Raw genomic sequence first — 142889 nt, 5'->3', positions numbered from 1 at the left:
ACCTGTGGGAGGAGACTCATGGCCACTCCGCCCTCCAGGGGACTGCGGCTCAGGGTAGGAATCTCTCAGCCAGTGTCTGGAGAACGGGTTCTCTGTCCTTGTTTGTTGTAAATCCCTTGGAGTTACCTCTAACATTTTTTAAATGGATATCCCCCTCAGGATAATTTGATAATAATTTGATTATATCAATAATCAAATTACTGATAAATAATATAAATTATTTACCACATAAAAACTCAGGAATGACATTATTAGAATGAGCAGGAAAACACTGGATGCCCCCCACCCCCAATGATCTATTACTTGCAGGATTTAAAATTCTAATGAGAAAACACTCACTCTCCTCACCCTCTTGGGTGTCAGCTGCATCCTTTATTTATCCCTCTGATCTTCCAGAACCTTTCCTTCAAGGAGAAATCTCTGGGCTCTGTGGGAGCTGTGAGTGGTGACCATCAGGTAAATCTGAGACTGAAAAGCAAGAGGAAAAGAGATAGAGGAGGAGATGAGAATCGGTGATGGGGAGAAGCAGGGGCATCCCCGTTCAATCGCAGGCCGAGAGTCTGGGTTAATCTCCAATGAAGCTAAGGACCACCAGGATCTGGCCCCACTGGCCTTGTCACCTGGTGTGGGGACTGGGGACAGCCAAACCACCATGGCCACTCTCAGAGAAATAAAGAAGGTGGGAGGGTACCCTGAGAGCCAGATTGAAAATGGTCATGCTGTGAGATAGTAAGATGCCCTTTTCAGAAAAGTGAAGACTGTTCTCTTGGCTCTCAAAGACTTGCAAATACTCTTGTCCTTCTGGAGGCATGCTGAAGGCTTCAGCCTTTGAGGGCAGTAATGGGAGTGCATCGGGGCTCAAAACCATCCAGCACTCACTCACTCCTTGAGGGTGCCGAGGATGACCAGTGACCACCCCTCAGGTGCCGTGGGGCCTGAAATTCCCTGATCACCGAGGATGGGAGGGGCCGCACAGACACTCCACTGGACCACCGGGGGCTTGGCCGGTGGGCTACATACAGTCCTTTATCAGATACATGGTTTGCAAACATCCTGTGCCATTTTGGATGGTGGATTATCTTATTCCTTGCTCCTTTTATACACAACTCTTTTTCATTTTGAGGAAGTCTAATTCATCTATTTTGTCTTTTTTTTTTTTTTTTTTTTTTTTTCTTTTTGCGGTATGCGGGCCTCTCACTGTTGTGGCCTCTCCCGTTGCGGAGCACAGGCTCCGGACGCGCAGGCCCAGCGGCCATGGCTCACGGGCCCAGCCGCTCCGCGGCATATGGGATCCTCCCAGACCGGGGCACGAACCCGCATCCCCCGCATCGGCAGGCGGACTCCCAACCACTGCGCCACCAGGGAGGCCCAATCTATTTTGTCTTTTGCTGCTTGTGCTTTTGGTAGATCTAAGATATCATGACCAAATCCAAGGTCATGAAGATTTACTCTCATGTTTTCTTCTACGAGTTTTATAATTTTGCCTCTTGCACCTAGGCCTTTGGTCCATTTTGTGTTGATTTTGTATATGGGGTGGGGGGAGGTAAGGGTCCAACTTTACTCTTCTGCATGTGGGTATCCAGTTGTTCCACTACCTGTGCTAACTGTTTGGGAGAAAATACCTGCAAATGATGCGACCAACAAGGTCTTAATTCTAAAATATACAAACGGCTCATACAGCTCAAAAAAGAAAAAAAAATCAAAAAATAAGCAGAAGGTCTAAACAGACATTTCTCCAAAGACATACAAATAGCCAATAGGCACATGAAAAGATGCTCCACATCGCTAATTATTAGAGAACGCAAATCAAACTACAGTGAGTTATCACCTCATAGTGGTCAGAATGGCCATCATTAAAATGTCTAGAAATAAATGCTGGAAGGGGTGTGGAGAAAGGGGAACCCTACTACACTACTGGTGGGAATGTAAATTGATGCAGCCACTATGGAAAACAGTATGGAGGTTCCTCAAAAACTAAAACTACAATTACCATAGGACCCAGCAATCCCACTCCTGGGCACATATCCAGACAGAACTATAATTCGAAAAGATACATGCACCCCAGCATTCACAGCAGCACTATTCACAATAGCCAAGACATGGAAGCAACCTGGATGTCCCTCAGCAGATGAATGGATATAGAAGATGTGGTACATATATACAATGGAATATTACTCAGCCATAAAACAGAATGAAATAATGCCACTTGCAGCTACATGGATGGACCTAGAGATTATCATACAAAGTGAAGTCAGTCAGACAGAGAACAACAAATACCATATGATATCACTTATATGTGGATTATAAAATGAGACCCAAATGAACCTATCTACAGAACAAAAACAGACTCACAAATATAGAAAACAGACTTGTGGTTGTCAAGGGGAAGACAGGGGAGTGGGATGGATTGGGAGTTTGGTATTAGTAGATGCAAATTATTAGATATAGGATGGATACATAAGGTCTTCCTGTACAGCACAGGGAGCTGTATTCAATACCCTGTAATTAACCATAATGGAAAAGAATATGAAAAATATGTATATATGTATGTACGTATGTATGAATCACTTTGCTGTGCAGCAGAAATTAACACAACATTGTAGGTTAACTATACTTCAGTATCAATTAGTTTGAAGGCACTTTTATAAATTAGGTCTTAGTTCTCTTGTCCTTTCATCCTGGGACAAATGTATAACAGAAACTAACCTGGATTACTCCAGGATGAACTCATATCACACAGAACTTTAACTGTTGAACAAACCATGAATACCAGTTACACCATGGGATGTCCTGATCCAATATGAAGTTTGTAAACCTTGTAACAAGCCTGCAGAATCCACTAAATTTGGAAATTCAAACTGAAATGAAGCCACCTATCCCATGACTTCTCCACAACTAGTTATACAACATCAATTGGAAACCATATACGATCAAATGAATGTAGACAGAAACAACTATAGCCTTCCTTTTTTTCCCTTTTAGATGAATACGGTATTTAAGGTGATGTCTTGGGCCGTTTCAGGGTGTTACTCAATTTCTTGGGTATCTGCCATGCACACAGGAGGTACACATGTTAGTTAACTTGTTTGTGCAACTAAATGAAGGTAGTTAATACCACAAAACTGTATACAGAAAGTGAATTAAATGCTAAAAGCGTGTTTTGTATTTTTAATGACAATGAAAAAAAAGTGTAGCGCTGATATTTGTTACAAAAATGAAAGTTAAAGACATTCTTAGTGAAAAAAGCCATACAGAAAAGGCCCCCTAGATCCCATACTCATCTTGTCTGCTTCAAATCCATCAAGGTTGTCCAAATGACGGAGAAACTCAGTCATGGTTCCAGAAAAAGAAAACTGGATCCGGATGGAAAAAGACATTTTCATACCGTTCGGACAGTAGGTGAAGGTTGAAGTGGGGCTGAGTATTAAATTATAATGTGGACATCAGGATTTCTTCATTTAGGGGTTATGTGCTGGTGCCTTGGGCAAAACACACTGAGCATTTTGTGTCAAGTGGCAAATGTGAGTACTTTTTGCCATTACTGCAACTTTTCTGTACATTTTAAATTACTGGAAAGTAAATTATTTTCCTAGACAACCATGTCAGTATCATGCCAGAAAATCAGAGAAGACAGACATCAAATTTTTCTTATAGAGGCCAAGACTTACCCAGACCACTGTCAACCAAAGTTGTGATACTTATTTCCCTTGTAGGAGTCCGCATGGTATTAAGAGGCACCGTGAGAAGAGTATATTAGTAGCTACCATGTCGTGGGTCCTGTGGATCACCTGGGGGGCAGTAGAAACCGTGAGATTTTAGTATTGCAATTGTTCACATTACTTCAAAAAATATGTTAAAAAATAAATGCAGTAAAGTTGCAAAATATGCAATCAATATACACAAATCAGTTTCGTTTCTATACACTAATAATGAACCACCAGCAAGAAACATTAAGAAAACAATCCCATTTACAATTCCATCCAAAAGAACGAACTATTTAGCAATAAATTTAACCAAGGACACGAAAGACCTATACTCAGAAAACTATAAAGCACTGGTAAAGAAACTGAAGACACAATAGAAAACAATATTCCACGCTCATGCATTAGAAAAATTACTATTATTAAAATGTTTGGGAGAGGGGGAAGGTGGCGGAAGAGTAAGACATGCAGATTACCTTCCTCTCCACAGATACATCCGAAATACAGCTACACGTGGAACCACCCCTACAGAACACCTACTGAACGCTGGCAGAAGACCTCAGACCTCCCAAAAGGCAAGAAACTCCCCACGGGGCTTCCCTGGTGGTGCAGTGGTTGAGAGTCCACCTGCCGATGCAGGGGACACGGGTTCGTGCCCCGGTCCGGGAAGATCCCACATGCCGCGGAGCAGCTAGGCCCATGAGCCACGGCCGCTGAGCCTGCGCGTCCGGAGCCTGTGCTCCGCAACGGCAGAGGCCACAACAGTGAGAGGCCCGTGTACCGAAAAAAAGAAAGAAAGAAAGAAACTCCCCACGTACCTGGGTAGGGCAAAAGAAAACAGAATAAACAGAGACAAAAGGATAGGGCCGGGACCTGCACCAGTGGGAGGGAGCCGTGAAGGAGAAAAGGTTTCCACACACTAGGAGCCCCTTCGCGGGCAGAGACTGCGGGTGGCGGAGGGGGAAGCTTCGGAGCCGCGGAGGAGACCGCAGCCACAGGGGTACGGAGGGCAAAGCAGAGAGATTCCCGCACAGAGGACCGGTGCCGAACGCCACCCACCAGCCCGAGAGGCTTGTTCTCCTCACCCGCCGGGGCGGGCGGGGCTGGGAGCTGAGGCTCGGGCTTCAGTCAGAGCGCACTGGCGGCGTGAACACAGCCTGAAGGGGGTTAGTGCGCCACGGCTGGCCGGGAGGGAGTCCGGGGAAAAGTCTGGAGCTGCCGAAGAGGCAAGAGACTTTTCCTTCCCTCTTTGTTTCCTGGTGCGTGAGGAGAGGGGATTCAGAGCGCTGCTTAAAGGAGCTCCAGAGTCGGGCGTGAGGCGTGGCTGAAAGCGCGGACCCCAGAGACGGGCGTGGGACGCTGGGGCTGCTGCTGCCGCCACCAAGAAGCCCGTGTGCGAGCGCAGGTCACTCTCCACACCTCCCCTCCCGGGAGCCTGTGCTGCCCACCACCGCCACGGTCCCGGGCTCCACAGACAACATCCCCGGGACAACGCACGGGCGCGCCTCGTGCTGACGCAACGTCACGCCGGCCTCCGCCGACGCACGCTCGCCCCGCCTCCGTGCCCCTCCCTGCCCCGCGGCCTGAGGGAGCCAGAGCCCCCGAATCAGCGGCTCCTTTAACCCCGTCCTGTCTGAGCGAAGAACAGACGTCCTCCGGCGACCTACACGCAGAGGCGGGGCCGAATCCAAAGCTGAGTCCCGGGAGCTGTGCGAACAAAGAAGACAAAGGGGAATCTCTCCCAGCAGACTCAGAAGCAGCGGATTAAAGCTCCGCAATCAACTTGATATACCCTGCATCTGTGGAATACCTGAATAGACAACGAATCATCCCAAATTGAGGAGGTGGACTTTGAGAGCAAGATTTATGATTTTTTTCCCCTTTTCCTCTTTTTGTGAGTGTGTACGTGTATGCTTCTGTGTGAGATTTTGTCTGTATACCTTTGCTTTCACCATTTGTCCTAGGGTTCTATCCGTCCGTTTTCTTTGGTTTTTGTTTTTTTACTTAAAAATTTTTTTCTTAATACTTCTTTATTTTAATAACTTTATTTTATTTGACCTTACTTTATTTTCTTTTATCCTCTTTCTTTCTTTCTTTCTACTTTTTCTCCCTTTTATTCTGAGCCGTGTGGATGAAAGGCTCTTGGTGCTGCAGCCAGGAGTCAGTGCTGTGCCTCTGAGGTGGGAGAGCCAACTTCAGGACACTGGTCCAAAAGAGACCTCTGAGCTCCACATAATATCAAACGGCGAAAATCTCCCAGTGATCTCCATCTCAACACCAACACCCAGCTTATCTCAATGACCAGCAAGCTACAGTGCTGGACTCCCTATGCCAAACAACTAGCAAGACAGGAACACAACCCCACCCATTAGCAGAGAGGCTGCCTAAAATCATAATAAGTCCACAGGCACCCCAAAACACACCACCAGGCATGGACCTGCCCACCAGAAAGACAAGATCCAGCCTCATCCACCAGAACACAGGCACCCTCCACCAGGAAGCCTACACAACCCACTAAACCAACTTTAGCCACTGGGGACAGACACCAAAAATGACAGGAACAACGAAACCTGTAGCCTGCAAAAAGGAGACCCCCAAACAAAGTAAGATAAGCAAAATGAGAAGACAGAAAAACACACAGCAGATGAAGGAGCAAGATGAAAACCCACCAGACCTAACAAATGAAGAGGAAATAGGCAGTCTCCCTGAAAAAGAATTCAGAATAATGATAGTAAAGATGATCCAAAATCTTGGAAATAGAATAGAGAAAATGCAAGAAACATTTAACAAGGACCTAGAAGAACTAAAGATGAAACAAGCAACGATGAACAACACAATAAATGAAATTAAAAATACTCTAGAAGGGATCAATAGCAGAATAACTGAGGCAGAAGAACGGATAAGTGACCTGGAAGATAAAATAGTGGAAATAACTACTGCAGAGCAGAATAGAGAAAAAAGAATGAAAAGAACTGAGGACAGTCTCAGAGACCTCTGGGACAACATTAAACGCACCAACATTCGAATTATAGGGGTTCCAGAAGAAGAAGAGAAAAAGAAAGGGACTGAGAAAATATTTGAAGAGATTATAGTTGAAAACTTCCCTAATATGGGAAAGGAAATCGTTAATCAAGTCCAGGAAGCACAGAGAGTACCATACAGGATAAAGCCAAGGAGAAACATGCCAAGACACATATTAATCAAACTGTCAAAAATTAAATGCAAAGAAAACATATTAAAAGCAGCAAGGGAAAAACAACAAATAACACACAAGGGAATCCCCATAAGGTTAACAGCTGATCTTTCAGCAGAAACTCTGCAAGCCAGAAGGGACTGGCAGGACATATTTAAAGTGATGAAGGAGAACAACCTACACCCAAGATTACTCTACCCAGCAAGGATCTCATTCAGATTGGATGGAGAAATTAAAACCTTCACAGACAAGCAAAAGCTGAGAGAGTTCAGCACCACCAAACCAGCTTTACAACAAATGCTAAAGGATCTTCTCTAGGCAAGAAACACAAGAGAAGGAAAAGACCTATAATAACAAACCCACGCACATATGGTCACCTTATCTTTGATAAAGTGGCAGGAATGTACAGTGGAGAAAGGACAGCCTCTTCAGTAAGTGGTGCTGGGAAAACTGGACAGGTACATGTAAAAGTAGGAGATTAGATCACTCCCTAACACCATACACAAAAATAAGCTCAAAATGGACTAAAGACCTAAATGTAAGGCCAGAAACTATCAAACTCTTAGGGGAAAAACATAGGCAGAACACTCTATGACATAAATCACATCAAGATCCTTTCTGACGCACCGCCTAGAGAAATGGAAATAAAAACAAAACAAACAAATGGGACCTAATGAAACTTCAAAGCTTTTGCACAGCAAAGGAAACCATAAACAAGATGAAAAGACAACCCTCAGAATGGGAGAAAATATTTGCAAATGAAGCAACTGGCAAAGGATTAATCTCCAAAATTTTGTACAAGCAGCTCATGCAGCTCAATAACAAAAAAAGAAACAACCCAATCCAAGAATGGGCAGAAGACCTAAATAGACATTTCTCCAAAGAAGATATACAGATTGCCAACAAACACATGAAACAATGCTCAACATCATTAATGATTAGAGAAATGCAAATCAAAACTACAATGAGATATCACCTCACACCAGTCAGAATGGCCATCATCAAAAAATCTAGAAACAGTAAATGCTGCAGAGGATGTGGAGAAAAGGGAACACTCTTGCACTGCTGGTGGGAATGTGAATTGGCACAGCCACTATGGCGAACAGTATGGAGGTTCCTTAAAAAAGTACAAATAGAACTACCATATGACCCAGCAATCCAACTACTGGGCATATACCCTGAGAAAACCATAATTCAAAAAGAGTCATGTACCAAAATGTTCACTGCAGCTCTATTTACAATAGCCCGGAGATGGAAACAACCTAAGTGTCCATCATCGGATGAATGGATAAAGAAGACGTGGCACACATATACAATGGAATATTACTCAGCCACAAAAAGAAACGAAATTGAGCTATTTGTAATGAGGTGGATGGACCTAGAGTCTCTCATACAGAGTGAAGTACGTCCGAAAGAGAAAGACAAATACCGTATGCTGACACATATATATGGAATTTAAGAAAAAAATGTCATGAAGAACCTAGGGTTAAGACAGGAATAAAGGCACAGACCTACTAGAGAATGGACTTGAGGATATGGGGAGGGGGAAGGGTAAGCTGTGACAAAGTGAGAGAGTGGCTTGGACATATATACACTACCAAACGTAAAAGAGATAGCTAGTGGGAAGCAGCCGCGTAGCACAGGGAGATCAGCTTGGTGCTTTGTGACCACCTAGAGGGGTGGGATAGGGAGGGTGGGAGGGAGGGAGACGCAGGAGGGAAGATATATGGGGACATATGTATATGTATAACTGATTCACTTTGTTATAAAGCAGAAACTAACACACCATTGTAAAGCAATTATACTCCAATAAAGATGTAAAAAAAAATGTTTATTCTACCTAAAGCCATCAACAAACAGTGCCAGGAAAACTAGACACCATACTCCAAAGAATGACAGTGGTCACCATCTACACTGCATATAAAGCTAACTAAAAGCACACAGTATTCCACATTAAACTCTTTCTCTCCTGAGTCCCCTGAAGATGCACCCACCCAGCCAGCAGTCAGTTGCACAGGAACATTCTCCACACTTGCTCATTTTTTCTTCTTGCGGAGTCTCCTCACCAGCGGCTCCTGAGAAAACCCAGCTCCTGTCAGTGTGGACAATGCCTCATGGTCCAGAAACCTAAGTCCTGACAGGATACAAAGCTCCTGTCTGCCTGTCACATAGCAAAGTCTGTGGGAAGGGTGCACCTGTGCCCCCAGGGTCAGACAGGTGGGTTTGGCGCCCACTGTGGGACGTGAGAAAAGTGCCGGGAGTGCCGCACTCACAAACCCAGAGGCCTCATCTGGAAGGCAGTTCTGCTATATATACTAAGTTTGGAAATCCAAACTGAAATGGAGCCAAGTGTCTCACTGTATCTTCTCCAAAATTGGTTAAGGAGCAATTAATTACAAACCATATGTAATGAAATGAATGTAGACACAAACATTACAACTTAAACCAAAATTCTCTCAAAATTGCCCATAGACAAATTTAAATTACCAAAATATAAAAATCCTAGACAAAAAAAGATAATCTACATGACTTTGGGTCTGGTGACCTTATTCAGAAAACCGGAAGACAAACCACAAACTGCAAGAAACTATTTCCAAAACACATATCTGATAAAGGATTTGTACTCAAATTATGCCAACAACGCCATTAAAATTTGGTAAAGATTGAAACACACACCTGCCCCAAGAAGATAAACAGGCAGTAAATAAGCATACAAGAATATACTGAAGATGCTGGTGGAATACATGTACAACCAACTTTGGAAGACAGTTTGGCAGTTTTTTCCAAATCTAAAAAGTCTCACCTTAGGATCCAAGAACTGTACCTCTTGTATTGAGACAACTGCTTTGAAAAACTGTGTTCAAACCAAAACTAGCATCAAGTAATGCACAGCAGCTCTATTCATAATGGCTAAAAACTTAAGATATAGGATGTCCTTCTGTAGATGAATTCATAAGCAAATTAGGGCACATACATGTCAAGGGGAGCAGAATACACCACCCCAAAATATGCCCATTTGACAAAAGGATTATTTTTGACTGATTAATTTAAGAAACAGCAGACCCAGGTGAATCTTTCAAAACCAGGTAGAGGGCTTCCTTGGTGGCACAGTGGTTAAGTGTCTGCCTGCCAATGCAGGGGACACAGGTTCGTGCCCTAGTACGGAAAGATCCCACATGCCGCAGAGCGGCTGGGCCCATGAGCCATGGCCGCTGAGCCTGCACGTCCGGAGCCTGTGCTCTGCAACGGGAGAGGCCACAACAGTGAGAGGCCCGCATACCGCAAATAAATAAATAAATAAATAAATAAGAAAATGCCCTTTTAGGAGGTAAGTTTACATTTATTAAGGATATCTCCATTTGTAAGGGTATGTCCCTCTTTAGACCAGGAATTGAATGATGACTAAATGTCAAGAAAAACTTGTTGGGACTTCCCTGCTGGTCCAGTGGTTAGGACTCCACACTCCCAATGCAGGGGACCAGGGTTCAATTCCTGGTCAGGGAACTAGATCCCACATGCTGCAATTAAGGGCCTGCATGCCGCCACTAAAGATTACACAGGCTGCAACTAAGACCCAGTGCAGCCAAATAAATAAATGTTTAAAAAAAACAACAACAAAGCTTGTCAATGAAATAGGCCTGGAGGTAAGTCTGTGTAACAACCATACCCTTGTTTACTGGGCTTTGACTAATAACATCCTTTAAATGGCTTCCTCTATGCCCTAACATCTTTCTTTTGTTCTCAGCAGAAGATAGCATTTAAGGTAATGGCTTGGGCCATTTCAGGGAGTGACTCAATTTTCCTGGGTATCTTTCAAGTATACAGGAGGTACACATGGTATATATTAAACTTCTAATTGTTTTCTCCAGTTCGTCTCTGCTTCATTACAAGGGAGATCTCAATAAAGAACATAGAAGTGTAGAGGGAAAATTATTTTTCCTCTCATATACATGCAGTGCAATAGTATTCAGAGATATAAAGGAATGGATCATCAACCCGTGCAAATATATATATATAGATAGATATAGATGCAACTAACACTTACATTGCTAAGTGAAAGAATCCAGTCTGAAGTGCTACACACTGTATGACCTCATTTATATGACATTCTAGAAAAGTTAAAACTGACAATGGTAAACAGTTTAAGGAATATGTGGTTGAAATAGTCCATATGATTCTTTAGTGGTGAATACCTGTCACTATGCATTTGTCTACACACACAGATTTTTACAACCCAAAAAGTAATTTACATTGCATTCAAACTTAGCTACTTAGGATATGGGAGTGTCAAAGACTGGAATAAAGAACGTAACAAAGAATCTAACTGATTCAGAAATGTATGGAAAAACTCACTGTTGGTAGCGGGACAAATGGGCTGACCTAAGTTAACTTTGGAAATGTACAGAATCCGTAGGCCAAAGACAAAATGTGCCATACATACACAGTGGACTCTAAGTTCTTTCCCATGAGGGGTAGTAGCTAACAGTACTGAAACTACTATGTCAGTAATCGAATGGAACAAGCACTGAATTTAATAAATGACAAAGAGTGGAAGCCAGGTTTCTTACCACTGGAGTGGGATGTTACAGTCAAACAAAGGGAGAAGGTTACGATATCCATGTCATAACAGATCCGGTTGGAGACATCGGTATAAACTATCTTTAGCCTACACATAGTTCCACATGGAAATCTTTATAATTATGTGTATATGCATAGGCTGGGATACATGCATGTATTTCTATGTACTGTCAGCTGAGCATATTTAGCTCCCACATGTAAGTTTTTAATACCATTCTCTAATAAAAGGAACAAGGGCTCTTTGAAGAAAGGGCTGGTGCTAGGACTGAGACAGTAAATATATGAAGCAGCATAATCTTTTTTTTTTTTTTTTGCTTTATAACAAATTTAATCAGTTATACATACACATATGTTCCCATATCCCCTCCCTTTTGCGTCTCCCTCCCACCCTCCCTATCCCACCCCTCCAGGCGGTCACAAAGCACCGAGCTGATCTCCCTGGAAGCAGCATAATCTTAAAATATCAGAAAGTAAAGAAGTACCCAAAATTTTAAAAAACCACAAAAGAAAAATTATATAAAATGAAAACAGGAGCAAATGAAAAAACCTCTCAACAGCCAAACCAAGAATGAACTAAGCAGTCTAATAATGTAGTGCTGGATTATAACCAAAAGTTTACAATAATCATTCACGTGTCCAAACTGGTAAAAATAAACTACATAGTTTTCGATGAATGGTGTTAAATAGAAATCTCCTATGCGCAAAGCTTCTAAACAATTCATATAGACACTCAGCTGTCCATCAAGGATGTGAAGCTAACCCCTCTCTCCTCAAGTGTGGCTTCTGCATTATGACTTCCTCCTAAATAAGACACACAGGATGGACATGGGAAAAAAATTAACCTGTGGGAAAACTTGACAAACACTACTTCAGCTAGGTGACCAAGATTAAGAGTATAAGTGAGAAGTTTCCTTAAGAGCCTGTCCTCTTGATATATAGTGAAGAGGAAGCACTTCACCTCTGTGATCTGCTTTTTCAAAGCCAAGTCTAACCATGACAAAAACACCAAGCAAATCCCAGTGCCCGGCAGTCTATAAAATACCTGACCAGTCCTCCTCCACACTGTCAAGGTCATGGAAACAAGGAGAGTCTGAGCAACTGTCAGAGCCCAGAAGAGACTAAACCGACATGATGACCCCATGTCTTTTGAGACCCTGGAACAAGGAAAGGTATAACAAAGGGAACGTGAATAGGAACTTCAGTTAATAGTAAAGAATCAGTATTTGTTCATTATTTGTCATGATTCTGTACAAAATTAGGAAAAAGTAAACGTCAAATAAGAGAAACCTACTGTAACAAACTGGAAACCTAGAGGAAAAGGGGGATTTCTTTGTAAAAACACATTACCAAAATGGACCCTAAATTAAGGAAAACACAAAAAGGCCAATTAATCACTGAGGAACCTCTTCCCCTACTGGTTATCCTATCACTGTTCCAGGCTTTTCCTCTCCTGGGACAGGGAAGGACAGAGACAGAGCTGTCTGGCAGCTCCCCTAGTCTATGACCCCACCCAGTGTCTTCACCTCCCCCAGCCACGCCTTCCCAGTGAGGACACCTGAGGAAGGATCAGGGATTATTGATTCAGATGTATCAACCAGGACTTTTCTTTTCCCAGCGACTGGACACACTTACGGAAGTAAAATAAATTAGTATTTATTGTAAGGGTAGAAATACATTAATACTTGCAAGTGACAAGTTGAAGAATGGGTTTGGACCTGGCAGGTCCAGTGGCTCACACTGTCTCAGTGTGATCTTGCTTCTCTCCAAATCCTTGTCCCGCTCAGTGCCTTTGGGGGACCCCATTCACAGGCACAGGCTCTCTCACTGTACTTGGGCCAACAGCAGTTCTAGGCTGACAACCACTCACCATCCATTTTCTGAGAAAGAGTTTCTCCTTTTCTTGGATTCCAAAAAGTCATGGTTTTAAATGCCTTTGATGTGGCTTGGGTTGCATTCTCATCCTTGACCCAACACCAGAAGATGGAAAATGGGACTGGCTAGATGTGGGTTGTAAACCCTTCTTCGAGCTGGGTGGAACATGGGGTCATCCTTCTGCAACTGTTTGGACTGGAAGCAGGTGAGATGTAATTCCCAAAGGAAAACTGAGGCACTTGGGCCTGAGAACAGATGCTGGCTGGGAGAAAGCAACAGATTCTAAGTCAACGACAGCTCACTGCACATCACAGAATCTGACACAAAAGGAAGAAAGGGGTTCACTTAGGGTCAGGGGCTGCAGCTATTTATCCAGTGCTCTTACAGTCCCTCCCAAGACTGAAAGAAGTTCTTTCACTTGCTGAAAAGTCAGGATCATTGGTGGTGGTAAACTCAAGTCTCTCTCCTTGGGCATCAGGTCCTCACATCTCAGAGGCTGGCCCAGAACAGCCCATGTGCCCTCAGAACACACACAGACCTCATTCCTGCCCCTGAGAGGTGGGAGCCCTTGAGTTATGCCATCTCCCTGGCCATATTAATTGCCCATCCCTGAAAAACAATACTGCTCCTTTTGCAGTTCCTTCTCTCTCCTTTTCTAAGAGGAAGAAACCAAACGCTAGGGTGGTAAGGAAACTCTTGTGCAATGAAGTAACGGGAGGCTCAAGAATTATTCCATGCCATGGAACCCATAATTGGCAGGCTTCCAGAGGCCACATGGATGCATATGGCTCTCCAAGACAATGGCAGTGTCATTGTAAACCTCCCACTGGGAGGTCCAGGTGCTCCCATATCTTTGATTCTTAATGAATATGCATGTCAAAAGTTTCTAACAACTGAAAGGACAAAGGGTTGCAGGGCCATGGTCTGCTGTATGGGTGTTGTGTCAGGGACACACTCCAATGTTTAGAGGATTATTACTTCTCTTGGCAGCCTATGAGGCTGTGAGCGGGAGGCCTTTTTCTCAGCCACATGCATGTTGGTAGTTGAAACTTCTCAAAGGAATGTCTACACTGTCCAGGTAGCTCTTGAATTGCCCAGCATCATGGTCAGCTCCGTAACTGTACATGAGGGCCTGACAATGCCCAGGCTGGACTGAGCTAGAGGACCACAGATGCCTGCCTGGATAGTCAGAGGTCAAGGGCTGTCCTGCCTGAGACTTGATCATCTATTCATGCCCACTCAGATGGAACAAAGGATGCCTCCAGTGCCAGGAGGGCCCCACCAGCCCTTAGGAAGGCAGCATCTGGGGGCTGGCAGGTCACTGCACCCAGTCCTGTATAAATCCACACGTGTCCACTGAGTGCCCTCCTGTCTTGGCTGTGCTGGAACCTGGGGCTGCCCAGGCAGAGTAGGGCCAGCATCACCCTTCCCAGGTAGGAGGGCAGAAGGAAACCATGCATGACTTCTGACACCCTCCCCAATCCTTGACAGAGGTTGAGTTGGATAAGAAACAGTCCGAGACAAGAACAGACATTTCATTCTTCTTTCAGAGCCCAGGACTGGGGGAAGGGAGGCCAGAAAACCAGTTATTGACCTCAGCTCCCTGACTCCTGTTTGACCCTGGGCAAGTCCTATCCATTCTGGAGGCTTCACAGAGAAAGAGAGGGGAGGGCAATGAGGGCCAATTGTGCTTAAACCTAATTCTAACCTTTACCCTAAGAACCCTAACCTCTAACCGTAACCCCCTAACAACCCTCGCCCCAGACCCCTAGACCCTCACCCCTGACCCCTAAACTCTAACCCCCGAACCTTTAACCACAACCCTCTACCAGGACTCTCCAACAATGACCCATAACCCTAAACGGTGACCCCTGAACCCTCACACTGACTCAACTCCAGGCCTAAAGCCTGGCCTAGTGGGTACCGAGGGATGACTGTATGAACTCTCAAATAAACCAAGGAATTAAATCTTCCTGACCATGAATTTAGCAATGGTTTCTTAGATTTGACAGTAAAGCATAAGAAATGAAAGAAAAAAATAGATAAATTGGATTTCCTCAAAATTACAAACCTTTGTGCATCAAAAGAGGCTATCCAGAAAGTAAAAAGACAGCCCACAGAATGGAAGGCAATATTGGCACATTATATATCTGATAAGACTCTTTACCTAGAATATACCCAGGACTTTTACAACTCATGAACAAAAAGACAAACAATAAAACTTTTGAAACACACAAATGGCTTGCATGGACTGCTCTCCAGGCAAGACATACAAACGGTCAACAAGGACATGGAAAGATGTCAAACGTCAGTAGTCATGATGAAAATGCAAATGAAAGCCACAGTGTGATGCCCCTTCACACACACTAGAATAAAAATAAACTTTACAATCAATTTTAAAATATATAAATAAAAATAACAAAGGTTGGCAGCAATGCAGAGAAATTGGAACCCTTAAAAGTTACTTGTGGAGATGTACAATGGTGCAGTCTATGTGTACAAACCTTTACCATTTACTCCAAAATATAAAATATAATTGCCATGTGGTTCAACAACTGCACTCCTAGATATATACCAAAAAAATGGAAAACAGGCATTCAAACAAAAACTTGTACACCAATTATTCATAGCAGCACTGTTCACAATAGCCCAGGGTAGAAAAGATTTAAATGTCCATCAGCAGGTAAACGGATAAGCAAAATAAGGTGTATCCATAAGCTGCATTATTCTGTCATATAAAGGAATAAAGTAAAATTATACAGCTGCCGTGGAAAACTGTATGGTGGTTCCTCAAAAACATGGAAAATGTGTGATCCCTTGATTCCACTCCACGGTGTACACCCAGAACATTAGAAAGCAAGGACTGGAACAGACATTTGTACCCCATATTCATAGCAACATTATTCACAATAGCCAAAAGGTGGAAGCAACACAACACATCCTTCAACAGATGAATGGATAAGTACAGTGTGGTATATACACAATGGAATATGATTCAACCTTTAAAACTAAGGTAATTCTCACACATGCTACAATGTGGATGAACCTTGAAGTCATTATGCTAAGTGAAACCAGCCAGACACAAAAAGGACAAACGTTCTATGATTCCACTAGTATGAGGTACCCAGATAAGTCAAACTCAAAGACAAAGTAGAATAAGGTTGCCAGGTGTTGAGGTGAGTTCGTGTTTAATGGCTACGGCTTCACATGGGGAAAATAAAGCTCTGGAGATGGATGGTGAGGATATTTTTACAACAATGTGAATGTAGTTAATGCCACAGAACTGTATACTTACAAATGGTTTAAATGGGGCTTCCTTCGTGGCACAGTGGTTAAGAATCCGCCTGCCAGTGCAGAGGACACGGGTTCAAGCACTGGTCCTGGAAGATCACGCATGCTGCAGAACAACTAAGCCTACGAGCCACAGCTACTGAGCCCTCGTGCCAAAACTACTGAAACCCGTGCGCCTAGAGCCCGTGCTCCGTAACAAGAGAAGCCACCGCAATGAGAAGCCTGCACACAGCAACAAAGAGTAGCCCCGCTCGCCGCAACTAGAGAAAGCCTGCGTGCAGCAACAAAGACCCGACATAGCCAAAAACTAGAAAATAAAATAATTTTTTAAAAGCTTTTAAAAAATGGTTTAAATGGTAAATGTTATGTGTTTTTAATCACAATGGGAAAAAATGCACGAAATAATGATCAACGTTACAATGTGGATAAACACTGAAAACATCCTAAGTGAAAGAAGCCATACAGAAAAACCACCCAGATCATGCTCATCTTGTACACTTTAAATCCAGCAAGGTTTTTAAAGTGAGGAAAAACCCCAGTGATGGTTCCAAGAAAAGAAAACTGGATCCGAATGGAAAAATACATTTCCACAAAGCTGGGGCAGCTGATGAAAGGTGAAGCAGGTCTGTGGATAGGATTATAATGTGGAAACCATAATTATTCCTCATAATGGGGTTACGTGCTGGTTCCCTGGGAGCGTGGCCCTCCCACTCTCACAGGGTAAAACAAACTGGAGTATTTTGTGAATGTGGAAAACTTTATACTGCTATTTAAAGTTTTTTATACACTTGAAATTTACTAGAAAATAAAGTACTTATCAAAACAACCATGTCATACCATGCCAGAAATATAGACATCAAACTCTGTTATAGAGGCCAAGCCCTACCCAGATCCAGTTCACCCACAGTGGTGATGCTAATCACGCTTGTAGGAGTCCACATACTACAAGAGGCACCCTAGGAAGATTATATTGGGAGCCACTATGTCTTGGGTGCTGTGCATGACCTGGATGTAGATGAAACAGTGGGATTTCTGAATTCTAGTTTTCCACATTCAACCACCAAAAAACTGTTACAACTAAAAAATGAATTCAGTAAAGCTGCAGGATAAAAAAAAAAAGAAAAATCAATGCACAAAAATCATTTGTGATCCTATACACTGATAATGAACCATCAGAAGAAGAATTTTTTTAAAAATCCCACTTACAATTGCATCCAAAAAGATAACTAGGAGTAAATTGAACCAAGGATGTGAAGGACCTGCACACTGAAAACTGGAAGACAATGATAAAGGAAACTGAACAGACAAAAATAAATGGAAAGATACCCTGTGCTCATGAGTAAAAAGAATACTGTGAAAATATGCATTCTAAGGTGGGACTTTCCTGGCCATCCAGGGGTTGGGACTCTGCGCTCCCACTGCAGGGGGCGCGGGTTCAATCCCTGGTTGGGGAACTAAGATCTCTCATCCTGCATGCTACGTGGTGTGGCCCAAAATTTTTTTAATTTAAAAAAAATGCATTCTAGCCAAATTAATGTACACATTCAACGCAATCTTTACCAAAAGTCCAATGACATTTTCCATAGAAACAGAACAAATAATCTTAAGTTGTGTGTGGAACCACAAAGGACCCAGAAGAGCCAAAGCGACCCTGAGGAAGGAGAATGGGCTGGAGGCATCTCCCTCCCTGACTTCACACTAGATTACGAAGCTACAGTCCCAAAAAGTGTGGAATTGGCACAAAAACAGGCCCACAGGCCAGAGGAACAGAGCAGAGAACCCAGGAATCAACCTACAGGTATGTGGTCAGTTAATTCACAAGAAAGGAGCCAAGAACATACACCAGGGAAAGGACAGTCCCCTCAATAAACGGTGCTGGGAAAACCAGACACCACACTCCAAAGAACAACACTGCACTCTGTCTACACCACACACAAAAGGGGCCAAAAACCCAGTTTTCCACATCAAGCCCTTCCTCTCCTGGGTCCTCTGAAGACAGACACTCTCAGCGGTCAGCCACACACAGGTACCTTCTGCCCACTTTTCCTCACTGTCTCCCTCAGCGTCATCACCTCCCAGCAGGTCCTGAGGAGACCAGGCTCCTGTCAGCATGAACTGGACCCCACAGTGTCCCAAAGCTGAAGCCCCAGCGGGTCCTGAGAAGACCCGGCTTCTGTTAGTGTGGACTCAACCCCAGCTTGTCTCGAAGCCCGGCCATCAGCGTGGACTCGGCCCTGCGTGTCCCAGAAGCCAAAGCCCCTGCAGGTCCTGAGGAGGCAGAGCTCCCGTCAGCATGAACATGAACAGCGTGATCTGAACAGACATCCCGCCAAAAAAGACACACAGATATTAAAGTCATACAGAAACAAGCTCAACATCATATACCATTAGGGAATTACAAATTAAAATCATGAGATATCACAGCACACCTATTAGGACTGCTAAGCTCCAAAAATAGGACAATACCAATTGCTGGAGGGTGAGGAACAAAAGGAACTCTCCCTCATCGCATGTGCAGCCACTTTGTAAGACAATTTGGCAGTTTTTTCCAAAGCTAAGCAAGTCTCATGTTGGGATCCAGCAATCATGCTTCCAGTATTTAGGCAAATGCTTTGAAAATCTATGTCCAAATGCAAACAAGGATGCAATTATTCACAGCAGCACTTTCATAATGGCTAAAAACTTGAAGAAATCAGGATATCCTTCAAAAGATGAATGCATAAGCAAATTGGGGTACATCCATGTCAAGGCGAGTAGAATATGCCACCCCAAAATATGTCTCTCTGGCATAAGGATTATTGGCCTGATTTAAAAATAATAATAATAAGGCTTCCCTGGTGGCTTAGTGGTTAAGAGTCCGCCTGCCGATTCAGGGGACACAGGTTCGAGCCCTGGTCTGGGAAGATCCCACATGCCACAGAGCAACTAAGCCTGTGAGCCACAACTACTGAGCCTGTGCTCTAGAGCCCGCGAGCCACAACTACTGAGCCCGTGTGCGACAACTACTGAAGCCTGCATGCCTAGAGCCTATGCTCCATGACAAGAAAAGCCACCACAATGAGAAGCCCACTCACCGCAATGAAGAGTAGCCGCTGCTCGCCACAACCAGAGAAAAGTCTGCACGCAGCAACAAAGACCCAATGCAGCCAAAAATAAAATAATAAATTTATTTTTTTTAAATCTCAGAAAACTGAGATTGCCCTATTATGAAGGACATTTACAATAGAGAAATCTCCATTTATAAGGGTATGTCGCTCTTTGCACCAAAAATAGAAGGATAATTAAATCTTAAGTAACCCTTTTCAATGGAGAAGTCCTGACTTAAATGTGCAAACAGTCATACCCTTGTTTACTGAGCTTTGCATGATAACCTGCCATAAGTGGTCTTCCCCATTCCCCAGCATCTTTCTTCTGTTTTTAGCTGAAGACGGTATTTAAGGGGATGGTTTTGATCATTTCAGGGAGTGACTCAGTTTCCGTGGTATCCCCCCTGTATTCAGAAGGTATACATGTTATTAAACTCCTGCTTTTCTCCTGGTAATCTGTCTTTTATTACAGGGGCGGGGGGGGGGGGCTCAACCAAGAACCTAGAAAAGTAGAGGGAAAATTGTTTTCCCTCCCATACACATGCAGTGGAATCCTACTCAGCAGAAAGGAATGCACCATCAACCTATGGAAAGACATGGATAAATCTTCAGTATATACTGCTAAGTGAAAGAATCCAGTCTGAGGAGGCTGCACACAGTATGACCCCATTGATGACATTCCGGGAAAGGCAAAGCTACACAGATGATAGCAGATCATGGGGTGGGGGGTTTGAAGTGTTCCACGTGATACTCTAGGGTGGCTACCCGTAACTATGCATTTGTCTAAGCCCACAGATGTGCATAGCCCAAGGGGCCAATCATAATCTATTCAAATTTAGTTATTTAGGATGTAGGAGTGTTGCAGGATGGAATACATAATGTCACAGAGTCTAACTGTGTTAGAAATATATGGAAACAACTCACTGTAGGGGATGGGGTAAAAGCTGCTGACCTAAGTTACCTTTGGAAATGAATGGAATCTGTAGACTAAAGGCAAAATGGCCCATATATAAACAGTGGGCTTTATTCTACGAAGTTCTTTCCAGGGTGTAGTAGCTAACAATTCTGAAACCTCTGCACATATAACCTGGAAAGGAGCAATGCACAGATAAATGGGAGATGGTGGCAGCCAGGCTCCTTGCTGTGGGCGTGGGAAGTTATAGATAAGCAAGGGGAGAGCCTCTGCCCTCGTAATCCTGGATCTGGGCTTCCTGGGAGGATGCTGACTGGCCGAGGGAAACACACACATCTTCACACTGGGAAGACCCTGCAGACATAGGAACATCACACCCCATCTTTCCACCCATACCTGCTGGAAACACTCAGCCCTCCATAATCAGGCAACTGCAGCATTTAAGACATTCTCACCCCCAGGCAGATAAAGGAGCATGAGGGTCTTGCTTACCCCTAAGCTGTCCCAGAATCCAGGCCCTGGGGATGGAGCCAGGTTGGGGGTTCCTGGGCCTCTGACCAGCAGGTGAGAGGAGGAAGGAAGACCGGTCCTGAGGACAGAGGTTCCCTCAAGTCTGTGAGCCCAGGAGCCCCAATGGGGTTCATTCCCAGTGAGGACATGGGCGGGGTCTGCAGTGGTTGTGTTCCCCCTGGGGCCTTTGATGAAGCCATGGCAGCACTGGACCCAGATGTCTCCTGGCGGTGTCTCAAACTCTGACACAGCGGTTTTACAAAGGAACAGGAGAATGGAGCTGAGCCCCTGACGGCCACTCCTTTCTGGCTCTGAGTTGCTTCCAACAGGAACGCAGTCACCTGTACGTAGTCTGCTGTGACCCATCTGCCCCCACTGGCCTTTCCTCTCCCTCCCTCCCTGGGAGGATTCCAGTGACATTTCCAGCCTGGACCCCTCCCCAAGGCCAGACGCCTCTGTCCAGCCACTGCACCCCCATCTTACCTTGGGGGCTAACAGGCCCCTCAGAGGACTGGGATCCCACAGCTCCCCACACCCAGGAGCAGCCCAACCTTGCCAGGCTGCTGAGCCCAGGCACCGGGTGTAACCGAGCCGGACCCTACGGGGCCTTCCCAGGACAGAGCCCTCCCCCACGTCCTCTGCTGTAGGTCCTCTCTGAAGTACCCGGATAACAGTGTCTGATGCACGCTTCCTCCACCACCAAGTGGAAGAAATTAACTACTTGATGATCATGAACAGGTAGCCCCGGAGCTTCTGGGGCCTAAGAATTTATAATGTTAACCGCCTGTTACCTCACCATCAACCAGAGAATTGTGCACCAGCTGATCACATACCCTGCGACCCCCCTCCTTCACTGGGCCTTTAAAATTGCTTTGCTGAAATCCTTCAGGGAGTTTGGGGTTTTAGAGCACAAGCCACCTGGCCTCCTTGTATTCGCACTTGTACAATTAGAGCTGCACTTTCCTTCACCACACCCGGGGTCAGTAGACTGGCTTTACTGCACTCGGGCAAGCGGACCCACGTTTTGCTCGGTAACACTGGGGTCTCCCAGGCTCCCACCCTCCTTGTGCCCCACTGACTGTCATCTGCTCCTCCAGAGTCTTCTTGCAGCAAAAATAGAAATGAAGTTTTCCCTCCCCTGAGAACAAGGAAAACAAAGGGGACAGGGAACAGGCTAGAGAAGAAACATAACCTGGCCTGAAAGAGTTCATCACTCCTTGTTTTACTTTGTCACTCATTTGTAGTAACTAGATTTGTACTTTACAAAGCTAACCTCACTCCCTGACACTATGTAATTTACATTCGGCACCCATCACCCCTGACTCTGTGTGAGTTACATCCCCTGCCTCTCACTCCCTTACCTTATTATGTCCAGCACTTACATTCTATACGCCCCTCATAACAAATCACCCCCTAGGTTTTCATTTCAGAAACAAGTTCATCGGCCGATAAACCAGAGGCAAACGGACGCAATTACCAGACTGCTGGGCCCCAATTACCAGGCGGCCTGATGCCAGCAATGACTGTTTTGAAACAATGCAAAGGAAAGGAGGAATGCAAGACCTTCACTACTTTTATCCTCATCCTATACCCCGGACTGCGAGAGCCCCACATATAAAATCTTCCCCGATTCTCAAGGAGGGGTGCCCAGTTCTTGAGGTGCTAGCAGGCTGTGTCTTCCCTTCTGCCTGGCAGAAAAATAAAGCCATCTCTCTCTTCCTCCAAAATCCCTGTCTCTGTATTTCTGCTCGGCCTCGGTGCACAGGGAAGCCGATATTTCGACAACAGTCTGTGGCCAGTTCCCACACTAATTCCCCTCTACGCCCACAGCCCTGGCCCAAGCCCGATCTTGTACCTGGTTCCTCCATCAGGCCTGACAAAGCTCCCTGCCCCCGCGGTGAGTCTCACATCCCACCCCAACGTGGTCTTTCTGAAACATAAACGAGACTGACTCTCTCCCACCTGCAATCCCCCAAATGTTTCCCCACTTTCGCTAGGGTATCTGCTGGGAGAGACATCTGCAAAGGCCCTGAGGGTCCCCGGCATCCCCACTAAGCTGCTGGCTCCTGGGTTCCCTGACAATGAGCACCTCAGCAGGCCAGGAGACATGGCAGGAAACCCCAGAACTGCTCACCTCTGGAGGGGACTGGCACTGCCACAGCCTGATGAAAGAGAGCAGAGAAGGGTTCCCCAGCTGGGACATAAAATCTGCACGACTGGCCTCTCCTTGAGCCATTACATCACCTCGTGTGACTTGAGGGAAGGAAGGACCAAGGCACCCTTGGTTCCTAAGGAGGATGGTATAGGCTCAGCCACGTCCCCCCAAATCCACATGCTGAATCCCTAACCCCCAGGACCCCAGGACATGGCTGTATTTGGAGATGCGATTTTTAAAGAGGTGATCAAGGTAAAAATGAGGTCACTAGGCTGGATTCTAATCCAATAGGATTGATGTCCTACAAGAAGAGATTAGGACACAGATAGGCACAGGGGGAGACCATGTGAGGACCTAGGGAGAAGATAGCTGTCTAAGCACCAAGGAGAGAGGCCTCAGGAGAAGCCAGCGTGCAGACACCTTGATCTCAGCATCCAGGACTGGGAGATAGGTCTGTTATTCAAGCGGCCCAGTCTGTGGTATTTGTTACGGCGGCCCCGAGCAGACTCACATGCAGGGTAACTCAGGGCTCAGACTGGACAGAGCCCACTCTCCATCCCCCTGTACGTGAGTTACAGGAGCCCCAGGAACTGAGGAGGGGGTCCCTGAGGGGAGGCACAAGATAGAAGATGCTAGGCATTAATATGACTGCATTCACGTTAAACGTGCCTGAAGTCCTTTCACACGAGATGGTTTTGCCCTGTATGTACATCGGCACCTTCAGTCTGAACTGCAGATCTTTGGCTTCACCAGCTCCACTGAGAGCATTAGCTTCACCTGCTGTGGACCGTCTCCTATAGGATTTCCAGAACCACAAAGCATCGAAGCCTCACAGGACCCAGTGTCTGTGCACTACCATCCAGGTGACCCTCACAGCAGAGCCGTGCAGCTGCCCATCAGAACCCATTTCCCTTTTTCCTGTTCACAGCTACCCTGCACCTCCTAGCCTTCCCACCCCTTACAGCTGGGGCACAGTGTCTCGTGTTACCAAGGGAAATGGGTGGAGGTGGTGAGAGCCTTGGCCAGCCTGCATCCTAGGACGGAGGGCATGATGCCCACCTGGTCACCCCATCCTGCTAGTTGGAGCCCTCACCTGGAAGCAGGGAGGAGAAACAAGGGGGACAGAGCCTGGGACCTGACACTCACCTGCCCTGGACTCTCACAAGAAGGGGACAGAGACATCTTGAGCTTCAGCCCAGTTTTGGGAGACACTTTGTTCCAGCAGCAAACTTTTGCCTTAAAAGCCAAGGTGCTTTACAAACCCCTCCCCAGCTGTCACAGAAAGTCAGGCTTAATCTCATCACACTTTTCTCAAACCCCAGCTCATGCTGAGACCATCTCTCAGGTGATGGTGCTTCAGAGCACCCCCTTTAAAAGATCCCTGGAGTTCAGCTCTCCCAGCCCTGCCTTCAGCTTAAGGGAGAAGTTTCCTTGACAAACCTTCTCAGTTTCCTTGACAACCAAGCAATCTCCCAAACTCTCCTTCAGACATTCCTATTCTAGGCTGGATGAGCCTAAAGTGACAGTGCTGTCATCATGTGCCAGAGAGGGATTCCTCCAAGCCCGTAGTTATTGGTTACATGATGCTACTGATGATGAAATCCCAGAAGAGCCAGCTTTGCAATATAACAATTTCTGGACTCGGCACTGGGTCCCTTTCCACGGACAGAGTGGAGTGGCTGTTTCCACGGGCCCCGTGGTGGAAGAACTCACCTAATGCAGCCAGGACTTCATCCTTTCCAGGTGATTCCAGGGTCCTCACTCTGCCCAGACCCCACCCACATGGCTGCTGTCTGTGCCAGTCTATACGGGGCCTTGGTAACCTCCTAAAATGAGGGTTATTTTATACACAGGTAATAGGTTGAATGCTGGCCCCAAAAAATGTGCCCCCCAGAACACGTGAACAGGACCATATCTGGGAAAAGCGTCTTTGTATATGTAGTGAAGGATCTCGAGGTGAGGTCATCTTGGGTTAGGGTGGCCCTCAATCCAACTGAGAGAGTCCTTATGAGAGACAACAGAGGAGAAACACAGACACAGAGGAGAAGCCACGTGAACACAGAGGCAGAGACGGGAGGGACACAGCTGCAAGCCTGGGGATGCCTGGAGCCCCCAGAAGCTGGCAAAGGCAGTAAGAACCCTATCCTGGAGCCTTTGGAGAGACTTCCATCCTGCAACACCTTGATCTCAGCTGCCTGGTCTCCAGGACTGGGGGAGGATGAATTCCTGTTGTTTTAAACCACCCAGCCTGTGGTCATTTGTTACAGAAACCACAGAACGGTCACACAGACCCTGCTCTGTAGGATCCTGGAAGTGTGGGTCTCACTAAAGGCAGATAGAGGATGGATTACAGAACCCTTAGAGTCAGCACTGGGCCCCAGAAATCCTAAAGCAGTGGCTGGACACCAGAATGTTGAGGGGTCAGTCGGAAGCCCATCCCTAAGGGTGCTGGCTGCACACGGCCTCCCCAGGTTTTTACGCCTGTACATGTTGGGGATAAGTATTTCCATCCTGATTCAGGACCTCTGATGTCACCGTTCATGTTGCTAATTAAGAAACCCCTAGTTACACAGATGAAAACCCTATCAGGGCACTTGCTTCAGTGGTAAACAATTCTGAAGTTGGTCAGAGGTGGGGAATCGTCTCCCAGGCAGTCAGCAGCTCCCCCCACAAGGAGTGTCCTCATTGCAAAGTTGGGGGACCATGCCAAGGCGTCTCTGAGTAAACGTGAGCTGAGCCCCAGGCCAGCTGCTGCTGAACTGTTCCCAGCCTTCCCAGGTAAAACACCTGAATGTGTGCAAGGACTTGAAAGTCTAGAGGAAGGGCTGTGGAGCCACACCAGTGACAGCACGCAGGCCAACCTGGTGCCTGCAGGCCAGCCAGGATGGTCCTGGCCCCGGGTGCTCTTCTGGAAGCCTTCCACTTCCCTGCCTGAGGTACCCCTCCTGTCCCAGCCCCCACTGCTTTTTTCCTTCCTCACCTCTGCCCGGGGAGAAATTTCAGCAGCAGGTATGGGTGACACATCCTCTTCTTTAGCAGGTGGCAGCCCGGCAACTCCTGCAGAAAGTTCAGCAGAGCCCCACTCACACCCGGCCACCCACAAAGCCACAGACCCTCACTCCCTCCCAGCAGCCCAGCCCCGACACTGCTGACGGGGCAGAGAATATGGTGTCAGGCACAGCTGTAGGGGCTCTTGCTGCCTGGAAGGGTGTTAGTATAGACCTCAACACAGGCACACCTGGGGAGGGCTGGCTGGCCGGGTAGGCTGCCCAGGTCAGCCAATCTTTGCCCATCAGGGACTCAGAGTTGCGGAAAATGGGCCTTGCTGCACCGGCCAGGTCCAAGGAACAGGTGTGGGGTCCTGAGGGTCAGGATAGACACGGGGCTGCAACTCTGCTTGTATTCTCAACATTTTATCTGGTCCATGAGTGGGAGACAACTTCAAGACCCTCTCCTAATGAGAGGAACCCAGGAGTCAGGGAGAGGAGGGGTGGTGGCTGGAGACAGAGGCCTGTTGCCCCGGCTGCAGTGGAAGCCTCTGGAAGACCAGGTGGAGGGAGGCCACACAGAGTGAAGCCCAGGGTCACAGACCTGTCCAGGAGCTGCTGTTTGTTAGTTCAGGTCCTGCTCTGAGGTGCTCAGGGTCAGCTCAACCGACAGGTGGGCTGGGGGTGCTCTGCAGTGAGGGCTACGTGCACGGTTCCTGGGTGCCCAGCCCTGCCGGGTGCCTGCCCAGGTGAGCTCCATACCCGGGGAGGGGCCTGAACACGTGAGCCCCGGGGGCTGCTGGGTGCCGGCCCAGGTGAGCTCCATACCCAGGGAGGGGCCTGGCCACGAGAGCCCCATGGGCTGCTGGGTACCTGCCCAGGTGAGCTCCATATACTGGGAGGGGCCTGGCCACGAGAGCCCCGTGGGCTGCTGGGTGCCTGCCCAGGTGAGCTCCATATCCTGGGAGGGGCCTGGCCACGAGAGCCCCGTGGGCTGGGCGGGGGGCGTGTGTATGAGCATCCTCTCTGCACAGCCGGCACAAAGTTGCTTAGCAACTTCCCTGTGGGCAGTGCTGGAATGAAATGTGGACCAGGAGATGCCAAGGGCCCCCTGAACCCCTGTCCATCCTGAGTGATGAGGTCAGTAGGCGGGTGCTGGCCACTGTGCTGCATGAGGGAGGCCCCGCGGGTACCTCTTGTGTCATCCACCTGACAGCACGGAGGCCTCCCCAGGACAGAGCAGACAGCCTGCCTGGGGCAGGTGGGAGCTCCTGGTGACACTGCAGGGGACATGAGAGGGACGGACCAGGCAGGAGGGGGTAGGAGCCCAGGCAGAGCCATGGGGTTCGGGGCCGAGGGGACCTTTCTGGGTCTGAGCTGGGAGTGGACGTGCAGGTGGTGAGTGTGATCCAGGAAAGCTGCCCTGGTGACGTGAGGCTGAACGTGCTTCAGTCAGAAGCCTTCCAGATGATCCCAAAACAGGATAGTGAGATGGATCCTGTTAGAAAAAGGTAAGTGAATCCCCCCAAGAGGAGGCTCTGTTCGCTGGTCCCCGGAGGGGGGTGAAGGGAGCAGGCGTGGAACCTGCGGGGAGTGGGCAGTCCCCCTGGGCGTGTGGCGGGTGCAGACCCCACTCCGTGTCCCACATCTGTGCTTCCGGCTGGATTACTTGGCTTCTCGGAGCCTCAGCTTCCTGGTCTGCTCATGGGGTGATGGTAGCATGGACTGACTAGTAATTTGCTCAGAACAGGGTAGGAAGGGGTCTAGTGGAAATTCCACAGAACACCATCAGTATAGGAATTGCAGGTCCTGTTCCCCACAGGTCTGCCTTCAGGATCGGGAGAGCAGATCCAAGCAGACTCGCAGCAGAGCCTGGGGACGGGCTCCGTGTGGTGGGTCCCCCTGCTTCCTGAGTCTCGGAAGGAGCAGCTCCAGCGGGCAGTGGCATCTTCATCCCACACCTGGGAGCATCCAGACCTCAAGGCCCAGCAACCCCGAGTCCTGTGTCTGGGCCCCCGGGAGGCAGATGGGACAGGCCGGCATCCTCCTCGGCCCTCTTCCTGCCCAGAACATTCGGGGTCCAGGCCGTCATTAGGGAGAAGCAAGGATGGGGGTGTCCCATGTGGGAACAGGACACGGAGAGGCTTGTGCACGTGGACGTCCACACTGGGGATGTGGGTCGGTGAGACGCGGGCCCTAGGAGGGGCAGACGGTGGGCCTGAGGAAACAGGGCGGGGCGGGGGGTCCTGGGGGGTGGTGTGCTTTGCCTGTGCCGGGCCTCAGACTCCATGGGGCTTCCCTCCCCTGGTCACTGGGGAGGAGGGGCCGAGCAGCATCGGTGGAGGGACCCCTCGCGTCCCCAGGCCTGGCAGCATCAGCCCTTCAGGCTCTGGGTCGGGGAGCCTGAGGGGCGCAGGCCCAGCTGTGCCCACAGGGAGGCCTGGAGGGGTCAGGCGGGAAGCACTGGTGTGCTGTCGCCTGTGTGGAAGCTTCCGAGCCAGTGTCCAGTGGAAGCTTTCACCTGGCATGTGGGTTTCAGGTCCCCAGCTCAGATCACCTTCTAGCCGCTTGGTTTGTTTTCTAGACACAAAGTCCTAATATCTCCTATGTCCCCTGCCCGTGAAAAGGCACGTCTCACCTGGCACCAGGTGCTGCTTCTAGTCCCTCCTGACTGGACGCCCAGCAGCCAGGGTCACCGCGTCACGACTGTCAGGGGGTGTCAGGCGTGGGGGGACGAGAGCACACGGTCCAGGCCCACGAGGGGCCGTGCCGTCCACGGAGCCGGCGCTGTGGCTGTAGGTGTCCCTGCCCCCACCCCACGGGCAGAGACCGCCGCCCCCTTACAGACTGTTACCACGTGACGTCACGTGGCCCCTGCTCGGGCCCCAGCCTGGCGAGGCGCTCTGCCTCAGCGGGGGAGGTTTCCTTTTTCCACGTGGAGTCAAGTAGGCAAATAACAAAACCAAAGCCCAGACCACCACACACAGGCTCTATCCAGTGGCCAGAGAATGGAGAAGCGGGAACTAAGTTCACAGATCAACTTCTTGCCCTCCTGGAGAGAGTGGCTTAATTTTAAAGAGTGAAGACAAAGGGAGGAGGAGCGAGGCTAGTGATGGGATGAAGAGGCCTTCCGGGGGGGAAGGGGCGGGGCTTTTCCCAAGGGGGTGGGGCACCACCTCCTTTGACCCATTTCTGGTCCTTCATGTCCAGTCATGGCCGCCGGTGGGTGTGTCACTTAATATGCCGATATAGTAAATTCAGCATGTGATGAGACTCAGGGTCTGTTGGAGGTCACATTTGTTGCCATCTTGGTCCCAGCTGGTTCCATCTGTTTGTTTCTGGCTTCCTTTCTTACCTCTGGACCCCTTCACTTAAATACTTAGGTGAAATCCTGCTGAAGTTGGGGGGTGGAGGACAGCCCTGTGAAAGGTGGGTCCACGAGTTTTGAGCAAGGCCTGGAGCAGCTCTGACAACAGGAGGAGGCTGAGACGGGTGGTCAGTCTGCCGCCCGCACTGGGGCCTGTGGTCGGCATGCGGAGGTGGTCAGCCGGGGGCACGTGTCAGGGAAGGTTCTTGGTGTTTACACAGAAGATGTGAACATGGGTCCAGATGCAGAGCTGCCTGCGGACGCTGGTACAGAAACCCCTGATTCTTTCCTGAGAAAATTTCTGGGCGGTCATTCAGGCAACAGGGCAAACAGCTTGCTCTGGAGGCTCTTGTGGGGAAGTGGGGACTTAGCCACAGGGGCTCAGCCTGCATAACCCCAGAAGCCCTCCCAGGACAGCCCCAGAACCGCTTCTGGAATGGCAAGCAGAAGTGAGTCTTCCACCTACTACACGTGGAGGAGAGGGCTGGGGTATGCAGGGCCGCCCTCACCTTCAGGGACTGGCTGGAGGCTCACAGGACTCGGCACATGCTCGTGGCTTGTGTCCTCACAGCTGAGATGGGTCACAGCATGCAGTAGGCATAACCTCAAGGCAAGTGCTCACACTGAGTGTCCCGTTAGTGACACAGCATGGTAGGATGCTGACTTTCTCCTCGAGCAGAGTGACTTCAGGTACGAGGTCCTCGAAGAATTCTGAGCAGAGTGTTTTCTCATGGCAGCTCAGACGGCCATGACGAAGACTTCCATGTCACGTCGGACTGGCCACAAATGTGGTCCTGAGGCTGTTCGAGGGCTCTGGACATGTAACTCTCCTTAAGGAACATGCAGTGTGTTGCCCTTCACTCGGCACACACAGAGGGCCTCCGAGGGACCGACCTATGGGCCTCGAGGTTGCTCAGCAGGCCCACAGGGGTCTGGAGGTACTCAGTGATCTTGGAGGAAAAATGATGCACATCCGAGGGGCCTAGGAGTCCTGAAAAGGGTACTTCCTCTAAAATAAAGCAAAACAGTGACTAAGACCTCATGGAAAGAGCTGCATGCCTCCCTTTCTGCATGGCTACTCAGGGCCTTTCCTCGAGGCCACTACTCACATTGAGTCTCCCTTTAGCTCTAGAGCATGGCAGGATGAGCTCCACCCCGGCCATGGAAGCACCCGGTTCAGCTAGAGAAAACTCATTTTCTTCCCACAGCCATGCCTACAGTGGCTAGAGACTTGTCAACAACAGTGAATTTCAGGTAGCTTCAAGGCAGCATGAATGCAGCTTTCAAAATGGGAAAGCAAGGCTAGTTCCATCAGGCCCCCATTTCCATGAGCACACGCAGCAAACATCCCTGTGGTTTCTAACAAGTCAAAAGAGACACAGGTTACCCAGTGGTTCATTCCCTGAATCAACTCCTCGAAGCAGGGTTTTCTGCATCTAGAGAACTGCCTCAACGAAGGAGCGTCCTAGCTAGGCCTCCGGGCCTGTGGCTCTCCAAAAGCCTGCAGTGTTACACAAGGAACTGCGCTTTAGATGCAGTCAGAATGCAAGCTGACTTTCTCCTGGAGGCAGGGTGACTTCAGGCAAGAGGTCCTCGATGGAATGTGATGCCAAGGGTTTTTCTCAGTGCCGCTCAGACCAGGGCAATGAGTCAGGTTTCCACGGCATGTTGGACCTGCCAGAACGGTGTTCGGGAAACTGTGGGAGTGCTGGGGATTTCAACTGGTCCCAAGAAAGAGTGCAGTGTGTGCCCTACACTAAGCATACACAGAGTGGCTTCGAAGGGCTACGGGACTGGATGTTGCTTAGCAACTAAGTCCCTAATGCTGATCCAACAATGGGCCTGATGCTGCTCCTACATAAGGCCCTGACAGTGTCCCCAGCTAAGGGCCTGACGCTAGGCTTCACTCAGGCCCTGTTGCTCTCCCTACGTCAGGCACTGACACTGTCCCTACCTGAAACCCTGACACTGGTTCTAAACAAAGCCCAGATACTCTCAGTAACTAAGGTCTTGACACTATCCCTAAGTCATTTCCTGACACAATACCTAAACTTTACCCTAACCCTGCCCCTAGCAACTGTCCTGCCTCTTAAGCTAACTGAAGCCCTTATGCTGTGAATACCTCCGGCCCTGAGTTTAGTCCCAAGGCCGTGACACTGTCCCTAACTAAGGCCTAGATGCTCATCCTAAATCCGGCCCTGACACTGTCCCTAACTAAGGCCCTAACACTATTCCTAACTCAGGCCCTGACACTCTACCTAACAGAGGCCCAGATGCCAGTCCTAACTAAGGCCTTGATACTGTCCCTAACTAAGGCCCTGCTGCCGTCAATATCTAATGTCCTGACACTATCCTGAGCTCATTTCCTGACCCATCTCTTACCAAGATCCTGAAACTGTCCCTAAGTAAGCCCTGACGCTGTCCCTAAATGAGGCCCTGAGGCTGTCCCTAACAGAGGCCCTGAGATTGTCTTTAACGAAGACCCTAATGCTGATCCTACAGAGGCAATTATACTACTCCTAAGTCATGCCGTGACACTGTCCCTAACTCAAGCCCTAGAGATAGGCCTCACTTAGGCCCTGTTGCTGTACCTTAGTTAGGCTCTGACGCTGTCCCTACATCAAGCCCTGACACTGGTCCTGATTAAGGCCCTGACGCTGGTCGTAACTAAGGCCCTGATGCTCTCAGTAACAGGTCTTCACGCTCTCCCTAGCTCATTTCCTGACACTACCCCTGGCCTGGAACCTGACTCTGTCCCGAGCTTATTTCCTGCCTCTTATCCTCACTGAAGCCCTAATCCTCTCCCTAACTAAGGCCCAGACTAGTCCTAACTAAGGCCCTGGCACTGTCTCTAACTAAGGCCCTGAATCTGTCCCTAATATAGGCCCTGCTGCCGGCAATAACTAAAATCTGGACAATATCCTGAGCTAATATCGTGACCCATTTCTACCCAAGGTCCTGACACTGTCCCTAAGAAAGCCCTGTCGCTGTCCCTAAGTGAAGGCCTGAGGCTGTGCCTAACTCAGGCCCTGTAGCTATGCTTAACAGAGGCCTTGACTCTGTGACTACCTCAGGCCCTGATCATGTCTTTAACTAAGACCCTAATGCTGATCCAACAACGGGCCTGATGCTGCTCCTACATCATGCCCTGACAGAGTCCCCAGCTAAGGGCCTGACGCTAGGCTTCACTCAGGCCCTGTTGCTCTCCCTAAGTCAGGCACTGACGCTGTCCCTACCTGAAGCCCTGACACTGGTCCTAAATAAGGCCCTGATACTCTCAGTAACTAAGGTCTTGACACTATACCTAGGTCATTTCCTGACAGGATCCCTAAACTTTACCCTAACCCTGTCCCTAGCAACTGTCCTGCCTCTTATGCTAACTGAAGACCTTATGCTGTATTTAATTCAGGCCCTGAATTTAGTCCCAAGGCCGTGACATTGTCTCTAACTAAGGCCTAGATGCTCGTCCTAAATCTGGCCCAGAACTGTCCCTCACTAAGGCCCTGACACTATTCCTAACTCAGGCCGTGACACGGTACCTTACAGAGGCTCTGATGCTAGTCCTAATGCAGGCCCCGACACTGTGCCTAACTAAGGCCCTGCTGCCATCAATATATAAAGTCCTGACATTATTCTGAGCTAATATCCTCACCCATGTCTTACTAAGGTCCTGAAACTGGCCCAAAGTAAGCCCTGATGCTGTCCCTAACTAAGGCTGTGAAATTAGTCCCGAGGCCGTGAACCTGTACCTAACTGAGGCCTGGAGGCTCATCCGAATTCAGGCCCTGACACTACACCTAACTCAGTCCCTAACACTGTACCTAACAAAGGCTCTGATGCTCGTCCTAAGTCAGGCCCTGACACTGTCTCTAAGGCCCTGCGACCGTCAATATCTAAAGTCCTGACATTATCCTAAGCTAATATTGTCACCAATGTCTTACCAAGGTCCTAAAACTGTCCCTAACCCTAACCCTAACCCCAACCCTAACTCTAACCCTAACCCTAAACCCTAACCCTAAACCCTAACCCTAACCCCAACCCTAACCCCAACCCTAAACCCATACCCTAACCCTAACCCTAAAACCGTACCCTAACCCTAAACCCATACCCTAATCCTAACCTGTACCCTAACCCTAACCCCTACCCTAAACGCTAATCCTTACCCTTAATTTTTTTTGTATTTTAAAAAATATTTTTCTGGGGTTAAAACAATTAGCAGAAAAACAAAATTAAACAGAAAGTAACCTGAGTGTCCCTCAAAAAGCTAAGTCTCAAATACTTGGTACTTCTGTTCTATGGACTGTTCTGTAGCCTGTAAAATGTGTGAGAGCTAAATCTGTTGTTCTACAGTGAGAAACATGGTGTTCCAGATGTAAGGAACACCTGGATAAAATGAGAAAGCTACACATTATGCTGGTCGTTTCAGGGAGTGGGAAAGGATGGGAGGTGGTAAAATATTGTCTTTTCCTTTAATCTTTTTAAATTTCATTTGTTACAAAGAACTTGAATTATAATTGTACTTTGAATAAGTAACAATGGAAATTTAAAAGAAAAAAATATATATTGTGTTTAACTACATTTCATAGAGTTATTATCCCTGAATCATAATTCTGTTAGTACACCAGTATAGAGATTATTTCTTAATATTTAGGTGAGAACCATTTCCTTCTGTTTTTGAGAATAATTCTGTACACTCACTTTCAGTAATTGCACTCTTCCCCAAATCGAAGGTTTAACAATGGAGATGCAGGCAGAATAATCATGAAAACACAAAGCAATACAACAGCAACAGAAAATTTCTAACTTCCAATAACAGCTCAATTTAGAAGAGGGTTTATATCTTCAGAACAAAAGCATTCCTCCTTGAATTTCTAACCAGTCAAAATCTGTGTATTCTACAGAAAATCTGTGATGTTATTCCCATAAAACTACACTTTACTGCTTCTGCCTCCATTAGATTTCCTAAGCACTAGTGTTTCAATGTACAGGTTAAAAACAAAATCCTGATGTGATTTATTTATAATGTGTGTGTTCTGTCTTATCCTAGTGTCTAAAGTCTTCTCCTTGGCTGGACCCCAAATAATATTCCTTTACGTGCTAAGTGATATCTGGAGAGTGGGAGAGGTTTAATAAATACCCTAACCCTAAAGCATACCCTAACCCGTACCCTAACCCTAATCCATACCCTAACCCTAAGCCTAACCCATACCCTAACCCTAACCCGTACCCTAACCCATACCCATGCCCTAACCCTAAACCTAACCCGTATCCTAACCCTTACCCGTATCCTAACACTAACCCGTACCCTAACCCTAACCTGTACCCTACCCTAACCCTATTCCATACCCTAACCTGTACCCTAACACTAACCCATACCCTAGACTATACTCTAACCCTAACCCGTACCTTAATCCATACCCTAACTCTAACCCGTAGCCATACCCTAACCTGTACCCTAACCCATACCCTAACCCTAAACCCTAACCCTAACCCAACCCTAAACCCTAAGCCTTATACCTAACTCTAACCTTTAACCCTTAACCCTAACCCTAATCCTAAACCTTAACCCTAACCCTAACCCCTAATCCCTAACCGTAACCCTAACCCTGGAGACGTGCAGGAAGCCGGGCTGGCCCAGCTGGCCAGAGTAGGAGTTGGAGGGTTCCCAGCAGGTGAAATCACCATGCAGGATAAATCCCTTAGACTTGCCATAGGCCAAGGGCGAGTCTCAGGGCAACCCGCCCCCCTCTGGTCCTGCTTGGAGAGACCTTGCCAGGGGCCCTTGGCTACTTGTGAGAAGCGCAGGGAAGTGAGCTTTACACCAGCAGGCATTTTGTAAAATTGGAGGGGATAGGCTCGGGCCTGTTCTCAAAGCCTTTACTCAAAGGCGAGCCCTTCCTGCGGCCACCAGGTTAGGGGGCTCCGCGACTGTGCCGAACAGCTCTGGTGTCAGTCGTACTTCCCTCCTCCACCCACCCCCACCGAGCCCCTGTCCCCTTACCTGCGGTCCGCGGCCCTCCGCTCCGCGCTCGGATGCCGCTGAGGTGCCAGGGACCCACGGGAGGGGTCGTTCCCAGCCGCCGCGCGCTGGCTTCCTAGACCCGCGCCGGCTCACCGGGGGCGGACGGTAAGGAGCCCCGTGGACGCCCCGTGCCACGTGCGCTCTGGCCGGGACGCCCACTTCCGGAAGAGGCGCGCGGACGGCCGGCGCGCTCAGGTGAGTCGCAGCCAATGCCGAGCAAGACCCGCCCCGCCGGCGCCGCGTCCGCGCGGGACAGCGCGGTCTCAGCACTCCAGGCATGGGCGCCTGGGGCCGGGCGTCTCCTCTCCTAAGAGCGCGAGGCGGGAAGCGGCGCCCCTACGAGGCCGCTAGCGATGCCCCGGCGCGCGGGCCCCTGCGGCGCGCAGACCGCTCCAGGCTGGACTCACCGAGACCAAGGCCGCCAGCAGGAGCGCTTGGCGGGACCCGGCTTGGGCGGGGGAGCTGCAGGCCCCCGCAAACAACCCCATTTTTTTAAATGGAAAAAGGATTTGAAAAGACCCTTCTCCAAATAAGACATACAAATGGTCAACAAACACCTGAAGAGATGTTAAGCATCGTTAGTCACGATGGAAACGCACATTAATACCACAACGCCATACCCCTCCACAAACACTAGAAGGCCTATAATGAAGAAAATTAAAAATAACGAATTTTGACAAAAATGTAGAGAAATTGATAGAGTTTCCCATGCAGAAAATGAATCGGTCCTGGAGATGGATGGTGAGAATATTGGTACAACAATGTGAAGGTAGTTAATGCCACAGAACTGTATACTCAGAATGGTTTGAATGGTAAATATTATTTTTAATAACAATGAAACAAATGAATGAAGCACTGATGATACATGTTAGAACATGGATGAACATTGAAAACATTCTAAGTCAAAGAGGTCATGCAGAAAAGGTCACCCAGATCATACTCATCTCATGTGCTTTAGATCCATAAAGGTTTCGAAAATGAGGGAAAGTCTCAGTAATGGTTTCAGAAAAAGAAAACTGGATCACAATGGGAAAAGACATTTCCATACAGTTGGGGAAACGGTGAATGTTAAAGTGGGCCAGTGGGTAGGATTATAAGGTGGAAACATAAAATTTCCTCTTTGGGGCTTTATGTGCTGGTTCCCTGGGAGAGGAGCCCAGTATTGCGTAAAACACAATGGAGTATTTTATGGGAGGTGGTGTGTTTTGTACAGCAACTTACAGTTTTTTTTGTACACTTGAAATTACTGGGAAGTAAATTACTTTTCAAATGAATTATGTCAAAACTATGCCCCCAAAAATGCAGAGACGACATCAAACTGCATTATAGAGGCCAAGCCTTAACCAGATGCGATTCACCTAAAGTGGTGATGCTCATCATTCTTGTAGGAATCCACACGTTATTAAGAGGCATGGTGGGAAGATTATATTAGGAGCCACTATGTCTTGGGTGCTGTGGATGACCTGGTTGTAGTAGAAACAGTGGGATATCTGAATTCTAGTTTTCCACATCAAACCACCAAAAAACTGTTAGAACTAATAAATGAATTCAGTAAAGCTGAAATCAATACACAGGGTACGGGGCTTCCCTGGTGGCGCAGTGGTTGAGAGTCCGCCTGCCGATGCAGGGGACACGGGTTCGTGCCCCGGTCCAGGAAGATTCCATATGCCACGGAGCGGTTGGGCCCGTGAGCCATGGCCGCTGAGCCTGTGCGTCCGGAGCCTGTGCTCTGCAATGGGAGAGACCACAACAGTGAGAGGCCCACGTACCACACACACACACAAAAAAATACACAGGGTACAAAATACAAAGGGTACAAAATCAATACACGGGCTTCCCTGGTGGCACAGTGGTTGAGAGTCTGCCTGCCGATGCAGGGGACACGGGTTCGTGCCCTGGTCTGGGAAGATCACACATGCCACGGAGCGGCTGGGCCCGTGAGCCATGGCCGCTGAGCCTGCGCATCTGGAGCCTGTGCTCCGCAATGGGAGAGGCCACATCAGTGAGAGGCCCGCACACCACAAAAAGGGGAAAAATGATCAATACACAAAAATCAGTTGTCTTTCTATACACTAATAATGTGCCATCGGAAAGAGAAGTTAAGAAACAATCCCATTTACAATTACATCCAAAAAGTACCTAGGAATAAATTTAACTGAGAAGGTGAAAGCACACCTGAAAACTGTAAGACACTAATGGAAGAAACTGAACAAACACAAATAAATGGAAAGATATCCAGTGCTCATGTTTGCAAAGAATAGTCTTAAAATGTCCATTCTACCCAAAGCAATGTTCAAATGCAAAGTAAGCCTGGTCAAAACTCCAACGGCATTTTTCACAGAAACAGAACAAACATTCCTAACATTTGTGTGGAAACACAAAGGCCCCTAAATAGCCAAAGGGATTCTGAGAAAGGAAAACAGGCTGGAGGCATCTCGCTCCCTGACTTCACACTACATTATGAATCTACAGTCACCAATAAAGTGTGTAATTGGCACAAAAACACACTCACACGCCAGAGGAACAGAATAGATAGCCCAGAAATAAACCTACAGGTGTGTGATCAGTTGATTCACAAGAAAGGAGCCAAGAACATATACCAGGAAAAGGACAGTCCCCTCAAAAAACGGTGCTGGGAAAACTGGACACCACACACCAGACAACAACACTGCACTCTACACCATACACAAAAACTGGCTAAAAAGCCAGTTTTCCACATCAAGCCCTTCCTCTCCTGGGTCCTCTAAAGACAGACACCCTCAGCGGTCAGCCACGCACAGGAACCTTCTCCCCACTTTTCCACACTTTTTCCCTCATGAGCATCACCTCCCAGCAGGTCCTGAGGAGACCAGGCTTCCATTACTGTGGCCTCGATGCCTGTCCTCCTGGAGCTGGGGCCGTCAGCATGGCCTCGGCCCCGCATGTTCCAGAAGCCAAGGCTCCAGTGGGTCCTGAGGAGACCCAGCTCTTCTCAGCTGCTCGGGCAGAGCCAGGTCCGCAGTCAGAGCAGGTGTTCCCACGGAGGATCAGGGAGGCGGGCTGGCGCCCCTGCCAGCCAATGCGAATGTGCCGACCAAGCCTCCCTCACAGGCCAGCAGAGGCCCCGCCCCCTGAGAGCAGTTCTGCTGAATCCATTAAACTGCAGAAATTCAAACTGAAATACAGCCAAATATCCCATGACTTCTCCAAAATAGTTAAGTAACAATTAACTGGAAACCATATGAAATGAAATGACTGCAGACACAAACTTTAAAACTTACACCAAATTCATTCAAATTTATTCACAGACATTCAAAATGCAAAACTATCAAAATTATAGAGAAACATAGAAGAAAATCTACATGACCTTGGGTTTGGTCTGTAGATCATGAACTTTGAGATTTAACACACAACACAAAAACCCAATCCCCAACACAAAATAAATAATATTGTGGACTTTATAAAATTAAAGATTTCTACTCTGAAAGACCTTATTCAGAAAGTCAAAAGACAAGCCATAAGCTGGGAGAAAAATATTTGCAAACCTCATATCCAATAAAGTATTTGGACTCAAAATAGACAAAGACCTCTGAAACAACCCTATAAAAACGTGGGTAAGGATCTGAACACATACACAGCCAAAAAAGATATACACATAGTAAAAATCAAACAAAAATATACTCAACATTATATACCATTAGGGAATTACAAATTAAAATCATGAGATATCACACCACACCGATTAGGAATGCTTAGCTCCAAAAATGTGACAATACCAATTGCTAGAGGGTGAGGAACAACAGGAACTCTCCCTCCTTGCTTTTGGGATGCCTGTACAGTCACTTTGTAAGACAGTTTGGCAGTTTTCCTTTCCAAAGCTAAACAAGTCTCACCTTGGGATCCAACAATCATGCTTTGAAAATCTATGTCCAAATGCAAACAAGGATGCAATTATGCACAGCAGCACTATTCATAATGGCTAAAAACGTGAAGAAATCAGGATATCCTTCAATAGATGCATGCAAAACAAATTGGGGTACATCTATGTCAAGATGACTAGAATATGCCACCCCAAAATATGTCTCTGTGACATAAGGATTATCTCAGTCTACTTTAAAAAAAAAAAAAAGGAATCTGAATCCCTGTTTGTGAGTCATAGGAGCCTCAGGAACTGAGGATGGGGTCCCTGAGGATAGGCACGAGATACAAGATTATAGGCATTGGGGCTTCCCTGGTGGTGCAGTGGTTGAGAGTCCGCCTGCCGATGCAGGGAACACGGGTTCGTGCCCCGGTCCGGGAAGATCCCACATGCCGCAGAGCGACTGGGCCCGTGAGCCACGGCCGCTGAGCCTGCGCGTCCGGAGCCTGTGCTCCGCAACAGGAGAGGCCACAACAGTGAGAGGCCCGCGTACCGCAAAAAAAAAAAAAAAAAAAAAAAGGTTATAAGCATAACACGACTGCATTCTTCTTTTCCTATTTTATTTTATTTATTTATTTTTGGCTGCACTGGGTCTTCGTTGCTGTGTGCAGGCTTTCTCTAGTTGCGGCGAGCGGGGGCTACTCTGCATTGCGGTGCACGTGCTTCTCACTGCAGTGGCTTCTCTTGTTGCAGAGCATGGGCTCTAGGCGTGCAGGATTCAGTAATTGTGGCTTGTGGGCTCTAGAGCGCAGGCTCAGTAGTTGTGGCGCACGGGCTTAGTTGTTTCGCAGCATGTGGGATCTTCCCTGACCAGGGCACGAACCCGTGTCCCCTGCATTGGCAGCCGGATTCTTAACCACTGTGCCACCAGGGAAGCCCGACTGCATTCTTCTTAAACGAGCCTGACCTACACTCACACGAGATGGTTTTCTCTTGTATGCACACTGACATAGGCACCTTCAGTCTGAACTGCAGACCTTTGGCTTCACCACCTCCACTGACAGCATTAGCTTCACCTGCTGTGAACCACCTCCTATACAATTCCCAGAACCAGAAAGCATTGAAGAGCTCATGCTCACGTGTAATCACGTTTCACAGGACCAGAGACTGTGCACTAGCGTCTGGGCAACTCTTGCTGTCCTTCCTTGATGGCAGGAAGCTCTTCCACTTGCTAAAATAGCAACTGTGCTGTTGGTGGTAAACTCAAGGCTCTGGCTTTGGGCATCGGGTCCTCACAACAGAGACTGGCCCTGATTGCCCTTGTGCCTCAAAAGGCACACAGACTTCATTTGTGACTCTGGGAGGTGGGAGCCCAGGAGTCACACCTTGCCCCTGGCCACATTAATCACCCATCCTTGAAGAAAAAAATTGCTCATTTTCCAGTCTTTTCTCTCTCCTTTCCAAAGAGCAGAGACCGAACACTGGGTGGTAAGGAAACTCTAGCTTAGTGAAGCAGTAGGAGTTTCAAGGGTTATTCCATGCCACACAATCCACAGTTGGCAAGCTTTCTGGAGGACACAGGGCTGAGCCCTAAGCTCACGTGGCTCACTGAGACCACGCGGCCCCAGTGAGAAACTGCACGTTGGGAGGCCCAGCGGCCCCCATATCCTTGAGTCTTAACGAGTATGAGTGTCAAAAGTTTATTACAACTGGAAGGCCAAAGAATTGTGGGGTAACAGTCTGCTGTTTGGATGTTGTGGCCAGGGCCACACTCAGTGTTTGGAGGGTTATTACTTCTCTTGGCAGGCTATGAGGCTGTGAGGGAAGAGACACTTCTCTCAATCACATGGATGTAGGGAATTGAACCACCCAGGGGGCTGTCTATGCTGTCCAGGTAGCTATTCAATTGCACAGTAACATGGTCAGCTCACTGACTGGCAACAAGTGCTTGACAGGGCCCAGGCTGGCCTGAGCTAGAGGACTGCAAATGCCTGCCTGGATGGTTGAAGGTCAAGGGCTGTCCTGGCTAAGACCTGACTGTCTACCGCTGGCCACCTGAATAGGACAAAGGACCTATTCAGTCCCAGGAGGGCCCAACCAGCCTTCAAGTATGCAGCACGTGGGGGCTGGCAGGGCACTACCCCCAGCCCTATATAAATCCACACGTGTCTTCTGAGTGCTCTGTGTGTCAGGGCTGTGCTGGAACCTGGGGCTGCCCAGACAGAGTGGGCATACAGAGGGTGGGAGGACAGAGGGACACCCTGTGGGACTTCTGGGGCCCTCCACAACACTTGACTGAGTAGGGTTAGATTTGAAACCATCAGTGACCAGAGTAGACATTTCATTCTTCTATCAGAGCCCGTACTGGGGTACAGAAAATCAATGGTTCAGCTTACCTTCCTCACGTGTAACCCTGGGCCACTCCTGCCCTTCGTGGAGGCCTCACAAAGATGGAGAGTGAGGAGGGGGAAGAGGACCAGTTATGGTTAAACCTAACTCTAACCCTAATCCTCTGATTCTAACACCCTAACCTCTAACCCTAATCCCCTGATATATAACCTTAAACTGTAAAAACCCTAGCCCCAGACCCCTAGACTGTGGACCCTGACTCCCTAAGCTCTAAATCTTAACCCTCCAAACCTCTCTAATCCTGACCCATAACCCTAAACTCTGACCCCGACCCCAGCCCTAAACTCTAGCCTAGCAGTGACCCTGATCCCCAACACTGACACTGACCCTGGATTTTGAGCCAGAGCCAAACCCTGACCCTAACCCCTAACCCCAGGCAGTCTGTACAAGATGGGTTCTGGCTTCAAGGGTCATTTGAACCTTTGGTCTGTCCGTATCTTGCACAGTTCATTCCCAAAGAAGTAGCCCCAGTAGCAAGGAGATCATGGTCCATTCTGCCATAGTTTGGGTCAGTAGTCCCTGACTTGAACCATGATCTTGGGCGGGAATGGCCATGGTCTCGAATCTCTAATTCCTATCCCTGTCCCTGACCTTGATGCTGATCCTAACAATGAACAGTGACTCTGAATCTGGCCTCTGACATTGACTCTTGACCCTTTCCCTGACCCTGGTCCCCAATCAGACTTTTGCTTGGACCCCGAATCCTAATTCTTACACTGTGACTTTTCACAACCATATCCATATCATGAGAGCTATGGATTTTTAGACAGCATATTCACATTGATGTGACAGTTCAAGCTTTGAAAACTTCAGAAGGGTGCATGTGGTAGCGGTGACAGCCTTTGTAAAGGCTTAACGTGGGTTTGAGCCTATTTATCTTGAGGAAGGAGGCTGGTGGCTTGAGCAGAGTGAGTGAGGGGGAGCCCAACCAGGTTGTCCTTTGACAGGATTACATGAAATAATCTCCTACCATGACGGGAACAGGAACTGTTCTGGCACAGGAAGCCCTCCTTACATGTTAGTTCTTGTTTGCTATTACTACTCCTAGACTACAGATGAGGAAAACTGACGGCAGCTCTTAGAGCAAGGCTTTGCACAGGAAGTGCTCAAAACTGCTCCTCACACTTCGCTGTTACTGCCGTGATTGGATCCCGGTCAACAGGTGAGGAAGACGAGGGGTGGGATGTCTTGAAACAGGATTTGTGCACAGTGAACACTCAGATGCCCAGACTCAGGCTGGTAACTGTCACCTGCACCGCCTGCAACCAGGTCCACCGGCCTCCCCCAAAACGTGAATTTTGCCCCATCCAGCGCCGGCAGGGAGCCTGGCTGAACCTCCCCTCCACATGCAGCCCTGAGGTCCACCACGGTCCTTCCAGACCCACAGAGGAACGCGGCAGTTCTCCACCCACAGCCCGCCCTACAGACCCGACATCGTCCACCCTTCGGCCCCGCCTCCCTTGAGAATGTGTCACGCTAGGCAGGGCCAGCCTCGGGATCACGCTGGGAAGAATCAGGGTCTCGCTGCACCCTTGCGCTCTCCTCCGCGTCCAGCCGAGAAGGGCGGCCAAGATGAGTCAGGTGGGGCCAACTCACGGCCTCGGTCCAGAACGCCCACGCGGAGGTTTTGGGTAAACCGGAAACCTCGCCTAAGCGTGCAGAGACGGAAATCAAACTCGACTCCCCACCGCCAGGCTCTGGCCCACTAGCCGCAACGCGGGTGACGTCACGTGGGGCGGGCTCTAGGGAGGCCTCTACACTCTCGCAGGTCACCGGCTCCTCAACCGGCCAATCGCAAGCCTGGAAGACCAGGCGCCGCCCTCGCCTGCTCTGCGCTGAATCTGCACCGGGAGGTCTCAAGCATGCGCACTGGCGCTTGCCCAACTGTCTACTCCGCGGCCCGCTCTCGAAGGGATCCGCGACGGGGCGCACTGCGCAGGCGTGCTGAGGGAGCCCCGCCCCCGGCGCGGGTTCCGTCTAATCCAAGCTGAGGCGCCAAACTGAGAGGAAATGGCTGGGCGCTCGGGGCCTTCGAGCGCGGAGCAGGCGGGAGCCGTGGGCCGGGCTGACGAAGCCGGAGGTAGAGCCGGGGCCGGCGGCGGCCTCTGTCGAGGCCTACGGCGGGAGCCGGGCGATAGAGGGCTGGGCGGGCAGGGAGCGCACGCGGGCGCCGCCTCGAGTCAGGGCGGACGTGGGGAAAAACGACTTCCGTCCCCTCCGGAGGGGTGTCGCCGGCAGCCGCGAGGACTCACCCACAGGCCCCCGTCCTATCACTCACCTCTCGCTGGCCTCGTTTGCCCCATCTGCGCCGCTTAAGTAGCTAAAAGTAGGCAGAGGACATCCTTTCAACTTGATACCACACTCAGATGATAGGAAGACTAGTGGGTTAAAGGCTTTGCAGTAGCCCATCTGGCACAAATTTTAACATTTAAATTATTTTCCCCCCTTTTTGGCCACCTTCCTAGAGGATCACACAAAACCTATAGATGCATGGACTGGATAGTCCCTGTAGCCTAGATGGTGGTACGAAAACGTGGGGAGGGAACAGCTAAATCCCATGCACAGTTCTCTACTGATGGGCGTTCACGTTTTTTTCCCACTTTTGACATAAATATTGCTTCAGTGTCATTTAACATACCTTTTATCTGATGGATAAATTCCTAGAAGTGGAATTTTGTCTTCAAAATGTTGATGTAGCCAGACTGGCCTCCAAAAGGTTGCATCAGTTTCCACAGTCTGTCAGTGTTACTGCCCGTTTCCCTACATCATCACAAACACTGGGCCTTATCAGATTTACTAATCTTTACCAACCTGCTAGCTGCAACATATTATTTTCATCTCTTTAATTATGACTGAAGTAGTGTACGTCTTTTCAAATATTATTAGCCATTTGTGTAGTTTTTCGTTAATTGTTCTCTCCATTTCTCCATTCTTACGTAGAAATGATTATTTACCTTCTCTATATTGTTTGATTGGTTGCTTTATTTTTTTAAAAGTTTTTATTATGGATAAATTTAAGCATATACAAAAAAATATATACAGGCACATGAAAAGATACTCAACATTGCTAATTATTAGAGAAATGCAAATCAAAACTGCAGTGAGGCATCACCTCACACTGGTCAAAATGGCCACCATCAAAATGTCTACAAATAATAAATGCTGGAGAGGGTGTGGAGAAAAGGGGACCCTCCTACACGGTTGGTGGGAATATAAACTGGTGCAGCCACTATGGAGAACAGTATGGAGGTTCTTCAAAAAAAAAAAACTAAAAATAGAGTTACCGTATTATCCAGCAATCCCATTTCTGGGCATATATCCGGCAAAGACGAAAGCTCTAATTCGAAAAGATACGTGCACCCCAGTGTCATAGCAGCAATGTTTACAGTAGCCAAGACATGGAAGCAACTTAAATGTCTTATTGACAGATGAATGGATAAAGAAGATGTGGTACATCTACACAATGGATTATTACTAAGACATAAAAAGTAATGAAATGATGCCATTTGTAGCAACATGGATGGACCTAGAGATTATCATACTAAGTGAAGTAAATCAGAGAAATATATGATATCACTTATATGTGGAATCTAAAACTGGTACAAATTTACAAAACAGAAATAGACTCACAGACACAGAAAAGAAATTTATGGTTGCCAAAGGGGAAAGGGATGTGGGAGAGATAAGTTAGGATTGGGATTAACAGATACACACTATTAAATAGAAACAATGACCTACTCTATAGCACAGGGAACTATATTCAATATCTTGTAATCTATAATGGAAAAGAATCTGAAAGGTATATATATCGTATAACCAAATCACTTTGCTGTACACCTGAAACTAAAACACCATTGTAAATCAACTGTACTTCAATTAAAAAACTTTTTTAAAATATGTACTTATTTGGCTGGGCTGGGTCTTAGTTGCAGTACATGGGATCTTCATTGCAGCATGTGGGATCTTTAGTTGTGGCATATGGGATCACGTTCCCTGACCAGGGATCAGACCCAGGTTCCCTGCATTGGGAGTGCAGAGTCTTAACCACTGGACCACCAAGGAAGTCCTAAAAAAATTTTTTTAAGTCGAGAACAAAGTATAATTACCCCATGAACTCATCTTTCAGTTTTAACAATTATCAGCTCTTGGCCAATCTTGTTTCCTCGTTATCCTCACCCACTCCCTACCACCTACTCCACTGTTTCATTTCGAAGTATCCCAGGCATCATAACATATCATCCATAGATATTGGATTGGCCAAAAAGTTCGTTCGGGTTTTTCCGTTAAGATGGTATGGAAAAACCCAAAGAAACTTTTTGGCCACCCCAATATTTGCATATATCTCTCTAAAAAGTAAGCACTCTTTGCAGAAAAGTAACCACAATAGCATTGTCACATCTGAATAATGGCTACAATAATTCCTTTGTTTCATCAACTATCTAGTCAGTTTTCAAATTTCCTTGATTGTGTCATCACTGTTTTAAAAAGTGCTTTCGATTGAATCGAAATCCAAGTATGGTCCATTTATTGAGATTGGTTGATATGTTTCTTTAATCTCTTTTTGTCTGTAAGGGTCTTCCTTTCTCCCTTTTCCCCCAAAATGTATTTAAATTAAAGAAACTGGGTTGTTTTTCCTGTGACGTTTCCCAGTGTGGATGTTACTAATTGCATGCCCATGTGCCACTTAAAATGTTCCTCTCTCCCTGTATTTCCTCTGAATTGGTTATTTACATTGAGAGGCTTAACAAGTATTAGTGTCATTTTTTTACAAGAATCCTACATTGAATTTTTATATTACATAGCTCATAATATCCAGTTATTTTTATTGTGATGTTAATGCCATTAATAATAATTGCCTAGTTCTACTAAGTCATCAAGGAGTTAAAAATAAGTGCCTATATTGATTATAAGCAAGTTAATATGAAGTATTTTACTTGGAGGCTGCAGAATAACAATTGTATATAGGAAAGCTATTTATATTTATATATATTAAATGAGACATCTTATTAGATTTTCTCACTATTCCTTGTAAGGTTTTTTTGGGTAATATTCTCTAGAAATTTCTGGTTCATTATGCCACCTACTAGTTAACAGTGATTTCTGACTCCTTGCTTCCAGTTTTTAATACCACTTCTTTTTTTTTTTTCTTTCATTATTACATCCTGAGCCTTGGCCAAGCCTTGAACAGTATCAGCAGTAAGAGTGTACCCCTTTCCTTGCCCTGAGTTTTACTAAGGGGAAATCTGTGGTGTCATTTCACCCTTTAGGAAAATCTGCCCATGAAGGGCCAGTTCATCCCTTGTGCAGTGTCTCCCTCAGGGCAAGGAGCAGACGCACCACTCTGGCTGGAGACCTGCCCTCAGCCCACCTCAGTCCCAGCCCAGTGTTATCAGATCCTTCCTCAGGCTTCTCACTCCTACATAATTCTTTTTTTTTAATCTTTATTGGATCCTACATAATCCTTAAATGTTTGGTTTTCTCTCCACAGGGCAGGCCAAGTCCTCACAGAAAATTGAAGACTTGATGGAAATGGTGAAGAAGTTGCAGAAAGGTCACATGTCTCCTCTGTAACTGGGGGTCAGCCTGAGATTTGGGGTCAGGCAGAAGTGGAATCAATTCCAAGGCCCAAAATTCACCACCTTGGGAAGTTAACTCATTTGTTCTCTCTTACTTTTAAAACAATTTTTTAAAGTAAAAATATGAACCCATGATTCAAAATTCAAGTATAAGGGGATAAAGTACAAACGTTTTCCCAAAACTCAGCTGCAGTCCCCTTGCTGGCCGTCCATTTGGTTCCCATGCACTCTGCTGGATCCAGGGTTTCACCTTCCCTCCACCTCATCTCTGCTCCTCTCGCTTGCTCACCAGGCACCTTCCACCCGTGTTTCCACCTTAGGGCAGGCCTTTGTACTCACTGTCTCCCACCCCCACCCAGGGAACAGCAAGGTCTGCCCCCCTCACTTCATTTGGGGCCCTCAAGGGGTCTTGCGATATCTGAAGAAGCACGTCCCACTCCACTTTGTAATCTGTTGCCCCTCGTCTGTTTCTCTTGACTGCACTTAACCACAACCTGACTCAGGTTCTTCATCTGTTCCTGTCTCCCCCCGCCCCCGCCAGAATGTGAGCCCTGGGAGGGCATCCACCTCCCTTCACCTGCCCTGTCATCTTCACTCAACCTCCTTGTCTCCCTGCAGCCGGGAGCCTAGAGCCCAGGATTGAGGTCCTGATTAACCGGATAAATGAAGTTCAGCAAGGTGGGCTCAGGACCCTGGCTTGTCTGCCGGGTGCGGTTGCGTGACTGGCAGCGCCCGGGGCAGAGTGAAAATGTAGGGCTCCTTGTTCAAAGTTACTGTGTTTTGAAACAGCAGAGCATTAAACTTAGCATGGGTTGGTCGGGCCCATCTAAACTCAGGTGCTATACTCACATGTTTTATTAACCTGTCCTGCTGTCAACTGAGCCCCACAAGAAGGGCTTGGGCTCTGGAAGCCTTGTTTCCTGCTCTGTAAAATCTGGGCCCCTCTAGGTTTGCTTAAAGACAAATGTGAAATGTTTGCAAGGACAGACACTTACACGATGTCCTGCGGTTTGGCACAGCAAAAAAGAAAGCCAGTGAGGAGCTAGGAGAGGCCCGGACTGTCTGGGAGACCCTGCAGAAGGAACTGGACTCATGTAAGCTTGTGGGGGATGACCCAGAGGTCCCCACGGTGTCGTGCGGCCTTGAACCCAATATTCCAGTCAGCATCCTTGCCGTGGCCAAGGGCTCCTGCCCCCTCTCCAACCTCAGGTCCTACCAATCTCCCTGCTCCAACTCTGTGGGTGGGAGTGTTCCGGAAACACCCTCCAAGCGTACCCCCACCCCTTAGGGGATCTGCTAGGAGGTTCCCCCAGATGATACAGGTTCCTATCGCCTCACATCATCATCCAGTTCTCAGCTCAACTGTCCCCTCTCAGAGATGCCTTCCCCAGTTACCCCACCCAGAGACAGCACCCTGCCCACACCTCGTCACATGCCTCTTAACTGCTTGATGTGTCTCTTCACAGCCCTTATCCAACTTCATGCAATGTGTTTATTTTTCCTCTTCCCTCCATGTAAACGCACTGCCATTCCACAGGGTCCTCACAGCCACCCTTTATCAACTTGAGGGCCCTTGGATGCTTACAGGGAGTATGGGCCCAAGAGGGGAAGGGGCTCACCTCGAGGGGTCTACATCTGGGGTTGGGGGTAGGGCTGTACCAAACCACGCATGTGACCATGGGCAAGCCCGGTCCCTGAAGGTTCAGTGTGTGGACTCTGACGCCTGAACATGTTACTGCTTTTTCCAGTGAGTGGAGAGAAAGTACGCCTGAAAGAGATCTTAAGCAAAAAGCAAGGTAATTGCAGCTACTCTATCTCCCGGTTTTTGCCTTTGCCACCCTGAAGAAGCCCACTCTCTCTATAGTAGAAGCCTTTTGAAACCTGAATCACCTTGCATCCCTCCTGTGGCCTCCACCAAACGTGCAGTAAATGACAAAGTCCCATCAACTCCAGGAGACCCCGCATGATCTGGCACTTTTACCTCTGCCCAAACCTCATGCCTTGATGGGCTCTCACGGGGCCCTCACTTCCTCTCCCTGCAGAGACCCTGAGGATCCTCCGGCTCCACTGCCAGGAGAAGGAAAGTGAGACACAGAGGTAAGAGCTTCCACCTGGCCCCTGCTCGGCGCTGTCCCTTCATTCTGGTAGAGAAAGCAGAGGAGGTCGGTCATAGACCTACAGCTCTCACCTTCCCCCTAAAACGGGGAGGCCAAATGACTATCTTCCCACCTTGACTCCAACAGTAGGCAATAGTGTTAGGGGTACTCATTCACTGGGACGAGCATTCATTTGCTAGAACGTCCAATGCCTTCGGCTGGTTTTTATTCTGTACCTTCAGACTTTCTGCAGGCTGTCTTGGCTGTCTACTCATGTGCCCCTTCATTTAGGCGTCAAGCCAACCATCTGTGCACCAGTCTCTCTCCATTCATCCATTATCCCTCCATCCACCCAACTACTTGTGCATCCATGTCCCTACCTCCTGAATCTTTATTTTGCTCATTTTGTGACCAGAGGCCCCAAGCCCCTAGCATACCAACTTTGAAACTGTTTGAGAAATTCACATGAGACTAATACGTGTGTGTGCCTGTACTTGTGACCATGCCCACATTGATCTCCCCAGTCTTCACAATGATATTTCCAGAGGGCATGAGCTCATGCCCCCCCTCCCACAAAGTTACAGAGAAGGTCCTTAATCTAGAAGGTTAGAACAGACCTCAAGAGAAGGACGCGGAAGCCCCACCCCAGGCCCCTCCTAGGGAGACATTCAGAAAACATGACGGCTGCCTTGCCTCTTGCCAGGAAGCATACCATGCTGCAGGAGTGCAAGGAGCGAATTTCTGCCCTGAACTCCCAGATTGAGCAGGAGAAGAACAAACAGAGGCAGTTGAGGTAAAGCCCATTGCCCAAGGCCTGGGGGGCCGGATGCATTGTAAGTGGGGGGAATACTAAGAATGGGGGTTAGAAGAGGAGCGGGCTGAGCTGAAGCTTGGAGGGTCAAGGAGGCAAAGGTGCTCCCAGCAGAGTGAAGAGCATGGGCGAGCTTCCCCGTGTCTCTGCATGAAGACCCCAGCCTGAGCTAGGTTGGGGAGGGCTGTCTCTCAGCCCATGGCCCCTCATCCTATGTGGTTGGTCCCCAGGTTGGATTTTGAGGAGCAACTGGAGGATCTGATGGGCCAGCATAAGGACCTCTGGGAATTCCACGTGAGTCACTCAGAGCCACTCCTTCCACCTTCCACATCTTCTCTGGCAGCACCAGCCCAAAACTCAGGGTCATCCTCCAGGCCTCCTTCCTCTCAATGGCCATACCCAGTTCCTGAGCAAGCCCTGGCAGCCATGTGTTAGAATCATGCTCAGTCCAGTTCCTCATCACCCTCACTGCCACCCGGTATTGTCCTCTTCACTGGCCCTGCCCACCCATCCCTGATGCCCTCCCAGGGGCCTTAAGTGGTCAGGAGGAACCCTGATGAACCAAGGAGGGGTTATCCATCAAGGAGATTCATGGGTGTGTTTGGGGCCATCACAGACACAGGGCAGATAGTGGGGAACCAAGCAGGCCAGTGTTTGCCACCTGGGGATCCCAAACAAGAAAACAGGATGAATGTCAGGACGGAAGGGCTCAGTGCGGTCACAGAGTGGGAAGAGAAGGAGCTGCAGGGCTGGGCTGGTAACTGACTCTCCAGAGAACAGCCTTGATTTGTGGTGTTTGCAGGATGCCCTGTAGCGAATACCCCAGGGCTGATTTCAAACCTTGCAGAATTCCTGAACACTAACCCTCATGAGCCTCTCCAGCATAGCACCACAGGTATCTGGGGTGAAACAGCTCCAGGTGGACAGAATGGCCAATGGAAAGGCTCTGAGGCTGGTCCATGCCTGGCATGCATGGAGGGCCAGAGTAGCAGGAAGTAAGGCATGCAGAGTAAAGACCAGAACCAGATCGGCTTCTCTGAGGCACATAGGAGGAATCCAGGAGATGTGGACAGGCCGCCTTTCTACCCCTCAGAAGCCAGAGCAGCTGGCCCTGGAGATTGGCGCCCTGGACAGCAGCAAGGAGCAGCTGCTCAAGGAAGGTGAGGCCTGGAGAATGGGGATGCCCTGCCCTACCCTGCCCTGCCCTGCCCTGCCATCTGTCCCTTGGTGCTGCAGAAAAGCTGGTGGAGGCAAAGCTGGAGGATGTGAAGCATCGTCTGTGCTCCCAGTTTGGAGCCAAGGGCTGCTCGGCAATCACTGAGGGGCTCTTCCTGCGCAGCCAGGAAGCAGCAGCTGTGGTGTAAGAGAGGGATGGGGGGGGCGATGGGGAGGGGGAGGTGCTGCCAGCACTGATGCCCACCCTCAGGCATCTGTTTGAGGAGGAGAACAAGAAGGCCCAGGAGTTCCTGGAGGCTGCTGCCCAGCGCCAGGAGCAGCTGCAGCAGAAGTGCCAGCAGCTGCAACAGAAGAGGCAGAGGTGGGCATGGAGCCCTTCCCTTCCCCCCGGTCCCCAAGGGGAAGGTGGCTAAGGGAGTCTCTGCTCCCTCCTAGACTCTGTCACTTGGTCTCTTTACAATCCTACCCTTCTCCCTCCCCACCCTCCTACCCTACCCCCCTACCCCTTTTTGTACAGGCTGAAGGAGGAGCTGGAAAAGCTTGGAGTGCAGGTCCCTGCTCAAGGCCAGAGCAAGCAAGAGGAAGGGGCTGGCCCAGGAGAAGCTGTGAGTCCTGGAATCCGGTTCAGGGAGCAGAGACAGCTTACGAAAGGAGCTCTGGGTGGGAAGGCAAGGGGGGGGGGTTCCGCAGAGTGCTCAGAAGATGGTCTTCAGGGAAGGGCATTTCCCAAAGGGGCATAGCCAAGGCAAAGGTGCAGACGCAGCGGTGGGGTGAGGAAGGGCAGGACCCAGGGAGGGTGTGGGCATGGGGATGTGAGGAGACTCCCACGTCACACTCTGACCTCCCGCAGGCCAGTCCCAAGCCCCTTGGAGTCAGTGAGGAGAAAGACCCAGAGCCGCCCACTAAGCAGAGCCTGATGCCCTCCTAGGCAAGGAGGACCCACCCTGCACTGGAGCTTATGGGCTTCAGGAAATAAAGGCACTGTATCAACACAACTGCCTCAGCTGAGTCTGTGCTAGGTGGGGGGTTGTCCATCCCAAGACCCCTGGCACCTGAGACTAAGGGAAGCCTTGGCCACACTCTGCCTCTTGGCTTCAGCCAGAGTCCCACAGCAGGCACTCAATAAATGCTTCCCTCACCTCACAGTCTCTGGTCTGCTCATCTCTAGGACTTGACATGTTCTGGGTCCCCAGGCAGAGGGATGCAAGAGTGAGACCCTCTCACAACAGGCCCAGGGGTTCTGCAAACCCACCCTGTGATAGTTTCTTCCATTCCTTATTCAGGCCTAGACCACAGAGTCTCAGAAATCCCAACAAGGACCAAGGGTCCTCAGCCAGTCAGTTCCATGCCCACAGTCCCCACTGATTAACTGAGAAAAAGAAATGTAATTGGAGCCTAAATGTAATTTGTGCCTGCATAGGCACAAAATCTGTACCTGAGACACTTGTCACAAGAACATAATATGTGGAAATCCTCAGTGTCCTGGAAGTCAATCACCTAGGACGGTTGGTGCTTAGGGCATGTTTCAAATCCACTGGAGTGCATCACCCAAGCCAGGGCAATGAGGGGAGTCAAAGTCTGTGTTCTTGGGTCAAAAGACAGTTCAGTATGTACAAAGAGATTCCTTCTCTTGAAAGGCTCCCCCATCCAGGTAGGACAGTGACACAGTTGGGTAGACAAACCTCAACAATCCTCATTTCTAAATATATATATATATATATATATATATATATATATATATATATATATATTATATATATATGTCCATTTCTGTAACTGGTCATGGAATCACAGCTGGTATTTATAACTATCTTCACCTTCTTCCACCACCCATTCTGTTTCCCCTTTGCCTTCATCAAGCAACTCAGCTGTCTGTGCCTTTTTACCCGGTGGAGTGACCAAAACCTTTATTCCTGAAGGATCTGGGCCATCAGTACTCTTGCTGGATTGGATTGTTATAGTTTTTCATTGGCATTAATCACAGGGCATGGTCATACTAAAAGAAGCCCTAAGGTATCTCCTGTATCACAGACATGGTTTCCTTACCTCCACTGTGGAGAAGTAGTCCAATTTCCCCATGGTAGTCAGGATCAGTCACACCAGCCAGCACAGTAACTTCTTTGCCTGTTGATTCACAGGCATGAGAAGCCCAAAGTGGCTGAGCAGCAGTCTTAACTTCCAGTTCAGTGGAATCATTATTGTATCTCCTAGTGGAAGCATTCCTCCCTCTGGGACTAAGACCTCTAGGCCAGTGGAATATACAGTTGTGGGAACAGGAAGCAAAAATTTTCCAGCTGATCACTAGGGACAACAGTGAGTGTTACCACTCCCATTTCCACCCCATGATTTCTGGACCTTAGAGCGCTGGCCATGGGAGACAGCACCATATATTAGACACTGATTCAGAACATATGCAACCTTCTGGAGAACCCTGTCCCAGCCCTGCAAGATATTGCCACCTAGCTGGCATTGTAACTGAGTCTTCAAAAGACCAGTCCGCCATTCTGTCAAGCCAGCTGCTTCAGCATGATGGGAGCATGGTAAGACCAGTGAATTCCATCACCACTTGGGCCCACTGCATAACTTTTTGTTGTTGTTAAAGGAACTCTTCAATCAGAAGTAATGCTGTGTATGAGACCATGATAGTGAGTAGGAATTCTTAACTCTGCAGATGGCAGTTTGGGCCGAAGCACTGTGTACAGGGAAGGCAAATCCACATCCAGATTTAGCCCTACCCTCATTCCTTCTGGGGTTGCAGGCATTACTGATATTAACCAAGGCACATAGTTCACTTCTCAGAATACACAATGTTAGACTCTTTTAAAAGGTCTTCAACAGCACTTTTATCTTCCTGATAGGTTCTTGATAGCCGATTCAACTGAGAGAGATAATGGTCTCCTCAGACAATTTTTCAGATTCCACTCCAGCAAATGGACACCTTATATGGGTCTCTGTCTTGTCCCAGGCCTTAATCTCTTAATTCAAGGCCCCTTGTGAAACCATACCCTGTAATTTACAAGGTCCATGTAGTAGAAACAAAATGATATACCAAGAACACCAGGGAAACCACAGATAGGGAAACAACTTGCTGATGCACAGGCACATTGAGGGACGAGGGTGACTGATAGTGAACGTTAGATGTCACAGGCCAAAAATTCAACCCCTGTTACACACCAGACACCCTGAATTTGCACATATGACACATGAAGGGCAGAGCAGTAGTGCCTGGGCAGAGAACTCAATACTTCCATTGAAACTTACACTTACTTTCCACCAATCATTTCTGAGCTCCCTGCCCCTCTTTCTCCCTATTTCCAAGATAAATACACCACTTTGCCTCCTGTCTCCTTGCTTGGCCACCCTGCAAAAAAGCCTTTTTTTTCTGCAAAAGACTTGTCTCAATATTTGGTCTTTTCTATTGTGTAGCAGGAAACAAGCCCACACGCTTGGTTACAAATTTGCTGACATCTCCATGTACTGCAGGACTGTTCTCACAGGCAGTGTGGACTATGGAAAAGATAAATAGAAAACTCCACTTAGTAAATGAAATTCACATTTGGAGATAATAAAATCAAAACCATATCCCATAAGGATAAAACCAGAAAACCTCTACCTGTTACTGATACATGCTGGAGGAAAATCAACATCAAATGACAAAAGCCAGTCAAGTGAGCTGTACACCACTCTGTTGAATGTCTCCTTACCGTTAGTCTGGGTGTTTTCATTGGTTTGCAAACCAGAGTCCCAAACCTTCCAAGGAAGCCATGGTTTAAACCAACATGGTGAATGCAGGCCCACATGCCATCACTTTTGACTAATACAAGTTTTACAACCCAAAGACTCTGCAGGCTAGCCTGTCACCATCCAAACCAACAGCTGAGGCAAAGGCACCTAGTAATTGGCCAAATTAGAGGGCCTGTCTAGAGGGTAATGCCAAAGCTCCACAGCCACAGATATTTTAATTGTCAACCGGACACCCTGTTAACAACATACACCCAAATCAGGCCATATGATTTAAACCTATTTGCAACAGAATCCAACTCATCACCCGAGTGGGAAAAACCCTGGAGAGTTAAAAACTCAGATTTGGCCATCTTTAATGGAGCCTTTAACTGTGCCAGTTGAGTGCTGGCACTTTGGTTCATGACGACAGTATCACAGGTGCCAACATCACCTTGGCTAGCTGCACACCTACAGCCCCTTAACTTAAAAGATACTTGCAAGTCAAGCTCCCAGGCCCAACGTTGCCTTCAAATTAGACAAGTTGTTCAGCATCTTTATAATGCCAAAGAGTCAGAAAAATCAGACTCATACCACTCCAAGTGGGTGTCCACTTGAAAAGGATCCCCCAGCCTCACACTCTAGACAATATTGCTCTATCCAGGAGCTCAGTGTTGGAGATGACATCGCCCCCTGAGGTGGAGACAACTCTGTCCTGGACACTAAAACCTCTGCTCCAGGGATGCCCAAGACTTGCCCCATCCAAGGTGCTGGCAAACTAAGTCCAGGACATTCATTGCTTTTCTTCCTGTGACATTAGGGATTCTATTGTGTTTCTTGAGCTCCCAGTCTGCTTATCCCATGATCCAAGTATACTCTCGCTCTCTGCAAAAACATACATCCCTACACTTGTACGCCTAAAGGGAAATCTGGGAGAGATTACGACTGTCTGTACCGTTCTACAAATTAATGGAGACTATTGCCTTTCCCAGGAGTTAACTGCCACATATCAGTCAATTCCTCAACCTGCTTGGGAAAGGACAACACACTCCCCAGTGCCTCTCCTACTCGCTGCCCCAGCTTTCCACCACTAATTCCCACCTGGAGTCTCCTACCATGAGCACCACGACCACTGCTTTCTACTAGTTAACACACAAATACAACGAATCTCTACACTGACTTCACTAACTCCATACTCTCCAACAACATAGTGGCCAGACCTGCCACACTGACCCGAGAAATTGACCCTATGCTGTTTAGGGCAATGTATGTCCTACACTCTAGAAGTCTCCTCATTTATTCAGGCCACTCCAATACCCCAAATAATTGAGCTCAGTATTGACTCAATTTTGTGGCCCTAGCTAGATGAGTTTACCCTCTTAAACAGCCAATTAAGTCCACACTCCCAAGCACCTGCTGAGTTGTACCCTCAGACTCTGCACTACTGTACACCTGCCCTAATTGCCCTAGGGCCAGGTAGCAGAACAGTCAGGGACAGCCTCAATGCCCCAAAGTCCACTGAAAATATTCACATTAGCCAATCTTAAGCCTGCTTGCAATGCCTATCCCCTTCCTTCTTGCTGAATCCACAGTACAGGCACTGGTCCCCAGTTCCCCCTCTCCTCTGTCTACCTCTGAGTGGCCCTGCATGGTGTGCTGTTTCTTCCCAGGAAATTGTAACTAAACTGTAAAACTCTTTCTGCATTCTCTCTCTTGTTCTGCCACCTCATGCAAGGCAATAGGATTAAAACAGGGTCAGAGTGATAACGGCCAATTGTTAGGCCACACACACACACAAGTGTCAGCTTCCCATGCCTATTGGGTCAGTTGAGATGTACATGACCCAGCTCCTTACGGAGTACCCAACACGATGGATGTCAGCTTGTTCACAGTGGTCACCAGCTCAGTAGCATACACCTTACTGGCTTTTCCTCCTCTCCTCTGTCATTTCCCCCACTACCTCATTCCTGCTTTTTGCAATCACTTCCCAAATAAACTGCTTACACAAGCTCGTGTCTCACCTGTGTTTTGGAATACAAAACGAAGACAACAGGAAAACCAAGCAAGGCAACCCAGCCCCTACTCTGATCAAGTCAAAGACAAATATAGGGACTCCATCCAAAAATAAATTGATACCCACCTTAACACTCCCACCAAGAATTAAGGAGTGGACAGCTCCCCAAGCTAGCAATCCCAACACAATCACCCAGCAGAATCAATTATCACCACCAGGAGAGTCAGTAGTACTTCTGTTGTGGTTTTCAGAACATCTGATTTGTCCATTGACAGCTACCACTTAATGCTGGGAACATCTGCTTGGTGGAACCTGAGTCAGAGACAGGATTTTAGCTACAAGGGATACTGGTTTCCATTGCTGTGTAAGAAATTACTGCAAACATAATAGTTTAATAAAAAGAAATGTACTCCCTCACGTCTGGAAGACAAAAGTTCAAGATCAGTGTCACAGGACTGAAACCAAAGTGTCAGCAGGGCCAATCTCCAGAGACTCTAGGGAATTATCTATTCCTTCCAGCCTCTGCTGACTGCTGGCATTCTTGTGGCCACATCACTCTATATAATCTAACCCTTGGTGGTTTCAGGAATTTCTTCTCTAAGTGTCAAATCTTCTCTCATTTACAAGAACACTTGTGATTGCATTTAGAGTGTGCCTGGACAATCCAAGATAATCTCATCAAACAATCCTTAATCTGTACAACTCTTTCCATATAAGGTAACATACACAGATACCAGAGATTGAGATCTGATATCTTTGGGGGGCCATTATGCAGCCTTCCATATCTGGGAAAGAGCTTTTACCTTTCAAGCTTATTTAATGAGCAAAGGCCTGCTGCCACAGTGTTGGACTGGTTGCATGTTAAGTGAGCCAGTATACGTGTTATCTACTATACTCCCCCAACAGCAAAATTAGTCATCTGATAAACTCTCATCCACAGACCCAGAAGACAAAAGGCATGGCAAGCCAGGAAGGGGCTCAGCCCTGACTTGGAAGAAACAAGAAGTTTAGCAACTCTTGGGACAAAGACAAGGTAAGCTGAGAAGGAGGCTGAAACTGAGGGAGAGGAGGTGGAAGGTGGTGGGGGGAGAAGGTATCAGAGAAATAAAAGGAAAATAGGAGGAAGAAGACTCCAAAGTTTCCCAATGTGACAAGAGCTCCTGGGAAACCAAGGGCTGAGTGTTGGGGAGAAGTTCAGGTGGAGGCAAGGGATCAGGACTGGGAGAAGAGATAGCTACCTATAAGATGTGAGCATCTGCTTCAGTTCAAGGTGGAGGAAGGAAATGTGTTCCAGAGGAAATGTGGGTGTGGCTTTCATCTAATGGAATGGATCACAATTTGACATATCGTGAATCCCAAAACTTTTTTTTAAGGATTTCAATCAATTTGAAATAAAAGGTTTAAAAACAGTTCAAATGAAAAGAGCCCTCTGGGAATTCCCTGGCTGTCCGGTGGTTAGGACTTGGCACTGTAACTGCCAGGGGCCAGGGTTCGATCCCTGGTTGGGGAACTAAGATCCCACAACCTGTGTGGCATGGCCAAAAAAAAAAAGGAAAAAAAATTTTTTTTAATTTAAAAAAAATTTTTTTTAGAGAGGAAAAAACAAAAGAAAAAAAGAGCCCTCTGGGCAGGAAGTAGGACTGAAGCAACTAGTTAGTTATAAAATCGGGCTTTGTCTCATGGAAAAGGGAAGATGACTTCACTCAGCACAGAGCCTTGGAAATCATCCCCTGAAACACTGTACCCTAATCAAGGAACTGATGGTGTGTCCTGCTAGACTTAGCCAGTGATGGCTAAGTGCCTCCCCATCCCACTGCCCCTTGAACGGACTTGCTGTTGGTATCCCAACTCTGTGTTACCACTGCCTGTTGAGTGTTTGCAGGGCAGGTGACTGGTCACTTCAGGTCACACATCTTCAGATTCAGAGCAACCATGAACATGGAACTGTGCCCGAAGAGCCTATGTGTACCCAGACCTGATACAGATGACAAGATCCTAGATTTCTGAGCCAACGGCTTTATAAAATGAGATTTGGGGGAGACTTAGTAGAGTATGAGTATTCTTTGTATGTGGAAGCTATGTGAACTCTGTGGCCATACAGTGGACAGCATCACACTATATTTTCCAAAGACGGTCGCATTAACATGTCCCATCCTGCACTCTCTTCTGCAATGTGCCCTTGCAACATTTCCATCAAAGACGGAGAGTCTATTTCTCCACTCCTCAGAACTTTCACGGGCCTTGCAACTTCTCTGAATATGAAAAGGCAGAAGTGGCATTGTGCTGGTACCAGGAGTAGCACTGCCAAATGTTCCTTTGGAGGCAAAATCATCCCCATTAGAGGACGGTTTGTCTACAGTCTTAAACTTTTTTTTCAATACATTAATATTTCTATCTGAAAAACTGCATTCAGATTACCTAAGCTGATAGTTTTCATTAGAAATTCTCTGATGTACATAAAGTTGTTTTATTGAAAACTCTGACACATTAAAGATATTTATAAGGCTTTACTTTATTCTCAGTGTTCGATGAGTTCTCTCTGATAAAGGCATTCCTACATTTCTTGCATTCTTTGTCTCTTCATATGACTTGATTTTTCCATCAATTGACTGGGGATGAAAGATGACACCACAAGAAACTGTGTTGAATTTTCTACACAAGGACTGGTAACTTCTCACAGAAGTCTGTCTCAAATTCATAAAATGAACTGGCCACAATGGACTGGTAGTGTTGTAAATAGATTACACATGGGAGGGCCCAACAGTGAATATTTATTTCTCACTCAGGTAAAGCACAAATGGACATTTTTTTTTTGGTAGAGTTGGGAAAATTTCTGCTGTCCATAATCATAATCAATTTTTTCTGTCTTAAGTCATGGTTGCCATCTCCACCCGGTGGCTCCAAGGCAAACTGGGGTGGGGGTGTGGGGAGCAGATTTGCGCTTCAGAACCACAGGGCATAAAAAGTCAGCAGGAATGCATGGAAGGTTTTTGGTTTTTTTTTTCTTCTGGCCTGGCCTGGCATTAATGTTTACTGCTTGTGTTCAAATTCTCCTGGCCACAGCTCAGTTATATGGTCCCACCCACAGTAAAGGAAGGCTGAGAAATGCAGGCTAACTGTGTGCCCCAAAGAAAAAGAAAGTGAGTTTGGGTGTACATACAGCCAGTCTCTGCCATACATGATTTCTCCTCTGTGTGAGTCCTCTGATGTTTGCTGAGGTGTGATTTCTGGCAAAAGGTTTTTCCACATTCATTACATTCATAGGGCTTCTCTCCTGTGTGAGTTCTTTGATGTACAGTGAGGGCTGACTTCTGGAAGAAAGTTTTCCTACATTCTTTACATCCATAGGGCTTCTCTCCTGTGTGTGTTCTCTGATGTCTATTGAGGGTTGACTTTTCACAAAAGGTTTTCTGACATTCGTCACATTTATAAGGTTTCTCACCTGTGTGAGTTCTCTGGTGTACAGTGAGTTTTGACTTCTGGTAGAAAGTTTTACCACATTCTTTACATTCATAGGGTTTCTCACCTGTGTGAAGTCTCAGATGTACAGTGAGTTTTGGCTTCACACAGAAGGATTTCCCACATTCATTACATTTATAAGGTTTATCTCTTGTGTGAGTTCTCTGATGTACAGTGAGGGCTGGCCGGTGTCCAAAGGATTTCCCACATTCTTTACATGCATAAGGTCTCTCTCCTGTGTGAGTTCTCTGATGTGCAGTGAGTACTGACTTCTTATGGAAGGTTTTACCACAATCATTGCATTCATGAGGCGTCTCCCTATTGTGAATCCTTTGATGGACAGTGAGGGCTGACTTCTGGCAGAAGGATTTCCCAAATTCATTACATTCATAGGGCTTTCCTCCAGTGTGGATTCTCTGATGAATAGTATGGTCTGATTTATGGCCGAAAGATTTCTCACATTCATCACATGCATAGGGTTTCTCTCCAGTGTGTACTTTCTGACGTTTAGTGAGATTAGACTTTTTATAGAAAGTTTTACCGCATACATCACATTCAAACGTTTTCTCTAACTGAATTCTCTGAAGCTGAGTGGGATGTAATTTCTGGCAGAAATTGTTCCCACTTTGATTACATTTATGCTGTTGCTCCTGGAGATCAGCTCTGTGAAGATTCAACTGTGTTGGTTTCTTACAAAAGGTATTCCCCCATTTGTTACATCTATAGTGATTCTCCCCTATGTGAGTTCTCTCTTGGGCAATGAGAGCTGACTTACCACAGGCCTTCCAATATTTCTTACATTTGTAAGCCATCTCACCCATATGAAACATCCTATGTGTAAAGAATATTGCTTCCTTGATGAAGTCTCTCCCTTGTCTGTTGCATTCAAAAGGTTGCTGCAGAGTTTGATTCTTTTTCTGATGACTAGGGTACTTAGCATATCTGAGGGATTTCCCAGTTCTATTACTATCCTCCAGTTTCTCTCCAGCATGCATCTCATCAGGCTCACTAGGGAGAAATGTGTTCTTACACATATTCAACATTTCTGGCTTCATTTCTGAATAGTTACCATCATTTATCATCAGTTTTGAAATATGAATTGGGCTCAAATTAAATGTTTTTCCTAAGTCAGTTGTCCCCTTAGTTGATGTTTCGTTGCTGGTGATTACAACTTGCCACAAACGTCTACCATGATTTTCCTGGCTGGTCTCAATCACGTCATCCACAATCTGGACATCTAAAAGGAGATAAAAATAATTACAGGTCATACCTTTGAATCACATATAAGTATTTCCTATGGAATGGTTTGTAAAGGTAAAGAAGTTTCTTTTCATCCTAGCAGGATATGATTCTTTAAAAAATCAATAACGGGGGCTTTTCTGGTGGCACAATGGTTAAGAATCAGCCTGCCGATGCAGGGGATACGGGTTCAAGGCCTGGTCCTGGAAGATTCCATGTGCTGCAGAGCAACTAAGATCCTACATGCTGTGCACCCCAACTACTGAGCCTGTGTTCTAAGGCCTGTGAGCCACAACTACTGAGCCTGTGTGCCACAGCTATGAAGCCCACATGCCTAGAGCCCGTGCTCTACAACAAAGAGAAGCCACCACAGTGAGAAGCCCACGCACCACAACAAAGAGTAGCCCCCGCTCACCACAACTAGAGAAAGCCCGCATTCAGCAACAAAGACCCAACGCAGCCAAAAATAAATAAATAAATATTTTAAAAATTCAATAATGGGTACTGATTTTATAAGTATGTGATTTTTCTCCCTAATGAATTAATGTAAGAAACTTCATTTATAGGTTTTCTAATGTCAAATCATTGGGTTTTTTGTTTTTGTTTGGTTTTGCTTACGTTTTTTTCCTTTCTTTTAAATTCTTTTCAATGAGGAAGTATTAGGTCAAAGTATTTACTTTCTGTCTAAATGTAGATTTCAGCTGACAGCTTTTCATCTACCATTGGTTTTCCATTCATTATCTCTACCTTTCTTCTTATAATTGTGGGTAACTTGTGCTAGCCCTTTTCTGATAGCTCAGCTTTGAAGATGGCATGATTTTCCTGGATAAGCTACTTACAGGATATGGGAGAGGGCCACTTGTCTGTCACCTAAACAAGAATACTGCTTAGAGACAAAAACTTTACAACTATGTTTGTTTAGTTTTTAGTTCTCCCTGGGGAACAGCTATAGGCACCTGTGGGTTTTTCAAAGGCTTAATCTTTTTTTCCATGCTAGACAAGGGAGCTTTCTGCAAATTCCTAACTTAACACTATACCCTTGGCTTCTCAGAACCCTAACAAGTTCACGAAACTCTAATTCATCGCTTTGTGCAACTCCTCCCTGCTGGTCTGAAGGATTTAGGTTCTACAACCCAGCATGTGCCCACCATCTTCAAAAAGCTTTTTCTGGGTGCTTCTGAGACCAACAGCCAAGGCATTTTCACCTCACTTCATGGTACGAGTGACTACTTGATAATTCACTGCTTCTGAAGATATTAACTTTACTGTACTTTACAGTTTCAGCTGTCCCTTAGTTGTATTGAAACTGGAGTCCCATGTATACTTCTCATTCTTTTTTTTTTTAACAATGATCTTCACAAGAGAAAGTAAAAAATGTTAATTTCAAACTCCACTCCCAAAGTACGAAATTCTTGGTTTCACTGGCCTTGGACCCACAGTCTCTAGTTTATCCTCCCATGTCACGGGCCACCGCTTTCCACGGTGAACAGTTTTCTGGGTCCTTCTCAGCCTCATGGTTTCTGATGCAGTGATTCATGAGCCCTGTACCTGGACCACTTCTCTCGTGGTCTTAATAGGTCCGTAGGCCACCCCCTCTACTCCTACCAGTCTTGAGTTAATGATTTCCTAATTTGCATCTCCAGCAGTGATGTCCACCTTCTACTCCAGATTTTACACGCATGCATATGTTCCATGTCAAAATGGAATACAGTCATCTCAAACGTAAGCTCTACCAACATAAATACTTAACCTCCCCTAAATGTGCCTCCTTAACACCCTTCTGGAAACACTATCCTCTTATCTTCCTCTCTCTCATCCTTGTTTAACACTTTTGTGGCTCTGATTTCACTACTAAACATGTACATTTGTTTCATTTTTCTCTTTCAACAAAATATAAGCTCTATATAAACAGGACATTTTGGGACTTCCCTGGTGGCACAGTGGTTAAGAATCCGCCTGCCAATGCAGGGGACATGGGTTCGATCCCTGGTCCAGGAAGATCCCACATGCCACAGAGCAACTAAGCCCATGTGCCACAGCTACTGAGCCTGCACTCTAGAGCCCGTGAGCCACAACTACTGAAACCTGTGTGCCTAGAGCCTGTGTTCCGCAACAAGAGAAGCCATAGCAATGAGAAGCTCATGCACCACAACGAAAAGTAGCCCCCGCTCACCACAACTAGAGAAAGCCCGTGTGCAGCAACAAAGACCCAATGCAGCCAGAAATAAAAATAAATTAATTAATTTTGAAAAGGACATTTCTTTGATTACTGCTGTTATCCACACATTTACAAAATTTACCAGTGTGTAAAACTTCCCAATTAACATGTTAAAAGAATAAATGAATGTACTACTAAATGCCCAAAAGAAAACAGTCTCTGAGAATGAACAAAAAGGAAGCCTACTGGGACTTCCCTGGTGGTCCAGTGGTTAAGAATCCTTCTTGCAATGCAGGGGATGCCGGTTCAATTCCTGGTCAGGGAACTAAGATCCCACACGCTGTGGGACAACTAAGTCTGTGCGCCTCACCTAGAGAGAAGCCCGTGCACCACAAGAAATCGAAGATCCCACGTGCTGCAACTAAGATCCGACACAGCCAAAAAATAAAAAAATATTTTTAAAAAACCAAAAAAGGCAGCCTACTGAGAATCTAGGGACAGTGACTAACCAAGAAAAAATTCCAAGAGGAGGCAGGTGGGCACCGGTTTTTGGTAAGTCTAAGAAAATATTCAGCAATTAACAAAAAGGGGGAGGTTTACATCTGAGAGCCATATTTGGAGACTGAACAATGCATGAGTCTGATACATGCAGGCTACAGTCTGTCCCAAGGTATGAACTTGGAGAAAACCACTGTTGAAAAATAGCTCAGCATGGCCAACATCTGCTGTGCTCTCCTCTTCCCAGCCTCCCTGCTCAGTATGCACTGACTGACCTGGGAAACCCTGGTCTGGGGTTTCTTTTACAGTCCATGGTGCTGCTCCTTGCTCCAACTTGATGATCACCTCAGGTTTGGTAATGCAATGCCCTGTTGATGAGAAATAATGTAGGACTTTCACCAAACTATTCATGTTTCACGGGCTCTTAAAAAATGCCAACAGCACAGCTACAAGAGTCGTGCAATGAAGGGCCGATCTGAACCTCTGACTGGAGGGGTGAACACACGTTCTTCCTGGCCCGGAATCTTAAACCTAAGTAGCATTTCATTTCACAAACTGTACATTTACCACTGAAGAAAAAAGTGCTTGCACTTGGCAGTTACTAGGGGAGTTCTGCTCACCCAGTGACACCAGGCTACTGTAGTTCTCCAGCATGATATCCCTGTATAGGGTCCTCTGAGCGTCATCCAGGTCCTGCCACTCCTCCCAGGTGAAGTTCACAGCCACATCCTCAAATGACACCAACCCCTGTAATGGTACATTTTTCCTCAATTCAAGGCATCAGCCTGGGTCAAAAGAACAGGAAGTCTAGGAATTCATTCTTATGTGTGTGTTTTATCTTACACAGGATATACCATACCATGCTTTGTACTCTATATTGTGGGATAAGGAGAAATCACAGTAGAAATGCCCTACGTCTGTGTTAATTTAGTAGTTCTTCAAAGTACTATCATAGTTTCCCTTATAAATCTGGAATGGTCCTCATTGCCAAAGATACAAGGAACATATGAGCTGGTATGGAGACATAAGTACACACACTTACCTGGAATAATGTGTTAGATGAACCAGGTTACACACATGTTTAAGGTAGCCTGGGGTATCAAGGGAGAAGAACAGTTGTACTTTGTACTGTCAGGTTGCACTTCACTGAAGAGCTAAACATGTCAGCTGTTCAGTGTGAACCACAGGTTCTCATGAACATGAGGCAAGAGCAGAAGTCAAGCTGAGAGGGCAGAAAGGACAGGCGCCACTTTAACAGAAGTACAAGCAGCACCACATCCAGGTGGGTGCTCCTGGGCTGAGATAAGAGATAAAGACAGTAAAGGTATTCAAGGAACTGATCATAAAGTTACCCTGCATTTAAATAGATGACCTAACTCCATCAATAAAAAACCTTATGTGCTCACCATTTTTTAAAAAATGTACACATGCATCCTAGAATTTTCTTATTACCTAAGGAATTGCTTATGTCTACCCAAGAGTGAACATGACCCACTTCCTAAACAACAGGGAGTGAATAATGAGGGGCTGATAATGAGGTAAGCTACATAACCAGATGTGCCCTTTAACAGTCATCGTCCAGCAGGAGAATGGTGAAGGGCTTAAGGGAGAATCAGAGGAGGAAAAACCAGAGGGAGAAATGACCAACTATACTAGGTAACAGAGGTAACACAGGAAGATGAATACAGAACAGGGGACTAGTTCCAAAACAGAAAAAAAGAAAAAGAATTTGGTACTCATTTGCTCTGAGAAGGTGAAGGGAAAGCTTTACTACCAGGCTGTCTGCACAAGCTGGTAGATACTAGCGCTATAAACTGATATTGGGATAAGGACAAATAATAGGATTTGCAGAACAGACACAGATCTTGGACATAGCATGTTTGAAGTTTGAAATTTCTGTGGTCAAATATGTGCAGATGTGCAACTAGCAAATGGATATATGCTCTTGAGCTCAGGAGAGAGATACAAGATGAAGAAAAGGATTTAGGAAACAGCAATATTTTAGTGGTAGCTGAAGCCATCAGAGTGAATAAAACTGCTCAAAGAGAACCTAAGAGATTGAAAGGAGAAAACGAACAAGTATGGTGTTTTAGGAAACACTGATATTTACTGACAGAGAAAGAAAAACAGACCATGACAATGGAGAAGAAATTTTTAATTATTCTAGGAATAGAGAAAGCCTCAATATTAAGAAATCTATTAATACTAAGAAATCTATTAATACAATTCATCACATTTGTAGTTTGGTGGAGAAAATTCTAGATGCTAAGTAGACATCTATAAAAATACCCTCTCATTTGTAATAAAAAAAACTTAAAAGAGGATTCACGGGATTTTTCCTTAACATGATAAATGTGTATGTCTTAGCCACAAGTGAAAGCCAGCATCACACTTATGGGGAAACATGCAGAGCAAGGATGCTTCATCACCATAGTTATTAACACTGTATTAGTAGTGTCAGTCAACACAATTAAAGAGAGAAAAACAGCACTGAAAATGATGATGGCTTCCATATAATTCATACTTGGAAAACTGAAGAGAATCACATGACATCCAAATGCTCCACATAGGAAGATTTAATAAATTAGTAGCTTATATAACTAGTATAAGGCTTTTATATAAACCTTCATAGACATGAGGACACTCACACAACCACAATAACAAGAAGACAAAACACCTAGCAATACATTTCACAAAATAATGTACAAAATTTATGGGGGGGGGAACCCTGAAGGATACAAAAAAGAACTAAACAAATGAAAAGACATACCATGTTCACTGATGCAAATTAGTACACATCATGGCAAGCTGATTTAAAAGTTCATGTGGAAAATTAAGAATAAACATGTGGTAGGTTATATTTCTGTCCAGCTAAATTCAGTGCCATTGACTGGGTGGCTTAAACAACAGAAAACTCTTTTCTTACAATTCTAGAGGCAGGGAAGTCTAAGATCAAGGTGCCAGCCAATTCATTTCCTGGTAAGGGCTCCATTCCTAGCTTGCAGATGGTTGCGTTTCTGCTGAGTCCATATATGGCAGGGAGGGAGGGAGAAGGAAGGAAAAGATCTCTCTCTTCCTGTTCTTACAGGGCCACTAGTTCTATTGGAGTAACGGCCCCACCCTACGACCTCATTTAAACTTGATTAAATGCATTGGGAGTTAAGGCTACAGCACATATATTTGGGGGAATATAATTCAGTTCATAGCACTCCTTGCAGTGCCTTTCTCTGTAAAAGGGTGTATATATCCCCTTGCGCTGGAACTCACATAAACAGATTTGTAATTCCCCACCTGTCTTGCTTTGACTAATGACATATGAATGGAAGCACCACTCCTAAACAGATCCTATTCAAGAGTCACACAATGATCACCGTATCTCCCCTTTACCACGTTCATCCTCAGCAATATTACAGAAAGAAATACTCCTCTGTCCGGGATGCTGCATGATGCTGAAAGGAACAAAACTAAAGCTGACCCATGAAGGACAGGTAATAACAGCACTGAGAAAGAAGCCTTTCTTCCTGACTGAACTGGTAACTGAACCGGCACCAAACCAAACAAAAACAAACACCACCAACAATGGCAACACGTAGTGCAAAGGAACTGTGAGGGTGGTGTGAGAATGGACCATGGTGTTACTGAAGACAACTGGTCGTTATATACTTACTGGTACGTAAGCCACATGAGCCATACTTCGTAAATCAAATAATGTTTACATCATGGACTTAAAATCTTAGAAAAAGAGGCAGGAAATCAAAATGTTAATAGTAAATCTCAACTACTAGTCACCGCTTCTGATAAAGCAATATAGGAAAATGAGCTAAGGGGAGGAAAAAAAAACAGATTACAAGGAGGGATGAAAGAAAATAAGCAGAAGCTAGAAATTTGGGGTCTTGTAGAGTAGGAAAACTCTCAAAAATTTTTTAGCTTTTATTGTGTTAAGGCATAAAAAGTTGCCTCTTTCAGTTCTTACAGAAAAAAATACAATGAGAAATACTTTAGGAATCAAAAGTAGTTATACTGAACTGTATGGCAAGTAACAAATAAAGAATATAACTATGATAGTCACTGTTAAAACTTAAGAATGGCTTGAGCTGGCCCAAAATAAATCCCTTCTGTTGCACAAAATGGCACAGACTAAGGATGAAATACTTAAGAAAAAACAAAAACTTACAGTCTAAAAAATATATAGATACATGAATACCAAAAAAAAAAAAGATAGAAAGGTATGTATCAAAAAGCTCAAACTGGCTGAAATCAAAGATATAAATCCAACTACATTTTTTAGGGTTGTACTGTCAAAAACCAACCAAACTGAACTAAACAATACTGACAGTTGAAGATTTAAAGAGGCTGCTTGAGACTATCGACAAGAAGCATATCAAAAAAAGCAGCCCAGCTACTGAGGAAGGCATATTTATTTTTTATTTTATTAGTTTTTAATTTTATACCTAATCTTACATTATTCCATTTTTATTGAAGTATAATTGACAAATAAAATTATATATATTTAAAGTGTAGGGGGCTTCCCTGGTGGCACAGTGGTTGAGAATCTGCCTGCCAATGCAGGGGACACGGGTTCGAGCCCTGGTCTGGGAAGATCCCACATGCCACGGAGCAACTAGGCCTGTGAGCCACAACTACTGAGCCTGCACGTCTGGAGCCTGTGCTCCGCAACAAGAGAGGCCGCAACAGTGAGAGGCCTGCGCACTGCGATGCACGATGAAGAGTGGCTCCTGCTCACCGCAACTAGAGAAAGCCCTCGCACAGAAACGAAGACCCAACACAGCCAAAAATAAATAAAATTAATTTAAAAATAAATAAATAAATAAAGTGTATAACCTGCTGATTTGATAAATGTATGCATTATGACCTGACTACAATCAAGTTACTTAACACACCCATCACCTCACAGTTACCCTCTTTGTGTGTATGTGTGAGAACACTTAAGATCAATTCTCATGGCAAATTGCAACTAAACAATAAAGTATTATAAACTATGGTCTTATAGTCACCATACTGTACATTAGTTCCTCATAATTTATTCATCTTATAATTAGAAGTTTGTACCCTTTCACCAACCTTTACCATTTCCCCCATCCTGACAACCACCATTCTACTGTTTTCATGAACTCAACTTTTTCTATTTTTCCTTCCATAGTTAAGTGATACCATAATGTAGCCTTTCACTGTTTGGCTTATTTCACTTAGCATAATGCCTTCAGGTTCATCTATCTTGTTGCAAATGGCAGAATATCTTCCTTTTTAATGGATAAGTAACATTCCCCTAGATATATATACCACATTTGCTTTATCCATTCATCTGATTACTGACACTTAGGTTATTTCTGTATCTTGGCTGTTGTAACACTGCAAGGAACACGGGTGTTAAGATATTTCTTTGAGATACTGATTTCATTTCCGTCAGAAATATTCCCAGAAGCAGATTTCCTGGATCACACAGTAGTTCTATTTTTAAGGTTTCTTATTGTTTCTTTCTTCCTATCTATCTATCTGTCTATCTATCTATCTATCTATCTATCATCTATTTGGCTGTGCTGGGTCTTAGTTGCAGCACGCGGGATCTTTGTTGCCGTGTGCGGGATCTTCACTGTGGCATGCGGGATCTTTAGTTGTGGCATGTGGGATCTAGTTCCCTGACCAGGGATTGAACCTGGGCCCCCTGCATTGACAGCATGGAGTATGAGCCACTGGACCACGAAGGAAGTCCCTATTTTTAAGTTTTGAGAAAATCTCATATTGTCTTCTAAAATGGCTGTATAAATCCCCACCCTAGCGTAAAAGGTTTCCTTTTAACTACATCCTCACCAACACTTGTGATCTCGTCTTTTTGATACTGGCATTAAACAGGGGTGAGGTGATATCTCATTGTGGTTTTGATTTGCATTTTCCCAATGATTAGTGACATTGAGCACCTTTTCATGTACATGTTGGCTATCTGTATGTTTTCTTTGGAAAAATGTTTATTCAGGTCCTTTGCCCATTCTTGACTTGGTTGTTTTTTCCTATGAGTTGTAATAAATTCCTTATATTTTGGATATTAACCTCTTATCATATATGACTTGCAAATTTTTCTCATCCCACGAGTTCCCTTCTCATTTGGTTGAGTGCTTTCTTTGCTGTACAAAAGCTTTTTAGTATGATGTAGTCCTACTTGTTTATTTTTGCTTTTGTTTCTTGTGCATCTGGTGCCATATCCAAAAAAAATATTGCCAAGTCTAATGTAGAAGCTTTTTTCTGTTAGGAGTTTTATGGTTTCAGGTTTTACATATAAGCCCTGAAGTGTCTTGACTGATACAAATATCTTTGTTTAACCTGATAGCTTTGGGTCACACAGATATCCTATGCTAAAAATGTGATTAATGGTGGGAGGCCTTGTTATCAGCACATTTTATGAGCTCAATCTATGGAGGGGCTAGAGATTAAGGTCAGCCACACAGATGGTCAACCAGGTCTACATGACAGGGCCCCAATACAAGCTGGATATCAAGGCTCAAGTAAGCTTCCTTACTTCTCAACATTCCATGCACACCGTCAAACCTTGTTGCTGGGAGAAAAAGGCACTGTCCACGTGGCTCCACTGGTAGGTTTTTGGAACCTTGCACATGAAGACTCCTGGACCCTGCTTTATGTGCCTGATCCCTTAACTGATTTTAATCTGCATCCTTTCACTGTACAGAACCATAAACATGAGTACAACAGTTTTTAAAATTTTATTTACTCATTTATTTAATTTTTGGCCACACTGGGTCTTCGCTGCTGCACGGGGGTTTTCTCTAGTTGCTGAGAGTGGGGGCTACTCTTTGTTGCAGTGCACGGGCTTCTCATTGCAGTGGCTTCTCTTGTTGTGGAGCACAGGCTTCAGTAGTTGTGGCTCGTGGGCTCTAGAGCGCAGGCTCAGTAGTTGTGGCGCATGGGCTTAGTTGCTCCGCGGCATGTGGGATCTTCCCGGGCCAGGGCTCGAACCTGTGTCCCCTGCATTGGCAGGTGGACTCTTAACCACTGCGCCACCAGGGAAGCCCACAATGGCTTTTCTGAGTTGAGTCCTGCTAGTGAATTACTGAATCTGAGGGTGATCATGGGGACTCCCAAAATTGCAGCTGGTGAAGGGCATGAGGGCACTCTGGGGACCACCAAAGTTTGTACAAGCAAGAAACATCAGGTAACTAACTATAACAAGGACCACTATAATCAAATTGCCTAAAATCTGAAGAAAAATGATATCAGATAGAAATCTGGGTATATATAAAGGAATAAAGAGCACTCGAAATGGTAAGTATATTAATAAATATATAATATATACTGTATTATGTAATATATATTGTATAATATAACATGATATAATATAATATTATATTATTTTTATGTTCAAACTCCTTTCAAGGTAATTGACTGTATGAAGCAAAATAAGAATGCATGTGGGGGACTTCCCTAGTGGCGCAGTACTTAAAAATATGCCTGCCAGTCAGGGGACACAGGTTCGATCCCTGGTCCAGGAAGATCTCACATGCCATGGAACAACTAAGCCCATGCACCACAACTACTGAGCCTGTGCTCTAGAGCCCGCAAGCCACAACTACTGAGCCCACAGGTCACAACTACTGAAGCCCGCATGCCCTAGGGCCTGCGTGCTGCAACTACTGAGCCCATGTGCTGCAACTACTGAAGCCTGCGCGCCTAGAGCCCAGGCTGTGCAACAAGAGAAGCCACTGTAATGAGAAGCCTGTGCACCACAATGAAGAGTAGACCCCGCTCACTGCAACTAGAGAAAGCCGGTGTGCAGCAACGAAGATCCAATGCAGCCAAAACAAAAGAATGCATGTGGGAGTAAAAGGTATGCCGACGATATCACAGAAGCTGGGAGGAGAAAACTTTTGAAGTATACTGTTTTAAGGTTCTTATATAAATGGTATCTTATTTTAAAGTAGACTATGATAAATTAAAGATGAATAGCACAAACCTTATAGTAACTGCTTAAAAAAGGTGTAATAAGTCAAAAAACGAGCTCATAGGTCACACAAAAATAGGTAGTAGCCACGTCTGACCTGTATGCCATAATTTACTGACCCTTATCTTGGATGAATTATTCCCATGGAAGAAAGAACTGAGTTGGGATGGTAATAAGATTGGGAGACTTAAGAGAGCTGAACAATAGTCCAGTGAAGAGAAAATGATGCTATGATAAAGACAGGCCAGATAAACTAGTGAAGGTAGATTTAAAAATATAAACATCATAAATGTAGCATGGCTTTTATGTTAATGGCAAAGTAGCTTGACCAGACTAACAATGTGCAGGAAACTATTATAAAAGCTGGACAAAATTTATAACACAATCACCTAAAGGCACTGGAGAACAACTAAAAGTAGGCAGAAACTAGATTTGAATAATCCATTAAAGGACAAACTACTTTGCAAGTTTACGGCATTTTACCAGAGGGCAATCTTCAATCTGCAAATAGATCAAGAAACTGAAAGCTGAAGCTTTACTGGCTTAGGTGTCAGAGCGCATAGTTCAGGGCTGCCAACAAAACTGGAAAACTTAGTGGGGGTGGGGGGGGTAGCCCTGGGAGAGAAGCAGCAAAAGAACATAATGTACCAAATTTCCACATAAAACCAACCACAGCTGTTGGCTGACTACTAAACTACACATATGTGGAAGACCTCAGAGGGCCCAACAAGAAAGCAGCCTCTCAAAGCTGAAGGAAGTGAATGAAGAGTCAGTTGCTGGTCACTATAAGAAATGAAGTTTAGAATTTGAATCCAGCCAAGTTAACTGCCTTCTAGAACAAAATCACTCTTCAGAGAAATATAACAGAATCCAAAAACTCTTGCAACATATGATTTACAATGTTTAGTACATAATTCAGAATCTCAACACATGTAAAGTAAGAGGAAAATGTGACTCATATTCAAGAAGAAAAACAAAAAACGACAAAAAACAATCACTAGAAACTAATCCCAAGGAATCCCAGATGCTGCACGTAGCAGAAACATAGTTAACCCATCCATAAATACATTCAAGTACTTAAAGGAAGATAAAAAATAATGTATTGGCGGAGGGGGGGTTGGGGGGAGGGGCAATATCAGTACAGAAAAACAAACTAGAAAAACAATTAAATGGAAATTGCAGAGCTACATACTACAGTAACAAAAAAGAAAAACTTTCTGATGAGTTGAACATCGGACTGGAAACAGCAAAAGAAAGCCAATGAACTGAAAGATAGATCAGTAGATATTTTCTTATCTTTTTAAGAGAGAAAAAAATAAAGAAAAATGAAAAGAGGCTAAGAAACAATTTAGCACAGTCTAACATATATGTAATTGTAGCACCAGACAGAAAGGAGAAAGAATGGAACATAATATGTATCTTTAGAAACGGTGGCTAAAACCTTCCCAAATTTTGTGAAAGACACGAATTTACAGATTGAAGCAGCTCAATGACCCATGATCAGCTTAGATTCAAAGAAAACTACTCTAGGGACTTCCCTGGTGGCTCAGTGGTTAAGAATCCACCTGCCAACACAGGGGACACGTGTTCGAGCCCTGGTCCAGGAAGATCCCACATGCCGCAGAGCAACTAAGCCCGTTCGCCACAACTACTGAGTCCGTGTGCCACAACTACTGAAGTCCACGCACCTAGAGCCCATGCTCCACAACAAGAGAAGCCGCTGCGATGAGAAGCCCACGCACAACGAAGAGCAGCCCCCACTCGCCGCAACTAGAGAAAGCCCACGCGCAGCAACAAAGACCCAACACAGCCAAAAATAAATAAATTAATTAATTTATAAAAAAAGAAAAGAAAACTACTCTAGGCACACCAGTCACACTGCCAGTATCCAAAGGTGAAGAGAAGATCTCGAAAGCAGCCAAAGAAAAGATCACATTCAGGTACATCTGCACATGAATGATAGATGACTTCTCATCAGAAACAGTGGGAACCGTCTTTAATATGCTGAATGGAAACATCCTTCAAGCTGTAATTCTACCCAGTGAAACTACGCTAAAAATAAAGATGAAATAAAGACATTTTCAGATAAAGAAAAACTAAGCTAATTCATCATCAGAAGATAGCACTAAAAATGATAATGGACATTCTCCAGGATGAAAGAAAAAGATACCAGATGTTAACCTGAATCCATAGGAAAGAATCAGGATCATTGGAAATGGTAAATGTGTGGGTAAATATAAAGGATTATATATATATATATATGTATATATATATATATACATATATATATATATATATATTTCTTCTCTTAATTCCTTTAAAATAGATATGATTGTTTAAAGAAAAATTATAATAACATACAGGAGACTCATAATGTATGTAGACTCAATATGTAAATACACATGTATAAAAACAAAGTACAAATGATAGGGGTTGTAAATGGAATACTACTACTCAAAGGTCTCTACATTTTATGTGAAGTAATGCACTACTCCTCTAGTATATTCTGATAAAGACTCATATTGTAAGCCTTAGAGTAACCGATTATAAAGCAGTAGAATGAAGTACAGTGCATTAATTTGATAGGGCTGCCATAACAAAGTACCAAAATGGTAGAGCCACTCTAGAAGACAGTTTGGTACTGTCTTCAAAATTAAACACACACTTTTAACATATGATCCAGCAACTGCGTTTCTGGTATTTATCCAAAGGAACTGAAAACGTATGTCCACATAAAACCAGTACACGGATGTTTGTAATAGCTTTATTCAACAACTGCCAAACTTGGAAGCAACCAAAATGTCCTTCCGTAGATGAGTGGATAAACTGTGGTACAACCAGGAAATGTAATATTATTCAGTGCTAAAAATAAATGAGCTATCAAGCCATGAAAAGACACAGAGGAAACTTAAAAGCATGTTAACAAGTGCAAGAAGCCAATCTAAAAAACCTACATAGCACGGTTCTAACTATATGACATTCTCTAATAGGCAAAACTATGCGGACAGTAAAAATACCAGTGGTTGCCAAGGGCTATGAATTACAGAAGGATGAACAAAAGGAGCACAGAGGATTCTTAGGGCAGTAAAACCACTCTGTATGACTATAATGGTGAATACATATCATTACACATTTGTCCAAACCCATAAAAAGTACAGTACCAAGAGTGAATTATAACGTAAACCAAGGACTTTGGGTAATAATGATATGTCTGTGTAGGTTCATGAATTGTAACAAATGAATACCTGATACTGATTATGGGGAGGCAGCATCTGGGGGCAGAGAGTACACTGGAAATCACTGTAACTTCTGCTCAGTTTTGCTGGGAACCTAAAACTGCTATAAAAAGTAAAGGTCTATTTAAAAAATGTGCAAAGAGGATATACAAATGGCCCATACACACATAAAAGCATGCTCAACATCGCTAGTCATTAGAGAAAAGCAAATCAAAAGCACAATGAGATATCGTCTTATGCCCATAAGGATGTGGCTCTTATTTCAAAAACAAAACAAAACAGGAAAGGACAAGTGTTGGCAAGAACATGAGGAAACCGGAACCGTGTGCACTGCCGGCGGGAACGTAAAAGAGCGCAGCCACCATGGAAGACAACATGGTGATGCCTGAACAAATTAAATACAGAATTACAACGTGATCCTACAACTTTACTTCTGGGTGTATAAGGAACAAAGTAAAAGTGGGAACTAGAAAAGATATGTCTACACACATGGTCGTAACAGCATTATCCTTTATAGCCTAAACGTCGAAGTAACCCATAAAACCATTGATGGATTAATGGACAAATAAAACGTGGACATACACATAATGGTAATATTATTGAGACTTTATAAGGAAGTGAATTTCGACGTGCTACAATATGGATAAACCTTGAAGACACTACACTAGGTGAAATAAGTCAATCACTTAAGGACTGCATGATTCCACTTATATGAGGTTCTTAGTCATCAACTTCATAGACACAGAGATTAGAGTGGCTGCTGCCAGGGGCTGGGGGAGGGGAGAATAGGGAGTTAGGGTTTAATGAGTAAAGTTTTTTTGTTTTGTTTTTTTGTTTTTGGCTGCGTTGGGTCTTCAGTGCTGCATGTGGGCTTTCTCTAGTTGTGGTGAGTGGTAGCTACTCTCTGTTGCGGTGCACGGGCTTCTCACTGCAGTGGTTTCTCTTGTTGCAGAGCATGGGAGAAGGTGCTCAGGCCTCAGTAGTTGCAGCATGCGGGCTTCAGTAGTTATGGCGCATGGGCTTAGTTGCTCCGTGGCATGTGGGATCTTCCTGGACCAGGGATTGAACCTGTGTCTCCTGCATTGGCAGGCAGATTCTTAACCACTACGCCACTAGGGAAGTCCCGAGTAAAGTTTTATCTGGGGAGGATGAATCTGGATATTCTTAGTGGTGATGATTACACAACAGTGTGCATAAACTAAATGTACTACGAGTACTGAATTGTACTCTTAAAAATGGTGAAATTGCCAATATTAGTTTATGTATATTTTATCACAATAAAAAAATTAACCAACATTAGGAGAGTTCTGCTCCATAGTCATAGTTATGAATAATGCACACATTCACTTCTCCCTATTCATTTTTAAGTGATTCACTGAAACAGCAGAAGAATTAAATAGTCTTTAACAGGGTTTGGAAAAAGGTCGTTTTTGAACTAGCAATACACAATTATATCATAATAAAAGCGACAGAATCACTGACAAATTTATATAAATGAAAGTTAAAAATTACAAAAATCTGTAACCCTTGTTTTTAGACTTTGTGTAACTTTGTCCTGACCCTTGTTCACAATATGTCTGAATAACTCCTGAATTCTTTCTCCCACTGGACTCCTAAGGCTGTCACCACACATGCTGGCCAGTAGCACAGCTCGAGGGGAATCTAACCAGATCACAGCAAACACATCCTTCAGGTTTTGCCAAGGATGACAATTCCAACATAAGAAAGAAAGTTACTGCGTTTGTTAGTGAGCAACAATGCAGACATCAGATGAAATTAAAAGCACAAACAGAAGTAGCAGGACTTTACCTGAGATGAGATTAAAGCTGAGAGAGAGGGAGGGGTCCAGGAGAAATCCCATTTTGGTGGTCTGACTCACTGGCTGGATGAAAGCAGTATCATATGTACGGGAAGAAAGAAGAATGTGGTTTTCATTTTGGATTTGTTGAGCTTGTGGTACCTTCTGGATAGCTACAAGAAAGCATTCAACAAGGAGCTGAACCTATGGTCTAAAGGTAGGGAAGAGGCCCAAGCTGGAGAGAAACAGGACTGTCAAATCACAGAGGGCCAAACAGGTCAAGGAGAACTGCAGAGTGTGAAGAGTGGGGCCCACGTTTCAACACTTGGATGAGCAACGTCCAGGAGCAGAAGAAAAAGACAGAAGCATTCGGGAATAAACCATCAGAGGCCACAATAGAAGCTAATGGACAAGAATTTCCAGGAGATCATGGACAGTGGCTTCAATATGGCAGAAGGTTCAAGTAAGGCAAAGACTACAACATATTCATTGAACCTAACTATAATTTAGGTTATTGGCAAGCTTGAGAAGAAATGAATTAAGACCATGTTGAGTAGGTTAAGCTGCAAAAGAGCAGTGGAAACATTTGCCAGAAAATATAACCTTGAACAGTCTGCTATACAACCTGCATACATAGACTAGCTGAGAGAAATGAGTTATTTAAAGGACCTGCAGGGCCTGTGAGCCAGGGCCGCTGAGCCTGCGCATCCGGAGTCTGTGCTCTGCAACAGGAGAGGCCACAACAGTGAGAGGCCCGTGTACCGCAAAAAAATGAATGAATAAATAAATAAATAAATAAATAAAGGACCTGCAGTCAATTCAATCCTCCAGACATTCCACGTTTTATCCATGCATCAAGCAGGGCCTTCCAAAAGCTGTCTGGGACCACACTCTTTTAGCAACTCCAGAAAAACCTGATTAAGCAAGTTCTGCTTCAGCACTAGGTAAGCGTCACCATTGCAGAATGCATGAAGTGTTTATTTCCAGACTGGCAGTGAAACACTGTCCACTCCATCATCTATGTGACCAATTAAGACACTGTTCAGACATCTGTGCATGCAAGTTCTCATGTCTCAAGGGAACGTAGCATGCTTTCTTCTAAGGGCCCATTCTGATCAGAGAACAGTTGTACCTGTGTTTTTGCCATTGCACTCACCTTGGACCACTCTAAAGTCATATTATGTGCCTATATCCACATGCCACCTTTATCTTGTTTATGTATATTGCCCTGAAGCTGAATCTTACTTAGTTTTACTTTTCCATTTTACTTTAAGGACCCTCATAAAGCTCATATAGTAAAATATAAAACAAGTTGAGGAAAAAAAACAACTCACCAGAGATGTATTCATTTCCTGCTGTTCTTAGAAACCCACAGAGGACTCTGGAAATAGAGCTGGGAGAGAAGGTGAATGGAGGGGCATCAATTTAAATTTTTTAAAATGCTTATTTAAATAATGGTTGTTGCTTTATTTAAACAATGGTTGCTTCTCTGATTTAAACAATGGCTGCTTCTCCATATTTCCCTGTGAAGTTCCCTACAACTGATGTGGGCTCTGCCATTTGACCTGCTTTGGTTAAAAGGACATAGGATACAGCAGAAACTAACATGACACTGTAAAGCAATTATACTCTGAAAAAGATATTTAAAAAAATAAGGACATATGATGCAAACACAGATGAAAAGCACTTTCCACTACAGCTTGCCTTCTGGGGCTAGCCTGTTAGGGACACGTGGTTTAGCCAACAGCCAGCACAAACCACCAAAAAAGTAAATGAAGTCATCTTAAATCAAACAGCCTCAGTCGGGGCACCAGATGACTACAGCTTCATTTGTGAACCAGACAACACTCACATAGGAACTGATCAACTAAACCTAGCCCCAAAATGCTGAACCACAGACTGAACCACAGATTGTCATACTGAGTGAAGTAAGTCAGACAAAGACAAACATCATATGATATTGCTTATATGTAGAATCTAAAAAAATGGTACAAATGAACCTATTTACAATACAGAAATAGAGTCCCAGATGTAGAAAACAAACTTATGGTTACCAAGGGGAAAAGGAGGGGGGGAGGAATAAATTGGGAGATTGGGATTGACATATACATACTACTATATATAAAAGACATAACTAATAAGAACCTACTGAAGGCACAGGGAACTCTACTCAGTACTCTGTAATGACCTATACGGGAATAGAATCTAAAAAAGAGTGGATATATGTATAACTGATTCACTTTGCTGTACAGCAGAAACTAACACAACATTGTAAATCAACTATGCATCAATAAAATTTAAAAAAGTAAAAACAAAAATTTTTAAAAACCCAAAATGCTAAACTTTGAGCAAATCTTTTTTTAATATATTTGTTTATTTATTTATTTTTGGCCGCGTTGGGTCTTTGTTGCTGCGCACCGGCTTTCTCTAGTTGCGGTGAGCGGGGGCTACGCGTCGTTGCAGTGTGTGGGCTTCTCATTGCGGTGACTTCTCTTTGTTGTGGAGCACGGGCTCTAGGCGCATGGGCTTCAGTAGTTGTGACACGTGGGCTCAGTAGTTGTGGCTCACAGGCTCTAGAGCGAAGGCTCAGTAGTTGTGGCACACGGGCTTAGCTGCTCCATGGCATGTGGGATCTTCCCGGACCAGGGCTCGAATCCGTGTCCCCTGCACTGGCAGGCAGATTCTCAACTGCTGTGCCAGCAGGGAAACCCCCAATGTTTTTTTATTACTTTTTATTTTTTAAGTCAGTAAATTTGGGTTGGTTCATTACTGAGCAAATGCTAAATGATATGTATAAGTCCCCAAACTCAATGTTTTTAACAAAATTACCTGGGGAAAAAAGTCTTACATTACATGCTGAAATACAATCAACAGAACTTCACAACCACATGTAGAACTTCTGAAAGGAAAACAAATGTCACCCGGATGGACCTCAGTAAGGTTGTTGCGACCAAGAGACCACATGAATTTTAAAAAGCAATTGTGTGCAGACCAGAAAACTATGTTTTAACCTTTTTACACCATAACATGAGTCTGTTAATTTTATGGGGGCATATGCTGTGTTTTATTTACATTTTTTAAAAATCAGTTTGGAGCCAATTAGAGTGAAGTGTGATTCACTGTAATTTTCCCATTTTAAACAGTGGAAAATAGGCTTCTGTTATTGTGCTGTGGAATTTATGATTATCAAGAACAGATTTCTGATGTTAAGTGGGAAACACTTGTATTATTAGTCCCCGGAGCTCACTTAGTCCACAGAAAGAATTAAGGAAAATAAGATAGGCATGTTTAAGTCAAGGTCTTCTAAAAATTATTTGTTCTTAAGTTGACTGCATTTCTCAAAAATGGTGTCAAAAGTAAACGTGTTTGACTTAATGGTGGCAAAGTGGATAATATTATCCAAAAGTCAAGATGCCTGATGTATACAAAAAAATCACGTGAGCCTGGCACATCACTCATGTCCTCAAATCCTTTTTCCTCTCCTCCACCCACACCCCGCTCACTCCCCAATCTTTCTCATAAGGCAGACATACCCTGACAAACCCTTCCTGGACTAACAGAAAGAACTGCTAGGAAGAGCGAGCATCAGCATACCTCCAGATACCAAACTTGACGGTATAATAGGCTTGAGAGCGTTCAGATAACAGAAACAGTGGGAGTAGAATGAAGGAATGGGAATATTTAGGGAGCACCATAGACAGATTCTCTCAGCTGTGACAGGTTATCCCTCCACCCCAGACCACACCCTCGGGACCTCTCCAATAAGTAACATTTCTTTTGGTCTCTACCTACCCCTCTCAGCCTAGCTCAGGTCTCCTTCTGAAAGTCGATTCGGACCTCCCATTATCACTCAGTCTTTGACAACTTCGGGAGGAAGCAGCGTCACCCATATCTCGTTCACTCTGCGCAGAATCATCAATAACTGCTTGGCCATGCAAGGCTAGAATCTTCTCTTTTCTGTGACTTCTGCCTCTGCTCTGAAGCGCTAATAAGCGGGTTCAGGTTTCAGGGTTTGTCTTTGGTTCATAGGGCGCCTCCCCTTCGTGCTTCATAATAACTACCTTGTTCCAAGGAAAAGGGGTCAGTCATTCAGAGCCCAACGATCCCGCCTGGCACTCACGGTCCCTAGAAGCTAGGACTTGTGTAAACTGTAAACGAAACCTGGTGCTCAGCAGGCTACACAGCGCAGGAGGGGACCTGACACTTCACCTGCTGAAAAGACTCCGAGAGACCCCAGTAACAACTACCACATAGTAAGACTCCTTCATGCACTTCACACTGATTTCTCCGGCAATCGGGGGCAACTCGCTAGTCCTTAAGGCGCTCGCGTCACAGGTGAGCAAACCGAGTGTCACAGAGGTTAATGACATCGCCCGGGAGGCTTGCTTCGGCGGCACAGCTGCACAGTGCACGCAGCCCGCAGCCCACCCACGCTCGCTCGCGTGGTCTGCAGACCCGCCCCGGCCTCACAGTCACCTTGGACTCCACCCCCAGGTCGCGAAGCCTCCGGAGGCGGGTGCCCGGCTGTCCGCAGTGCACCGTCTTCTGACCAAGCAACACTCGAAGCACGGACCGAGCCGGCCCTTTCCAGCCCTGGACCAGCGGGTCCTAAGGCCACAATCGCCTCCCGGCCCCTGCCCAGGCCGCGGCTCGCACCTGCGCCTCAGGCCGCGCCGCTCACACCCGCCGACCTTTACGCTCCCACCGAGTGGAGCAGCATCCCCGCCCCGCCCTGCGTCCCCGCGCCGCGGCCGCCTTCCACCCTTGCACCCACCTTCAGGGACCCAGAATCCCAGCCAGCGCGCGAGCGCAGCTGCCGTAGGGCGGTGGGGCCCGGAAGTTCCGGACGGAAGAGGGTGAGGTGGGCGGGACCGCACACGCGCAGGAGAAACCCGGAAGAGTCCATCCCAGAGGCTTCTGCGCGTCCTTGCGTGGGGAGAGTGCGTGTCCCACACGCGTCTCCGTCCGTAGGGGCCGTCGGGGGACGTTTTGTGTATCGAGGGGTAACGGGTCTTACTGCCCTGAGCCCCGGATGTGATGGATGAGACTGTGTCTCGACCCACGTGCAACCACGTGGAATTCTGGTTTGTTATTAAGTCCTAGTTTAAGAAGCTGAAAGAGATGTTGTGAGACGAATGGGTAAATTCTTATGGGGGCCGAGAATCCGATGATACTATAAGTTAGCTTTAATGTTTTTGTTTCCTATAATGGCATTGCGGTTATGGATCCCACGTCCTTTCTTTTCTTTTTTTTTTAACACTTGCATACTACAGCATGAATCGTGAAATATCACAATGTCTGTCCTTATTAAAGTACTTAAACCAATATTGCGACTGTTGTGACTTTGTTAAATTAACAGTTTAAGTGTATATCCTGTGTGCGCGATGGTAAACCACTGTCAACAAAGACCACGAGGAAACGTGAAATAGAAAATTTTATTACACGTAGGTCTATGCGTGCCTGTATGTGCCACAGAGGAGTTCAAGGCAGGCGGTGTGGATGGGAAAGGGACAGGGCATGCTGCTTGGGAGGGCTCTGGGACATTGCAATGGTCGCAATGTGACATAGTGATAAAAGTCCTGTAACCCTTTGTTCTGGCAATGCTGGCCCTTAGAGTTTATCTTGTTCTTTGTCCTTGGAGCGCCAAATTTCCCCCTCTCTTTATTTATAGGGACAATCCTTTGGCCCTGTTGGACACCCTGCTCATGTCTACCTATCTGCCTAGCTCCTTCTCAGGCGTTCGGGAACCCTTTTTGTTAGGAGAAGAGGCAGGGGCGTCGTAGGGGCCCTGGGTTCCTGATGCCTGCTCTCTGTCAGAGTATTCCTAGAGAGGGGGTGGGGGCTCCATGGCATGTGATGGAGGCTTGTTCAAGTGTTGTCTGGGTGTTGACTGGCCGGTATTCTTGTCACCTTACCATCTGGAGGTTCATTTGTTGTATTCTAGAAGAGACAAACTTAGCAAGGAAGTTAAAAATGCATGGCCTGAAGATAAATAGAGTAGGAAGGCTGCTATAGGACCTAGAAAAGGAGTTAGCCAAGAGAACCAGGACCAGATATTAGTCTTGAAATCCCACCAGTCGAATCCCTCTGAGGCTCCCTTCATATAAAACCCTTTAGCTGTTTCGATAATATTCCGAAGTTTAGTTTGAATTTTGCCCAACTGGTTGACAAAAAAACAGCAATCCTCCTTTAACACTGCACAGGTCCCACCTTGTTTAGCCGTTGGTAAGTATAAAGCTCTCCTATTCTATAAAACCACTGCTGCTAGAGAATTTATTTGTTCTTGTAGAGTGTTAATTTGAGCTGCTGGGTAGGCAATCTGTTGTGTAAGTTCAAGAAAAAGCTGTCGGGCAGTGAAAATAAAGTTTAAAAGTCCAGATGAGCCTGTTTCTATCCCAATGATAATCTCTAGGACTGATATTACAGTGAGGGCTGCCCGCTTTTGTTTACATGATTGAGAGTATAAGGGAAGTGGGATGCTGTCATTTATAAGGGTAATATTAGGAATAATGTATGCAAGGGTACAGGTCCCCATCCAGTTGGCTGGAAGGCATAAATAGGCATTGGATCCACAAAGGAAATAGGTGCGACTTGTAGGGGCTAGGCAGACGTCTAAAGTGATGTTGAAGTAGGGTTTTCCTAAATGGGTGCGGGAATGTTCTATGCCCTCACAGGTAGTAGCTAAAGCCATTCCAGCTAAAGGAGAGAGGCAAACAACCTTTGAGGGATGAGAGGAAAAGTTATAAGCCCAGTTGAAAGAAGGAATAGTAAGTTTCCACCCAATGTCATAATCCTCAGGTATCTTGAGTTTTTTGCAGTCTTCTTGCTTAATATTTGAGGGTTGGAACCAAAAGTTGTGGTTCTGTTAGGGACAACTTGGGGATGGGGTGGACTTTAGCTAGAGTAGTCTTTGTGGTGGCTGTTAAGGCCATATTTACTGGTGTAAATGATAAAGTCGCTTTAAGTTTTGTTAGAAGGTCCCAGCCTAACAGAGGTGTAGGACAGGCCACGAGGACTAGGAAAGAGTGTGTGAATAAAGTATTTTCAAGAGACAGGGTAAGGGAGGTGTAAAATGGCCATAAGAGGGTTGTCCGTCTATCCCTGTTAGGAGGATCGAGGAATGGCGAGTGGGACCAGAGAAGGAGGTCAGAGCTGAATAAGTAGCCCCAGTGTCAATCAGACACTGATAGTAGCCCCTGCCACATCCAGGGTTACCCGGGGCTCCTCCAGTCTTATGGAGAACATAGGGGCCTGGAGGTTGAGCCCCAGGCACCTTAAGTCGTCCGCATCCAGGAGCCCCAGATCCAGAGCACAGTCCGCTTCTTCTTCCTGATGGTCACTTACCACCGACAGGGGAAATTGGCCTTGACTTTGGCCCAGGGGCCCGGGACCCGAAATACCCTGGAAGTTGGGTGGTCATGCTGTTGGCCTACCCGCTTGAGGACGGAAGGGACAACTCCTTTTCCAATGGCCCTTTTGGTGACAGTAAGGGCATGGGGTATGGGGTGGCAGGGTGCAGCATTTCCTGACAGTGTGCCCCTGCTGACTGCACTGGTAGTAGGTCAGCGGTGGTCTTTGAGAAGGAGAGGGGATTCCTGTAGGTCCCTGTTGTGGGGGACTGAGCAATGGCAACGGCCATGTATTGAGCGAGTCGCTTTAATTTTTCCTCCTCTCTTACTTCTCGCCCATTCCTGGAAATTTCCTCCCTGTCGCTGAAGATCTTAAAGGCTGTGTCAGGTAGGACAAAGAGTGGAGTTTGCGGGCCCTGTTCTAGTTTTTGCAATTTTTGTCTGATATCGGGGGATGCTTGGCTTATAAAATGAACTGCAAGTATGGCCTGACTTTCAATGATCCAAAGAGGATCATTCTCAGGCTTTAAGGTCTTGTCATTTGCTCTGCTAGGTTTTGGATTTGCTTGGGACCTGACACCCTTTCCTTCTTTCTAATCTGTGAATGTTACCTAACATGGTAGATGGGACTTTGAATATGTGATAGGGTAAGGATCCTGAGAAGGGGAGGGATTCCAGGGTTACCTGTGTGAGCTCCATGTTATCACAGGACCTTATAAGTGAGAAGCAGGAAGGTCAGTGAGAGCTGGAAGATGCTGCACTGCTGGCTGTGAAAACTTACTCACTTTACTAAGGAACATGGGGCTTATATGCTGCACAGTGTTCCAAAGCTCTGCATCTTACCCGTTCAGCCCTCACACTCTATGCTGTGGAGAGGGGCTGCTGACATGCCCATTTTACTGACGGGGAAGTCAAAGCAGGAAGTCTGGGCATACAGTGGGTTTCCTGGTGTGTGCCCTCTGGGTGGGAACAGGGTTCTTGTCCCAAATTCTTCTTCTGTTTCACAACATTGAGGTTTAGTTCACAGAGCTGATTAATGATTTCCTCGTTTCTGCCTCATTCTGCACTAGGGTCCCCATATCCTTATGAGTTCCCCTTCCAGGCACAAAGACTTAAGAGATAATAAGAGATCTCTATGCTGACTTTTCAGACATATTTTAATCTTAAAATATAGCACAGGATAACGCTATTAGTGAGCCCAAAGGGATGACTTCACATCCTAGGGAAGGATGTCAGGGGACACATTCAGGACATGGCTAACAAATCCTCCGAAGGTATATTATTTTTATTTTTTCCAAACAGCAAAATAGTGTCTGTACTCCTTTTTGTGAGTCCTTTACAGGAGATGCTGACTCTGGTGACTGGGTAGCTCTACTTTCGCAGAAGAGTTTAGTTTAACCTACACTGATATGTTCTTACTTCTCATGGTTTCTAGGAACTCCAACACAAACTAAGTCATTGTTTGCTTTAATTACTTTAATTAGCTTGACACAATCTTTTATGGACTTTGTTTCAAATTCTATCTGAAGAATGTGCTTGGCCTGGAAAGCAGCCTCTCTGGCCCAGTTGGTTCCCTGTGGAGCCCTGGCTAGCCTTGCTGAGGGGGTGCAGGGAAGCAGGAGGCCTCCAGGCCAGCATCAAGGGACCCGCGGTCTACAGAGAACGTGTGCCTCACACTTGTGAGCGGGGAATGACACAGAGTTTGTAATGGGGGGGGACCTTGGCAAACCCAATTGCGATGGGGCTGAGGTCGATATCCATGGGGTCTACTAGCGACTTCAAGTTAAAGTGCTGCAGGATGGAGGCCAAGAGCAGGAACAGTTCCATGCGAGCCAGGCCTTCTCCAACACACACCCGCTTTCCTGGAGGGGACAACAGCACTAAGACCCCGCCCTGGGCGAGACAGCAGGGGCAGAGCTGGGTGGGAGGAGACTGTGCGTCAACAGCCACCCGAAGCAGAATTGACCCCCGTCTGCCTGTTGAAAGGGAGCCCAGAGTGGATTTCAGTGTAAGGGCATCAGCGACAGGTGTGCTCAGGGACCAGCCTTCACACAGCCTCAACCACCAGGACTCAGCTGCATGAACCTGTGTTAGGTTGGGAGAATGGGGTCTGCCCAGTGCTCAGCCTGATGTCCTACAGGAAAGAAGAGCGGCCCCAGGTGGAAGCCAAAGCTCTCGTGTTGGTGTTAAAGTTATCGAGTTGGTTTCAGGTCTTCCATCATACCCACACCAAGGGCAGGCCCTGGAAAGGCAGCCAAGGGCTGGAAAGGTTAGATGGTCCTATGATGAGTCCAGGTAACCGAACGTTAAAATTTGCTTAGTAACCCTTGTTTAAAATTATGGAGAGTCAGGTAATATAGTTTTGAAAGATTTTCACTAAGTTCTATTAAATGAAGAGTTTTAGCACTGAATGAAGTGAAGTATCTAAGGAAAAAAGAACTCGTCTCAACTCATTCCCAGGACTTCTGGTGAGAAGATGTCAGTTAACCTCTCTGAACAGGGAAGAACACACTTGGGTCATGTTGCGGACAGAAATCAGGGGCACGATGCTGATCACACATGGAACAGCAGGAATTAAGGACAATCCCCAGGGAAGGTGCTACACATGACCTCTTCTTACCTGTGGAAAATGGCTTGAAATGGTCACTGTACTTGAACTTTCCATTTTCATTCAGAAAGTGCTCTGGCTTAAACTTCTCTGGTTCAGGGAATTCTTGGCTGTCATACAAGAGGGAGTCCAGTGTCGGAATTATGACTGTGCCCTGGAAGGAACAGAGGCTGCCTTGGTCAGTCAAGTTAACACAACACAGGCTTTCACCTGGAAGCCAGCAGTTGAATTTTACATTGGACAAGATGGTATGTTCCCAACCCGGGGAGGTGTTGGCCTGAGGGCAGACAGAGAGCAGGTGGAGGCCACGACCAAATGACAATGACAGCTCTCATCTTTTCAGGGAAGTAGCTCCTCGGACCTACTCATCCAGGGCTGGATGTTACTGTTGTTGTCTGTTTCTGCTGCTGGAACACACCTCAACCCCAGGCACCGTCTGAGGAGCCCCTTTCCCAGATTGCCTCCATTTCTGTGGTCACCAGGTCCCCACAAGGCCTGCTGGGGGAGCAGCACTCTGCAGGGTAGGGATGCTGGCCCAGCCCCCAGTGTTCAGCCGCATCTGCCAAGAGGAGGTGTCCTTGGTCCCCGTCCTGTTCCCTGGCAGGCGGCTGATCTGCAGGGTGGTGCTCAGGGGTGCACTGCAGGCTCACATCTGACCTTGGGGATGACGTATCCTCTGAACACTGTGTCCCGGGTTGCTTCGTGGGACAGGTTGGAGGGAATGATGTCAATGAATCGCTGAATCTCATGCACCACGGCATCCAGGTAGGGCATATCCAGCCTGTCCTTGATGGCAGGGATTCGGCTTGGCCCAATCACCCTGTCAATTTCTTCATGAAGTTTCTCTGCCAAGATATGCATGGAATAAATGCGTGAGTCCAGGCTGGCGACACATTCATGCTCCCATCCATATACCCAGTAGATGCTCATGGAGCTTTGGATTATTGGATAATTCATCTACACGCGTCAGTAAGAACAGGGCTCAGTGAGGTTAGGGACCATCTACAGCATTTATGCAGCTGTTTATTTATGGCCTCCATTACCTTAGCTGGTCATGGCTAGTCCCGTTCTGGTCTTCATGCCAGGAGTAGAGAATAAGAAAGGGTCTTGGGGATCTCTAGTTGGAGGGAAACTCTGTGTTAATGGTTACCCCAGGCTGGTTTGTTGCAGGCTTGTAAGGAGTATGGAGGTGAATGGAGACCGGAAACTACATGCACGCTGTGCTCCTGAGCAGCCTCTGGCAGTTGCTTGGCCTCTCTGGGTTTGAGGTTGCCCGTGGGCCTTGTAATCTGTTGAGTGAACTGCAAAGCCCCTGCAGTATGGTGACCGAGTAACAATTTTAAACACATGTAACAAGATGGATGGTATGCTGATATCTACTAGATGGTAAATATAAGAAGTAATGCACAGGGATCTCACATAGCAGTCCAGGGATACTGTGGAGTTTGGGGTGGGTGGAAGGCAGGGAGGCGAGGAGGGGCCTGGGCTGGCTCTGCAACCTGCTTTCTTTCCAAGAGCTCTGAGCCAGGACTGAAAAATGTCAACACATGTTAAATTTGGCAGTGGATGTGTGGGTGTCAGTCATATTTACTTTCTGTCTTTTTCTCTGTATTGGAAATTCCTCATAGTCCATAATTAAAACAGTCTTGGAGTCTGTGGCTCCCCTAGTACAGAGTGGTCAGAAGCTCCCTCAGAACTGCCACAGACGCATGGAGCCTTCGCTCCCTGGACCTCCGGCTCTTTTGCCTCACCTTTCTGTCAGGTAGAAAAGCAAAGGCTTTGGAGTCGGACCAGGTCTGAGCCTGGACAGGTCACATATACACATTCCTACGGGAAATAACCTCATGCCCTTTCCATCAGCCCTCAAGAATACAGTGTATTAAAGGGCGAATCCCCATACCCGGCACACAGCAGGAGCCAAATTATCATCATTAGCAGCAGCCAGCATGGCTCAGGTCGTGAGGAACTCCTTGCTGTGGGGACCCCCCCACCCCAGCTCTGTGCCCAGCCCAGTGAAGGGCAGGGGCTCCAGGCCTGAGCACCGCCGGGGAGGGCACCCTGGCCCCAGGCGACGACTCCTTTACCTCCTCTTTCCTTGGAGGTTGGCACCGATTGGCCTGTGGATATATGGTGTTGCTCACATCGCCTCCACTGGCCCATGTGGGTGATTCTAGCACCTCGTGCTCTGTGCATGCGGCCCCCAAAGCCATGCCTGATCCACCCTGGGTCCCACCCGGTCCAGTGCTGGGGAGGAGCCCCGGGAGGGAAGGCTGGGTCCAGGGCAGCAGGCAGACTTGCGGTGCTTTTCCTGGGGTTCCTCCTCTGAGGCCCACTCTTCCAGTCGGGTGAGACATGCCAGGAGGCCTTGCTCCTGCCCCCTCCTCCCTCTCAGCTCTGCCTGGAAGGCTGGGTCTGACTCAGGGGCGATGTGCACATTTTTTCTCTGTCATAAATAGATCATGGCCTGGAGTGGATGCAGAGAACATATGGCATTTCTCCACTGGGCTTTCTTCCTGCAATCTGGGGTTTGTCAGTGGGTGTGGGAGGGCTGAGTGCCGGGGCCTGTCATGTACAAGAACGCTTCCCCTAAAGCATTCATCCAGCAATCCCAGTGTCGCAGCTGCAAGGGTTAACAAGCAGTGCCAGTCCCCGTTTTGCCAACGGGAAGCTGAAGCCTAAATGCTCCAGGCTGACCGTGCAGGTGCGACGGCCACATGATCCAGTGTCCTTGCCTGTCACTTGTCCTACCTTCGACCTCCGGGTATTTCATGAGAATCAGGAGCCCGTATCTCAGGGTGGTGCTGGTGGTCTCTGTCCCTGCAAAGAGCAGATCAGCCACGGTCACAGCAATGTTTTCCAAGGTGTACACAGGGTCTGTACTGTGTTTTTCCTGCAATGTGAGGAAGGTCTTCAGGTGGATGAGAAAGAGACCCTGTGTCCCTCAGCAGAAGAGCTCCTGGCAGCCCCGCCAGCTCCACAGGGGGCCCATCCTGCACAGACACCATCGTCTCCATTGCAAGGCTAGGGAACAGAGGCTCCCAGAAAACCGACCACGGATGGGACTGTGCCCTCACCTGGCTGTGGGGTCCGTGCTCCTTCTATGGCACCGAGGGCCCTCCTGGGGGTGGGGCTCTCCCTGGCCCTGTGCCACAACCTCCAGCAGCTCAGGGCTGAGCTGTGGGGCCTCTGCAGGGCTGCCCTCGGCCTCATTCCGCCCCACGGCCGCTGCCTTAGGTCCCAGGAGGCAGGAAAGTCACAGGGGAGCTGGGCATAGGGTGGGAGGTGGGAGGGGTGGGAGGAGGCCCAAGTGATGGAGGAGACTCTCAGACACCCAGGGCAGTCTTCCAGGAAACCAGGTGTGGAGCTCATGTGTGGCTCTAGAGCCATATGTGATGCCAAGGAAAGAAGAGAAGCTTGACTGATTTGGGTGGGCGACCCAGAGGGGTGCCAGAGAGGTGGTGCTGGGAAGGTCTGGGCCCCCTTGAGTTCGTGCACGATGTGGGGGTTATGTGCGGCTGAGGAACACTGAGGGCCTCTCCCCAGGTGAGATGTGGTCATTAGTCAGTTGATCAGAAGCGGTTAAGAGGCTGGGCTGGAGGAAGCCAACGTGAGGGTCCCACTCACCCAGTCCCACAGCCCCTGATGGCTTCCCCAAGAAAGGCCATCCTGTTGGCCGGCACAGTGGACAGTACAGTGGAGCATAGGGCGGCCAGGCAGGCTGGCTGTGTGTCGACGTGTGGTGGTCACACTCAAGCCAGTGTATTTGTATAAAACTAAGAGCATCAGAATGTACACAATGCGGGCAGTGTGGACACTGCAGTGCAGGTCATAATATAAATCTGAAAAATGCACCCTGCCCCCCAAAACCCATCTCCTAATGGCTGAGGGCTCAGCTCCGCCTGGTCTGGAAGCTGCAAGCTGTGAGGGTACCTTCTGCATTTCCATCAGCATGGTGTCAGTGAAGTTTCGGGGGCAGCTGGGCTCCAGCGACTTCTGGTGGTCCTTCACTCCTTCTAGAGCATACTCTTTTATTTCAGACACATTTTTCATTAGTTTTCTATGGCTTCCAGGCAGGTAACGTATGTAGCCTGGGAAATTATTATAAAGCTAGAGAGAGAGTGAGGGAGGGAGAGAATTTTCTTACTATATATATATATTTTTTTTCTGGATGCAATAGCATTTGGCGTACTAGGCTGGCAACCTTCTCCAAACCTGAATTTATGGCTGTCACTATTGTATTATTTAGAATATTTTGGCTGAAAGCATCTTTCTGGGCACCACTCTACGAGGTCGTGTGAGTTCCGTGGTGGGAATGTGAGCACATAGGCAGAGGTACCGTGTGTCCGGTGAGGACTCATTTTAAAGAGTGAAATGGTTAAGTGTCCTGAGGTTAGCAAGGGGGAAAGGTGGGCCCCATGGAAGTGTCCAGAAGGAGTGTTCAGGCTCTCTAGTCTTGTGTGTCTGTCTGTCCACACACAAGTGCCCCTTCTTATCCTTTCCCTGCTGTAAACCCTCGACTGAAGCCGGGTGCAGACCAGGCAAGAGGGAGGAACGTGCTTCACCTGGATCCAGGGGGTACTGAGCAGGTAGAAGTTCTCATTGAACAGACTCAGCATCTTCAGAGCCGCCTTGTCATTGTAGTCAAAGCGTTTGTGGAAGAGGATGTCGGAGATGACGTTGTAGGGCGCGAAGCCGATGACAAAGGTGGGGTCGAAGGGCTGGCCTGGAAAACAGGGGAGCCATCAGGGCACTTCGCTCGTGGGTGTGGCAGGAGGGCCGTTTCCAGGGCTTGTGAAGAGACACCCTAGGACTGGGAGAATTCTCGGGAGGTGGTGACTGTGAGCCACTCGGGTTTTCTCCACTTCTCAGTTATTCAGGACACACCAGCTGCACCCTCGATGACCACGCCCGCTCCCTGGGTTACAGAGGAAACTGGCTTGTGAAGTGGTGTCTGGGGCTAACATGGGGAGCTGCCTTGTCGTCAGGGGCCGTGGGGCCCAGGCCAGGCTGTACGCACCATGGGTCTTCCGGAGCGCCCCCAGCAGGAGCTGGGCCTCCCTCTGGATCCGCTGCTCATTGCCCTGTTTCCCCATCCCGAAGTCACGGAGTGTGGTCAAGGAGAACCGCCGGGTGTCCTGCCAGGTCGGTCCATTATTGAAAATAATCCCTAAGGAAGAGGGAGCAGCAGGCTGTCACTGCAGACTCTCCTCTCAGGAGAAAGGGGCAGGAGTGATGGGCGCCCTGCGCTCTGCTCTGCGTGGGAGGGACCGAGGGGCCGCACTGGCCGGCGCAGTGACAGATGCTTGGGTTTGGAGAGAAGCCGTTGGGGTCGGCTGGCTCTCTCCGTTGCCCCTGTAAGCTCTGCAACCACCAGCCTGCTTGCTTTCCCCACTCTGCCTTGTGTCCTCCCCACAGGAGGGAAACCACACCTGACCACTGAGAAAAACCTCTGCCTCTTTCCTGTTTACTGACGAATTTCCTTGAAGCCATTCTGTTTCCAATGATTTTTTACCCTCACACTATGGACACCTCAGCTCGCACTCCGTGGCTTCACAGCAAGTCCTTACTAAAATCTGAGGTCACAGGGCCCCCGGACCACAGAGACCTCCGGATCCGGGAAGATCTTGATCTGGTTCCCTCCTGCATGTGGAGGCCTGAGGAAAGCCATGGCCCCGGACATTCCAGAAGGAAGTCTGGCCGGACCTGAGAGGTATAGCGGAGGAGGGCTTCATTCTACCCCAAAAGGACACCTGGACGGCCTGCAGGGGAAGCACAAGGCAGGGGTGGGAGCAGAGGGATGTGACCCAAGGAGGCTGCCATGGAGTCAAGCCCGGGGATGGACAGCATGACCACTGATGGGTGTGTGGGCACCGAGGAGACCCATTTACAGGTGCCGTTCACCAGGTTAAAAGCACAGGTGACACTGAGTTCAGGGTCCTGTGTTCAGGTGTCCTGGTGCCGATTCCTGTGGGACGTTGCATAACGGGCCAAGTGGATGCTGGGTACATGGCACAGCAGCCCAAGAGGGAACCTAGGGGAGGGATGGTCCGAACTCGCGGGTGTCTATGCCATCAGCCCGGCCAGGCCTCGGGCAGCTCCAGCCTTCCAAGTTACTGACCCAGGACACAGGGCGGACAAGCAAGGGGCGGCAGGGACCAGGGAGTGTGTGCTGAGGAGGCCAGAGGACAGAACAGAGGCTGTGCCCCTAGCCCTGAGGACCAGAGAAGCCAGAAGGAGGGCAGGAGGAGAGATGCTGGGGGACCACCCTGCACGGCATGTGATGGGGGGAAGAGGTGGTTGAGGAGGGAGGGGCAGAGGCGTAGGTGATTTTAAACTGTTCCGGCGAGAACTGTGTAGACAGAACAGATGGAAGACACAGAAAACTGTGAGAAGAGACAGAGAGAGACAGACAGAGATGGAGAGCGAAAGAGACAGAGTCAGAGAGACACAGAGAAGGAGGGAGGAAGAGACAGAACCCAGAGGCGCGCCATCGTTTGGGATCCAAACAGGCTGAAGCGGGGCAACAAATCTCCTCTCCCAGAGCTCTGTGAAGACTCACTGAAAGGACGGGCGCGGCCCCCTCGGCACCTTAATACGCAGCCGCTGCCCCGCACGATGGTAATCTCCAACGTCCACATCATGATTCCTGGGGACGGTCCAGGGCCTGGCTGAGGTCCAGGGGCAGCCCTGGGCCGTGTGGGACGTACAGAAACAGCACCTTGGAGCCCTCGGGCAGGAGGCAGGCAAGCCCCTCGTGTCCCACCTGCAGGATGTGGATGCCGGCCCCTGCCTGACTGCTCTCAGGGGCCCAGGACTCAGACCAGGGCTGGCAGGTAAAGGGTCCCCAGAGCCAGGATGGAGCTCCTTGACCCCAGAACTCCTGCCCTCCTGGGTCCCTCCTCCAGTAAGTCTCCTCTTGTGTTAATGACAAAGATTAGGGTGGTTAATTTTGCTTTGAGCCACCGCCAATAACAAACCCACCCACAATATCTAAGAGGGACAATCAAATGCCATTGGTTGTGGCAGGACATAACCTCAGAAATGTCGACTGGAAAAATAAGGCAAGAAGCCCGTACACAACTGTAAACACATCAATTTGAAAATTCTACATAAAATGAATAAAAGTTTTCTAGAGGCTCATCACCAAAGTTGACTCAGGAAGAGCTAGAGGCTTCCAAGTTTTGCTGGGTTGGTGGGACACTGTTTCCTTCTCATCTGCTTTGGATCTCAAACACCAATGAGCAAATGATAAAGGCCAAGCAGGTGAGGTTGGAGGACAGCAGGTGGGGCAGGGAGCTTTCAGAGCTGAGAGGTGGGGGAGGGGCGCCCCCACCCAGGCTCCAGGACCTCCTTGGAGGCGCGGAAGATGGAGTCTGAAGTCAGGAGTCTGGAAAACACTCAGATAAAGACCAGTTAGACCCCACCCCACCCCTGCCCCGCCCAGGCCTCCTCCACCTGCAGGAGGGGAACTCGGGGCTCTGGAGACACCGGAGGGAGGAGGGGCAGAGGAAAGAAGTGAGGCTGGGGAGACGGGGTCACTGGGAGGTCTCAACACCCCCTTCCTGGTCTAAGAACAGCCCCAGGTAGGACATCGGGAGGACCCCTCGATGGAGAAGCAGGGTGCCCATAGTGGGTGAGGGGCCCTCGGTGGATGGAGCCCCAACACCACGAGTAGTTGAAGCTGTGAGTGGAAAGAGCTCCCAGGGGAGACTGAGGGCCCAGGGAGGCGGGAAGGTCTGCGCGGGGAGGCCCGGCCCAGCCGTCAGAAGCAGCTCCCTGTGTCCTATTTCTCTATGAACACGTCTGTCCTGATGGTCGGAGGGTGGGTGCTCCAGGTCTTGTCCACTCTGGGTCCATCAAATGGCACAGAGCAATGACTGAGTGGGTGAATGCACCAGCCTTCACCTGAGTTGTCTGCGATCGCTTCACCTTTCTGTCTTTAGCACGTTGTTACTGTTATTTCAGTACCTCCCCCCAACATCTTCCCCCACCCCACATGCACCCCCCCCCCAAGTAGGACGCACCTTTGTCCTGGTGCACCTGGAACGCGGGGGTTTCTCCTCTGCCAGAAAACTCATTCCTGTAGTCAAGCAGGACCTCCTTCACGGCCTTGTAGCCGTGCAGGACCACGAAGCGTCGTGAGCCCAGGTACAGGGTGAACACAGGGCCGAAACGCTCTGCCAGCTGCGGAGACCACCAGGCCGGGGAGTGAGCCACCGCGGACGTGGGGAAGATGCCTCGCTTTAAAGTGCCCCCCAGGGTCGCTGTTGTTGGCCAGGAGAACCCAGAGTGATCTGGGGAAGACCTCCCCAGAGGCTTCTTCTGCCGGGAGCGCATCCAGCGCACGGCGCACCTGGGTGTGCCTAGCTGCCCTCCCTCCGGGGAACAAGTAACTGGGAGGGCCGATTCCTCTGGTTCCCCCTGAGGCCCCTTTGCCCATATCCGTCCCACCACCCCCCGTCTGCTGTCCCCAGTCAAGGTCCCGGACCCCAGGACGCTACTGGAGGCCCCGGAGCCATACTGTTCAGAGGCCCACGAGCACGTCTTCCTCTGCCGGAAGCTCGTCAACGCCTTTCAGAGCGGCTCTGTGCCCCGTGGCGCTCTTTTATTAACTCATTTAATAGACTCATTAACGCGTTTCGTTTTTAGATTTGTTTGCGTAGTGGGATTTGTGGGGTGGGGGTGGGGGGTCAAACACTTCACGTTCCCCCTGTTCTTTGGCGTCTACGGGGAGCTGCAGGTCGACACGCGGCCAGTGCGTCCGGTCTCAGTGCGCGTCCCTCCTTGCATCCCGGTGGCAAACAGCAGCAGCCCCGGCCACACTGCCCTGGCCAAGCCACCCAACGACAGCACGGCAGTTAACGCTTTGCTCAAGCGAGGGCCTTCGGGGCCAGCCATGGCCAAGGCCCACTGTGCTCCGTCCCCAAGCAACAACACTAGCTAAATATTTTGAATATCAGCCTTGGGTGCTACTGGTAATTCAGCTAATTCATAACAAGCTGGTATTGAATTACAATTTGTCTGAGAGTGAATTGAACACACACATATTACATCTAATTCCTGAAAGCTCCTCCCTCAAATCAACAATATTTCTCTTACCCTGGTGAAGGATTTGGGAATATTCTTAATTTCCAACTGGAAAATGTTCCCAACGATGGGCAGTGGGAAAGGGCCAGGGGGCAGTTTCCAGTTGCTGTAGATGTGTTTCCAGATGGAGATGAGCAGCAGGGTGGCCATCCACACCAGCAGGGCGACCATGATGCCCAGGGCGGCCATGGTGCCTTCCGGGGGTCTGCCGACTCATGCGGACGCTCCTGGGGAGAGGCAAAGCTTTTATAATGCATCCTTGAGAAGGAGGGTGACCAGCCAGCCAATGTCACCTTCCTTTTCCTCCGGACCAAGATATTAGTTTATTATTAGCTGCTGTTGGCCATCATTTCAAAGGCTGATCCCTTCAGTGTTTGCCGCTTAGAACTCCATCCAGACACCCACCTGGCCACGCCTGGGCTCTGCCAGCACTGGCTACTGACACCTACACCAATGTCAGTAAACTTGGCATCCAGGGGAGCTCCACCAACCCACACATCAGAACATGGGGTGATGGCCTGTCCTCCCTTTGACACTGGTTGGACAAGAAGGAGTACGGTCCTGTTTACATGGGTTTGTTTGGGGTAGGATTTACATAAGGTAACATCAATTATGTGCTGACAGTCTCCATGGCAGAGTGCCTGATCTCCAGGTCTCACCTCTGAGCAGGTTTGTCTGAGCAGTCCCAGTGGCACTGAATCACCAGCAGCCAAATTCATAGGCCAGAGAAGGAAAATTCAGCATCTGACATTTATTCCACTTTGTCAAATCAACTGGCAAATTCAGTAGAAGAAAAAAAAGAAAGAAAAAGAAAAGAGTTGACCAATTTTGAAAAACTTAACTACATTTTTAATGTAGAAAATTAGGGGATAATCACTGTTTAGAATCATTTCTTCAAATTAAAAAAATACATTAGGATTTTTATTGTGTTTGTTTAAATCAATGAACTATTTTGGTAGACTTTATGTTTTAAAATGTCTTATCTTGGTGCACAAAAATCACCTTCTGTATATTTACCTATGTAAAACCGAGGCTGCATTCCACATACTGAATTCTAACCCACTTTACTAGCAATGTGATTTTTCTGCGTCTAGACCTGCAGCCACGTCACTGGTGTTGGACTTGTTAACTTATTGTGCCATGTAGGGGCGTTGGCCTTGGCAGGAGTCTCGGGCCTGTTGTGTGCCCGTGAGCTGCTGGGCTGCAGGCCCTGCCAACTTGCGTGGGCTCGGGTCTTTCCTCCCAGGGGCTGGTGTGGGGCTGCAGGGCGCATTCCCCAGGATGGAGACTGAGCCACCTTGACCCCTCCTCTGCCCTCTTCTTCCACCCTGCCAGGCCTGCCAGACAGACATCCAGGTCCACACGGCACTTTTCTTCTTGGTTTGTCCCTCTTGCTGGTGTTGAGGGTTGGGCAGGGCCAGCCTTCCCTGGGGCTCCAATTCAAGCCCTGACTGGCGGGCGTGAGGACAGCAGACGTTTGAGGCAGAGAAGGCCCTCTGCTCCCCCCGCATTGGCCGAGAATAACTACATCTGGCAGCTTATCTGAGCGTGTGCGTCCTGCAAAGGGGCCCAAGGGCAGGCGCAGGTGAAACTAGACCTCACAGGGGTGCAGCCTGGGTGGTCTGGGGCCAGGCCCTACTATTCTAGGTGGTTACTTTTGCTTTGAGCCGCCACCAATAACAAACCCACCCACAATATCTAAGAGGGACAATCAAATGCCATTGGTTGTGGCAGGATATAACCTCAGAAATGTAGACTGGAAAAATAAGGCAAAAAGCCCATACATAACTGTAAAGACATCAATTTGAAAATTCTACATAAAATGAATAAAAGTTTTCTAGAGCCTCATCACCAAAGTTGACTCAGGAAGAGCTAGAGGCTTCCAAGTTTTGTGGAAATGCCGTTGGAGGGCCAAACAACAACAAATTCTAAACGCAGGTACAGATGTCTTTTGAAAGTAAGGACATTGTTGAGTACTTCCTTTCAGAAGCAAGACCTTCTTATTCGTCTTGGATCTTATTCAGTAGCTTGCACCTTCTCGGACAATGCTGATTAATTGGGATGACAGAGGTGGCCTTGCCTTGTGCCTGGCGGGAATGGGTACTTCTCCATCAAGTCTATTGTTGTTTGGTTGTAGCAAAGAGATAATCACATTGGGACGATTTTCTTCTTTCTCTAGTTAGAAAGGAGTATTTAGCAGGGATGAGTGCTGAGGTAATGAAATATCTTTTTTTTTTTTTTTTGCTGTACGCGGGCCTCTCACTGTTGTGGCCTCTCCCGTTGCGGAGCACAGGCTCCGGACGCGCAGGCTCAGCGGCCATGGCTCACAGGCCTAGCCGCTCCACGGCATGTGGGATCTTCCCGGACCGGGGCATGAACCCGTGTCCCCTGCATCGGCAGGCGGACTCTCAACCACTGTGCCACCAGGGAAGCCCTAGATTTTTATGTAGTTAAGAATTTCAGAACTTTTCCTTTATGGCTTTCAGAATTTAGATCGTGCTTAAAAAGACTTTCTCGGACTTTCCTGGTAGGCCAGTGGTTAAGACCCTGCGCTCCCAATGCAGGGGACCCAGTTTCCATCCCTGGTCAGGAAACTAGATCCTGCATGCATGCTGCAACTAAGACACAGTGCAGCCGAAATAAATATTAAAAAAAAAAAAACCCTCTATCTTGAGATTACAAAACACTTCTGTTATATTTTTGTCTCTGTTAATTACTATTTAATCATGTAATTTAACACTTGTCTTAAATCAATGTGATCTTGTCATTTCTAAGTAAGATGTGCTGATTTCTCACATTATAATCATATTTTGTTAAATGCTGCTTTATTTTAAAAGTTACTTTGATATATTCAATGCACGTTAAGACTGGTGATTTATCTTTTAACGAACTGTACCTTTTAGCAGCAGAAACATAGTTTTGTCCCCTTTGATAATTGTTGACATGTATTTTCTTTTGTTCATCCCAGCATTTTAAGATCTCTATGCCATTTTGTCCTTGAGAAATGCCTGGTAACATCCTATAGCTTTGACATAATTAAAAAGTCTTTCTTTTTAACAGGAGAATTATGTCACATTTATTGTGACTGCTGGTAAATATGGCTTTATGACATATATCCTTTCCTTATTATTTGCTGGATTTGTCATATTCTGTTTGTTCCTTTTCTTCTGTGGTGCTTTGGTGTCTTTATGTTCTGTTGTTATTCTACTAATGATTACCCATAAGTCTCTAAGTACACTTAGACTTATTAACCTGAAGAGTTTAATCAATATCTTTTGATCTGAGCAAAAAGAGACCTTTAGGATACTTTTCTTCTCCACTTTCCATGCAATATACCACTCTGCCCCAACTCAGGAATTTTAGTTTCATAATATTAGTTTTAAGTATGTTTAAATGTATTTTCTTCTGTTTTTTAAAAATATTTATTTATTTGGCTGTACCGTGTCTTTGTTGCAGCACGCGGGATCTAGTTCCCTGACCAGGGATTGAACCTGGGCCCCCTGCACTGCGAGTGTGGAGTCTTAACCACTGGACCACCAGGGAAATTCCTATTTTCTGCTATTTTTGAAAGTCAACTTTTGCAACTGCATGAATATTTATAGCCATCTTATCAAGTCATTACTTTCATTTAAATATACGCTTTACTGGTCTCTTTGCCTGTTAATTTTACATTATATCGTTTTCTTTGATTCCGGCTCCTAGAAGTGTAAAATCTACACTCAAACAGGCCTTACGGGGAGAGGATGGACTACATGTTTGGAATATCCAGTGAGCCTTTTCCCCTCAAGACTGCTGCTGGGCTGTAACCCCCACAGGATCCTTGACCTCCTTCCATGGGCCAAGCTCTCCTTAGCGGTAGATTCTGTGGTAACAGTATTTGCTATCAGGTTGATTTTGTGCACTGACTTCCCCTCCCTTCTTACTCACAAGAAGGACACACAACTATCCCAGAAGTTCCTTAAGAGGCAACCCATTAGCCGTGAATCCTTAGACCACAGACGTAAAAAGTATTACTTCTCTGGGCACCCAAAAGGCTGTGGATAAGCAAGAAGGAGTGGAGTAAAGTTGGAGCTGAAAATAGGATGGATGCTCTCCTGGAAATTCTCTCTTCCTTTGTAGGTAAAAGGTTTGCGAACAGCCACATAGAAATATGGGCAGGTAAGTATGTGACATTTAATGCACTCTGGGCTAAAAAGAATGACCTTGACAAAGCCAAAATCTCTTCCAAGTAAAACAAAAGCACAGAACACACAACCTCCCAGTGTCCAAAGGGCAAGCTGGCTTGGCCCAGGAACAGAATTTTTCACATCAAAGGGACTGGGGAATTATAAGTGTGTGTTCTCTCATCTGTCCCCTGGCTCTACATTCATCTCAGAGCTGCTGTTTAAAATTCCGGGAGCAAGCAACACAGTTTCCCTACGTGCAGAAGAGTTAGCCCTGCGTGGTGGAGGAAGGGGCTCTCCTGAATTCCAGGGGCGTGGCTTCCGCTTACCGAGACTCCAAAGGAGATGCCAGCACAGAGCGGTGGTGGGGCTTGGCAACAGAAGGGTCCCCCAAAGGGCAGTGATGCCTGTGGAAGCTGGATGGACCCAGAGAGAGGACCAGCCACTGCAGGACCCACCAGAGAGCCCAGAGGAGAGGCAAAAGGAAAAAGCCTAAAGCAAACTTGTCCTTTATTATCTTTCATATCATCCTTGGTATGTTGAAAAGAATGTATGAGGAATTCCTCATGTAAATCAAGGTATAAGAACAGTGAACACCAAGCAATCCACTGCTAATCCCAGAACGACCACCTCACTTCCAGCTGCACCTGCCTGCCTCTGTCCTGTCCCTGTGCCTCCAGAGGTGACCACTGCCCCGAATTTCCCTTCTGATATTCTCGGTGGTTTTCTTGCCAATGTTTTCACATTGTTTCATTTTTCTTATTTTTGAATTTCTAGAAGTGATTCCATCATTACCTCTAGGCACCCTGTGAGCTGTGGCTGGGGGTCAGTGACCAGGACTGTCCACTACCCATCAGATTATTCCCACGTTTCTGCTGCTGCAAAGAGTGGTGCTCATGCCATTTTCATGCATGCTTCCTGGAACACCTTGCAGGAACATCTCTAGGCCAGCAGTCTCAAGGGCTACGTGATACATGACACCATGTCACTTCTTAAGTGTTTGAACCCATTTAACTCTTACCAGGATGTCCGAGTGTTCCTGTCCATTCACAACACTTAATACTAACGGAGTTCTTAATTTTTACCCGACTAATGGACATAAAATGGTATTTAATTCTGGTCCCAATTTGCATTGCTCTGATTATGAATGAAGTAGAGAATCTCTTTATATATGTTTATTCATCAGACTTGTATCTTCTTCTGTAAAATGCCTACTCATGTACTTGCTCTTCTCTTGCGGTTTCTTATTCTCATGGTTTGTAGGTCTGCTTTATGTATTGTAGCTAATGACCCTTTTTCAGTTTTATGTGTTGCAATGATATTTTTCCTCTTTTTGGGCTTCCTTTTTACACTATCACATTTTTTAAAAATAAGTGGATACTTGAAAATGATCGATCCTATGTTTTGGAGCACTTTTTTGGGCTTAAAAATCTGTCCTTGCCCTGGAAAGATCAGAAAGATAGTTGCCCATATTTAAAGTTTTACTTTTCACATTTATATCTTAAATCCATGTGGAACTGATTTTTGTGTACGGTAAGGGCTAAGGATAAAATCTGTTTTCCCCGTATAGATATTAATCATCCCAGGACAATTAACTAGGCTTTATGGCTCGTACATGCAATTTAAGTGTGGCGCACAGACTGATGCTCTCTGTGAACGGTCTGCTCTGTCTGTGCTGAGACCAGGATGGAAACTGAGAGGAAGCAGTGACATAGAAACTTTGACATTGCTGTGCTTACCAAGCACATGATTTTTTTTCCAGTAAGTCACTTCTATTATGTTTTGAAAAAATATTGGCTCATAACAGGTTGCAAAATAACAAAAACCATGCAATACACCAACTCTTTACTACAGATAGTCAGAGAAGCACTGGCCCGAATGAGGCCCATTTATGTAAATGTTCAGGTAATGTTTGAAAAGTTACATGTGCTGTGATGGTGAGGTTATTCAAATGTCTTTCTTGCTATTAAAACTATTTGCTTGTTGACTTGACTTCATGATGGACAGAGCACTATTAATAGCTTCAGATCTCTCCCCGGAGGCCTGTCAGTTTTTATTTTAGAGACTTGGCGACTATTTTATCAGGTGCCTGATAATACCTTCTGCCTCATAATCTATTTTGTTTGACACTGACGTCGCTATGCTGGTTTCCTGTATAATGTATTAAAGACCAACTGGCAGAGACCAAAGGGTAACTTGTGAGACCAAAGGGTCACTGGTGGGGCTGCTGTTGGCTTACATACACCTGAAGCCTATTTCAGGGATGGGGGATTTGGGAACGAGACTTACATGTCTCACAAGAGACTATGGCCCAGTCTAACAATACACAATCTTCTTTAAATTTCACACCCCTCCACTGAATGGGGGGACGTCAGCTAACCATCCAAGGAAACATGGGGTAATGAACTTGTCAGGGCCGTGCTGTTCATCATCCAGAAGTGACCCAACTTGCTGGCAATCCGTCTTCTCTCCTCCATCTCTGGCACACAAAACGACATTCAGTTTTTTCAAAGATTAGGTAAGAAACAATGGAAACATTAAGAGGATTGGGAGAAATCTTGGCCACAAAGGAAAATTCACATTGGGAGAAGTGATATGGTGAAAATAATGTATATGAGCAAAAAACTAATTGATGAATCAAATCTTCATTGGATATTTAAATGAAGAAACTAATATAGAGGAAGCCCATTTGAGTAAAATTAAATGGAAAAAAGTTAGACATAGTTTATACAGGAAATTGACCAACATGTTAGACCATAGTAAATGAGTTCTAATGAAAAGTCATCAATGTTGGCACAATTCTGTTTTAAAAGTGCATATTTATGACAAAATGTCCTCTGAGCTAAAATATCCTTACAGTGAAAATGCAGAGAATAAACATTCTGGCCCAAAGGTCTCTGGCCTTCCTTCCTTTTAAGTGTGGTCAGGGAGGAGAGCTTCAGCTGCAGTTGTGGGCTCCCTGGTTAAACAGCGAGGAGTGGGAGACCACTCATGGTTACACCGTGTTTCAGCTCTACAGCCTGCATTTTTCTAATCTAGTAAGTAGAGTTGTCTGGCACTTATCTAATCCCAGGTGCAATTAAATTTGCCCAAACACAGTGTTATCAATCCCAGAGGCACATCAGAATCAAGAGAGCTTTCAAAAAATACTGATTCCAGAACACCCTAAAACGATCGCACTGGACTCTCTGGGGTAGGGGGCATGGGCACGAGGGAGAAGCCATGTGCAGCCAGGATGAAGAGCCCTGCCTCATAGACGACACCTGCCAGTGCTCTTCAATGGAGAGGATGGAGAGGTTGTACAAATGGCCCAAAGGAAATGGAAAGGATGAAGGAAAGGCACAGTGGGAGGGTCCCTGATGAAAGAAAAAAGGAAAGAGGAGCAATGGGTCCAGAGAAAACAAAGAAGCATGAAGGAAGAGTGTGACTGAGAGGTGGAAACAGTCCATGCAAAGCCCATCTCAGTCGAAGCGGAAAAGGAAGAGCAGAGCACACCCAAGTCATTATTTCCTTTGCTATGACAGTGATGATAACAGTGACAGTGACAATAGTGATGATGGTGATGGTGGTGACGGTGTTGGTGATGGTGATGAAGATAACAATGACGATGATCACTAAGATCATAAGAGGCATCCATCTCAGGAAACTAGGCATTATTTTCTGGGCTTAAACCATGTTGGGGTCCAGACGCTTTCAATGTGTTTAACATATTGGGAGGGTTCATAAGCAGAAAGGCTGACTGTTTTATCAATAGCACCAGAAATAAAACTCTACCTAAAGTGCCAGAGTTTATATCTTGCTTTTTCTTTAACACTGTGGTTATTTATGAGGATAATCTGTAATACACTGTGTAAGCTAATGTGTGCCAAGAGACAACCCTGCACAGTTTAGACTCCTGGGGAGCATGTCAGGAGGCAACTTTTGCAGGGAGCTGAATAAGGAACTATCTCAAGAGTTAGGTCAACCTGCCAAAGTCCACATTTAAGCGATGCTGATGGCATTCTGTGTAAAGCTAGTGATACGGTGCTTCTGATAGTAAGGTTGGGAATGTCATCAACCGATATGTCTCAAAAGTTCTGCTTTGTCATTAATTTGATTTCAGTTCCTAACTAAAGAAGATTGGAGGAATTATCTTTTAACTACTTCTAACTCTTGATTTTTGAAAGAATGTGGAGTACAACGTGTTTATATTTTATAATTTGCTAAGATTTACTTTGTTATTTTATTTTTCAAAATTCTCATATGTAAAATCGGCTTTCTTTTGCTGTACAGGTCTATGAATTTTAATACCAGTAGTTTTGTGTAACCACCACTGCTATGACCAGGTACAGAGCAGTTGTATCATCTCAAAAACTTCATCCTGATATTCCTTTACAGTCCGACAAGCACCCACCTCCTTCTCATAACTCCAGCCAACAGCTGCTCGGCTCTTGGTCACTATAGTTTTTCTTTTGATGGATGTCATATAAATGGGCTCACTGAATGTAACCTTTTGGGACTGGATTATTTCACATAACAAAATGCCTTTGAGATCCATGCAAGTGGTTGTTAGTGTCAATAGCTCATATAATATATATATAATTTTTCATTTTATGTTTTCTTACTTTATGTATAATACTTCATGTTTCTGCGTTTAAATAATTTGAATTAAAACGACAAGTTAAGAGTTGTATCTTTATAAATCAACATTTTATTTGATGTTACTTATTATATTTATACTTTTTCTATTTGAGTTGTATTAAATATTTAGCTTCACTGATTTTTTAAAAAGTTTTGTGAATTCAGAACTTAAAAATTTTAAATGTTAATATTGTTATTTTGGTATTACTCAAAATAAATACAGAAACAAAACACTGTTATTGCTATTTTGCTTGGGAATTTCATTCTTTACAAGAAACCGTAACCCTAAAGGTAGTCTCTTAAAAATTAATTCAGATCAGAAATTCTCCAGATTTCATCTGTATTGACCTTTTTCAATATTCTGAGCTATAAGTGAGAACCCAAGCAACCAACATGACGGTAGAGACAGAATATTCTGTTCAGCACGCCCAAGTATACCCAGGCTCGGAGAGCCTTCAGCAAGTTCACCGGGAAGAGTCTCAACTGGCTACAAGCTGAGTGATAAAATGACAATTTATTGAGTATGCTATCTGTCCAGAGAAGCAAGGGGGTGTGGGTCCCCCGAGGACCTTCTGATCCTGTGGTGCTGGAGGGACCTTGTGAAGTGGGCTGTGCCCTGGCCTGCTGGGCCCTGCGTGGGGCACATGGACCCTCCTCCACCTACCCCTGGAAGGGGAGTCTTTGGAAAAATGAGGAAAAGAGGCAGTGATTGGTGAGCATAAAATACCGTTGTGACATTCAATATCAGTGCAGCACAGGCAGTATTTAGACCTGAATCTAGGTGATCATTTTCTCCATCATCGAACCTTATTTCTACCGTGAACCCACTTTACCTGCCTTAGGGTGATCATGGCCACATCTGTTTTCCTTCCTCCTGGGCATTTCTGCAGTGTCATGTGTGGGTCCCAGGTGTCAGCATCAACCCCCCGCTGGTCTTGGCAAGTGATGCTTGCAGGTGAGTCCCCTCAACTTGGGAACAAGACCTCTCAGGTCCCCAGCCTTCTCTGTTATTTTCCACCCCCTCCTTAGAAGGTGTTAAGTTTCTCCATCGCTAAGTCTAAGCGGTGGAAAGCGTTGCCACAGTCACTTCTACTGTTGGACAGAGTGGGTCCGGGTGGGGCTGACTGCACGGGCTGCCCTTCTCTGGGGGCAAACCACTGGCCTCGCCAGCCTCGTGTCCCCGAGGTGTGAGGCAGCAGGCAGGGCCGGGGCCCTGCTAAGTGACCCCCCCACCTGCGTGTCTGCGCTGCTCCCTGAGGCTTCCGATCTTCCTGGGGGTGGAGGGAAGCATCTCTTGTCTGGGCACCAGCCTCAGATCCCCTGGTGATTTGCCTTTGGCCTCACAAAGCTCTGACGTTTTGTTGTTGATACAAGTAGCAGGTTTGTATTTTAATTCCAAGCTGCATGCTGACACTTTTCATTTTTTGCTGGTTTGCTTCTTTCGTGATAACGGACCACTTCACGACTTACTGACTGTTGCCTAAATGGTAAAAGGGTTAGAATAAAAGAAACACTGGGAATGAAACATCAATCTCCCTACATTCTCTGAAGGAAGTTTTATTTGATTGAACATGTTTATCTGAAGGGACCCATTATTCATCTGTGAATCACCAAGAACAAGATCCAAGTTGTGGTCAAAGAGACAGTTGACAAGATGAAAAGACAACCCTCAGAATGGGAGAAAATATTTGCAAATGAAGCCACTGACAAAGGATTAATCTCCAAAATTTACAAGCAGCTCATGCAGCTCAATGTCAAAAAAAACCAACAACCCAATCCGAAAAGGGGCAGAAGACCTAAAGAGACATTTCTCCAAAGAACACATACAGATGGCCAACAAACACATGAAAAGATGGTCACATCACTAATCATTAGAGAAATGCAAATCAAAACCACAATGAAGTCTCACCTCACACCGGTCAGAATGGCCATCATCAAAAAATCTACAAACAATAAATGCTGGAGAGGGTGTGGAGAAAAGGGAACACTCTTGCACTGTTGGTGAGAATGTAAATTGATACAGACACTATGGAGAACAGTATGGAGGTTCCTTAAAAAACTAAAACTAGAACTACCATATGACCCAGCAATCCCACTACTGGGCATATACCCTGAGAAAACCATAATTCAAAAAGAGTCATGTACCAAAATATTCATTGCAGCTCTATTTACAATAGCCAGGAGATGGAAGCAACCTAAGTGTCCATCGACAGATGAATGGATAAAGAAGATGTGGCACATATATACAATGGAATATTATTCAGTCATAAGAAGAAATGAAACTGAGTTATTTGTAATGAGGTGGATGGAACTAGAGTCTGTCATACAGACTGAAGTAAGTCAGAAAGAGAAAAACAAATACTGTATGCTAACACACATATATGGAATCCGAAAAAACGGTACTGATGAACCTAGTGGCAGGGTGGGAATAAAGACGCAGTCATAAAGAATGGACTTGAGGACACGGGTGGGGGAGGGGAAGGTGGGACGAAGTGAAAGAGTGGCATGGACATATATACACTACCAAATGTAAAATACATAGCTAGTGGGAAGCAGCCACATAGCATAGGGAGATCAGCTCAGTGCTTTGTGACCACCTAGAGGGGTGGGATAGGGAGGGTGGGAGGGAGATGCAAGAGGGAGGAGATATGGTGGTATATGTATATGTATAGCTGATTCACTTTGTTGAACAGCAGAAACTAACACACCATTGTAAAGCAATTATACTCCAATAAAGATGTAAAAAAAAAAAAACTAACAAAAAAAAAACCCTTAAAAGCATGACTCTCTACGAGGGTGGCGTCCTTGAGAAGCAGCCAGACGTCTGACAGCAGAGGAGTGAATGAGCGATGGAAGAACACATGAAGGACACCAGGCGGCCACTGAGAGCCATAGCGTGGATGAGCCAGCACGCTAGCTGCATGTTTTAGGTGGGAAACCCACAGGAACACAGAACGCGCACTGGTGCGCTGCTGTCGAGCATGCTCACATCTCTGCATGTGTGCAAAGAAAAGCTCTCGGTGGATATAAGCCAAGCTGCTCAGGCAGCCTTTTCTGAGTGATAGAATAAGTGATTTTCATTTTCTTTCTTTGTTCTCCAAGTTTTTGAATGTGTATTATGTTGTAAGCAGAATAAGATCAATAAAGGTTGCTTTCCAAAAGATTTGCCACAGAACCAGTTTTACAAAGAGCAGCTCTGGTTTTCAGATGAGTGTGGAGGAGACGAGGGGTTTCCAGAGGAGGCGGGGCCCCTGCAGGACCCTCTGCGCAGCAGCTCCAGCTCCCCCCAAACCACAGCCTGCACCGTGCACTGAGCCACACCCCCAGCTAGGACCTCAGGGACACGGGGACCTGCAGCAGCATCGGTGGTATCCCCAGTGCACTTCACTCCCAAGATGCCTAATCAATACCCTCCAAGTGGACTGAGAGGGCTGGGAGCCCTCAGGAAAGAGCTCAGCACTCAGCTCTGGATGGGGATGCAGCCGGGGTGCCGGGGGTAGGCGAAGGGAAAGCCACGCCGAGGGAGGGGAGGTGCATCCTTCCCGAAGTCCCAGCCCTCTCTGACGGCTGGGCTGACACCCTTATTCTGCTCAGACCCTCATCACCTCATTTCCTGCCAGCTTACTCTTTCCTCCAACCCCAGGGACACCCCCGCCCCCCGCACACCTTCCCCCATTCCAGGCCCCCGAGGAGGTCCAGCGGGCAGCAGCAAGCCAAGCTGGCCAACTCTTGGGAGCCAGTGGGCAGGCCCTGAACATGCACAGGGGTGCAGCGTGGGCTCAGACGTCCAGGAAAGCCGTCTGTCCCCCAAGGCTCTGTCAGGAGTTGCTCCAGAACCTGGTGACGTGCCCTCCTCACTCCACTTCGCCCCAGAGGCCCCGTCCAGCCTCTCTGCACGTTACCCTGGTCATCTCCCTCATCAGCGCTTCCTGTCCAAGAGAGACCTTCACATTCACCTTCTCCAGCCTCATGGTCCTTGAGACCACAAGCAGCATCTCTCCTACAGGCCAGGGAAGTGGGGCACAGGGGAAGGGCTGGGAGGCGAGAGGCAGTGCTCAGAGAGACTCCAAGGGCCCAGCACCAGAGGTGGCCGCAACAGACTGGCCAGACCCTGAGGGTAAACATGGAGGGGTAGGTGGTAATTGATGGCAGCGCTGGACGGACCCTGCAGAGGAGGGAATCACAGGAGAATTAAACCTGGTCTTTCCCAGGATGCTGAGATGGGAGAGTGGGAGTCCAGAAAGATCCAGATATGGGTGGGTCTGGTCATTTGCAAATGGATACCAGATCCACACAGGGAAGAGGACGTAGGGAAACTTATTTCCCAGAGAGAATGTGGGCATGGGGGATGTGGTCAGGGAGGTGTGGTCACAACGGGCTTGGTGGGGGCATCAGGGCAGGACAGCTGTGAGTGTTGGGGATCCTGGCACAATACCTGCGCCAGGCCGAGCACTGTCTGCAGATGAAAGGACAGGTGGCCAGGAGGTGGTTCATCAGGGACCGCCCACACATACACATGCACACACCAGGAGAACTGTGCGGGCAAGAGGCCATGGGTGAAGACAGCTGAGGCCATGGGTGAAGACAGCTGAAGACACTCAGAGCCCTCCTCGGGCCAGGGCAAGGCAGAGAGAGGACCAGAAACAGAACCTGGACCATGGTGGGCATCTGAGAAATGTCTGAGATGAATTATGGATGAAAGATTTAATAACTCTCTTTAAGAAACCAGGAAAATGAAAGTCCCCAGGCACACTGGCCTCTCCCCCTTCCCGGTCTCGCTGATGTCCCCCCATGGTCGGCTCGCGGTCAGCACGTCCCAGGGCAGAGGCTGCCAGGGTCTTCCTTCCCAGACTGAGCTGCAAGGAGCCCTGCCCACAGTCTCCGCGTCCCCATGGCTCCATAGGGCAGCCCCACAGGGACGCCTCGCTGCCCCGGCACCCCACCTCGTCCAGCCACACAGGCCCAGAGCCCGGCCAGAAGGCGGCCCCTGTCAGGGCACCCACAACCCAGCCGCAGCCCAGCTGGTGGCACACGACCTCGGCGTCCACCAGGTCCCAGGAGTCGTCGCACACGGTGCCCCAGGAGCCGGCGTGCCAGAGCTCCACACGGCCTGAGCAGTGGTCCTCACCCCCGCGCACGTGCAGTGCCCCCTCCTCTGCAAATGGGGCTGTGATCACCACGGGGCAGGACCCGATGCGGAGCGGACAGGGAAGTGATGGGAGGGTTACCTGGGCAGCTGTCGGTCGAGGAGCAATTGAGGGCCTCCCCAGAATCCTGCGTCGATATCTCTGACAATCCTACTGGAATAAACAGTGGCCCTCCCAGTGTAAATGCCCTGAGAAGCCTCAGAATGAAGCTTGTGGAGCCCAAGTGACCCCATGGGTCAATGGCAGCCCCTGCGGATGATTTGTTGGGCCCCCCAGAGACCACCAGAGCCCACCTGCACAGGTGATCCAGACCTCCTCCCCACGGGTGCAGGAGCGCGGGTGCCACGGGGCCAAGGGGCACTGCCACAGCGTAGAGTTTTGCAGCCTGCGGCACTGGATGTTATCCACCCAAGAGGTGCCCAGGTTAGTGTGGATGGGCCTGTTCTCCAGCCAGCCCTGCTCCCCACAGCCCAGCTGCTTGCAGATGATGGACAAGGAGGTGTCCTTCAGGGCATTACTGCACACGGTGCCCCACGTCCCATTGTAAAACATGTCCAGCCACCCAGCACAGCGCCACCTCGCAGCCTCAGGGCCACTGACCCTGGAAAACAATCACACTCAGGCCAGGGAAATCTCTGAAAGAGGAGGCCGAAACCAGGGGTGTCCCAGCACCAAGACCGATGCCAAGCAAGGGCATCTGACCCAGCGGGCCCCTGGCATCCACCTCACAGCGACTCCACATTCTCATCCATTTCCACCCCAAAGATGGGAGCAGTTGACCACAGGTAACCAGATTTAATCCCCAGCTGTGACACCTTAGTCAGCAGGCATCAGCTGATTGTCCAGAAATCTATCCTTGGAAATCACTCGAAATACAGAATAACCCTTTTGCACAACATGATCAATTTAGCAGTGATTATAAATATTCAAAAATTCAAAAACAGGAAACAGCCCAATCTCTGAGTTTGGACACAGCACTGGCCCTGGCTGGTCAGCGCCTAAGTAGTGTCTTGTTACCCTTGAGCAGTGTGAGTCCAACAAAAGAGTGACGTAGCAAGTAGACTATAACGTCACCACGTAGTGGAGCATGAGACGACCCTCTAAAATTATGTCACAGGGCCTGTAATTCATCAAAAAAAATACATATACGGGGATAAATCGAGGAATTTGGATATGAATTGCATCTGACAGGACCGTAACTAATTAAAACAAACTTTAAAAAACAACAGAAGGAACTACATCTCTGATAGATTACAAAAGTGGCCACTAAGATCCCTGCCTGTATCCATGCCTCCGGCACTAAGTCTATTTCCCAGCCTTGCATCTGGGCTGGGCTTGGGACTTCGGCCAACCAAATGAGTGCGGTAAGAGTGACCAGCGGCTTCCACTCCTGGGCCTCAAGAGTGCCTTGCCTGCCTCTGCTCCCACCTGTGGAACCCTGCTGCCAGGCTGAATCGTGACGACAGAGCATCCCCACCCCTGCCAACAGCCAGTCCCCCAGTAGAGGCCTGTCAGCCAGCAAGTGCCCACAGCACAGAGGAAGGAGCAACTTCAAGGAAACTGAAAACAGAGTGGAAGTTAAAATGTACATCTAGGAACAGGAAGACCAGAAATGACAGCAAAACAAAGCAGCCATGTGGACAGCACCTAGAGACGCCTTCTCACGAAGCGTGAGAAAAGAGCAGAGCCCCGCCCCCCTGCTCCCAATAAATTAAAAGGATGGGAAGAGCCAAAATAATGAGCCTGTTACCAAAAAAAGAAATGGGATGATTGAAATAGACACAGTCATCTAAGACAGCTGAAAAAGTTGAAGAAAACTTTCCTAAAGCAAAAATAGGAGCCAAAATCAATGAGAAGAGGCCACACTGGGCTGCCCACCCCGCCCCGGAGGGCCACCTGGAGATGCCAGAGGAGGCAGGACTGGCCAGACGCCCCCAGCATGTGACGAAATCCCATCATCAAGAATAATCACACCCAGACAAGATCCACCGAAAAAGCCTCAGATATGTATGAGCTGAAACACCAGCAACCTTCGTGCACTGCCTTAAAAATACTCCGGAAAAAGTCATCCAGCACACTAAAATATGGATCAAAATTAAGAATTCAAGACAGGGAAACCTCAAGCACAGATGTGAGATGAGCTTGTGAGGAGGGGAGCAGAGACCCCGTCACACCCCAGGGCCCCTCCCGACCCCCCAGCACAGCGCAAAGAAGAGGGTGCTAGTCACGCAGCATCCCTGCAGCAAGAGGGCACTGTAGCAGTGAAGTGAGAAGTTTCCCAAACCAGGAAGGGAACAGCCCTGGAGATTTCCGTGGAATCCGAGGAAAGCACGTGGGCATTATTTTACTCACTAACACAGCGCTGCCACTGGAAACCCAGCCGCCCTGGGAGGGGACTCGGGTCTCAGCACCCACCTGAGCAGAAGACGCCGGCGTCCTCCTTGTGCCCGCAGCCGTTCCGGCCCCAACCCCCCGACGGGCACTGCCACAGCGCAGACTCTTGGCCCTCACAGCCCAGCTCGTCCATCCAGATGCGCCCGGCCCGGCCCCGAAGTGCACGGCCCCTGGGGCGCTGAGCGCGTGGCCGCAGCCCAGCTGCCGGCAGACCACGTGGGCATCCCGCAGGTCCCAGCTGTCGTCACACACGGTGCCCCACGCGCCCCGCTGAAGCACCTCCACGAGCCCGGCACAGTGGCGCAGCCCCGCGGCCAGCCGAACCCGGCGGCTCCCTGCGGAGGGAGAGACCAAGTCAGGGCGGCCGCGCCCCACGGAAGAGGGGGATGGGGGGGCCGGGCCCGCACTCACCGGAGCACACGACTCCCGCGTCCCACGATGCCCCTGCGGACACCGGCGGGGACGCGGACACGTTGCACTGCGTCAGGCGGGTCTCGGTGCCCAGACAGCGCGCGCAGCTCAGCCCCAGCTGGACAGCCCCGCGCCGGGGCGCCGGCGCCTCGTAGGCTCGCTCAGGCCCTCCGCACTCCAGCTGCCGGCACACGACAGCCGCGCCGCGCAGATCCCACGCGTCGTCCAGGAAGCAGCCCCACACCCCATCCAGGGACACCTCCACGCGGCCATCACAGCGGCTCTGTCCGTCCCTCAGCCGCAGGGTGTCAGGGACACCTGGGGAGGGAGGCAGGACACTGCGGGGGCCAGCGAGGTGCCAGCGGGAGGGATCCCGGCCTGTACAGGGAAGAGGACGGCCCCTCCCAACACAGCCCCGTCCACTCTCGGCCTCCCTCTCTGTCCCACGCTCTTGCTGACCCACCTGAGCAGACCGCGGTGGCTGCGTTGCCAGGGACACAGGCCGGGGCGCCCAGGGTGCTCATTGGGCAATTCCACAAATAGGGCTCTGTCCCCACACAGTGAAACACGTCGGGCCAGATGGTTGAGTCCCCGTCCCCAAAATGGCCTCCTGGGTGTGTGGACACCGCGTTGCCACAGTTGAGCTGGCAGCAGAGGACCGTGGCATCTGCTAAGTCCCAGTGGGCGGCACAGAGGGGTGCCCAGGCCCCCTGAACCTGGAGCTCCACACGCCCCTCGCAGCCGCTGCTGCCATTGACCAGCTGGAGCTCTGGGGACAGGAGAGAGTGTCAGCGACTCCCCACCTGCAGGCCCACCACGTGGCGGTTTCTTCCTTTCACACCCGGTGTGAGGGTCTCGGAGAGCCCTTGCTCTGGCCAGCTTCCCACACACCTCAGCCTCAGCTTCCCGCTCATACGTCTCTGAGGGGGCCAGGCTCTGTGGTGCAGCCTTGGGGGTCCCACCCCTCTATGACCAGAAGTCCTCCCTCCTCCTCCTCCCTCCCTCAATGCGCAGAAGCAACCCTTCCTTCAGTGGGAACATGCACACCCTCCTGGCGGGCGGCACCTTAGGAGCTGGGAGAGAGCACCTCCCGGGGTGGGGGAGAGTCACAGAGGGAGGCTGGCAGGAAGGAGGAAGGGCCCAGCCTCAGAGCCCACCCTTCTGACCTCACCTGAGCACCTGAGCCCAGCGTCCTGGCCATGCCCACACTGGTGCCCGGGCCCCCGAGGGCAGTGGAACAGCAGAGACTCGTTGCCCACACAGCGGAAGGCCTCCATACACATGAGCCCCGAGCCCCAGCCGAAGTGGGCGCCCCCGGGTGTGGACACGGCCACGCCACACTGCAGCTCCCGGCACACCACATGGGCCGTGAACAGGTCCAGGTCAGCGTCACAGACACTGCCTCAGGTCAGGCCGTGCCTCACCTCCAGGCGCCCAGTGCAGGGGTGGTTGCCGCCCGCCCGCAAGCCAGGCCTCCGTGTGTCCTGGGGGAGGAGACAAACCCTGTTAGGGACAGGTGTCTCAGGTAACAGCTCAGCCTGGAGCCCCACCCGTGGACCCTGAGAGGCGCCAGCCAGAGTGGACCATCTGCACCCAACAGTGGGTCTGCCAATCAGTGGGCAGGAACTGATGGCTGGAGGCCCGCCGTGTCCCCACCCAGAACAGAGCTCACAGGGGCCACACAACCTCTGCCTGCCCAGGCGGTGGCATCAAGGCCCTCCAGGTCCCAGAGGCAAGGTCAATCACCCTTCAGGCCACAGAGCACTGCCCCCTTGGGGCACCAAGGAGAGCGGACAGTATACCTCATTTTCACCCAGAAAATAGCCACAGGGTCTAAGAGGCCCGATTCACTCTCACAGACTAGAGATGCGGCTGAGAAGGAAACTCACTACCCAACCCTGACTTGCGTTAAGACACACAACAGTCACAGCCAGAACAGCACAGACGCTGCAGACGGCCAGGGCCCCACCCGCCCGGGGCTTCTGAGCCCACACCTCAGGGTCCTGCTCACCTGGAGCTGCTGGTGGGGCACCTGCTGTGAGCGCCCACCCCACCCCATGCTGTGCTCTCAGAACCTCTAGGTCTCTGTCCAAAGTTGGTATGAGCTACAGAGAGTCAGGCCTTCGGGAGACCCTCGCAGGGCGCCACCCCACTGCTGCAGCCCTCCCCCCCCACCCCGCTCCCTGCTGTCCCTGAACCCCCGCAGCGTGGAGGAACGGCCTCACCTAAGCAGATCACCTGGGCATCTCGCCGGAAGTCGCAGCCACTGCGGAACTTGTTCAGTCTGCAGTTCCGGATGGTCTGCTCAGTGCCCCTGCAGGCCATGTACTCCCTGGCAACGCCCCCCATCTCGGCGGGGGGCCTGCAGCGCCGGGCCGCACCCCAGCTCCCGGCAGAACTCCGTGGCCTCCTCCTGGTGCAGGCCACAGAGGCGGTTCACCGCGCTCACATTCCTGATTTCAGGGAGCCCCGCACAGGGGCTTCAGCCCTTCACCAGCCGGACCTCCCGGAAAGTGCCGTCTGCAAAGCACACGCGGCATTGCGCAGGGTGCACGCTCCGTTGGCCATGCGGCCTCGGTGACCAGCCACGCCCACCAGGCGCCGGCCCTGGGCCCAGGCCCGCCCTGCGCCTCCCCTGAGGGGGTCAGCGCTGGGCAGGCTCAGAGGCCCTGCCTGGGTCAGCGCCCTCTGGAACATCCTCATTGGTTTTCAACACAGGCACCTGCATCCCTGCTTTGCTCTGGGGCCCACAGGCCACGCTGCCAGTCAGCTCAGAGACAGGACGTAAAGCGCCCAGACACAGCTGAAGACCCTCCAGACCTCCAGGGAAAGTATTTGCGTTGGCAACGGTGATGAGATGCCTGCGCGGCCGCTGGGGCCCCACCCTTCTGCCTGCTTCTCCATCCCCTCACCGCTCTTCTACCTGCTCCTTCGTTCCCTCTCAGTCTCTCCCTGGACAGCAGACTCCATGCAGCAGGGTTTTGTACGGTTTACTCACAGCTACATCCCCAGTACCCAGAGCACTGCTTTGTAAATAAGGTATTTGCTGAGCAAAAAACAGGACTCCTAACACAGGAGGAATGGAGAGATGAGAGGTGGCCTGTCTTAAGGGGTCAGATGGTTCTGGGGCCCCCACCAGAGGGCCCCACCCCCGACCCTCCCTTCTCCTCCCCCCACCCCCCACCCGTGACTTACTGGAACACAGAGCGACCACCACCCACTCGTAGGGGCACTGGCTCCGCGCCCACGCCCCCAGGCTGCACCCCCAGAGAGAGAACTCATCGCCCCTGCAGGACACGTTGTGGAGCCAGGGCCGCACCACCTCTCCAGGCAGCGGGACGTATTTGGGGGCACCCACGGCACGGCCTCAGCCCAGCTGCCTGCAGACCGGCGTCCACTCCTGGTTGCACACTTGTCCCCACTCCCCTTCGTGCCAGACCACACCACCCCGTCACACAGACCGTGCCTATAGGCCAGCTTCAGGTCGCTGGGTCCACCTGCAGACGGAACAGGCCAGGGGCAGGGGTCGGCAACAGCCGTGAGTGGGTGGCGAGGATGCCTGTGTTTGCCTGGGGCTGCCTCCGAGGAAGCCCTTGCTCCGAGGCCTCAGCGTAAAGCCAGGCACCCCAACCCCCAGCAGGGCGGCCCAGAAAGGTGATGGGGCGGGGCCCCTGTGTGCCCTGTACAGCCCCAAGTGTCCTCTCCTACCCTCCTCGGCCCACTGGAGCCCCCATGTCGTGGGTGACCTCACCCCCCAGGCATGGAAGTCCCCTTGTCCTCCTCTGCCTGAAGCTGCAGGCTCCCTCTACCACCCACCCCAGCCTCCAGCCAAAGGTCATTTCCCAGCTTCCACCAGAGGCCCTGCAGCCCCCGTCTTCCTCGTTCACTCCTACCCCACCCCCGTGGCTGCCCACCACCCGTCCAGCTCGCTTTCCTCGGGGCCACCTCCTGGGTCTCTGAGGGTCTCAGCTGCCCCCTGACTTTCCTGTCTCAACGGGATGATCAGGGACCCATCCCCCTAACCACGTCCCTTCTAGGCTTCTGCACCTGGGTCTTTCCGGCACAGCCCCAGGCAGGCCCCGCCCATCACAGCCCCGGGGCAGGCCCCGCCCATCAGCCCCTGGACCCTCTGTCCTCGCCACCGCATCCTGGGCTGATGCAGGGAAATAAAACACCTCCACGGGGACAGGTATGTCCCAGCCTGGACCACCCCAGACCACCTCCAGGGCCTGTCTTGGACTCATGGGGGGAGGAGAGAGAGGGAAGACCCCCCACACCCCCAGGACAGAGGAAGGCACATTCCTCACACCTCCCACCCAGGGCCCTCATCCATCACTGCCGCCCCTCCCCCCAAACCCCCTCATTCCCCCACCCCTTCTTCTCTGGACGTAAATGTGCACGGCATCTGCCATTTTAACACAAAACAGGACCCCTCCCACCAGCCCGCATCACTGTCTTCTTCAGAACTCAGCCCTTCACACCCTCCATCATCGCCACCCAGATCCTCACCCCAACCCCAATGCACCCCTTCTGTCCAGCTCGTGGTCACCTCCTTGCTGGACCCTGGATCAACCTGCCCAGTGACGTTTCCTTCCATCAGCTTCCAAAGCACTGCACGCTGCTACTCTCGCCTGCACCACCCCCAGCCCCAACACAACTGCATGTGTACGAACGCGATTGCTCACACTTTCTCTCACACGCATAGCTGCCCACGCTCCACATTCACACACTCACCCACTCATCACGGCGCCCATGCCACCACATGCAGATCCCTGGGGCTCACTCTCACCTCCAGCCTCTCCATGCGGTTCCTCTGGCAGGACCCCTCTCTATAGCTTCCTGCCCGTGACTTAGCCTCTTGGTTTCTAGACCCAGCTGCCCCCCCAACCACCCCCACCCTGATGTGGCATCTCTGGGACTGTGGCTCTCCTCTATGGCCCAGCACCAAGCTCTGTGCTCACCCTCATGTCCAGGTGCTGCCAGCTTTCACACTCCCCCACCCACCCCCTGCCCTGCCCCAGGGGAAGGAGAGGGGGCAGTCCCCTGCAGAATCCATCAGCACCCCCTGTCGATCTGGGTCGTTGGGACTAGTTGCTGGCCATATCCCCTCATTCCATCTGGGCTCTGGCCCAGCCCTGCACTCTGGACTCTGAGCGGTGGGGCTGGGGGCTCTGGGCTCACCCTGGCACTGAACCTGTTCAATCAGTGTAGGGACAAGCGTCTCCAGGGGTCTGCATTTGGAGCCCACGTACCCTCCTGCCCTAGGATGTGCCCCTGCTTTTGGCTGAGCAAGACCCGGGCAGACAGCTGGTCACAACAGGGGGTACTCAAACCCCAGGGCCTCAGCGTCTATGAAGTCTCTGCCTCCAGAAGGTTCCATGGATCAAGGAAGGAGAAACTTACCAGTGGAGACTGCCCTGACAGTGAAGAGAAGGATGCTGAGCCCCAAAGCCCAGAGAGCTGCCCTCGTGGCCCTGCAGTCCCAGGGCCTCAGCCAGCTCCCACCACTCAGCTGGGACAAAGGTAGAGGTCATGGTCCAGAGCCAAATATACAGAAGCAGAGCTGCCAGCGGCCTCCCGGGACCAATGGGACAGCAAGGGCCTTTCCAGAGCGTATCCGTGGCTCTCTCTCTCCGTCTGGGTGCTGAGCAGCCAATGGCCTTGGCGGCCCTGAGCGCCACCAGACATGAGCGAGGGGCCCAGGCTGTGGGTTTCCTCCTGGCTGATAACTGCTGATGGGTAGCTTCACTCAGACCCCACAGTCAGGCAGGTGGTCTGATCAGCCCATAGCCACAGCAGCAGCGAAGCCCTGCCCTCCACCCAGGCCATTGGCTTCAGCTCCCCACTGTGGGTGGTGACACAGTGACACCAGACATCATGGGGTCCAGCAGGGAAGATGTAGGAGCCCCACAGCACAGAAGAACAAGACAGGCCAGGACAGCTTTGCATGGGCTCTGAGATCTAAACTATCATTGCAACTAAAGCCACGAAAGAAGCCCAGAACCTACACCCTGAACCTAAAAACGGTGACCACCTGCTGAAATAGAAGATTTAAATAGAATCAAGAGTCTCCTGACATCACAACCGGTATGCCCAGGATACAACTGAAAATCACTCACCATGTGAAGAACCAGGGAAAACATACTTTGATGGTAAAAGACAATCAGCTGATGGCGATACCAAGAATTAGATGTCGAAGTTATCTGACAAGGATTTCAAAACAGCCATCATAAAAATGCTTCTACTCTAAATTGCAAATTCTTTTTAAACAACTGAAAAAAATTCTCACAAAGAAATAGAAGTTATAAAAATGAACCAATGGTGAGGATGTGGAGAAACTGAAACACTCATACTTTGCTGGTCGGATTGGAAAATAGTGCGACCACTTTGGAAAACAGTCTAGCAGTTCTTCCAAATGTTACACAGAGAGGTACCCTATGACCCAGAAACTCTGTATATCAAAGAGAAATGAAAAGTTATGTCCAAGATAAGCAACAAGGATATATTGTACAGATCAGGGAATTACAGCCATTATCTTGTAATAATTTATAATGGAGTATAATCTGCAAAAGTACTGAATCACTATACTGTATACCTGAAACTAATATAATATTGTAAATCTACTGTACTTAAATTTTTAAAAGTTATGTCCATATTAAAACCTGTACATAAATGTTCATGTAAAACCTGTACATAAATATTAGCATTATTCATAATAGAAAAAATAGAAACAACCTAAATGTACATCAGTTGATGAATGGATAAACAAAATGTGGTACATCCATACCATGAAATATTATTCAGCAATGAATAATAGGCATGGAGTACTGGTACTTGCCTGGTGGTCCAACAGCTAAGACTTCACACTCCCAATGCAGGGGGACCAGGTTCGATCCCTGGTCAGGGAACTATATCCCACATGCATGCCTCAATTAAGAGTTTGAATGCCACAACTAAAAGATCCCTCATGCCACAACTAAAGATCCTGCATGCCACAGCTAAAGATCCTGCATGCCACAACTAAGACCCAGCACAGCCAAATAAATAAATAAATAAATAAATAATTTTTAAAAAAGAAAGGCATGGAGTACTGATGAACACTGCAGTGGGAGGAACCTTGAAAACATCATGCTGAGTGAAATAAGTCAGCCACAAAAGACCACATACATGATTCTATTTATATGAAGTGTCCAGAATAGGTAAATCCATAGAATAGAAAGTGGGTTGGTTGTTGCCAGGGGCTGGAAAGATGAGGAAATGGAAAATACCACTGATGGGGACAGGATTTCCCTTGAGGGATCATGAAAATGTTCTGAAATTAACCAGTGGTTATTGTTGCATGATTCTGAATACACTACAAACCACTGGATTATACACTTATAAAGGATGCATTTGTGGTATATGAATTGTATCTCAATAAAGCTGTTATATTTTTTAAAGAACCAAATGGAAATTATAGAACTGAAAATACAATGTGAACTCTTTTTTAGAAACTCACTTAGTGGACTCAGTAGTAGAATGGACACAACAAATGATAGCATCAGTGAGCTTGAAGACTAATAAATGGAATTTACTCAGTGTAAACAACAGAGAAAAATGGGAAAAAATTAATAGAGACTCAGAGAGCTCTGGGACAATAACTAAAGATCTAACGTTTATATCATTGGAGAACTGGGAAGGAGAGGAAAGAGGGTGTGAGGCTAAAGAAAGAATTTGAAGAAATAATGGCTGAAAACTTCCCAAATTTGATTGAAGACATAAACTTACAGGTTCAAGAAACTGAGTAAACCCCAAATAGGATAAACTCAAAGAAATTCACATGAAAACACATAATAATTAAATTTTTGAAAACTAAGGACAAAGAAAAAACTTCTAAAAACAGCCAGAGAAAAATGATTCATTATCTACAAAGGAAAACCAATTTGAATGAAAGCAGATTTCTCATCTGAGTGGAGGCCAGTAGGTAGTGGAACAGCAGTCTCTAAGTGCTAAAAGAAAAGATGCACCTAGCCTGAGTCCTATATCTGTGAAACTATACTACAGAAATTCAGGAGAAATAAAGACATCTTCAAATGAAGGAAAACTAGGATAATTTGTTGTTAGCAGATCTACCCCTAAATAATGGCTAAAGAAAACCCTCCAAACAGAAGGAAAATGATAATAGTAAGATGGGGCTTTCTGAAAGGAAAGAAGAACAATGAAATGGGTAAAAGTAGAAGTGAACATAATAGACTTTCACTTCGTGAGTTTCTTTAATCATATTCTATGATTGAAGCAAAAGTTATTACATCTGAAGTGGTGCTTAATGTATACAAAAAAATACTTAGGAAATTATATATATATATATATATTTTTTTTTTTTTTTTTTCGCGGTACGTGGGCCTCTCACTGTTGTGGCCTCTCCCATTGCGGAGCACAGGCTCCGGACGCGCAGGCTCAGCGGCCATGGCTCACAGGCCTAGCCGCTCCACAGCACGTGGGATCTTCCCGGACCAGGGCACGAACCCGCGTCCCCTGCATCAGCAGGCGGACTCTCAACCACTGCGCCACCAGGGAAGCCCTGATTTCCTCTTTGATTTCTCCACTGACCCATTGGTTTTCTAGTAGCATGTCGTTTAGTCTCCACATGTTTGTTTTTTTCCCATTTTCTTTCTATAGCTGATTTCTAGTTTCATACAGTTGCGGTCAGAAAAAATGCTTGAGTATGTGTGCATCTTTCTTACAACTTTGGTTGTACAGGAGTCTTTCTGTTTCCAGTCAGTTTTTAGTGAGAATTTTTCCACATTTAGATGTATTTTTGATGTATTCCTGGAGGGAGATGAGATCCACATCCTCTTACTGCACCATCTTGATATATCCCCCTGAGTTTTGTATAGTTTTCTTATTGGTTACTATAGCTATTATACACATAAGTATAAGTAACTTATCACCATTACAGGTGTTGACATTTCACCAATTAAAGTGAAATATAGAAACCTTACTTACATTTAGGTTCCTTTAAAACTCAACCAGGATGAAATAGATAACCTGAATAGTCCCATAACTATTAAGGAAGTTAAGCTCTTGTAACCAAAATGCTCCTAAAGCCAAGGTTCTCCATGTTGGAATGGACATTTGCAGATTAGCAAGGGAGGAGGTTAGAATGAGTCATGTAGTGATGGACTAGACTTGGAGACATCAGTAAGATCTCATGTATAGCTTAACATAGATACAGATGCTTATGTATGGAAATATTTATAGAGATGTGTATATATCTATAGACATGTCTATAGACATGTGTGCAGGTATGTGTCAGCTGAGAGGGCCTAGGAGCAAAGACACTCCAGTAGCAAAGAGCACACCTAGGGTCCACATCTAGGTTTCTAATGCCATTATCCAATGAAAGGAACCATAGCTCCTTGGAGAAATGGCTGATTCTAAAACTGGGGTAGACAAAAATACAAGATGAGCTGGGAGCATCTTTTAGTGCCAAAAAGCAAAGAAGTGATCAAAATCAAATGATAAAAAAAATTTTTTTTGAAGGAAGTATGCCAAAGGTACACAGGGGAAAGCTGAAAGAGCTCCCAAAGGCCAAAGGTGGAACAATGTGAACAACAAAATAAATAAAACAACAATGGTTACAACCCGAAGTGTAAAATAAATATCCCTGAGCCATACTGATGTAAATATTGAATAAATCAATCAATAGTAAATAACAATAAATAAATCAAATGGGGCAGAAGAGGTAAATGTCCCATGCAGAAGAATTCCAAATATTTTGCGTGGATTATGCTTTCAAGCAGGGAGAGCATAATCTCCCTTAAGTGTGGGCCACATATAGTGTCTTCCTTCCAAAGAGTAAAACATAGAATAGAATCGGGGGGAAAAGAGTAACCTGACAGTGGAGAAACCTGACAAACACGACCACAGCCACGTGTTCAAGGTCAATATTGACAGTGACATGTCATGTTGAGGGTATATGCCCTTAATATGATGTGACAAGAAGGGCATTTTACCTCTGTCATCTCCCTCCCAAAAACCCTCCCAATAACCACAATCCAATGAGACAAAGATCAGACAAATTCCAATAAAGGGGCATCCTACAAAATACCTGAACAGCACTCCTCACAACAGTCAAAGTCATCAAAAACAAGGAAAGTATAAGAAACTGTCACATCCAGGATGAGCCTAAGGAGACAGGCCAACTAAGTGTCATGTGGTGTCCTAGATGGGATCCTGGGAGAAAAAGGACATCAGGTAAAAACTAAGGAAATCTGAATAAACTATGGACTTTAGTTTATAATACTGTATCAATATTGTTCCATTAATTGTAGCAAATATACCACACTAATGTAAGATGTTAATAATGATAAAACTGGTGGTGGAATATATGATGACTCACTGTACTATCTTCTCCATTTTTGTGTAAATCTAAAACTGTTCTAAAAAAAATAAAGTCTAAATACTGCTGAAAAAGAAATGTCTAGGCCCAGATGGTTTCAAAGAGAATTTTACCAAAAATTTAAATAAGAATACACCAATTTCACACCATCTTTTCAAGAAAATAAAAGAAGATGGAACACTTCTCAACTCATTTTATAAGACCAGGATTACCCTGATACTAAATCCAGCCAAAGACAGAAAACCACAGATGAGTAAAAGAAAAAGAAAACTACAGAACAATATTTCTAATATATTTAAATGCAAAATCTTCAACAAAATTTTATCAAATATAATCCTGTGTATAAAAAGAACAATACACTACAACTGAGTGGAATTATCACAAGCATGCAAGGCTGGTTCGATATTTGAAAATCAGTTACTGTAATCCATCCACAAAAGGCTAAGAAGACAAATTATATGATCATATCAATGATGCAGAAAAAACATTTGACAAAATTCACACTCCACTCAGGATAAGTAAAAAACTCTCAGAAAACTAGGAATAGAAGGGAACTTCCTCAAGAGCACTTACAGAACACCTACAATTAACATCATACTTAATGGTGAAAGACTGGATGTTTTCCCTCTAGATCAGGAACTGTACAAGGATGTTCATTCTCACCACCCTTACTCAACATATTACTGGAAGGTCTAGCCATTGCAGTAAGACAATAAGAAGAAATAAAAGCTTACTCATTGGAAAGGATAAAATTTTTAAATGTCTCTATTTACAAATGACATAATTGCCTATGTAGAAAATCCCAAGAGGTCTACAAAAAAAAAAAAAAACTAGAACTAATAAGTGAATTCAATAAGGTTACAGGGTACAAGATCAAAACACAAGAATCAATTACATTTCTATATACTAACAATGAACAGGTGGAACCCAAAATAAAAATGCAAAATAACTTACAATTTCTCCAATGAAAATGAAACACTTAGGCATAAATCTAACAAAACATGCACAGGATATGTCTGGTGAAAATTACAAAATGTTGATGAAAGAAATCAAATACTCTCTAACTTAAAGAGACATATGTTTTCATGGATTGGAAGACCCAACATAGCAAAGATGTCAATTCTCCCTAAACTGATGTGTGGGTTTAAGGTAATTCCTATCCATATCTCAGCAAGGATTTTTTTGGTAGACATAGACAAACCTATTGTAAAATTTATATGGAATATACATTACTGTGTGAAAAATAGATAACTAATGAGAACCTACTATGTGTCACCACCCGTGGGCCCCAGGAGGGCCTGCTCAGCAGCCTGCCATCCACCTCCTCCAACACCCCAGCTCCACGTAGCAGGAACTTGTCTGTTTGCTGCTGCGTCTGAAGTTGAGAGCCCAGGCCGAGACCAGTGAGGACCCAGCAAACGCCGCTGAATGATGAAGGAGTAAAGGACTTCTGTAAAATGACTTTGGGGCAGAGGGACACACAGCCAAGCTACCCCCACCCGGGCCCAGCGGGGCAGCCCCAGAGCTCTGAGCTCCACTGGGGCAGGGACCCAGGCTGGAGTGGCAGCAGGGCCCTCTCCCACCTTTAAGGGGCCGGTCAGCTGTCCCCTGCAGCCTGTGGGACCCCTTCTCTGATTCAGCACAGAGACTGATGGCGAGGTCTGTGCCCCATGTGCCAGGAAGCGGCCGTGGCCCCTTGCGGGCTCCTGGGCAGAGGGTCCTAGGCCAGCGCCCCTTCGTGCCTCACTAAAGGGTTTCTCCGTCCACCTCGTGTGACCTTCACAGTGGACCGCCGGAGAGCAGGGAGGTAGGTGACCATGCGGTCGGCCAGGAGCCCCAGCCACTCGGAGCAGGCAGCGTGGAGCCCACCCAGGACAGCAGGGTCTGGGGCATGGCCCAGGCCACTCCTGCGCCCCCAGCTCTGGCCAACCGTGGACAGTGGTTTCTACCCGAGCCCCCTCTGCTGCACTGAGCGGCCGCTGGATGGCGAGGGTGTCCACCTGCACCCACATCCTACCTCTCTCACATCGGCTCTGGTCCCACAAGGACAGCGGGGGAGGGCAGGTTTCCCTCTGGGCTCTGATTCCCGCCACTCTGGCTGACAGAGCTAATCACAGGACAGGAGGGCCCCTGGGCAGAGGCCTGGGCCTCCCGGGAGGAGTTGCAGCCGTGTGGGTGTCTTGTGCACCGGCCCCTGGAACCGGGGGGTGGGAGGAGCCTGCCCCTGTCCTCCTCCGCCTGCCTCTCCCTTCTGTGGGCTCTTTTCATGTGAGAAGAAAGTGACTGAGGACCGAGGTCAGCCTCCCATTTAAGACTCGGTTATCCTTTGGAAACACACTCGTGGCCTGGGAGGCGGGTGGTGTGGGCTCCCAGGCTGCCCAGCCCCTGGCCGCTCTCCCCGTGCAGAGGAGACTGTGGTCCCCTGTGCTTTCCCCCAGAAGACCGGACTCCTGCTCCTGTGCAACAGGGACCTCGGAGGAGGCACCTGCTCCCATCTCGGGCATCGACCGCTGTCACCCCCCAGACAGGCCTCTTCTTTGTGAAGGGGATCTCTGCAGCCAGGCTCATCCCTTTTGCATCCTCAGAGCTCTGTCCTGGGAGGGATGCACCTGGATGGTCACAGGGAACACGACAGTCCTGGGATGGGGAGATCCGCAGGCCCGGCACCCAGAGCTGGGTTCAGCTGTCAGCAGGACACACGCTGCAGGAGCCCCTGGTCAGCCTCTGCCTGCCCTGACCCAGCCGAACACCCGTGCAGAACATGAGTCCCTCTGAGCGCTCAGGACCAGGTAAGGAGCCGCATCTGCCAGGCCCCTGCCCCGGAGAACTGTCGGGCGCCCCATGACAGGTGAGCAGAGCGTGGGCAGGGCTGGGACTTGAACCCAGCCAGTTCCACCGCCTGAGACTGCATCAGTCTTAGCACAGGTGGAGCTGAGGGTGTGTGTGCTTGTGTGCGCCCATTCCCGCAACAATGGGCAGTGAGCCAGCCAGGGCTGTCGGTAGCCGGGTGTGTGTCCTGACTGGCGCCCGTGTGAAGGGCATGTCTGTGGTATGGGGTTTACCCTGTGTCAGAGCCGTGTTTGTCCATGTGGTTCTGTGCAGGTGGCGTGTGTACGGGGATGTCTGAGTGTCTCTCTGGGGCACGGGCACTGCCGTCTCTGTGTCTTTGTCTGCCTGGGGGTGTGGTATCCACCTGAACGCCTGCTCTGCTCGGGGGCCTGTGGGCTGGGCACGGAGGGTGCAGGCACCTGTGAGCGAATCTACGTCTGGGGGACGGTGTGTGGCTCTTGCGCTCGTGTCGGGTTTGGGGAGCACGTGTGTTGACTGGTACATTGTGGTGCAAGACGGGGACCTTGTGGTTTGTCCCCATGCATCTGTATGATGAGAACTCAGGCCCACCTCCCACCCCATCAAAGAAGTGGCCCTTCTGCTGCATCTTTCAGACTGAGAAACAGGAGCTGGGTGAGTACAGATCTCTGTTCCAAGTCTCACAGCCGGTCAGCGGCAGCTCAGAGCAGACATGGCTGTCAGGAGCCATAGTGGGAGAGTAGCGAGGGGGGCCCGGGGTAGTTGTGCCCAGGCCCTGGCCACACCGGCAGCTGACACCACACCACCGAGGTCTGACCAGGTCCCTCTTCTGCCTGGAGTCACTGCTGCCCCTGTGGCCACCAGGCATCCCAGGGTCTGTAGCAGGTGAGCTCAGCCAGGGTCCTGCCATGACCCCGTGGGACAGCTGAGAGAGCAGGGGTGCGGGGAGGGCAGGGTTTGAACCCGAGCTGCCCGTCCCAGAGACCACACCCTGGAGCTCGGGGCCCTGCTACCTCCTAAAGTCTTTGCAGGATGAAAACGGGAGGTTCCTGCCGCCTGGAGCAGACACGAAATAAGGGCAGAGATATGAGGCTGGGGTTTCTGTTTTCCAGATACATCCTGCACACGTGATCCAGCCTGCTCTAGCAGGGGGCCAGGGCTGGCGGCAGCTTCTCCCCTGTTACAAGAAATTGTCTCCAGAGGCTTGAAAGGACCAGATCCTAAAGACAGAAGACAGAAGTCGGCTCCCCTCCCGCCCTCGCTGGGCAGCCGGCTCTCGACTGGGTGTTACTTTGACGTCAAGTGTGTGGACCTGCTCAGGGCCCTGTTCTGAGTCCCGTACAGTGCAGTCAAAAAGCTAAAACCCCAGCCACACTACAAATGAATGGACTGACTTTTTTTTGCCCATGCCACGTGGCATGTGGGATCTTATTTCCCCAACCAGGGATCGAACCCGCGACCCCTGCAGTGGAAGCGTGGAGTCCTAACAACTGGACCACCAGGGAAGTCCCTGGACTGACTTTTAAATGGGTTCTGGAGACCTGGAAGCTCACTAAGATGTCTGGAGGGCCCGTTCTTGAGACGGAGGGACAGGCTTATGTGGGGCAGGGGGTAGGGGCCCAACAGGAGGGAAGAGACCCGGCTGCCCAGCGAGAGCGAGAGCGGGAGCCGACTTCCGTCTTTAGGATCTGGTCCTTTCAAGCCTGTGAAGACAATTTCTTGTAACAGGGGAGAAGCTGCCGCCAGCCCTGGCCCCTCGCAGCCCCTTGACTATCACTTGGGGTGGGGGCTGAGATCCGCACAGGGAGGCCCCGCCCACAGAACCTCCCTGCAGAGCCGTGGCCGCAGGACCAGGCTCGGACGGAACTGCATGGGAGCTGGCATGGGGCCGGGCAGCTGAGGGCCGGATCCTGAGGGCCGTGGAGGGGACTCAGCTTCTGGGGTCACAGTTTGCTTATCCAGGGCTGAGAGGGGACTCAGGGTGGGGGGACTTGGATTCCTGGGTCCTGCGAACTCCTCGGGAGTCTGCTTCTTGGGAACAGGCGTCACCCTTTTTGGAGTCTGCTGAGTGCCATGTGTAACCATGGGGTAAACTTAGCAGGGCTGTCATCGCATGTACAGGGTGGTGGGGACCTGCCACTTACCTGGGAAGACAGTAGGATCCTGGCTCCTCCCACTCTTCCCCGGCTCACGTGCCCACTGTCCCTGACCTCAGTGAACTGGGCCATGGGCCCCCACCAGTCCCCATGAAGCCTGTTTGCGGGTTGCCAGGTCAGGTCTCTCAGGTGTCCTCCTGTGTGCCCTATGACACACAGCATTCGTCTACCATCTGCGACCAGGCTGGGCTGGCCGCCCCAGAGCAGACAGAGCCCACGTCTGCCCAGCTCCCACCCAGCACCCGGTGGGAAACTCGTGGTGCCGGGGACCAGGCCCTGGGCAGCACTGGGGGACGCAGATGAGGGTCAGGTCCCCTCCCCATGGGGAGCTCGGCTGACACAGCCTCGAGGGAGGCGCAGTGCCTCACCCGCCATCTCTGCCCCCAGGTCATGCCTGCAGGGGCCAACCGCTCGGAGGTGACTGAGTTCATGCTGGTGGGTTTCCCGGGCTCCCCGGGCTCCCCGGGCCTGCGCGCGTGCCTGCTGGTGGTGCTCCTGCTGGCCTACCTGCTGACCGTCACCGAGAATCTGCTCGTCATCACCGTGATCCACGCCAGCCCCGCACTGCACAAGCCCATGTACGTCTTCCTCAGCAACCTGTCCTTCCTGGAGGTGTGCTACATCTCCGTCACGGTGCCCAAGACGCTGCTCAGCCTGGCGGCGCCCGAATTCCGCCGCATCTCCTTCGCAGGCTGCATGGCGCAGCTGTACTTCTTCCTGGCCCTGGCCTGCTCAGAGTGCGTGCTCCTAGGTGTCATGGCCTACGACCGCTATGTGGCCATCTGAAGCCCTCTGTGCTACCCAGCCATCATGAGCCCCGGCCTCTGCAGCCTCCTGGCCGCTGGCTCCTGGCTCTCGGGCTTCACCATCTCCCTGGGGAAGGTCTTCTTCATCTCGCGCCTGGGCTACTGCGGCCCCAACGTCGTGAACCACTTCTTCTGTGACGTGTCCCCCCTGCTGAACCTGGCGTGCTCCGACATGTCCCTGGCGGAGCTCGTGGACTTCCTCCTGGCACTGCTCATCCTGCTGGGGCCACTGCTGGTCACCGTCTCCTCCTACACTGCCATCATCAGCGCGGTACTGCGCAGCCCGTCTGCCGCCAGCCGGCACAAGGCCTTCTCCACCTGTGCCTCGCACCTGGCCGTGGTGGTCATCTTCTACTCAGCCTCCCTCTTCATCTACGCCCGGCCTCGTGCCATCTACTCTTTCGACCTCAACAAGCTGGTGTCCGTGGTCTACACAGTGCTCACGCCCCTGCTCAACCCCGTCATCTACTGCCTGTGGAACCGGGAGGTCAAGGAGGCCCTGCACAGCGTGGTGCAGAGGGTGGCCCGGGCCCTGGGTGCAGCCTCTTAGGATGCGCTCCCCACCTGCCCCCAGGACCCACCACCTAACCTGCCCTCAGGATCCCTCTCATTTGTCCCCCTCACTCAGCATTCACGCAGCCAGCTCAGCAGCTGACGGGCCCTGTGCTGACAAAAGACCCCCGACCAGGGCATTACGGAGGGCGAGAACCATATCACGTGGGGCTTAGGTGCGAGGAGTGAGTGAGGGCAGCGCCGTCCAAGCCAGACAGGACTGTCCACTGCACCGGGGGTGGGTGCTGGGCGGCCAGAGAGTCTGTCTGGGAGGGAAGGTCTCTCCACCATCCACAGGGAAGGGGGAGGGGGAACAGAGCCCCAGCCCTGTGGGTAGGAGGCCAAGCCCACGCTTTGCCCCTTCGGCCACGACTGTGGGCAGAGCTCATGAGAGGGACCTCTCGCTGGGAGACCTGGTGCTGACGACCCCATCGCTGCATCAGCTCCAGGCTCCGGGCGTCCAGCCGCTCAGCTGCCATGGCAGCCACCACGATGCAACAGATGTCCCATGAGAGATGACTTATGTCAGAAATTATGGGCACGTCCCTCTTTCAAAATGGGTGTACTTCCAAATCAAACTTCTGTAAAGAGATCATTTTAAAGAGCAGAGTGAAAATACTGGGTCACTGATTTGTCATTTAATTAATAAAGCGAGTATTGCATGCCAGCCCCTTGCCGGCTGCTGCCAGGTGCTGCCGAGACCAGGTGGGTCAGGGAACTCACACCTGGCTGACACACCTGGAACAGCAGGTGCAGCTTGACCAGGGCCTGCCACACAGCAGGGTCTCCAAGGTGCTGGGGCCACAGGACCTGTCCAGAGCGAACCAGCGGGGCATGGATGCCTGGAGGGACGAGGGTGGAGTCAGTCTCAGTGAGAGAGGAGGGCCCTACGGGACAACAGCAGTGACAGTGGCTGGAGGCAGGGGGGTGGGCAGACCCCATGCCAGGCTGAGCTCAGGTCTGGAAATGTCCCACAGGCAGTGCAGTGCTTGGATCTGGGGCTCCAGAGAGAAAGGGCCAGAATAAAGCCCTTGTAATCACCAGTATATAGTGGGCAACCAAAGTCAGGACTGTGAGTGAGGGAAGGACGCAGAGCCCGAAGGGAAGAGGCCAGATGCCCTTGGAGAAAGTGCGAAGGACCTAAGGACCTGGAGCAGGAGAGAACCAGGCAAAACGAGGCCTGGAGAGCTTCCGCTGGATTTGAGACAGTCAGACACCAGAGTGGGGGAGCAGAGTCTGGGACCAAACTGGTTTGGGGGTGAGGGGAGGAAAGGGGTGCTGGGGGAGTGCATGTGGGTAGGAAGGGTGGCCTCCTGGTGCTCCTTCTGATGAGAAAGGTGGCCACGCTGATGAGAAAGAGCTCGGAGAAGGGAGGACACAGGGGGCAACAGAGACCCAGGTTCGGGGCAGGAATGGGCTGCAGGAAACAGGCTGGCCGGCCTCAGCTGGGAAGGAAGACACCTCCTGGGTGGTAGTCTCAGCCCTCACGGCTCTTGTTGAGGCCATGAAGCCCTCGCAGTTCTGAGCCCCGGGACATGGTGGGGGTCTCCTTACCAGACTCTGCAGAGCTGTAAGGACTGGGCCTCCTGGGCCTCCTCTGTGTCGGCCCCTCCTCTCCAGGCCACACCGGGGGCCCTGGACTCTGCCCAGGACCATTCTCATGCTAGACGCACATCCCAGCACCTCCTGGAGGACCCTGCTCTGAGCTCCAGACCCACAGCTGCCCCCTGACAGCCCTCACTCCGCCCCCTGCAGCTGCTGGTTCCCCTCCTCCCACCAAGCAGTGCTGGCCTCCTCCTCCAGGTGGTAGGAGCGAACCCTCCACCCCTTGGCCTAGCCCCTGGCACCCTCCTCTGCTCCGTCCACACCACTGGGCCTACAGGGCTGTGAGTCTGTCCGCTCTCCACCTCCCCCCATGGGGGACCCCTGCTGGGACCACCCGCAGCTCCTGCCCCTTCCTCATCAAACCCTTATTATCCACGGGATAAATTCCCAAATCCTCCTCATGACCCTGTGATCCAGCCCTCTGAGCCTGGGTCCCTCGCGCTGCAGCCCATCTCTCCCTGTCTGCTCCCGTTGGGCCCCAGCCCCTCCCCAGGGGGCTGAGGGCAGGCCCCTCTTCCCCGACCCCTCTCACCAGATTGTCTCCAAGCAGGACTTGCACAGAGAACCCCCCCAAAAACCGCCCCAGCTTCCAGGACTCTCCACAAGCAAATCTGTCCAGCCACTGTGGTCATTTGTTCCATGCCCCCCAGAAGCTCCTGGCGAGGGGGGGCAGCGGAGGCAGGAAGTTTGCCATCCAGGCAGCCCCTCCTCAGCTGAGCCAGCATGGCCCGCACCTTCTGCCTCATCTGATGCCCCATTTTCCTGTGTTCTCAGACTTTGGAAAACATGTGTATTTCCAGTGGCTACTCCTTTCTTTCCGCACCGTGAAGACGGGGCTGCTGCACCAGAGAAGGCGGAGGCCTCGTGTGCCTGGAGCAGTGGCCAGAAGTCAGGGTGCTCGGGCCTGCAGCGCTGGGGATGTACCCAGTGCCCGACCCGCGAGGCAGGGTGCCCCACCAGCCGTGAGGAGGCCGAGCTTCCCTGGGCTAAAGCCTGCCCGTGATGCCCACCCTCACTCCTGCTGCCCTGGTGACCACACTCCCCCACCCCCCAGGTCTATGTCCTCCTTCCTCCTTCCCCGACCCCCAGTGAAGACCAGCCTACAGGTAAAGAGTGGATTGAGCACAACATGTTCCCACCTTAAATCCCCCAAGAATGATGATAAATGGACCCCCCCCCATCAAGGGTAACGACAGAGGGGACAACAGCAAGATTTCAGAAACCGGCCAAATGGGGAGGCTGGGCAGAGCAGGGGATGGAAGTGAAGATGCAAACGGCGAGGCCGGGGAGTAAGGTGTCCAACGGCTCCAGGCTCACATGGGGCTGAAAGTGGGAGGTTACAGAAGGCAGCAAAACTCAGCCTGACCCCCCAGAACTCCAGAGACAGAGGCCCAGGGAGGACACACCCAGATATCTGATGGTGAGACCCCAGTCCTGCACCCTGGTCCCTCCAGACGGGAGCTTGGATGGAACTTCTCTGAGGAAACTCCCCACGAATGCCGAGAACCAAGGACACTGACAGTGGGGTGCCCCAGCCCAGTGACCCTTCCTGGGTATAGTCAGCATTTTGGGCCTCTCCAGTGCAGGCTGAGAGCTGAGGGTCACCAGACATCTGATGGGAGCCTCTAGCAGGTAAGACGGAGCGAAACTAAGGAAAGACTGGAAGTCAGAGGAAGCAGAGCTCAAAGGGAGAGAATTTTGTGAATATCCTCGGACATGAGAAAACATGTATTGCATTGTTGAAACAATAGAAACTTTTTTAAAAGGAGAGAGACACAGAGAGAGAGAGAGAAAACTCTTGCAAACTGGAAATATGATGGCAGAAATAAAATTTCAGTAAGGATTGGAAGTGAATTGAAGAAATCGTTCAGAAAATCAAGCCAAGAATTGACATGCAAAATGGATACCAAACACGTTTTAAAATCAGGGAATTGGCTCGGAGATCTGATATCTAAGCAAGAGTACCAGAGACGCAGAGGAAACCATGGGGAGCTCCAGACCCAGGCTGGAGAACTGAGCACTTCAGATTAAACTTTTCCTGGAGGACAACCAGATAAGGGGAGTGAACCATGTTTTAATCTTAAAAGCAGCAAAGGGACAAGAGTCAGTGAGAAATTGCCAGGTTGAGGAACAAAGACCACTGGTGTCTAGAGCGGGGAGCCCAGACTCGGCCCTCAGGCCAGCTGAGGCCCTACAGACCCCACCAACACGGTGACCCTGCAAACCCACAGCCTGCCTGGGGAGGGGCTGCACCCTGGGAATGAGGGTGATTCAGACAAGATCCAGCTGCCTGGGGCCCAGGACAACCACAAGTCGAGAATCCTCAGAGCATGAAAGTGCAGACTTTGAACTTGGAGTCACAGGATTCTAAACAACCAGCACCACCCTGTGTCTGGAAGAAGTAAAAACCAACAAAAGTCCCTCCTGGAGGGAGGGATTACATCAGAGTAATGCCAATCATTCCTTCAAATATTGCTTCAAATATCATCTTCAGCACAAAGTCAAAGATAAGAAGGCACGTGAAGAAGTGAAAGATGGTGAGCAACTGCCAGCATTGGACTTAGGAAAAACTCAAAAAAACAACTGTATTTACAAAACCCAAGGAGGTAAAACAAGTAGAAGTGGGAGGACACAGTAGACTGAACAGCCATCAACTTGACCTAATTGACATTTAGAGGACACTTCACAAGACACAGAAGAATACATGCTTTTCAAGTGCACATGGAACACTTACCTAGATAGACCCTTATTCTAGGCTGTAAAACAAGTCTCAAGTTTAAAAGAATTGAAAGTAATACAATGTATGTTTCTGATCATAATAGAATTAAAATAGAAACCAATAAAAGAATAAGATATCTGGGAAATCTCCAAATATTTGGAAACAGTACACTTCTAAATAACTTGTTACTTAAATAAGAAATCAAGAGAAATAAGAAAATGTTTTTAATGAATATAAAAACACAACATATCAAAAATTGTGGGGTTCTCCTAAAGCAGTACTCAGAGGGAAATTCATAGCATCAAGCACCTATGTTAGAAAAGAAGAAAGACCTTAAATCAATGATATCAGCTTCCATATTAAGAAACTAGAAATATAATAATAAACTAAGCACAAAAATAAGCAGAATAAAGGAAATAATAAAGATCAGAGCAGAAATCAGTGAAATAGAGCACAGAAAAAAAGAGAGAGAAAATCAATGAAACCAAATGCTGGTTCTTTGAGAGTATCAATAAAATTGATGATACGGGGATTTGCCACTTGTACAGACATTCAGGATCGACTGGACCAGAACTTAAAGGAGATTCCTGAGATTCCTGAGGGGACTCTTTTCTGCCCCGCCAGCTCTGGCTGCTGTGCTTCTCCCCTGGTCCTGATCAAGAGTACCTGTGTGGACCTGGAGAGGTGCTGTTGGCCTCAGGTTACTCTCAGCAAAGACCTGCTAAAGCAGACACATGAATGCCTTTCAGATAACTGCTGATTCTAAAAATAATTTCAATCTTACAGCCCACCATCCTTTCCTTCACCACCTATGTTTTTCTACGCTGAGCAAAAAATCACCACAAATTTAGTGGCTCAAAACAACACACATTTGTTATCTCATGGTCTCTGTGGGCCGCTGGCCTAAGCACAGCTGAGCTGGGTCCTGCTCAGGGCCCCCAGGCTGCAGTCAGGTGGGCTGAATTCTCATATGAGGCTTGACCAGGCCCGGACCCTCAGGCAGAATTTGTCTCCCTGCAGTTGTGGGACTGAGGTCCCATTTTCTTTTTGGCTGCTCTCAGCTCCGAGAGGCCACCACAGTCCCCTGCCCTGGGGCCTTCCCACAGGCCTTCTCACAATGGCGGCTTGCTTCTTCAGGACCAGCAGGGTCAAGCTCAGACAGCGTCTTACATGACGTACCGTGGTTACAGGAGGGACAGCCCCTCACCTTTGCATGTTTACTGGTTCCCATCCACTCTCAGGTGCTTTCTGTTGTCCTCAAACTATTAGTAAAAATGGCCTGGAGATGAGCTGGGTTCACTCAACACCCTAGAACTTTGCCCAGACAGCTGTTGGCCAAATTTATACCTAAGCCCTTCCTTCCACTGCTTAACCTCATAAAATTCCCTTTCAAAAAATCTTTATGGGACTTCCCTGGTGGCACGGTGGTTAAGAATCCACCTGCCAATGCAGGGGACACGGGTTCGAGCCCTGGTCCAGGAAGATCCCACATGCCATGGAGCAACAAAGCCCGTGTGCCACAAGTACTGAGCCCATGCACCTAGAGCCCATGCTCTACAACAAGAGAAGCCAACGCAATGAGAAGCCTGTGCACTGCAACAAAGACTAGCGCCCGCTCACTGCAACTAGAGAAAGCCCACATGCAGCAATGAAGACCCAATGCAGCCAAAAATTTATTTATTTATTTATTTATTTAAAATCTTTATTCAAATTACAGAGGAGGGTAATGTAAGGTGAATTTTAACAAAAGTAAACCTTGTTTATTGATAATGGTGAAGCTGATGTTGCCAGGAAGAAATTGCATACCATATAAGTGCAGGGTGTAATGTTTTTCCTTAAAATGTTGACTTTAAAGAATGTTCCTTGCAATACAGGCAACTAAGTCCAGATTTTATTTCTGACCATGGAGTAATTCCTGAGAAATACTTGGATTATATGCCTCAAATGGACAGGGACTGTGTCTCCTACTGCTGTATTTACACCTAGTATGGTATACCTAGGACAGAGCTGGGCCTCATTAAACACTTGTCAATTAGCTGGACAATAAAGACCATGCTCTGGGGGGAGGGGAAGGTTCCTATCCACTCTCAGGAATTGTGCAGCATGGGAACACAAGGCCACCCCAGGCCCCATCACCACACCACTGTCCCATTCTTCAAAATTTAGGTGCAAACACACTGTTGTTAACTATAAGCACCATGTGTTCAGCAGAGCTCCAGAACTTACCTTGCATGACAGAAACTTTATACCCATCGAAACAGAATTCCCCTTTCCCCTCCCCCCAGCTCCTGGCAACCTCCATCCTGCTCTGTTTCTATGAATTTGACTCCTGTTGATGCCTCATATACGTGGAGTCATGCAGTATTTGTCCTTCTATGCCTGGCTTATTTCACTGAGCATAATGTCTTCCAGGTTCATCCATATTGTCACATATAGCAGGATTTCCTTCTTTTTTAAGGCTGAATAATATTCCATTATATGCACAGCAAAGAAAACCATCAACTAAATGAAAAGACAACCTAGTGAATGGGAGAAAAATATTTGCAACTGATATTAACCACTTTGGAAAACAGTATGGAGTTTCCTCAAAAAAATTAAAATTAGAACTACCATATGATTCAGAAATTCCACTCCTAAGTACATAGCCAAAGAAAGTGAAAACACCAATTCTAAAAAATACACACACCCCAATGTTCATAGCAGCATTATTTACAATAGCCTAGACATGGAAGCAACCTAAATGTCCATCGACAGATGAATGGATAAAGAAAATGTGGTACATATATACAATGGAATATTACTCAACCATAAAAAAGAATGAAATAATGCCATTTGCAGCAACATGGATGGACCTAGAGATTATCATACTAAGTGAAGTAAGTCAGAAAGAGAAAGACAAATATCATATGTTATCATTTATATGTGGAATCTAAAAAAATGATACAAACAAACTTATTTACAAAACAGAAATAGACTCACAGACATAGAGAATAAACTTATAGTTACCAAAGGGGAAGTGGGGCGGAGGGATAAATTTAGGGTTTGGGATTAACAGATACACACGACTATACATAAAATAGATAAACAACAAGGACCTACTGTATAGCACAGGGAACTATATTCAATATCTTCTAATAACCTATAATGGGAAAGAATCTGAAGAGGAATATATATATGTGTGTATATGTATGTATATGTATGTATAACTGAATCACTTTGTGGTACACCTGAAACATAAATCCACTCTACTTCACCTGAAAGGAAGCACAAGATGGTCCACCCATTGTGGTGCCCCCTCCACCACAGGGACTTTGCATCCTGCCCGCTGCCTCACAGTGGCCAGGCTGAGTCCTTTCATTCACGTGTGAGGAGTTGGACAGAGGTTCAGACTCTGGATCTGTGGTGTGCTCGCCATGTGTCCATGAGCCTCTTCGGCAAAGTGGGTTCTACCCCTGCTTTGTCCTGCCAAGAGAGCACAACAAGTCCCCACGGTGCTACGGGGTGGGCGTGGTGGTCACACCCACTGTGCGGATGGGGACTGAGCACAGGATCTCAGAGCCACCGGGAGGAGGAGCAAGACCCCACCCCAGCTTTTGGCAAAGGCGGTGTTGCCTCAAGTGGTCCCGCTGAGCAGTCACTGCCCAGTGGCATGAGGCACAAGCAGCTCACAGCAGCACTGCAGCCCCACCCGACGTATCTTCTGCTTTGAGAGGGTCTTGTTAGCCAACCACATGCATTTCAAATGGAAAGGCTGGGGGAGCGTGTTGGGGACACGCCTTGTCCACCATCTCCAAGGTGCCACTGAGACCCAGGCAATGCTGAGCATCGGCAGGACCATCCGAGGGCCATCCTTTGGGCCACTGGGAATAAACGGGTTGCCACAGAAGCTGTATTCTGCTCTCCTGCATCCAAGATCAAGGGAGATTTGACTTATATCTCAATGGCAAACAAGCAAGAATAAATGCCCAATTCCTTAGTCATCAGGAAGATGCAAGTTGAAACCACAATGTGATACATACCCTCTGGGATGGCCAAAATGAAGACAGACAATACTAAGTGCTGGAGAGCCTGACAAACACGCCTATACTCCTGAAGGCACTGGACAGGGTGGCACTCACTGGCACTCACAGTCTTTACAGAAGACTGTTGTCTGTAAAGATGGACACACACCAACCTGGGACCCAGAAATTCCACTCCTGGATACATACCCAACAGGACTTCCCAAAGACAGTATGAGAATTATTGGAGCAGCATAATTTATAATAACCAAAATACGGAGACAACCCTCAACGGCTGAGTGGATGAACCGTGGTCTATTCATGCAGTGGAGGACAACCAGCAGTGAGGATTAGTGAAAACAACCACACACGGCACCACGGCAGAATCTCACACGCATGACATCGAGGGAAAATGCCAAGCACAAAAGAGCACATTCTGTGTGATTCCATTTATATAAAAATAAAAAACAGGCAAAGTGAATCTGCTAGGTAGTCAAGATCGTGGCCGCCCTCGGGGACCCCCAGGGGGAGGAGGCGTTGGGATCTGGGGCTCCAGTCACGTCTGGTTCTTGGTCAGGTGCATGCAGTTTATGAGACTTCATCAAATTATACACCTAAGATTTGGCCACTTTTCTATGTGTATTTTATACTTTGATAAGAAGTCTACACACCCGATGTCATGTACAACATGGTGACTATAGTTAATAACACTGCATTGTATATTTGGAAGTTGCTAAGAGAGTAGGTCTTAAAAGTTCTCATCACAAGAAAAAAAAGTTCTTTAACTCTGTGTGGTGATGGATGTTAACCAGACTTACTGTGGTGACCGTTTCACTGCACATAAAAATGTCAAATCATTATGTGGTACACATAAAACTAATAAAATGTTATGTGTTCATTATATCTCAATATCAACTAATTGATTAAAATGCAAAAGACTCCCAAAGTTCTGTGTTGTGACATATTGGCTTGTAAAAAATAGCCTACTAGAAATTTGTTGAAGTTTACACGCCAAAAAAAAAAAAAAAAAAAAAGCATTTAAGCCCTTTGAAATATAAATAGTGAGAGAAAGCAGGAAAGTCAATACCCTACAAATGACTTGGATGTGTTCAGGTTACAGCTGGAAGAAATGTAATTTGTACACTCTGGTGTCACTGTGTCTTCATCCCGGGTGTGCCCTGGGGCAGCCCGCAGACCCGCCAGAACTCGGAGAGGCAGCAAGACTCTGCCAGAAAATTCCACAGAAACCAGGAGAGCAGGTGGCTGCCAAGGCCGGGACACTCCCCACGCCTCAGCCCCCGTGGCCTGGGAGGCCAGGAGGACGAGGAGACCTGGTCCAGGTTTCTGTTCAACCTTCCCCTCCCGCAGACACCCCCACTCTCAGGAGGCGCATCGCCGGGTACGCAATTGCTTGTTTGAAATTAATTGCCTCCTCCGAACTGGACCCTGGAGGGATGTGATCTCGTTCTTAATTGGGACGGCCCTCGCCATCCTCAAGGTGACACGCCAGAGCGTCGCCGGGGCCTAATGAGCCGGAACCTGCTGACCCCGGGCTCTCAGCACCCAGCAGCCCCACCTGCCTCCTTTTTAATTATGCCCCAGGGAAGGCAGCACCTCTACGCCCAGCTCTAAAGACTTCTCCCGTCAATATGGGCTGGAATTTTCATCAACTGTGTGCTGATTGGGTACCAAGGGGATTACAAAGGATTCCCCAGGTGCCTGGAGAACACAAACTTTTCTCAGAAACAGAATTCAGAATAAAGACATTCCCTCAGGTGGAGCAGGTCAGGGAAGAGGCAACGGGTGAGCAGACGTTCCGAGCACAGCTGCACGAGCTGCTGAGCTGGGCTCAGAACAGCCTGCCCTCGGCTCTCAGCCCTTGAGTGGGACACTGCTGCCATCCTGCTGCCCAGAGCTGCCTGTGGGGATGCTCTGGACACACATCTACAGAAGCTGAGGAAGCAAGGCATGAATATCCACCGTGGGCAGAGACTCAGCCATGGCCAGGGCCCTGCGGCCAGCAAGGGGCTGGTGCCTCCTGGCCCAGCAAGTGTCCCCTCAGCAGGTGTCTCCACAGCAGGTTTCTCCTCAGCAGGTGTCTCCTCAGCAGGTGTCTCCTCAGCAGGTGCCTCCACAGCAGGTGTCCCCTCAGCAGGTGTCTCCTGACCCAGCAGGTGTGTCCCAGCTCAGCAGGTGTGTCCTCAGCAGGTGTGTCCTGGCCAGCAACTACCTGGGGAGAAAGCTGTAGCTGAGTTCCTGCCTGTGGGCTTGAAGCTGCTTACTCCAAATCCCTCTGAGGGTGAGCACAGGAATTCCATGTCTGTAGATGTTTCCCTCCTTGCCCCCAGCCCCAGAGGAATTACTGCAATAGTCCAAAAGTCTCAAACATCTCACCCTCAACCCAGGGTGCAGTGCGTCTGGGACACACCACGAGTCCCCACCCAAGGGCCACTCTTGCCTGATGCAAGGTCGCTCCTCTAGTTCCCAAAGCGCCAAGGCTGCCCTCGCTCCTGGGCGTTTCCATCAGATGTGATGCTGTCCTCGTAGGCTTCCCCACTGCCCCTCCAGCTTCACCACTTCTGGCGCCTTGATGGTATCAATGTGCTCTCCCCACTCACCTTCTCACAAGCCCCCGGCCCCACCACCTCCCCAAAGCCACTCTGTCTCTGTCGTGTGACGTGTGACCGCTGCCCCCCGCCGCCCCGGCCAGGCTGAGGACAGGCAGCGCTGGCCACAGCACCTCCTCTTCTTGGCCCTGCTCATCCCCTCCCTGGGGGCTGCTGCCCCCGGCCTCCTGGGCTGGTGTCGCCTCGTGATCCCAACCTCTTAGCATCAGGTCCCAGGCCTGTCATCCAAGGTCTCTTTTCTCTCCACACCCCTCCTTTGGGGTGTCAGTCAGTCCCATGGTTTTCACTGTGACATTCTCAAATGCTCCTAAAGTGCCCCTGAAGTCCAGAGCCGTGTCCAGGTCCTCCCTCTCCACCTCCACTCAGATCACTCAGATGTCTCCTGACCTCTTGCACTCAATGTGTCCAACATGGAATTTCTGAAATACCCCCAAACCTGCTCTATCCCCAGCTGTTTCCTTCTCTATAAATGGAGCCCATCCTTCTAGTTGCCCAAAATCCACATCACCCTTGGCTCTTCTTTCTCTCTCACATCCCACAGTCAGTCCAGCAGCAGTCTTGTTGGATCTACTTTCAGAAAATATCCAGAACCTGGCGGCTTCTCCCTCCATTGCCACCATCCTGCCCTGTCCACCATTACTGTTCAGTTGGATTACTGCAACAGCCTACTTAGGGCTTCCCTGGTGGCGCAGTGGTTGGGAGTCCGCCTGCCGATGGGGGGGACACGGGTTCGTGCCCCGGTCCGGGAAGATCCCACATGCCGCAGAACGGCTGGGCCCGTGCGCCATGGCCGCTGAGCCTGCGCGTCCGGAGCCTGTGCTCCACAACGGGAGAGGCCACAACAGTGAGAGGCCCGCGTACCGCAAAAAATAAAATAAAATAAAATGGGCAAAGGACTTGAATAGACATTTCTCCAAAGGTGTACAGATGGCCAACGTGAAAAGATGCTCAGTGTCATCAGTCATCAGGGAAACACAAATCAAAACCACAATGAGATACCACTTCACACCCACTAGGGCGGCCATATATTTTTTTAAAAACAGAAAATAACAAGCGTTGGTGAGAATGTAGAGAAATCAGAACCCTTTCTAGTGAGAACGTAAAATGGTGCAGCTGCTGTGGAAAACAGTTCGGCACTTCCTCAAAAAGTTAGACATAAAATTATCATATGACCCAGCAATTCCACTCCTAGATATATATCGAAGAGAACTGAAAACTGGTACTCAAGCAAATACTTGTACACGAAGGTCAGTAGCACTATTCACAATTGCGAAAAGGTAGAAACAACCCTAAGAGATTAATAAAGAAAGAAAAGTTGGTATATATTTACAATGGAATATTATCCAGTCATAAAAAGGAATGAAGTATTGATTCAGGCTGCAACATGGATGAACCTTGAAAACATTAAGCTAAATGAAAGAAGCCAGACACAAAATGTTACATATCATATGATACCATTGATATGAAATATCTAGGATAGGTAAATCCACAGACAGAAAGCAAATTGGGAGCAGACTGGTTCATTTTATGTTATGTGAATTTCACTTCAATTTTTAAAAAGAAAAGAATGTCAAAAAAGAAGGAAATACTTAAAATATTTCCATGAATATATAGATGAACATTATTCTAACCTCAGAGTAGCCAAGAATGTCCTTTAAAAGAATATGAATCAGGGGCTCCCCTGGTGGTGCAGTGGTTAAGAATCCGCCTGCCAGGGCAGGGGACACAGATTTGATCCCTGGTCCGGGAAGATCCCACATGCAGCAGAGCAACTAAGCCCGTGCGC

At 48.2% G+C, this 142889-nt stretch overlaps 5 protein-coding genes across 19 annotated transcripts; 2 read left to right on the top strand and 3 right to left on the bottom strand.

Annotated features, from left to right (window-relative positions):
• Positions 1–43590: 43590 nt before the first annotated feature.
• On the top strand, positions 43591–52563 carry SYCE1 (synaptonemal complex central element protein 1). 2 transcript variants are annotated; one of them, XM_082610951.1, is made up of 13 exons: positions 43591–44002; positions 47411–47473; positions 48117–48176; positions 48518–48592; positions 49247–49294; positions 49541–49595; positions 50298–50387; positions 50636–50699; positions 51502–51565; positions 51642–51765; positions 51832–51942; positions 52099–52186; positions 52432–52563. In XM_082610951.1, exons 1-13 carry the CDS (start codon positions 43933–43935, stop codon positions 52507–52509), a joined length of 990 nt encoding a protein of 329 aa, XP_082467077.1. In that variant the 5' UTR covers positions 43591–43932; the 3' UTR covers positions 52510–52563. The 2 variants fall into 2 exon arrangements, with proteins under 2 accessions (XP_082467077.1, XP_082467076.1); XM_082610950.1 differs by having other exon boundaries at positions 51499–51565.
• A 7244-nt stretch (positions 52564–59807) lies between these two features.
• Positions 59808–83076, bottom strand: LOC309798613 (zinc finger protein 717-like). Of its 4 annotated transcripts, none has more exons than XM_082611136.1 (5): positions 82447–83076; positions 65290–65416; positions 64945–65037; positions 61844–62011; positions 59808–59924 (listed from the first exon to the last, which is right to left on the bottom strand). In XM_082611136.1, the coding sequence occupies exons 1-5, from the start codon at positions 82576–82578 to the stop codon at positions 59917–59919; spliced, it is 528 nt and encodes a 175-aa protein (XP_082467262.1). In that variant the 5' UTR covers positions 82579–83076; the 3' UTR covers positions 59808–59916. The 4 variants fall into 4 exon arrangements, with proteins under 4 accessions (XP_082467262.1, XP_082467260.1, XP_082467261.1 ...); XM_082611134.1 differs by adding an exon at positions 79007–79065 and having other exon boundaries at positions 59808–62011; positions 82447–82517; XM_082611135.1 differs by lacking the exon at positions 82447–83076 and adding exons at positions 79007–79065; positions 81465–82346 and having other exon boundaries at positions 59808–62011.
• A 43-nt stretch (positions 83077–83119) lies between these two features.
• Positions 83120–96922, bottom strand: CYP2E1 (cytochrome P450 family 2 subfamily E member 1). 11 transcript variants are annotated; one of them, XM_082601770.1, is made up of 11 exons: positions 96729–96922; positions 95654–95813; positions 94189–94392; positions 92647–92796; positions 92192–92352; positions 91560–91736; positions 90704–90893; positions 90378–90446; positions 88287–88474; positions 87642–87783; positions 83120–83626 (listed from the first exon to the last, which is right to left on the bottom strand). In XM_082601770.1, the coding sequence occupies exons 1-11, from the start codon at positions 96903–96905 to the stop codon at positions 83613–83615; spliced, it is 1632 nt and encodes a 543-aa protein (XP_082457896.1). In that variant the 5' UTR covers positions 96906–96922; the 3' UTR covers positions 83120–83612. The 11 variants fall into 11 exon arrangements, with proteins under 11 accessions (XP_082457896.1, XP_082457895.1, XP_082457891.1 ...); XM_082601769.1 differs by having other exon boundaries at positions 83120–83612; XM_082601765.1 differs by lacking the exon at positions 83120–83626 and adding an exon at positions 83638–86883.
• Positions 96923–101204: 4282 nt separating this feature from the next.
• SCART1 (scavenger receptor family member expressed on T cells 1) lies at positions 101205–129171 on the bottom strand (the record flags this gene model as incomplete). Its single annotated transcript, XM_082643954.1, is given in 28 exon segments — positions 101205–101324; positions 109166–109249; positions 109402–109499; positions 109610–109664; positions 109935–110033; positions 110251–110654; positions 110728–110796; positions 110940–111218; positions 111221–111247; positions 113062–113187; positions 113190–113375; positions 113452–113769; positions 113915–114220; positions 114623–114854; positions 114858–114899; positions 114901–114935; positions 115677–115797; positions 115799–115933; positions 115937–115971; positions 116647–116818; positions 116822–116892; positions 116895–116948; positions 118855–118963; positions 119212–119296; positions 126318–126426; positions 128194–128343; positions 128443–128550; positions 129165–129171. Coding segments are annotated over 28 exon segments (3636 nt in total).
• Positions 129172–129186: 15 nt separating this feature from the next.
• Positions 129187–130152, top strand: LOC309797180 (olfactory receptor 226-like; the record flags this gene model as incomplete). Its single annotated transcript, XM_082610659.1, is given in 2 exon segments — positions 129187–129579; positions 129583–130152. Coding segments are annotated over 2 exon segments (963 nt in total).
• Positions 130153–142889: the final 12737 nt, after the last annotated feature.

The sequence above is a fragment of the Mesoplodon mirus genome, assembly GCF_964341445.2.
Source record: "Mesoplodon mirus genome assembly, chromosome: 2".
Classification (NCBI taxonomy): Eukaryota; Metazoa; Chordata; class Mammalia; order Artiodactyla; family Ziphiidae; genus Mesoplodon; species Mesoplodon mirus.
Note: the sequence above shows the minus strand (reverse complement) of the source record. Positions and strands in the feature narration are given on the sequence as shown.

What these genes read in the sequence shown, in the direction of transcription:
- SYCE1 (XM_082610950.1), top strand. Translation starts at nt 43,933, where the DNA reads ATGGCTGGGCGCTCGGGGCCTTCGAGCGCGGAGCAGGCGGGAGCCGTG. An exon ending in GGTGAAGAAGTTGCAGAAAG is followed by an intron (nt 47,474 to 48,116) that starts GTCACATGTCTC and finishes GTCTCCCTGCAG; the next exon opens with CCGGGAGCCTAGAGCCCAGG. An exon ending in GGGCTGGCCCAGGAGAAGCT is followed by an intron (nt 52,187 to 52,431) that starts GTGAGTCCTGGA and finishes GACCTCCCGCAG; the next exon opens with GCCAGTCCCAAGCCCCTTGG.
- LOC309798613 (XM_082611133.1), bottom strand. Translation starts at nt 82,578, where the DNA reads ATGGACTCTTCCGGGTTTCTCCTGCGCGTGTGCGGTCCCGCCCACCTC. An exon ending in GGGATTCTGGGTCCCTGAAG is followed by an intron (nt 65,417 to 82,446) that starts GTGGGTGCAAGG and finishes GTACCATTACAG; the next exon opens with GGGTTGGTGTCATTTGAGGA. An exon ending in CCCAGACCAGGGTTTCCCAG is followed by an intron (nt 62,012 to 64,944) that starts GTCAGTCAGTGC and finishes ATCTCCTTTTAG; the next exon opens with ATGTCCAGATTGTGGATGAC.
- CYP2E1 (XM_082601765.1), bottom strand. Translation starts at nt 96,905, where the DNA reads ATGGCCGCCCTGGGCATCATGGTCGCCCTGCTGGTGTGGATGGCCACC. An exon ending in CCAGGTGCACCAGGACAAAG is followed by an intron (nt 94,393 to 95,653) that starts GTGCGTCCTACT and finishes CACATCCTGCAG; the next exon opens with GTGGGACACGAGGGGCTTGC. An exon ending in GAGGATACGTCATCCCCAAG is followed by an intron (nt 87,784 to 88,286) that starts GTCAGATGTGAG and finishes TGTTCCTTCCAG; the next exon opens with GGCACAGTCATAATTCCGAC.